A 144179-nucleotide genomic window follows, 5' to 3' on the forward strand; every position below is an offset into this window, starting at 1 on the left:
GAAGTGAGGCATCGGAATCGAAAACTGGTCCCACGGGAGAGGTACAAATCATACAAAGTTAGAGTGTCAGTCCTCTTGTTCTTAAGACGGCATTGTGCCTTTTGTATTAAATTCGGATGCAATTTCTGTGTTTCATCGTCAATAAGAAGGTCCAAGGTGTACAGTAAACCTGAAGTGAAGCATCAGAATCTAAACTGGACTCACAGGAGAGGTTCAAATCATAGAAAGTTAGAGTGTCAGTCCTCTTGTACTGAAGTCGGCATTGTGCCTTTTGTATTAAATTCGGATGCAATTTTTGTATTTCATCGTCAATAAGAAGGTCCAAGGTACACAGTAAACCTGAAGTGAAGCATCGGAATCTAAAACTGGACTCACAGGAGAGGTTCAACTCATAGAAAGTGAGCGTGTCAGTCCACTTGTACTTAAGTCAGCATTGTGCCCTTTGTATTAAACTCGGATCCATTTTCTGTGTTTCATCGTCAATAAGAAGGTCCAAGGGATACAGTAAACCTGAAGTGAAGCATCGGAATCTAAAACTGGACTCACAGAAGAGGTTCAAATCATAGGAAGTTAGAGTGTCTGTCCTCTTGTACTTAAGTCGGCATTATGCCATTTGAATTTAATTCCGATGCAATTTCTGTGTTTCATCGTCAATAAGAAGTTCCGAGGTATACAGTAACCCTGAAGTGAAGCATGAAAATCTAAAACTGGACTCACAGGAGGGGTTCAAATCATAGGAAGTGAGAGTGTCAGTCCTCTTGTACTTAAGTCGGCATTGTGCCTTTTGTATTCAATTCGGATGCAATATCTGTGTTTCATCGTCAATAAGGAGGTCCAAGGGATACAGTAAACCTGAAGTGAAGCATCGGAATCGAAATCTGGACTCACAGGAGAGGTTCAAATCATAGAAAGTTAGAGTGTCAGTCCTCTTGTACTTAAGTCGGCGTTGTGCCTTTTGCATTAAATTCGGATGCAATTTCTGTGTTTCTTCGTCAATAAGAAGGTCCAGGGGATACAGTAAACCTAAAGTGAAGCATCGGAATCTAAAACTGGACTCACAGGAGAGGTTCAAATCACAGATTGTTAGAGTGTCTGTCCTCTTGTACTTTAGTCTGCATTGTGCTTTTTGTATTAAATTCGGATGCTTTTTCTGTGTTTCATCGTCAATAAGAAGGTCCAAGGGATACAGTAAACCTGAAGTAAAGCATCGGAATCTAACACTGGACTCACAGGAGAGGTACAAATCATAGAAAGTTAGAGTGTCAGTCCTCTTGTACTTAAGTCGGCATTGTGCCTTTTGTATTAAATTCGGGTGCAATATCTGTCTTTCATCGTCAATAAGAAGGTCCAAGGGATACAGTAAACCTGAAGTGAGGCATCGGAATCTATACTGGTCCCACAGGAGAGGTTCACATCATAGAAAGTTAGAGTGTCAGTCGTCTTGTACTTAAGACGGCATTGTGCCTTTTGTATTAAATTCGGATGCAATTTCTGTGTTTCATCGTCAATAAGAAGGTCCAAGGTATACAGTAAACCTGAAGTGAAGCATCGGAATCTAAAACTGGACTCACAGAAAAGGGTTCAAATCATAGAAAGTGAGAGTGTCAGTCCTCTTGTACTTAAGTCGGCATTGAGCCTCTTGTATTAAATTCGGATGCAATTTTTGTTATTCATCGTCAATAAGAAGGTCCAAGGTACACAGTAAACCTGAGGTGAAGCATCGGAATCTAAAACTGGACTCACAGGACAGGTTCAAATCATAGAAAACGAGAGTGTCAGTCCACTTGTACTTAAGTCAGCATTGTGCCTTTTGTATTAAATTCGGATGCAATTTCTGTGTTTCATCGTCAATAAGAAGGTCCAAGGGATACAGTAAATCGGAAGTGAAGCATCGGAATCTAAAACTGGACTCACAGGAGAGGTTCAAATCATAGAAAGTTAGAGTGTCAGTCCTCTTGTACTTAAGTCGGCATTGTGCATTTTGTATTTAATTTCGACGCAATTTCTGTGTTTCATCGTCAATAATAAGGTCCAAGGAGTACAGTAAACCTGAAGTGAAGCATCGGAATCTAACTCTGGACTCACAGGAGAGATCCAAATCATAGAAAGTTAGATTGTCAGTCCTCTTGTACTTAAGTCGGCATTGTGCCTTTTGTATTAAATTCGGATGCAATTTTATGTTTCATCGTCAATAAAAAGGTCCAAGGTATACAGTAAACCTGAAGTGAACCATCGGAATCTAAAACTGGACTCACAGGAGAGGTTTAAATCATAGAAAGTAGAAGTGTCAGTCCTCTTGTACTTAAGTCGGCATTGTGCCTTTTGTATTAAATTCGGATGCATTTTCTGTGTTTCATCGTCAATAAGAAGGTTCAAGGTATACAGTAAACCTGAAGTGAAGCATCGGAATCTAAAACTGGACTCACAGGAGAGGTTCAAATCATAGAAAGTGAGAGTGTCAGTCCTCTTGTACTTAAGTCGGCATTGTGCCTTTTGTATTAAATTCGGATGCAATTTCTGTGTTTCATCGTCAATAAGAAGGTCCAAGGTATAAAGGAAACCTGAAGTGAAGCATCGGAATCTAAAACTGGACTCACAGTAGAGGTTCAAATCATAGAAAGTTAGAGTGTCAATCCTCTTGTACTTAAGTCGGCATTGTGCCTTTTGTATTATATTCGGATGCAATTTCTTTGTTTCATCGTCAATAAGAAGGTACAAGGGATACAGTAAACCTGAAGTGTAGCATCGGGATCTAAAACTGGACTCACAGGAGTGGTTCAAAGCATCGAAAGTGAGAGTGTCAGTCCTCTTGTACTTAAGTCGGCATTGTGGCTTTTGTATTAAATTCGGATGCAATTTCTGTGTTTCATCGTCAATAAGAATGTCCAAGGGATACAGTAAACCCGAAGTGAAGCATCGAAACCTAAAACTGGACTCACAGGAGAGGTTCAAATCATAGAAAGTGAGAGTGTTAGTAATCTTGTACTTAAGTTGGCATTGTGCATTTTGTATTAAATTCGGATGCAATTTCTGTGTTTCATCGTCAATAAGAAGGTCAAAGGGATACAGTAAACCTGAAGTGAAGCATCGGAATCAAAAACTGGACTCACAGGAGAGGTTCAAATCATTGAAAGTGAGAGTGTCAGTCCTCTTGTACTTAAGTCGGCATTGTGCCTTTTGTATAAAATTCCGATGCAATTTCTGTGTTTCATCGTCAATAAGAAGGTCCAAGGGATACAGTAAACCTGAAGTGAAGCATCGGAATCTAAAACTGGACTCACAGGAGAGGTTCAAATCATAGATTGTTAGAGTGTCAGTCCTCTTGTACCTAAGTCGGCATTTTGCCTTTTGTAATAAATTCGGATGCAATTTCTGTATTTCATCGTCAATAAGAAGGTCCAAGGGATACAGTACACCTGAAGTGAAGCATCGGAATCTAAAACTGGACTCACAGGAGAGGTTCAAATCAAAAGAACGTGAGAGTGTCAGTCCTCTTGTACTTAAGTCGGCATTGTGCCTTTTGTATTAAATTCGGATGCAATTTCTGTGTTTCATCGTCAATAAGAAGGTCCAAGGTGTACAGTAAACCTGAAGTGAAGCATCGGAATCTAAAACTGGACTCACAGGAGAGGTTCAAATCATAGAAAGTTAGAGTGTCAGTCCTCTTGTACTTACGTCGGCATTGTGCCTTTTGTATTAAATTCGGATGCAATTTTTGTATTTCATCGTCAATAAGAAGGTCCAAGGTACACAGTAAACCTGAAGTGAAGCATCGGAATCTAAAAATGGACTCACAGGAGAGGTTCAAACCATAGGAATTGAGAGTGTCAGTCCACTAGTACTTAAGTCAGCATTGTGCCATTTGAATTTAATTCCGATGCAATTTCTGTGTTTCATCGTAAATAAGAAGTTCCGAGGTATACAGTAACCCTGAATTGAAGCATGAAAATCTAAAACTGGATTTACAGGAGAGGTTCAAATCATAGAAAGTGAGAGTGTCAGTCCTCTTGTACTTAAGTCGGCATTGTGCCTTTTGTATTCAATTCGGATGCAATATCTGTGTTTCATCGTCAATAAGGAGGTCCAAGGGATACAGTAAACCTGAAGTGAAGCATCGGAATCGAAATCTGGACTCACAGGAGAGGTTCAAATCATAGAAAGTTAGAGTGTCAGTCCTCTTGTACTTAAGTCGGCGTTGTGCTTTTTGCATTAAATTCGGATGCAATTTCTGTGTTTCATCGTCAATAAGAAGGTCCAGGGGATACAGTAAACCTAAAGTGAAGCATCGGAATCTAAAACTGGACTCACAGGAGAGGTTCAAATCATAGAAAGTTAGAGTGTCAGTCCTCTTGTACTTAAGTCGGCATTGTGTCATTTGAATTTAATTCCGATGCCATTTCTGTGTTTCATCGTCAATAAGAAGGTCCGAGGTATACAGTAAACCTGAAGTGAAGCATCGGAATCTAAAACTGGACTCACAGGAGAGGTTCAAATCATAGATAGTTAGAGCGTCTGTCCTCTTGTACTTAAGTCGGCATTGTGCTTTTTGTATTAAATTCGGATGCATTTTCTGTGTTTCATCGTCAATAAGAAGGTCCAAGGGATACAGTAAACCTGAAGTGAAGCATCGGAATCTAACACTGGACTCACAGGAGAGGTTCAAATCATAGAAAGTTTGAGTGTCAGTCCTCTTGTACTGAAGTCGGCATTGTGCCTTTTGTATTAAATGCGGATGCAATTTCTGTGTTTCATCGTCAATAAGAAGGTCCAAGGGATACAGTAAACCTGAAGTGAAGCATCGGAATCTAAAACTGGACTCACAGGAGAGGTTAAATCATAGATAGTTAGAGTGTCTGTCCTCTTGTACTTAAGTCGGCATTGTGGTTTTTGTATTAAATTCGGATGCATTTTCTGTGTTTCATCGTCAATAAGAAGGTCCAAGGGATACAGTACACCTGAAGTGAAGCATCGGAATCTAAAACTGGACTCAAAGGAGAGGTTCAAATCAAAAGATCGTGAGAGTGTCAGTCCTCTTGTACTTAAGTCGGCATTGTGCCTTTTGTATTAAATTCGGATGCAATTTCTGTTTCTCATCGTCAATAAGAAGGTCCAAGTGATACAGTAAACCTGAAGTGAAGCATCGGAATCTAAAACTGGACTCACAGGTTCAAATCATAGAAAGTTAGAGTGTCAGTCCTCTTGTACTTAAGTCGGCATTGTGCCTTTTGTATTAAATTCGGATGCAATTTCTGTGTTTCATCGTCAATAAGAAGGTCCAAGGGATACAGTAAACCTGAAGTGAATCATTGGAATCTTTAACTGGACTCACATACGACGTTCAAATCATAGAAAGTTAGAGTGTCAGTCCTCTTGTACTTTATTCGGCATTGTGCCTTTTGTATTGAATTCGGATGCAATTTCTTTGTTTCATCGTCAATTAGATGGTCCAAGGGATACATTAAACCTGAAGTGAGGCATCGGAATCTAAGACTGGTCCCACGGGAGAGGTTCTAATCATACAAAGTTAGAGTGTCCGTCCTCTTATACTTAAGACGGCATTGTGCGTTTTGTATTAAATTCGGATGCAATTTGTGTGTTTCATCGTCAATAAGAAGGTCCAAGGTGTACAGTAAACCTGAAGTGAAGCATCGGAATCTAAAACTGGACTCACAGGAGAGGTTCAAATCATAGAAAGTTAGAGTGTCAGTCCTCTTGTACTTACGTCGGCATTGTGCCTTTTGTATTAAATTCGGATGCAATTTTTGTATTTCATCGTCAATAAGAAGGTCCAAGGTACACAGTAAACCTGAAGTGAAGCATCGGAATCTAAAACTGGACTCACAGGAGAGGTTCAAATCATAGAAATTGAGAGTGTCAGTACACTAGTACTTAAGTCAGCATTGTGCCATTTGAATTTAATTCCGATGCAATTTCTGTGTTTCATCGTAAATAAGAAGTTCCGAGGTATACAGTAACCCTGAATTGAAGCATGAAAATCTAAAACTGGATTTACAGGAGAGGTTCAAATCATAGAAAGTGAGAGTGTCAGTCCTCTTGTACTTAAGTCGGCATTGTGCCTTTTGTATTCAATTCGGATGCAATATCTGTGTTTCATCGTCAATAAGGAAGTCCAAGGGATACAGTAAACCTGAAGTGAAGCATCGGAATCGAAATCTGGACTCACAGGAGAGGTTCAAATCATAGAAAGTTAGAGTGTCAGTCCTCTTGTACTTAAGTCGGCGTTGTGCCTTTTGCATTAAATTCGGATGCAATTTCTGTGTTTCATCGTCAATAAGAAGGTCCAGGGGATACAGTAAACCTAAAGTGAAGCATCGGAATCTAAAACTGGACTCACAGGAGAGGTTCAAATCATAGAAAGTTAGAGTGTCAGTCCTCTTGTACTTAAGTCGGCATTGTGTCATTTGAATTTAATTCCGATGCCATTTCTGTGTTTCATCGTCAATAAGAAGGTCCGAGGTATACAGTAAACCTGAAGTGAAGCATCGGAATCTAAAACTGGACTCACAGGAGAGGTTCAAACCATAGAAAGTTAGAGTGTCAGTCCTCTTGTACTTAAGTCGGCATTGTGTCATTTGAATTTAATTCCGAAGCCATTTCTGTGTTTCATCGTCAATAAGAAGGTCCGAGGTATACAGTAAACCTGAAGTGAAGCATCGGTATCTAAAACTGGACTCACAGGAGAGGTTCAAATCATAGATAGTTAGAGTGTCTGTCCTCTTGTACTTAAGTCGGCATTGTGCTTTTTGTATTAAATTCGGATGCAATTTCTGTGTTTCATCGTCAATAAGAAGGTCCAAGGGATACAGTAAACCTGAAGTGAAGCATCGGAAACTAACAATGGACTCAGAGGATAGGTTCAAATCATAGAAAATTTGAGTGTCAGTCCTGTTGTACTTAAGTCGGCATTGTGCCCTTTGTATTAAATTCGGATGCATTTTCTGTGTTTCATCGACAATAAGAAGGTCCAAGGAATACAGTAAACCTGAAGTGAAGCATCGGAATCAAAAACTGGACTCACAGGAGAGGTTCAAATCATAGGAAGTTAGAGTGTCTGTCCTCTTGTACTTAAGTCGGCATTATGCCATTTGAATTTAATTCCGATGCAATTTCTGTGTTTCATCGTCAATAAGAAGTTCCGAGGTATACAGTAACCCTGAAGTGAGGCATGAAAATCTAAAACTGGACTCACAGGAGAGGTTCATATCATAGAAAGTGAGACTGTCAGTCCTCTTGTACTTAAGTCGGCATTGTGCCTTTTGCATTCAATTCAGATGCAATATCTGTGTTTCATCGTCAATAAGGAGGTCCAAGGGATACAGTAAACCTGAAGTGAAGCATCGGAAGCGATATCTGGACTCACAGGAGAGGTTCACATCATAGAAATTTAGAGTGTCAGTCCTCTTGTACTTAAGTCGGCGTTGTGCCTTTTGCATTAAATTCGGATGCAATTTTGTGTTTCATCGTCAATAAGAAGGTCCAGGGGATACAGTAAACCTAAAGTGAAGCATCGGAATCTAAAACTGGACTCACAGGAGAGGTTCAAACCATAGAAAGTTAGAGTGTCAGTCCTCTTGTACTTAAGTCGGCATTGTGTCATTTGAATTTAATTCCGAAGCCATTTCTGTGTTTCATCGTCAATAAGAAGGTCCGAGGTATACAGTAAACCTGAAGTGAAGCATCGGTATCTAAAACTGGACTCACAGGAGAGGTTCAAATCATAGATAGTTAGAGTGTCTGTCCTCTTGTACTTAAGTCGGCATTGTGCTTTTTGTATTAAATTCGGATGCAATTTCTGTGTTTCATCTTCAATAAGAAGGTCCAAGGGATACAGTAAACCTGAAGTGAAGCATTGGAATCTAAAACTGGAGTCACAGGAGAGGTTCAAATCATAGAAAGTTAGAGAGTCAGTCCTCTTGTACTTAAGTCGTCATTGCGCCTTTTGTATTGAATTCGGATGCAATTTCTTTCTTTCATCGTCAATATGAAAGTCCAAGGGATACAGAAAACCTGAAGTGAAGCATCGGAATCTACCACCGGACTCACAGGAGAGGTTCAAATCATCGAAAGTTAGAGTGTCAGTCCTCTTGTACTTAAGTCGGCATTGTGCCTTTTGTATTTAATTCGGATGCAATTTCTGTGCTTTATCGTCAATAAGAAGGTCCAAGGGATACATTAAACCTGAAGTGAGGCATCGGAATCTAAAACTGGTCCCACAGGAGAGGTTCAAATCATACAAAGTTAGAGTGTCAGTACTCTTATACTTAAGACGGCTTTGTGCCTTTTGTATTAAATTCGGATGCAATTTCTGTATTTCATCGCCAATAAGAAGGTCCAAGGTGTACAGTAAACCTGAAGTGAAGCATCAGAATCTAAAACTGGACTCACAGGAGAGGTTCAAATCATAGAAAGTTAGAGTGTCAGTCTTCTTGTACTTAAGTCGGCATTGTGCCTTTTGTATTAAATTCGGATGCAATTTTTGTATTTCATCGTCAATAAGAAGGTCCAAGGTACACAGTAAACCTGAAGCAAAGCATCGGAATCTAAAACAAGACTCACAGGAGAGGTTCAAATCATAGAAAGTGAGAGTGTCAGTCCACTAGTACTTAAGTCAGCATTGTGCCCTTTGTACTAAGTTCGGATGCATTTTCTGTGTTTCATCGACAATAAGAAGGTCCAAGGGATACAGTAAACCTGAAGTGAAGCATCGGAATCAAAAACTGGACTCACAGGAGAGGTTCAAATCATAGGAAGTTAGAGTGTCTGTCCTCTTGTACTTAAGTCGGCATTATGCCATTTGAATTTAATTCCGATGCAATTTCTGTGTTTCATCGTCAATAAGAAGTTCCGAGGTATACAGTAACCCTGAAGTGAGGCATGAAAATCTAAAACTGGACTCACAGGAGAGGTTCATATCATAGAAAGTGAGACTGTCAGTCCTCTTGTACTTAAGTCGGCATTGTGCCTTTTGCATTCAATTCAGATGCAATATCTGTGTTTCATCGTCAATAAGGAGGTCCAAGGGATACAGTAAACCTGAAGTGAAGCATCGGAAACGATATCTGGACTCACAGGAGAGGTTCACATCATAGAAATTTAGAGTGTCAGTCCTCTTGTACTTAAGTCGGCGTTGTGCCTTTTGCATTAAATTCGGATGCAATTTCTGTGTTTCATCGTCAATAAGAAGGTCCAGGGGATACAGTAAACCTAAAGTGAAGCATCGGAATCTAAAACTGGACTCACAGGAGAGGTTCAAACCATAGAAAGTTAGAGTGTCAGTCCTCTTGTACTTAAGTCGGCATTGTGTCATTTGAATTTAATTCCGAAGCCATTTCTGTGTTTCATCGTCAATAAGAAGGTCCGAGGTATACAGTAAACCTGAAGTGAAGCATCGGTATCTAAAACTGGACTCACAGGAGAGGTTCAAATCATAGATAGTTAGAGTGTCTGTCCTCTTGTACTTAAGTCGGCATTGTGCTTTTTGTATTAAATTCGGATGCAATTTCTGTGTTTCATCGTCAATAAGAAGGTCCAAGGGATACAGTAAACCTGAAGTGAAGCATCGGAATCTAACAATGGACTCAGAGGATAGGTTCAAATCATAGAAAATTTGAGTGTCAGTCCTGTTGTACTTAAGTCGGCATTGTGCCCTTTGTATTAAATTCGGATGCAATATCTGTCTTTCATCGTCAATAAGAAGGTCCAAGGGATACAGTAAATCTGAAGTGAGGCATCGGAATCTAAAACTGGTCCCACAGGAGAGGTTCACATCATAGAAAGTTAGAGTGTCAGTCCTCTTGTACTTAAGACGGCATTGTGCCTTTTGTATTAAATTCGGATGCAATTTCTGTGTTTCATCGTCAATAAGAAGGTCCAAGGTATACAGTAAACCTGAAGTGAAGCATCGGAATCTAAAACTGGACTCACAGGAGAGATTCAAATCATAGAAAGTGAGAGTAACAGTCCTCTTGTACTTAAGTCGGCATTATGCCTTTTGAATTTGATTCCGATGCAATTTCTGTGTTTCATAGTCAATAAGAAGTTCCGAGGTATACAGTAAACCTGAAGTGAAGCATCGGATTCTAAAACTGGACTCACAGGAGAGGTTCAAATCATAGAAAGTGAGAGTGTCAGTCCTCTTGTACTTAAGTAAGCATTGTGCCTTTTGTATTAAATTCGGATGCAATTTTTGTTATTCATCGTCAATAAGAATGTCCAAGGTACACAGTAAACCTGAAGTAAAGCATCGGAATCTAAAAGTGGACTCACAGGAGAGGTTCAAAGCATAGAAAGTTAGAGTGTCAGTCCTCTTGTTCTTAAGTCGGCATTGTGTCTTTTAAATTTAATTCCGATGCAATTACTGTGTTTCATCGTCAATAAGAAGGTCCAAGGTATACAGTAAACCTGAAGTGAAGGATCGGAATCTAAAACTGGACTCACAGGAGAGGTTCAAATCATAGATAGTTAGAGTGCCAGTCCTCTTGTACTTAAGTTGGCATTGTGCTTTTTGTATTAAATTCGGTTACAATTTCTGTGTTTCATCGACAATAAGAAGGTCCAAGGTATAAAGGAAACCTGAAGTGAAGCATCGGAATCTAAAACTGGACTCACAGGAGAAGTTCAAATGATAGTAAAATAGAGTGTCATTCCTCTAGTACTTAAGTCGGCATTGTGCCTTTTGTATTAAATTCGGATGCAATTTCTGTGTTTCATCGTCAATAAGAAGGTCCAAGGTATAAAGCAAACCTGAAGTGAAGCATCGGAATCTAAAACTGGACTCACAGGAGGGGTTCAAATCATAGAAAGTTAGAATGTCAGTCCTCTTGTACTTAATACGGCATTGTGCCTTTTGTATTACATTCTGATGCAATTCCTGTGTTTCATCGTCAATAAGAAGGTCCAAGGTATACAGTAAACCTGATGTGAAGCATCGGAACCTAAAACTGGACTCACAGGAGAGGTTCAAATCATTGAAAGTTAGAGTGTCAGTCCTGTGTACTTAAGTCGGCATTGTGCCTTTTGTATTAAATTCGGATGCAATTTTTGTTGTTCAACGTCAATAAGAAGGTCCGAGGTACACTGTAAACCTGAGGTGAAGGATCGGAATCTAAAACTGGACTCACAGGAGAGGTTCAAATCATAGAAAGTGAGAGTGTCAGTCCACTTGTACTTAAGTCAGCATTGTGCCTTTTGTATTAAATTCGGATGCAATTTCTGTGTCTCATCGTCAATAAGAAGGTCCAAGGGATACAGTAAATCTGAAGTGAAGCATCGGAATCTAAAACAGGACTCACAGGAGAGGTTCCACTCATAGGAAGTTAGAGTGTCAGTCCTCTTGTACTTAAATCAGCATTATGCCTTTTTAATTTAATTCCGATGCAATTTCTGTGTTTCATCGTCAATAAGAAGGTACAAGGGATACAGTAAACCTGATGTGAAGCATCGGAACCTAAAACTGGACTCACAGGAGAGGTTCAAATCATTGAAAGTTAGAGTGTCAGTCCTGTGTACTTAAGTCGGCATTGTGCCTTTTGTATTAAATTCGGATGCAATTTTTGTTGTTCAACGTCAATAAGAAGGTCCGAGGTACACTGTAAACCCCAGGTGAAGGATCGGAATCTAAAACTGGACTCACAGGAGAGGTTCAAATCATAGAAGGTGAGAGTGTCAGTCCTCTTGTACTTAAGTCGGCATTGTGTCATTTGAATTTAATTCCGAAGCCATTTCTGTGTTTCATCGTCAATAAGAAGGTCCGAGGTATACAGTAAACCTGAAGTGAAGCATCGGTATCTAAAACTGGACTCACAGGAGAGGTTCAAATCATAGATAGTTAGAGTGTCTGTCCTCTTGTACTTAAGTCGGCATTGTGCTTTTTGTATTAAATTCGGATGCAATTTCTGTGTTTCATCTTCAATAAGAAGGTCCAAGGGATACAGTAAACCTGAAGTGAAGCATTGGAATCTAAAACTGGAGTCACAGGAGAGGTTCAAATCATAGAAAGTTAGAGTGTCAGTCCTCTTGTACTTAAGTCGTCATTGCGCCTTTTGTATTGAATTCGGATGCAATTTCTTTCTTTCATCGTCAATAAGAAAGTCCAAGGGATACAGAAAACCTGAAGTGAAGCATCGGAATCTACCACCGGACTCACAGGAGAGGTTCAAATCATCGAAAGTTAGAGTGTCACTCCTCTTGTACTTAAGTCGGCATTGTGCCTTTTGTATTTAATTCGGATGCAATTTCTGTGCTTTATCGTCAATAAGAAGGTCCAAGGGATACATTAAACCTGAAGTGAGGCATCGGAATCTAAAACTGGTCCCACAGGAGAGGTTCAAATCATACAAAGTTAGAGTGTCAGTACTCTTATACTTAAGACGGCTTTGTGCCTTTTGTATTAAATTCGGATGCAATTTCTGTATTTCATCGCCAATAAGAAGGTCCAAGGTGTACAGTAAACCTGAAGTGAAGCATCAGAATCTAAAACTGGACTCACAGGAGAGGTTCAAATCATAGAAAGTTAGAGTGTCAGTCTTCTTGTACTTAAGTCGGCATTGTGCCTTTTGTATTAAATTCGGATGCAATTTTTGTATTTCATCGTCAATAAGAAGGTCCAAGGTACACAGTAAACCTGAAGCAAAGCATCGGAATCTAAAACAAGACTCACAGGAGAGGTTCAAATCATAGAAAGTGAGAGTGTCAGTCCACTAGTACTTAAGTCAGCATTGTGCCCTTTGTACTAAGTTCGGATGCATTTTCTGTGTTTCATCGACAATAAGAAGGTCCAAGGGATACAGTAAACCTGAAGTGAAGCATCGGAATCAAAAACTGGACTCACAGGAGAGGTTCAAATCATAGGAAGTTAGAGTGTCTGTCCTCTTGTACTTAAGTCGGCATTATGCCATTTGAATTTAATTCCGATGCAATTTCTGTGTTTCATCGTCAATAAGAAGTTCCGAGGTATACAGTAACCCTGAAGTGAGGCATGAAAATCTAAAACTGGACTCACAGGAGAGGTTCATATCATAGAAAGTGAGACTGTCAGTCCTCTTGTACTTAAGTCGGCATTGTGCCTTTTGCATTCAATTCAGATGCAATATCTGTGTTTCATCGTCAATAAGGAGGTCCAAGGGATACAGTAAACCTGAAGTGAAGCATCGGAATCTAAAACTGGACTCACAGGAGAGGTTCAAACCATAGAAAGTTAGAGTGTCAGTCCTCTTGTACTTAAGTCGGCATTGTGTCATTTGAATTTAATTCCGAAGCCATTTCTGTGTTTCATCGTCAATAAGAAGGTCCGAGGTATACAGTAAACCTGAAGTGAAGCATCGGTATCTAAAACTGGACTCACAGGAGAGGTTCAAATCATAGATAGTTAGAGTGTCTGTCCTCTTGTACTTAAGTCGGCATTGTGCTTTTTGTATTAAATTCGGATGCAATTTCTGTGTTTCATCGTCAATAAGAAGGTCCAAGGGATACAGTAAACCTGAAGTGAAGCATCGGAATCTAACAATGGACTCAGAGGATAGGTTCAAATCATAGAAAATTTGAGTGTCAGTCCTGTTGTACTTAAGTCGGCATTGTGCCCTTTGTATTAAATTCGGATGCAATATCTGTCTTTCATCGTCAATAAGAAGGTCCAAGGGATACAGTAAATCTGAAGTGAGGCATCGGAATCTAAAACTGGTCCCACAGGAGAGGTTCACATCATAGAAAGTTAGAGTGTCAGTCCTCTTGTACTTAAGACGGCATTGTGCCTTTTGTATTAAATTCGGATGCAATTTCTGTGTTTCATCGTCAATAAGAAGGTCCAAGGTATACAGTAAACCTGAAGTGAAGCATCGGAATCTAAAACTGGACTCACAGGAGAGATTCAAATCATAGAAAGTGAGAGTAACAGTCCTCTTGTACTTAAGTCGGCATTATGCCTTTTGAATGTGATTCCGATGCAATTTCTGTGTTTCATAGTCAATAAGAAGTTCCGAGGTATACAGTAAACCTGAAGTGAAGCATCGGATTCTAAAACTGGACTCACAGGAGAGGTTCAAATCATAGAAAATGAGAGTGTCAGTCCTCTTGTACTTAAGTAAGCATTGTGCCTTTTGTATTAAATTCGGATGCAATTTTTGTTATTCATCGTCAATAAGAATGTCCAAGGTACACAGTAAACCTGAAGTAAAGCATCGGAATCTAAAAGTGGACTCACAGGAGAGGTTCAAAGCATAGAAAGTTAGAGTGTCAGTCCTCTTGTTCTTAAGTCGGCATTGTGTCTTTTAAATTTAATTCCGATGCAATTACTGTGTTTCATCGTCAATAAGAAGGTCCAAGGTATACAGTAAACATGAAGTGAAGGATCGGAATCTAAAACTGGACTCACAGGAGAGGTTCAAATCATAGATAGTTAGAGTGCCAGTCCTCTTGTACTTAAGTTGGCATTGTGCTTTTTGTATTAAATTCGGTTACAATTTCTGTGTTTCATCGACAATAAGAAGGTCCAAGGTATAAAGGAAACCTGAAGTGAAGCATCGGAATCTAAAACTGGACTCACAGGAGAAGTTCAAATGATAGTAAAATAGAGTGTCATTCCTCTAGTACTTAAGTCGGCATTGTGCTTTTTGTATTAAATTCGGATGCAATTTCTGTGTTTCATCGTCAATAAGAAGGTCCAAGGTATAAAGGAAACCTGAAGTGAAGCATCGGAATCTAAAACTAAACTCACAGGAGGGGTTCAAATCATAGAAAGATAGAATGTCAGTCCTCTTGTACTTAATACGGCATTGTGCCTTTTGTATTACATTCTGATGCAATTCCTGTGTTTCATCGTCAATAAGAAGGTCCAAGGTATACAGTAAACCTGATGTGAAGCATCGGAACCTAAAACTGGACTCACAGGAGAGGTTCAAATCATTGAAAGTTAGAGTGTCAGTCCTGTGTACTTAAGTCGGCATTGTGCCTTTTGTATTAAATTCGGATGCAATTTTTGTTGTTCAACGTCAATAAGAAGGTCCGAGGTACACTGTAAACCTGAGGTGAAGGATCGGAATCTAAAACTGGACTCACAGGAGAGGTTCAAATCATAGAAAGTGAGAGTGTCAGTCCACTTGTACTTAAGTCAGCATTGTGCCTTTTGTATTAAATTCGGATGCAATTTCTGTGTCTCATCGTCAATAAGAAGGTCCAAGGGATACAGTAAATCTGAAGTGAAGCATCGGAATCTAAAACAGGACTCACAGGAGAGGTTCAACTCATAGGAAGTTAGAGTGTCAGTCCTCTTGTACTTAAATCAGCATTATGCCTTTTGAATTTAATTCCCATGCAATTTCTGTGTTTCATCGTCAATAAGAAGGTACAAGAGATACAGTAAACCTGAAGTGAAGCATCGGGATCTAAAACTGGACTCACAGGAGAGGTTCAAAGCATAGAAAGTGAGAGTGTCAGTCCTCTTGTACTTAAGTCGGCATTGTGGCTTTTGTATCAAATTCGGATGCAATTTCTGTGTTTCATCGTCAATAAGAAGGTCCAAGGGATACAGTAAACCTGAAGTGAAGCATCGAAATCTAAAACTGGACTCACAGGAGAGGTTCAAATCATAGAAAGTGAGAGTGTTAGTCCTCTTGTACTTAAGTTGGCATTGTGCATTTTGTATTAAATTCGGATGCAATTTCTGTGTTTCATCGTCAATAAGAAGGTCCAAGGGATACAGTAAACCTGAAGTGAAGCATCGGAATCTAAAACTGGACTCACAGGAGAGGTTCAAATCATTGAAAGTGAGAGTGTCAGTTCTCTTGTACTTAAGTCGGCATTGTGCCTTTTGTATAAAATTCCGATGCAATTTCTGTGTTTCATCGTCAATAAGAAGGTCCAAGGGATACAGTAAACCTGAAGTGAAGCATCGGAATCCAAAACTGGACTCTCAGGAGAGGTTCAAATCATAGATTGTTAGGGTGTCAGTCCTCTTGTACCTAAGTCGGCATTTTGCCTTTTGTATTAAATTCGGATGCAATTTCTGTATTTCATCGTCATTAAGAAGGTCCAAGGGATACAGTACACCTGAAGTGAAGCATCGGAATCTAAAACTGGACTCACAGGAGAGGTTCAAATCAAAAGAACGTGAGAGTGTCAGTCCTCTTGTACTTAAGTCGGCATTGTGCCTTTTGTATTAAATTCGGATGCAATTTCTGTTTCTCATCATCAATAAGAAGGTCCAAGTGATACAGTAAACCTGAAGTGAAGCATCGGAATCTAAAACTGGACTCACAGGTTCAAATCATAGAAAGTGAGAGTGTCAGTCCTCTTGTACTTAAGTCGGCATTGTGCCTTTTGTATTAAATTCGGATGCAATTTTTGTATTTCGTCGTCAATAAGAAGGTCCAAGGTACACAGTAAACCTGAAGCAAAGCATCGGAATCTAAAACAAGACTCACAGGAGAGGTTCAAATCATAGAAAGTGAGAGTGTCAGTCCACTAGTACTTAAGTCAGCATTGTGCCCTTTGTACTAAATTCGGATGCATTTTCTGTGTTTCATCGACAATAAGAAGGTCCAAGGGATACAGTAAACCTGAAGTGAAGCATCGGAATCTAAAACTGGACTCACAGGAGAGGTTCAAATCATAGGAAGTTAGAGTGTCTGTCCTCTTGTACTTAAGTCGGCATTATGCCATTTGAATTTAATTCCGATGCAACTTCTGTGTTTCATCGTCAATAAGAAGTTCCGAGGTATACAGTAACCCTGAAGTGAGGCATGAAAATCTAAAACTGGACTCACAGGAGAGGTTCATATCATAGAAAGTGAGACTGTCAGTCCTCTTGTACTTAAGTCGGCATTGTGCCTTTTGCATTCAATTCAGATGCAATATCTGTGTTTCATCGTCAATAAGGAGGTCCAAGGGATACAGTAAACCTGAAGTGAAGCATCGGAATCGAAATCTGGACTCACAGGAGAGGTTCACATCATAGAAATTTAGAGTGTCAGTCCTCTTGTACTTAAGTCGGCGTTGTGCCTTTTGCATTAAATTCGGATGCAATTTCTGTGTTTCATCGTCAATAAGAAGGTCCAGGGGATACAGTAAACCTAAAGTGAAGCATCGGAATCTAAAACTGGACTCACAGGAGAGGTTCAAACCATATAAAGTTAGAGTGTCAGTCCTCTTGTACTTAAGTCGGCATTGTGTCATTTGAATTTAATTCCGAAGCCATTTCTGTGTTTCATCGTCAATAAGAAGGTCCGAGGTATAGAGTAAACCTGAAGTGAAGCATCGGTATCTAAAACTGGACTCACAGGTGAGGTTCAAATCATAGAAAGTTAGAGTGTCTGTCCTCTTGTACTTATGTCGGCATTGTGCTTTTTGCATTAAATTCGGATGCAATTTCTGTGTTTCATCGTCAATAAGAAGGTCCAAGGGATACAGTAAACCTGAAGTGAAGCATCCGAATCTAACAATGGACTCAGAGGAGAGGTTCAAATCATAGAAAATTTGAGTGTCAGTCCTGTTGTACTTATGTCGGCATTGTGCCTTTTGTATTAAATTCGGATGCATTATCTGTCTTTCATCGTCAATAAGAAGGTCCAAGGGATACAGTAAATCTGAAGTGAGGCATCGGAATCTAAAACTGGTCCCACAGGAGAGGTTCACATCATAGAAAGTTAGAGTGTCCGTCCTCTTGTACTTAAGATGGCATTGTGCCTTTTGTATTAAATTCGGATGCAATTTCTGTGTTTCATCGTCACTAAGAAGGTCCAAGGTATACAGTAAACCTGAAGTGAAGCATCGGAATCTAAAACTGGACTCACAGGAGAGGTTCAAATCATAGAAAGTTTGAGTAACAGTCCTCTTGTACTTAAGTCGGCATTATGCCTTTTGAATTTGATACCGATGCAATTTCTGTGTTTCATAGTCAATAAGAAGTTCCGAGGTATACAGTAAACCTGAAGTGAAGGATCGGAATCTAAAACTGGACTCACAGGAGAGGTTCAAATCATAGATAGTTAGAGTGCCAGTCCTCTTGTACTTAAGTTGGCATTGTGCTTTTTGTATTAAATTCGGATACAATTTCTGTGTTTCATCGACAATAAGAAGGTCCAAGGTATAAAGGAAACCTAAAGTGAAGCATCGGAATCTAAAACTGGACTCACAGGAGAAGTTCAAATGATAGTAAAATAGAGTGTCATTCCTCTAGTACTTAAGTCGGCATTGTGCCTTTTGTATTAAATTCGGATGCAATTTCTGTGTTTCAACGTCAATAAGAAGGTCCAAGGTATAAAGGAAACCTGAAGTGAAGCATCGGAATCTAAAACTGGACTCAGAGGAGGGGTTCAAATCATAGAAAGTTAGAATGTCAGTCCTCTTGTACTTAATATGGCATTGTGCCTTTTGTATTACATTCTGATGCAATTCCTGTGTTTCATCGTCAATAACAAGGTCCAAGGTATACAGTAAACCTGATGTGAAGCATCGGAACCTAAAACTGGACTCACAGGAGAGGTTCAAATCATTGAAAGTTAGAGTGTCAGTCCTGTGTACTTAAGTCGGCATTGTGCCTTTTGTATTAAATTCGGATGCAATTTTTGTTGTTCAACGTCAATAAGAAGGTCCGAGGTACACTGTAAACCTAAGGTGAAGGATCGGAATCTAAAACTGGACTCACAGGAGAGGTTCAACTCATAGGAAGTTAGAGTGTCAGTCCTCTTGTACTTAAATCAGCATTATGCCTTTTGAATTTAATTCCGATGCAATTTCTGTGTATCATCGTCAATAAGAAGGTACAAGGGATACAGCAAACCTGAAGTGAAGCATCGGGATCTAAAACTGGACTCACAGGAGAGGTTCAAAGCATAGAAAGTGAGAGTGTCAGTCCTCTTGTACTTAAGTCGGCATTGTGGCTTTTGCATTAAATTCGGATGCAATTTCTGTGTTTCATCGTCAATAAGAAGGTCCAAGGGATACAGTAAACCTGAAGTGAAGCATCGAAATCTAAAACTGGACTCACAGGAGAGGTTCAAATCATAGAAAGTGAGAGTGTTAGTCCTCTTGTACTTAAGTTGGCATTGTGCATTTTGTATTAAATTCGGATGCAATTTCTGTGTTTCATCGTCAATAAGAAGGTCCAAGGGATACAGTAAACCTGAAGTGAAGCATCGAAATCTAAAACTGGACTCACAGGAGAGGTTCAAATCATTGAAAGTGAGAGTGTCAGTTCTCTTGTACTTAAGTCGGCATTGTGCCTTTTGTATAAAATTCCGATGCAATTTCTGTGTTTCATCGTCAATAAGAAGGTCCAAGGGATACAGTAAACCTGAAGTGAAGCATCGGAATCTAAAACTGGACTCACAGGAGAGGTTCAAATCATAGATTGTTAGGGTGTCAGTCCTCTTGTACCTAAGTCGGCATTTTGCCTTTTGTATTAAATTCGGATGCAATTTCTGTATTTCATCGTCAATAAGAAGGTCCAAGGGATACAGTACACCTGAAGTGAAGCATCGAAATCTAAAACTGGACTCACAGGAGAGGTTCAAATCATAGATTGTTAGGGTGTCAGTCCTCTTGTACCTAAGTCGGCATTTTGCCTTTTGTATTAAATTCGGATGCAATTTCTGTATTTCATCGTCAATAAGAAGGTCCAAGGGATACAGTACACCTGAAGTGAAGCATCGGAATCTAAAACTGGACTCACAGGAGAGGTTCAAATCAAAAGAACGTGAGAGTGTCAGTCCTCGTGTACTTAAGTCGGCATTGTGCCTTTTGTATTAAATTTGGATGCAATTTCTGTTTCTCATCGTCAATAAGAAGGTCCAAGTGATACAGTAAACCTGAAGTGAAGCATCGGAATGTAAAACTGGACTCACAGGTTCAAATCATAGAAAGTTAGAGTGTCAGTCCTCTTGTACTTAAGTCGGCATTGTGCCTTTTGTATTAAATTCGGATGCAATTTCTTTGTTTCATCGTCAATAAGAAGGTCCAAGGGATACAGTAAACCTGAAGTGAAGCATCGGAATCTAAAACTGGACTCACAGGAGAGGTTAAATCATAGATATTTAGAGTGTCTGTCCTCTTGTACTTAAGTCGTCATTGTGCTTTTTGTTTAAATTCGGATGCATTTTCTGTGTTTCATCGTCAATAAGAAGGTCCAAGGGATACAGTACACCTGAAGTGAAGCATCGGAATCTAAAACTGGACTCAAAGGAGAGGTTCAAATCAAAAGATCGTGAGAGCGTCAGTCCTCGTGTACTTAAGTCGGCATTGTGCCTTTTGTATTAAATTCGGATGCAACATCTGTTTCTCATCGTCAATAAGAAGGTCCAAGTGATACAGTAAACCTGAAGTGAAGCATCGGAATCTAAAACTGGACTCACAGGTTCAAATCATAGAAAGTTAGAGTGTCAGTCCTCTTGTACATAAGTCGGCATTGTGCCTTTTGTATTAAATTCGGATGCAATTTCTGTGTTTCATCGTCAATAAGAAGGTCCAAGGGATACAGTAAACCTGAAGTGAATCATTGGAATCTATAACTGGACTCACAGGAGAGGTTCAAATCATAGAAAGTTAGAGTGTCAGTCCTCTTGTACTTTATTCGGCATTGTGCCTTTTGTATTGAATTCGGATGCAATTTCTTTGTTTCATCGTCAATAAGAAGGTCCAAGGGATACATTAAACCTGAAGTGAGGCATCGGAATCTAAGACTGGTCCCACGGGAGAGGTTCAAATCATACAAAGTTAGAGTGTCAGTCCTCTTATACTTAAGACGGCATTGTGCGTTTTGTATTAAATTCGGATGCAATTTCTGTGTTTCATCGTCAATAAGAAGGTCCAAGGTGTACAGTAAACCTGAAGTGAAGCATCGGAATCTAAAACTGGACTCACAGGAGAGGTTCAAATCATAGAAAGTTAGAGTGTCAGTCCTCTTGTACTTACGTCGGCATTGTGCCTTTTGTATTAAATTCGGATGCAATTTTTGTATTTCATCGTCCATAAGAAGGTCCAAGGTACACAGTAAACCTGAAGTGAAGCATCGGAATCTAAAACTGGACTCACAGGAGAGGTTCAAATCATAGAAATTGAGAGTGTCAGTCCACTAGTACTTAAGTCAGCATTGTGCCATTTGAATTTAATTCCGATGCAATTTCTGTGTTTCATCGTAAATAAGAAGTTCCGAGGTATACAGTAACCCTGAATTGAAGCATGAAAATCTAAAACTGTATTTACAGGATAGGTTCAAATCATAGAAAGTGAGAGTGTCAGTCCTCTTGTACTTAAGTCGGCATTGTGCCTTTTGTATTCAATTCGGATGCAATATCTGTGTTTCATCGTCAATAAGGAGGTCCAAGGGATACAGTAAACCTGAAGTGAAGCATCGGAATCGAAATCTGGACTCACAGGAGAGGTTCAAATCATAGAAAGTTAGAGTGTCAGTCCTCTTGTACTTAAGTCGGCGTTGTGCCTTTTGCATTAAATTCGGATGCAATTTCTGTGTATCATCGTCAATAAGAAGGTCCAGGGGATACAGTAAACCTAAAGTGAAGCATCGGAATCTAAAACTGGACTCACAGGAGAGGTTCAAATCATAGAAAGTTAGAGTGTCAGTCCTCTTGTACTTAAGTCGGCATTGTGTCATTTGAATTTAATTCCGATGCCATTTCTGTGTTTCATCGTCAATAAGAAGGTCCGAGGTATACAGTAAACCTGAAGTGAAGCATCGGAATCTAAAACTGGACTCACAGGAGAGGTTCAAATCATAGATAGTTAGAGTGTCTGTCCTCTTGTACTTAAGTCGGCATTGTGCTTTTTGTATTAAATTCGGATGCATTTTCTGTGTTTCATCGTCAATAAGAAGGTCCAAGGGATACAGTAAACCTGAAGTGAAGCATCGGAATCTAACACTGGACTCACTGGAGAGGTTCAAATCATAGAAAGTTTGAGTGTCAGTCCTCTTGTACTGAAGTCGGCATTGTGCCCTTTGTATTAAATGCGGATGCAATTTCTGTGTTTCATCGTCAATAAGAAGGTCCAAGGGATACAGTAAACCTGAAGTGAAGCATTGGAATCTAAAACTGGACTCACAGGAGAGGTTTAAATCATAGAAAGTTAGAGTGTCAGTCCTCTTGTACTTAAGTCGTCATTGTGCCTTTTGTATTGAATTCGGATGCAATTTCCTTCTTTCATCGTCAATAAGAAAGTCCAAGGGATACAGAAAACCTGAAGTGAAGCATCGGAATCTACCACCGGACTCACAGGAGAGGTTCAAATCATCGAAAGTTAGAGTGTCAGTACTCTTGTACTTAAGTCGGCATTGTGCCTTTTGTATTAAATTCGGATGCAATTTCTGTGCTTCATCGTCAATAAGAAGGTCCAAGGGATACATTAAACCTGAAGTGAAGCATCGGAATCTAAAACTGGTCCCACAGGAGAGGTTCAAATCATACAAAGTTAGAGTGTCAGTACTCTTATACTTAAGACGGCATTCTGCCTTTTGTATTAAATTCGGATGCAATTTATGTATTTCATCGCCAATAAGAAGGTCCAAGGTGTACAGTAAACCTGAAGTGAAGCATCGGAATCTAAAACTGGACTCACAGGAGAGGTTCAAATCATAGACAGTTAGAGTGTCAGTCTTCTTGTACTTAAGTCGGCATTGTGCCTTTTGTATTAAATTCGGATGCAATTTTTGTATTTCATCGTCAATAAGAAGGTCCAAGGTACACAGTAAACCTGAAGCAAAGGATCGGAATCTAAAACAAGACTCACAGGAGAGGTTCAAATCATAGAAAGTGAGAGTGTCAGTCCACTAGTACTTAAGTCAGCATTGTGCCCTTTGTATTAAATTCGGATGCATTTTCTGTGTTTCATCGTCAATAAGAAGGTCCAAGGGATACAGTAAACCTGAAGTCAAGCATCGGAATCTTAAACTGGACTCACAGGAGAGGTTCAAATCATAGGAAGTTAGAGTGTCTGTCCTCTTGTACTTAAGTCGGCATTATGCCATTTGAATTTAATTCCGATGCAATTTCTGTGTTTCATCGTCAATAAGAAGTTCCGAGGTATACAGTAACCCTGAAGTGAAGCATGAAAATCTAAAACTGGACTCACAGGAGAGGTTCAAATCATAGAAAGTGATACTGTCAGTCCTCTTGTACTTAAGTCGGCATTGTGCCCTTTGCATTCAATTCAGATGCAATATCTGTGTTTCATCGTCAATAAGGAGGTCCAAGGGATACAGTAAACCTGAAGTGAAGCATCGGAATCGAAATCTGGACTCACAGGAGAGGTTCAAATCATAGAAAGTAAGAGTGTCAGTCCTCTTGTACTTAAGTCGGCGTTGTGCCTTCTGCATTAAATTCGGGTGCAATTTCTGTGTTTCATCGTCAATAAGAAGGTCCAGGGGATACAGTAAACCTAAAGTGAAGCATCGGAATCTAAAACTGGACTCACAGGAGAGGTTCAAATCATAGAAAGTTAGAGTGTCAGTCCTCTTGTACGTAAGTCGGCATTGTGTCATTTGAATTTAATTCCGATGCCATTTCTGTGTTTCATCGTCAATAAGAAGGTCCGAGGTATACAGTAAACCTGAAGTGAAGCATCGGTATCTAAAACTGGACTCACAGGAGAGGTTCAAATCATAGATAGTTAGAGTGTCTGTCCTCTTGTACTTAAGTCGTCATTGAGCTTTTTGTATTAAATTTGGATGCAATTTCTGTGTTTCATCGTCAATAAGAAGGTCCAAGGGATACAGTAAACCTGAAGTGAAGCATCGGAATCTAACAATGGACTCAGAGGAGAGGTTCAAATCATAGAAAATTTGAGTGTCAGTCCTGTTGTACTTAAGTCGGCATTGTGCCTTTTGTATTAAATTCGGATGCAATATCTGTCTTTCATCGTCAATAAGAAGGTCCAAGGGATACAGTAAATCTGAAGTGAGGCATCGGAATCTAAAACTGGTCCCACAGGAGAGGTTCGCATCATAGAAAGTTAGAGTGTCAGTCCTCTTGTACTTAAGACGGCATTGTGCCTTTTGTATTAAATTCGGATGCAATTTCTGTGTTTCATCGTCAATAAGAAGGTCCAAGGTATACAGTAAACCTGAAGTGAAGCATCGGAATCTAAAACTGGACTCACAGGAGAGGTTCAAATCATAGAAAGTGAGAGTGTCAGTCCTCTTGTACTTAAGTCGGCATTATGCCTTTTGAATTTGATTCCGATGCAATTTCTGTGTTTCATAGTCAATGAGAAGTTCCGAGGTATACAGTAAACCTGAAGTGAAGCATCGGATTCTAAAACTGGACTCACAGGAGAGGTTCAAATCATAGAAAGTGAGAGTGTCAGTCCTCTTGTACTTAAGTCAGCATTGTGCCTTTTGTATTAAACTCGGATGCAATTTTTGTTATTCATCGTCAATAAGAATGTCCAAGGTACACAGTAAACCTGAAGTAAAGCATCGGAATCTAAAAGTGGACTCACAGGAGAGGTTCAAATCATAGAAAGTGAGAGTGTCAGTCCACTTGTACTTAAGTCAGCATTGTGCCTTTTGTATTAAATTCGGATGCAATATCTGTGTTTCATCGTCAATAAGAAGGTCGAAGGGATACAGTAAATCTGAAGTGAAGCATCGGAATCTTGAACTGGACTCACAGGAGACGTTCAACTCATAGGAAATTAGAGTGTCAGTCCTCTTGTACTTAAGTCGGCCTTATGCCTTTTGAATTTAATTCCGATGCAATTTCTGTGTTTCATCGTCAAATAGAAGTTCCGAGGTATACAGTAACCCTGAAGTGAAGCATCAAAATCTAAAACTGGACTCACAGGAGTGGTTCAAATCATAGAAAGTGAGAGTGTCAGTCCTCTTGTACTTAAGTCGGTATTGTGCCTTTTGTATTCAATTCGGATGCAATTGCTGTGTTTCATCGTCAATAAGAGGGTCCAAGGGATACAGTAAACCTGAAGTGAAGCATCGGAATCTAAATATGGACACACAGGAGAGATTCAAATCATAGAAAGTTAGAGTGCCAGTCCTCTTGTACTTAAGTCGGCATTGTGCCTTTTGTACTAAATTCGGATGCAATTTCTGTGTTTCATCGTCAATAAGAAGGTCCAGGGGATACAGTGAACCTGAAGTGAAGCATCGGAATCTAAAACTGGACTCACAGGAGAGGTTCAAATCATAGAAAGTTAGAGTGTCAGTCCTGTTGTACTTAAGTCGGCATTGTGTCTTTTGAATTTAATTCCGATGCAATTTCTGTGTTTCATCGTCAATACGAAGGTCCAAGGTATACAGTAAACCTGAAGTGAAACATCGGAATCTAAAACTGGACCCACAGGAGAGGTTCAAATCATAGATAGTTAGAGTGTCAGTCCTCTTGTACTTAAGTCGGCATTCTGCTTTTTGTATTAAATTCGGATGCAATTTCTGTGTTTCATCGTCAATAAGAAGGTCCAAGATACACAGTAAACCTGAAGTGAAGCATCGGAATCTAAAACTGGACTCACAGGAGAGGTTCAAATCATAGAAAGTGAGAGTGTCAGTCCACTTGTACTTAAGTCAGCATTGTGCCTTTTGTGTTAAATTCGGATGCAATTTCTGTGTTTCATCCTCAATAAGAAGGTCCAAGGGATACAGTAAATCTGAAGTGAAGCATCGAAATCTAAAACTGGACTCACAGGAGAGTTTCAAATCATAGGAAGTTAGAGTGTCAGTCCTCTTGTACTTAAGTCGGCATTATGCCTTTTGAATTTGATTCTGATGCAATTTCTGTGTTTCATCGTCAATAAGAAGTTCCGAGGTATACAGCAAACCTGAAGTGAAGCATCAGAATCTAAAACTGGACTCACAGGAGAGGTTCAAATCATAGAAAGTTAGAGTGTCAGTCCTCCTGTACTTAAGTCGGCATTGTGTCTTTTAAATTTAATTCCGATGCAATTACTGTGTTTCATCGTCAATAAGAAGGTCCAAGGTATACAGTAAACCTGAAGTGAAGCATCGGAATCTAAAACTGGACTCACAGGAGAGGTTCAAATCATAGATAGTTAGAGTGCCAGTCCTCTTGTACTTAAGTTGGCATTGTGCTTTTTGTATTAAATTCGGATACAATTTCTGTGTATCATCGTCAATAAGAAGGTCCAAGGTATAGAGGAAACCTGAAGTGAAGCATCGGAATCTAAAACTGGACTCACATGAGAAGTTCAAATGATAGTAAAATAGAGTGTCATTCCTCTAGTACTTAAGTCGGCATTGTGCCTTTTGTATTAAATTCGGATGCAATTTCTGTGTTTCATCGTCATTAAGAAGGTCCAAGGTATAAAGGAAACCTGAAGTGAAGCATCGGAATCTAAAACTGGACTCACAGGAGGGGTTCAAATCATAGAAAGTTAGAATGTCAGTCCTCTTGTACTTAATACGGCATTGTGCCTTTTGTATTACATTCTGATGCAATTTCTGTGTTTCATCGTCAATAAGAAGGTCCAAGGTATACAGTAAACCTGATGTGAAGCATCGGAACCTAAAACTGGACTCACAGGAGAGGTTCAAATCATTGAAAGTTAGAGTGTCAGTCCTGCTGTACTTAAGTCGGCATTGTGCCTTTTGTATTAAATTCGCATGCAATTTTTGTTATTCAACGTCAATAAGAAGGTAAGAGGTACACTGTAAACCGGAAGTGAAGCTCGGAATCTAAAACTGGACTCACAGGAGAGGTTCAAATCATAGAACGTGAGAGTGTCAGTCCACTTGTACATAAGTCAGCATTGTGCCTTTTGTATTAAATTCGGATGCAATTTCTGTGTCTCATCGTCAATAAGAAGGTCCAAGGGATACAGTAAATCTGAAGTGAAGCATCGGAATCTAAAACAGGACTCACAGGAGAGGTTCAACTCATAGGAAGTTAGAGTGTCAGTCCTCTTGTACTTAAATCGGCATTATGCCTTTTGAATTTAATTCCGATGCAATTTCTGTGTTTCATCGTCAATAAGAAGTTCCGAGGTATACAGTAACCCTGAAGTGAGGCATCAAAATCTGAAACAGGACTCACAGGAGTTGTTCAAGTCATAGAAAGTGAGAGTGTCAGTCCTGTTGTACTTAAGTCGGCATTGTGCCTTTTGTACTAAATTCGGATGCAGTTTCTGTGTTTCATCGTCCATAAGAAGGTCCAGGGGATACAGTGATTCGGAAGTGAAGGAACGGAATCTAAAACTGGACTCACAGGAGAGGTTCAAATCATAGAAAGTTAGAGTGTCAGTCCTCTTGTACTTAAGTCGGCATTGTGTCTTCTGAATTTAATTCCGATGCAATTCATGTGTTTCATCGTCAATACGAAGGTCCAAGGTATACAGTAAACCTGAAGTGAAGCATCGGAATCTAAAACTGGACTCACAGGAGAGGTTCAAATCATGGATAGTTAGAGCGTCAGTCCTCTTGTACTTAAGTCGGCATTGTGCTTTTTGTATTAAATTCGGATGCAATTTATGTGTTTCAACGTCAATAAGAAGGTCCAAGGTATACAGTAAACCTGAAGTGAAGCATCGGAATCTAAAACTGGACTCACAGGAGAGGTTCAAATCATAGAAAGTGAGAGTGTCAGTCCTCTTGTACTTAAGTCGGCATTGTGGCTCTTGTATTAAATTCGAATGCAATTTTTGTTATTCATCGTCAATAAGAAGGTCCAAGGTACACAGTAAACCTGAAGTGAAGCATCGGAATCTAAAACTGGACTCACAGGAGAGGTTCAAATCATAGAAAGTGAGAGTGTCAGTCCACTTGTACTTAAGTCAGGAATGTGCTTTTGTATTAAATTCGGATGCAATTTCTGTGTTTCATCGTCAATAAGAAGGTCCAAGGGATACAGTAAATCTGAAGTGAAGCATCGGAATCTAAAACTGGACTCACAGGAGAGGTTCAAATCATAGAAAGTCAGAGTGTCAGTCCTCTTGTACTTAAGTCGGCATTGTGTCTTTTGAATGTAATTCCGATGCAATTTCTGTGTTTCATCGTCAATAAGAAGCTCTAAGGTATACAGTAAACCTGATGTGAAGCATCGGAATCTAAAACTGGACTCACAGGAGAGGTTCAAATCATAGATAGTTATAGTGCCAGTCCTCTTCTACTTAAGTTGGCATTGTGCTTTTTGTATTAAATTCGGATAAAATTTCTGTGTTTCATCGTCAATAAGAAGGTCCAAGGTAAAAAGGAAACCTGAAGTGAAGCATCGGAATCTAAAACTGGACTCACAGGAGAAGTTCAAATCATAGAAAAATAGAGTGTCATTCCCCTAGTACTTAAGTCGGCATTGTGCCTTTTGTATTAAATTCGGATGCAATTTCTGTGTTTCATCGTTAATAAGAAGGTCTAAGGTATACAGTAAACCTGATGTGAAGCATCGGAATCTAAAACTGGACCCACAGGAGAGGTTCAAATCATAGATAGTTAGAGTGTCAGTCCTCTTGTACTTAAGTCGGCATTCTGCTTTTTGTATTAAATTCGGATGCAATTTCTGTGTTTCATCGTCAATAAGAAGGTCCAAAATACACAGTAAACCTGAAGTGAAGCATCGGAATCTAAAACTGGACTCACAGGAGAGGTTCAAATCATAGAAAGTGAGAGTGTCAGTCCACTTGTACTTAAGTCAGCATTGTGCCTTTTGTGTTAAATTCGGATGCAATTTCTGTGTTTCATCCTCAATAAGAAGGTCCAAGGGATACAGTAAATCTGAAGTGAAGCATCGGAATCTAAAACTGGACTCACAGGAGAGTTTCAAATCATAGGAAGTTAGAGTGTCAGTCCTCTTGTACTTAAGTCGGCATTATGCATTTTGAATTTGATTCTGATGCAATTTCTGTGTTTCATCGTCAATAAGAAGGTCCAAGGTATACAGTAAACCTGATGTGAAGCATCGGAACCTAAAACTGGACTCACAGGAGAGGTTCAAATCATTGAAAGTTAGAGTGTCAGTCCTGCTGTACTTAAGTCGGCATTGTGCCTTTTGTATTAAATTCGGATGCAATTTTTGTTATTCAACGTCAATAAGAAGGTCCGAGGTACACTGTAAACCGGAAGTGAAGCTCGGAATCTAAAACTGGACTCACAGGAGAGGTTCAAATCATAGAACGTGAGAGTGTCAGTCCACTTGTACTTAAGTCAGCATTGTGCCTTTTGTATTAAATTCGGATGCAATTTCTGTGTCTCATCGTCAATAAGAAGGTCCAAGGGATACAGTAAATCTGAAGTGAAGCATCGGAATCTTAAACAGGACTCACAGGAGAGGTTCAACTCATAGGAAGTTAGAGTGTCAGTCCTCTTGTACTTAAATCGGCATTATGCCTTTTGAATTTAATTCCGATGCAATTTCTGTGTTTCATCGTCAATACGAAGTTCCGAGGTATACAGTAACCCTGAAGTGAGGTATCAAAATCTGAAACAGGACTCACAGGAGTTGTTCAAGTCATAGAAAGTGAGAGTGTCAGTCCTGTTGTACTTAAGTCGGCATTGTGCCTTTTGTACTAAATTCGGATGCAGTTTCTGTGTTTCATCGTCCATAAGAAGGTCCAGGGGATAGAGTGATTCTGAAGTGAAGGATCGGAATCTAAAACTGGACTCACAGGAGAGGTTCAAATCATAGAAAGTTAGAGTGTCAGTCCTCTTGTACTTAAGTCGGCATTGTGTCTTCTGAATTTAATTCCGATGCAATTTATGTGTTTCATCGTCAATACGAAGGTCCAAGGTATACAGTAAACCTGAAGTGAAGCATCGGAATCTAAAACTGGACTCACAGGAGAGGTTCAAATCATGGATAGTTAGAGCGTCAGTCCTCTTGTACTTAAGTCGGCATTGTGCTTTTTGTATTAAATTCGGATGCAATTTCTGTGTTTCAACGTCAATAAGAAGGTCCAAGGTATACAGTAAACCTGAAGTGAAGCATCGGAATCTAAAACTGGACTCACAGGAGAGGTTCAAATCATAGAAAGTGAGAGTGTCAGTCCTCTTGTACTTAAGTCGGCATTGTGGCTCTCGTATTAAATTCGAATGCAATTTTTGTTATTCATCGTCAATAAGAAGGTCCAAGGTACACAGTAAACCTGAAGTGAAGCATCGGAATCTAAAAGTGGACTCACAGGACAGGTTCAAATCATCGAAAGTGAGAGTGTCAGTCCACTTGTACTTAAGTCAGGAATGTGCTTTTTTATTAAATTCGGATGCAATTTCTGTGTTTCATCGTCAATAAGAAGGTCCAAGGGATACAGTAAATCTGAAGTGAAGCATCGGAATCTAAAACTGGACTCACAGGAGAGGTTCAAATCATAGAAAGTTAGAGTGTCAGTCCTCTTGTACTTAAGTCGGCATTGTGTCTTTTGAATGTAATTCCGATGCAATTTCTGTGTTTCATCGTCAATAAGAAGCTCTAAGGTATACAGTAAACCTGATGTGAAGCATCGGAATCTAAAACTGGACTCACAGGAGAGGTTCAAATCATAGATAGTTATAGTGCCAGTCCTCTTCTACTTAAGTTGGCATTGTGCTTTTTGTATTAAATTCGGATAAAATTTCTGTGTTTCATCGTCAATAAGAAGGTCCAAGGTAAAAAGGAAACCTGAAGTGAAGCATCGGAATCTAAAACTGGACTCACAGGAGAAGTTCAAATCATAGAAAAATAGAGTGTCATTCCCCTAGTACTTAAGTCGGCATTGTGCCTTTTGTATTAAATTCGGATGCAATTTCTGTGTTTCATCGTTAATAAGAAGGTCTAAGGTATACAGTAAACCTGATGTGATGCATCGGAAACTAAAACTGGACAAACAGGAGAGGTTCAAATCATAGATAGTTAGAGTGTCAGTCCTCTTGTACTTAAGTCGGCATTCTGCTTTTTGTATTAAATTCGGATTCAATTTCTGAGTTTCATCGTCAATAAGAAGGTCCAAAATACACAGTAAACCTGAAGTGAAGCATCGGAATCTAAAACTGGACTCACAGGAGAGGTTCAAATCATAGAAAGTGAGAGTGTCAGTCCACTTGTACTTAAGTCAGCATTGTGCCTTTTGTGTTAAATTCGGATGCAATTTCTATGTTTCATCCTCAATAAGAAGGTCCAAGGGATACAGTAAATCTGAAGTGAAGCATCGGAATCTAAAACTGGACTCACAGGAGAGTTCCAAATCATAGGAAGTTAGAGTGTCAGTCCTCTTGTACTTAAGTCGGCATTATGCCTTTTGAATTTGATTCTGATGCAATTTCTGTGTTTCATCGTCAATAAGAAGTTCCGAGGTATCCAGAAAACCTGAAGTGAAGCATCAGAATCTAAAACTGGACTCACAGGAGAGGTTCAAATCATAGAAAGTTAGAGTGTCAGTCCTCTTGTACTTAAGTCGGCATTGTGTCTTTTAAATTTAATTCCGATGCAATTACTGTGTTTCATCGTCAATAAGAAGGTCCAAGGTATACAGTAAACCTGAAGTGAAGAATCGGAATCTAAAACTGGACTCACAGGAGAGGTTCAAATCATAGATAGTTAGAGTGCCAGTCCTCTTGTACTTAAGTTGGCATTGTGCTTTTTGTATTAAATTCGGATACAATTTCTGTGTATCATCGTCAATAACAAGGTCCAAGGTATAAAGGAAACCTGAAGTGAAGCATCGGAATCTAAAACTGGACTCACAGGAGAAGTTCAAATGATAGTAAAATAGAGATTCATTCCTCTAGTACTTAAGTCGGCATTGTGCCTTTTGTATTAAATTCGGATAAAATTTCTGTGTTTCATCGACAATAAGAAGGTCCAAGGTAAAAAGGAAACCTGAAGTGAAGCATCGGAATCTAAAACTGGACTCACAGGAGAAGTTCAAATCATAGAAAAATAGAGTGTCATTCCCCTAGTACTTAAGTCGGCATTGTGCCTTTTGTATTAAATTCGGATGCAATTTCTGTGTTTCATCGTCAATAAGAAGGTCCAAGGAATACAGTAAACCTGATGTGAAGCAAAGGAATCTAAAACTGGACTCACAACAGAGGTTCAAATCATTGTATGTTAGAGTGTCAGTCCTGTTGTACTTAAGTCGGCATTGTGGCTTTTGTATTAAATTCGGATTCAATTTTTGTTATTCAACGTCAATAAGAAGATCCAAGGTACACTGTATACCTGAAGTGAAGCATCGGAATCTAAAACTGGACTCACAGGAGAGGTTCAAATCATAGAAAGTGAGAGTGTCAGTCCACTTGTACTTAAGTCAGCATTGTGCCTTTTGTATTAAATTCGGATGCAATTTCTGTGTCTCATCGTCAATAAGAAGGTCCAAGGGATACAGTAAATCTGAAGTGAAGCATCGGAATCTAAAACTGGACTCACAGGAGAGGTTCAACTCATAGGAAGTTAGAGTGTCAGTCCTCTTGTACTTAAATCGGCATTATGCCTTTTGAATTTAATTCCGATGCAATTTCTGTGTTTCATCGTCAAGAAGAAGTTCCGAGGTATACAGTAACCCTGAAGTGAAGCATCAAAATCTAAAACTGGACTCACAGGAGTGGTTCAAATCATAGAAAGTGACAGTGTCAGTCCTGTTGTACTTAAGTCGGTATTGTGCATTTTGGATTCAATTCGGTGCAATTTCTGTGTTTCATCGTCAATAAGAAGGTCCAAGGGATACAGTAAACCTGAAGTGAAGCATCGGAATCTAAATCTGGACACACAGGAGAGGTTCACATCATAGAAAGTTAGAGTGTCAGTCCTCTTGTACTTAAGTCGGCATTGTGCCTTCTGTATTAAATACGGATGCAATTTCTGTGTTTCATCGTCAATAAGAAGGTCCAGGGGATACAGTAAACCTGAAGTGAAGCATCGGAATCTAAAACTGGACTCACAGGAGAGGTTCAAATCATAGAAAGTTAGAGTGTCAGTCCTCTTGTACTTAAGTCGCATTGTGTCTTTTGAATTTAATTCCGATGCACTTTCTGTGTCCTATCGTCAATAAGAAGGTCCAAGGGATACAGTAAATCTGAAGTGAAGCATCGGAATCTCAAACAGGACTCACAGGAGAGGTTCAACTCATAGGAAGTTAGAGTGTCAGTCCTCTTGTACTTAAATTGGCATTATGCCTTTTGAATTTAATTCCGATGCAATTTCTGTGTTTCATCGTCAATAAGAAGTTCCGAGGTATACAGTAACCCTGAAGTGAGGCATCAAAATCTGAAACTGGACTCACAGGAGTTGTTCAAGACATAGAAAGCGAGAGTGTCAGTCCTGTTGTACTTAAGTCGGCATTGTGCTTTTTGTATTAAATTCGGATGCAATTTCTGTGTTTCATCGTCAATAAGAAGGTCCAAGGTATAAAGGAAACCTGAAGTGAAGCATCGGAATCTAAAACTGGACTCACAGGAGAAGTTCAAATGATAGTAAAATAGAGTGTCATTCCTCTAGTACTTAAGTAGGCATTGTGCCTTTTGTATTAAATTCGGATGCAATTTCTGTGTTTCATCGTCAATAAGAAGGTCCAAGGTATACAGTAAACCTGAAGTGAAGCATCGGAATCTAAAACTGGACTCACAGGAGAGGTCCAAATCATAGAAAGTTAGAGTGTCAGTCCTCTTGTACTTAAGTCGGCATTGTGTCTTTTAAATTTAATTCCGATGCAATTACTGTGTTTCATCGTCAATAAGAAGGTCCAAGGTATACAGTAAAACTGAAGTGAAGCATCGGAATCTAAAACTGTACTCACAGGAGAGGTTCAAATCATAGATAGTTAGAGTGCCAGTCCTCTTGTACTTAAGTTGGCATTGTGCTTTTTGTATTAAATTCGGATACAATTTCTGTGTTTCATCGTCAATAAGAAGGTCCAAGGTATAAAGGAAACCTGAAGTGAAGCATCGGAATCGAAAACTGGACTCACAGGAGAAGTTCAAGTGATAGTAAAATAGAGTGTCATTCCTCTAGTACTTAAGTCGGCATTGTGCCTTTTGTATTAAATCCGGATGCAATTTCTGTGTTTCATCGTCAATAAGAAGGTCCAAGGTATAAAGGAAACCTGAAGTGAAGCATCGGAATCTAAAACTGGACTCACAGGAGGGGTTCAAATCATAGAAAGTTAGAATGTCAGTCCTCTTGTACTTAATACGGCATTGTGCCTTTTGTATTACATACTGATGCAATTTCTGTGTTTCATCGTCAATAAGAAGGTCCAAGGTATACAGTAAACCTGATGTGAAGCATCGGAACCTAAAACTGGACTCACAGGAGAGGTTCAAATCATAGAAAGTGAGAGTGTCAGTCCTCTTGTACTTAAGTCGGCATTGTGCCTCTTGTATTAAATTCGAATGCAATTTTTGTTATTCATCGTCAATAAGAAGGTCCAAGGTATACAGTAAACCTGAAGTGAAGCATCGGAATCTAAAACTGGACTCACAGGAGAGGTTCAAATCATAGATAGTTAGAGCGTCAGTCCTCTTGTACTTAAGTCGGCATTGTGCTTTTTGTATTAAATTCGGATGCAATTTCTGTGTTTCAACGTCAATAAGAAGGTCCAAGGTATACAGTAAACCTGAAGTGAAGCATCGGAATCTAAAACTGGACTCACAGGAGAGGTTAAATCATAGAAAGTGAGAGTGTCAGTCCACTTGTACTTAAGTCAGCATTGTGATTTTTGTATTAAATTCGGATGCAATTTCTGTGTCTCATCGTCAGTAAGAAGGTCCAAGGGATACAGTAAATCTGAAGTGAAGCATCGGAATCTAAAACTGGACTCACAGGAGAGGTTCAAATCATAGATAGTTATAGTGCCAGTCCTCTTGAACTTAAGTTGGCATTGTGCTTTTTGTATTAAATTCGGATAAAATTTCTGTGTTTCATCGTCAATAAGAAGGTCCAAGGTAAAAAGGAAACCTGAAGTGAAGCATCGCAATCTAAAACTGGACTCACAGGAGAAGTTCAATTCATAGAAAAATAGAGTGTCATTCCCCTAGTACTTAAGTCGGCATTGTGCCTTTTGTATTAAATTCGGATGCAATTTCTGTGTTTCATCGTCAATAAGAAGGTCCAAGGTATAAAGGAAACCTGAAGTGAAGCATAGGAATCTAAAACTGGACTCACAGGAGAGGTTCAAATCATAGAAAGTTAGAGTGTCAGTCCTCTTGTACTTAAGACGGCATTGTACCTTTTGTATTACATTCGGATGCAATTTCTGTGTTTCATCGTCAATAAGAAGGTCCAAGGAATACAGTAAACCTGATGTGAAGCAAAGGAATCTAAAACTGGACTCACAGGAGAGGTTCAAATCATTGAAAGTTAGAGTGTCAGTCCTGTTGTACTTAAGTCGGCATTGTGCCTTTTGTATTAAATTCGGATTCAATTTTTGTTATTCAACGTCAATAAGAAGATCCAAGGTACACTGTATACCTGAAGTGAAGCATCGGAATTTAAAACTGGACTCACAGGAGAGGTTCAAATCATAGAAAGTGAGAGTGTCGGTCCACTTGTACTTAAGTCAGCATCGTGCCTTTTGTATTAAATTCGGATGCAATTTCTGTGTCTCATCGTCAATAAGAAGGTCCAAGGGATACAGTAAATCTGAAGTGAAGCATCGGAATCTAAAACTGGACTCACAGGAGAGGTTCAACTCATAGGAAGTTAGAGTGTCAGTCCTCTTGTACTTAAATCGGCATTATGCCTTTTGAATTTAATTCCGATGCAATTTCTGTGTTTCATCGTCAATAAGAAGTTCCGAGGTATACAGTAACCCTGAAGTGAAGCATCAAAATCTAAAACTGGACTCACAGGAGTGGTTCAAATCATAGAAAGTGAGAGTGTCAGTCCTGTTGTACTTAAGTCGGTATTGTGCATTTTGTATTCAATTCGGATGCAATTTCTGTGTTTCATCGTCAGTAAGAAGGTCCAAGGGATACAGTAAACCTGAAGTGAAGCATCGGAATCTAAATCTGGACACACAGGAGAAGTTCACATCATAGAAAGTTAGAGTGTCAGTCCTCTTGTACTTAAGTCGGCATTGTGCCTTTTGTATTAAATACGGATGCAATTTCTGTGTTTCATCGTCAATAAGAAGGTCCAGGGGATACAGTAAACCTGAAGTGAAGCATCGGAATCTAAAACTGGACTCACAGGAGAGGTTCAAATCATAGAAAGCTAGAGTGTCAGTCCTCTTGTACTTAAGTCGGCATTGTGTCTTTTGAATTTAATTCCGATGCAATTTCTGTGTCCTATCAGCAATAAGAAGGTCCAAGGTATACAGTAAACATGAAGTGAAGCATCGGAATCTAAAACTGGACTCACAGGAGAGGTTCAAATCATAGATAGTTAGAGTGTCAGTCCTCTTGTACTTATGTCAGCATTGTGCTTTTTGTATTAAATTCGGATGCAATTTCTGTGTTTCATCGTCAATAAGAAGGTCCAAGGTATACAGTAAACCGGAAGTGAAGCATCGGAATCTAAAACTGGACTCACAGGAGAGGTTCAAATCATAGATAGTTAGAGTGTCAGTCCTATAGTACTTAAGTCGGCATTGTGCTTTTTGTATTAAATTCGGATGCAATTTCTGTGATTCATCGTCAATAAGAAGGTCCAAGGTATACAGTAAACCTGAAGTGAAGCATCGGAATCTAAAACTGGACTCACAGGAGAGGTTCAAATCATGGAAAGTGAGAGTGTCAGTCCTCTTGTACTTAAGTCGGCATTGTGCCAATTGTATTAAATTCGGATGCAATTTCTGTGTTTCATCGTCAATAAGAAGGTCCAAGGTATAAAGGAAACCTGAAGTGAAGCATCGGAATCTAAAACTGGACTCACAGGAAAGGTTCAAATCATAGAAAATTAGAGTGTCATTCCTCTTGTACTGAAGTCGGCATTGTGCATTTTGTATTAAATTCGGATGCAATATCTGTGTTTCATCGTCAATAAGAAGGTCCAAGGTTTACAGTTAACCTGAAGTGAAGCATCGGAATCTTAAACTGGACTCACAGGAGAGGTTCATATCATAGGAAGTTAGAGTGTCCGTCCTCTTGTACTTAAGTCGGCATTATGCCTTTTGAATTTAATTCCGATGCAATTTCTATGTTTCATCGTCAATAAGAAGTTCCGAGGTATCCAGTATCCCTGAAGTGAAGCATCAAAATCTAAAACTGGACTCACAGGAGTGGTTCAAGTCATAGAAAGTGAGAGTTTCAGTCCTCTTGTACTTAAGTCGGCAATGTGCCTTTTGTATTCAATTCGGATGTAATTTCTGTGTTTCATCGTCAATAATAAGGTCCAAGGGATACAGTGAACCTGAAGTGAACAATCGGAATCTAAAACTGGACTCACAGGAGAGGTTCAGATCACAGAAAGTGAGAGTGTCAGTCCTCTTGTACTTAAGTCGGCATTGTGCCCTTGTATTAAATTCGGATGCAATTTCTGTGTTTCATCGTCAATAAGATGGTCCAAGGTATAAAGGAAGCCTGAAGTGAAGCATCGGAATCTAAAACTGGACTCACAGGAGAGGTTCAAATCATAGAAAAATAGAGTGTCATTCCTCTTGTACTTAAGTCGGCATTGTGCTTTTTGTATTGAATTCGGATGCAGTTTCTTTGTTTCATCGTCATTAAGAAGGTACAAGGGATACAGTAAACCTGAAGTGAAGCATCGGAATCTAAAACTGGACTCACAGGAGAGGTTCAAATCATAGAAAGTGAGAGTGTCAGTCCACTTGTACTTAAGTCAGCATAGTGCCTTTTGTATTAAATTTTGATGCAATTTCTGTGTTTCATCGTCAATAAGAAGGTCCAAGGGATACACTAAACCTGAAGTGAACCATCGGAATCTAGAACTGGACTCACAAGAGAGGTTCAAATCATAGAAAGTCAGAGTGTCAGTCCTCTTGTAATTAAGTCGGCATTGTGCCTTTGTATTAATTTCGGATGTAATTTCTGTGTTTTATCGTCATTAAGAAGGTCCAAGGTATAAAGTAAACATGAAGTGAAGCATCGGAATCTAAAACTGGACTCACAGGAGAAGTCAAATCATAGAAAAATAGAGTGTCATTCCTCTTGTACTTAAGTCGGCATTGTGCCTTTTGTATTAAATTCGGATGCAATTTCTGTGTTTCATCGTCAATAAGAAGGTCCAAAATATACAGTAAACCTGAAGTGAAGCATCGGAGTCTAAAACTGGACTCACAAGAGAGGTTCAAATCATAGAAAGTGAGAGTGTCAGTCCTCTTGTACTTAAGTCGGTATTGTGCCTTTTGTATTAAATTCGGATGCAATTTCTGTGTTTCATCGTCAGTAAGAAGATCCAAGGTATACAGTAAACCTGAAGTGAAGCATCGGAATCTAAAACTGGACTCACAGGAGACGTTCAAAACGTAGAAAGTGAGAGTGTCAGTCCTCTTGTACATAAGTCGGCATTGTGCCTTTTGAATTTAATTCCGATGCAATTTCTGTGTTTCATCGTCAATAAGAAGGTCCAAGGTATAAAGGAAACCTGAAGTGCAGCATCGGAATCTAAAACTGGACTCACAGGAGAGGTTCAAATCATAGAAAATTAGGGTGTCAGTCCTCTTGTACTTAAGTCGGCATTTTGCTTTTTGTATTAAATTCGGATGCATTTTCTGTGTTTCATCGTCAATAAGAAGGTCCAAGGTATACAGTAAACCTGAAGTGAAGCATCGGAATCTAAAACTGGACTCACAGGAGAGGTTCAAATCATAGAAAAATAGAGTGTCATTCCTCTTGTACTTAAGTCGGCATTGTGCCTTTTGTATTAAATTCGGATGCAATTTCTTTTTTTCATCGTCAATAAGAAGGTACGAGGGATACAGTGAACCTGAAGTGAGCCATCGGAATCTAAAACTGGACTCACAGGAGAGGTTCAGATCATAGAAAGTGAGAGTGTCAGTCCTCTTGTACTTAAGTCGGCATTGTGCCTTTTGTATTAAATTCGGATGCAATTTCTGTGTTTCATTGTCAATAAGAAGGTCCAGGGGATAAAGTAAACCTGATGTGAAGCATCGGAATCTAAAACTGGACTCACAGGAGAGGTTCAAATCATTGAAAGTTAGAGTGTCAGTCCTGTTGTACTTAAGTCGGCATTGTGCCTTTTGTATTAAATTCGGATGCAATTTTTTTATTCATCGTCAATAAGAAGGTCCAATGTGCACAGTAAACCTGAAGTGAAGCATCGGAATCTAAAACTGGACCCACAGGAGAGGTTCAAATCATAGAAAGTGAGAGTGTCAGTCCACTTGTACTTAAGTCAGGAATGTGCTTTTGTATTAAATTCGGATGCAATTTCTGTGTTTCATCGTCAATAAGAAGGTCCAAGGGATACAGTAAATCTGAAGTGAAGCATCGGAATCTAAAACTGGACTCACAGGAGAGTTTCAAATCATAGAAAGTTAGAGTGTCAGTCCTGTTGTACTTAAGTCGGCATTGTGTCTTTTGAATGTAATTCCGATGCAATTTCTGTGTTTCATCGTCAATAAGATGGTCCAAGGTATAAAGGAAACCTGAAGTGAAGCATCGGAATCTAAAACTGGACTCACAGGAGAGGTTCAAATCATAGAAAGTTAGAGTGTCGGTCCTCTTGTACTTAAGTCGGCATTGTACTTTTTGTATTAAATTCGGATGCATTTTCGTTGTTTCATCGTCAATAAGAAGGTCCAAGGTATACAGTAAACCTGAAGTGAAGCACTGCAATCTAAAACTGGACTCACAGGAGAGGTTCAAATCATAGAAAGTGAGAGTGTCAGTCCACTTGTACTTAAGTCAGGAATGTGCTTTTGTATTAAATTCGGATGCAATTTCTGTGTTTCATCGTCAATAAGAAGGTTCAAGGGATACAGTAAATCTGAAGTGAAGCATCGGAATCTAAAACTGGACTCACAGGAGAGTTTCAAATCATAGAAAGTTAGAGTGTCAGTCCTGTTGTACTTAAGTCGGCATTGTGTCTTTTGAATGTAATTCCGATGCAATTTCTGTGTTTCATCGTCAATAAGAAGGTCCAAGGTATAAAGGAAACCTGAAGTGAAACATCGGAATCTAAAACTGGACTCACAGGAGAGTTTCAAATCATAGAAAGTTAGAGTGTCAGTCCTCTTGTACTTAAGTCGGCATTGTGCCTTTTGTATTAAATTCGGATGCAATTTCTGTGTTTCATCGTCAATAAGAAGGTCCGAGGTATACAGTAAACCTGAAGTGAAGCACTGCAATCTAAAACTGGACTCACAGGAGAGGTTTAATTCATAGAAAGTGAGAGTGTCAGTCCTCTTGTACTTAAGTCGGCATTGTGCCCTTGTATTAAATTCGGATGCAATTTCTGTGTTTCATCGTCAATAAGATGGTCCAAGGTATAAAGGAAGCCTGAAGTGAAGCATCGGAATCTAAAACTGGACTCACAGGAGAGGTTCAAATCATAGAAAAATAGAGTGTCATTCCTCTTGTACTTAAGTCGGCATTGTGCTTTTTGTATTGAATTCGGATGCAATTTCTTTGTTTCATCGTCATTAAGAAGGTACAAGGGATACAGTAAACCTGAAGTGAAGCATCGGAATCTAAAACTGGACTCACAGGAGAGGTTCAAATCATAGAAAGTGAGAGTGTCAGTCCACTTGTACTTAAGTCAGCATAGTGCCTTTTGTATTAAATTTTGATGCAATTTCTGTGTTTCATCGTCAATAAGAAGGTCCAAGGGATACACTAAACCTGAAGTGAACCATCGGAATCTAGAACTGGACTCACAAGAGAGGTTCAAATCATAGAAAGTCAGAGTGTCAGTCCTCTTGTAATTAAGTCGGCATTGTGCCTTTGTATTAAATTCGGATGTAATTTCTGTGTTTTATCGTCATTAAGAAGGTCCAAGGTATAATGTCAACATGATGTGAAGCATCGGAATCTAAAACTGGACTCACAGGAGAAGTCAAATCATAGAAAAATAGAGTGTCATTCCTCTTGTACTTAAGTCGGCATTGTGCCTTTTGTGTTAAATTCGGATGCAATTTCTGTGTTTCATCGTCAATAAGAAGGTCCAAAATATACAGTAAACCTGAAGTGAAGCATCGGAGTCTAAAACTGGACTCACAGGAGAGGTTCAAATCATAGAAAGTGAGAGTGTCAGTCCTCTTGTACTTAAGTCGGTATTGTGCCTTTTGTATTAAATTCGGATGCAATTTCTGTGTTTCATCGTCAGTAAGAAGATCCAAGGTATACAGTAAACCTGAAGTGAAGCATCGGAATCTAAAACAGTACTCACAGGAGAGGTTCAAAACGTAGAAAGTGAGAGTGTCAGTCCTCTTGTATATAATTTGGCATTGTGCCTTTTGAATTTAATTCCGATGCAATTTCTGTGTTTCATCGTCAATAAGAAGGTCCAAGGTATAAAGGAAACCTGAAGTGCAGCATCGGAATCTAAAACTGGACTCACAGGAGAGGTTCAAATCATAGAAAGTTAGAGTGTCAGTCCGCTTGTACTTAAGTCGGCATTGTGCTTTTTGTATTAAATTCGGATGCATTTTCTGTGTTTCATCGTCGATAAGAAGGTCCAAGGTATACAGTAAACCTGAAGTGAAGCATCGGAATCTAAAACTGGACTCACAGGAGAGGTTCAAATCATAGAAAAACAGAGTGTCATTCCTCTTGTACTTAAGTCGGCATTGTGCCTTTTGTATTAAATTCGGATGCAATTTCTTTTTTTCATCGTCAATAAGAAGGTACAAGGGATACAGTGAACCTGAAGTGAACCATCGGAATCTAAAACTGGACTCACAGGAGAGGTTCAGATCATAGAAAGTGAGAGTGTCAGTCCTCTTGTACTTAAGTCGGCATTGTGCCTTTTGTATTAAATTCGGATCCAATTTCTGTGTTTCATCGTCAATAAGAAGGTCCAAGGGATACAGTAAACCTGAAGTGAACCATCGGAATCTAAAACTGGACTCACAGGAGAGGTTCAGATCATGGAAAGTGAGAGTGTCAGTCCTCTTGTACTTAAGTCGGCATTGTGCCTTTTGTATTAAATTCGGAAGCAATTTCTGTGTTTCATCGTCAATAAGAAAGTCCAAGGTATAAAGAAAACCTGAAGTGAAGCATCGGAATCTAAAACTGGACTCACAGGAGAGGTTCAAATCATAGAAAGTGAGAGTGTCAGTCCTCTTGTACTTAAGTCGGCATTGTGCCTCTTGTATTAAATTCGAATGCAATTTTTGTTATTCATCGTCAATAAGAAGGTCCAAGGTACACAGTAAACCGAAGTGAAGCATCGGAATCTAAAACTGGACTCACAGGAGAGGTTCAAATCATAGAAAGTGAGAGTGTCAGTCCACTTGTACTTAAGTCAGGAATGTCCTTTTGTATTAAATTCGGATGCAATTTCTGTGTTTCATCGTCAATAAGAAGGTCCAAGGGATACAGTAAATCTGAAGTGAAGCATCGGAATCTAAAACTGGACTCACAGGAGACGTTCAAATCATAGAAAGTTAGAGTGTCAGTCCTGTTGTACTTAAGTCGGCATTGTGTCTTTTGAATGTAATTCCGATGCAATTTCTGTGTTTCATCGTCAATAAGAAGGTCCAAGGTATAAAGGAAACCTGAAGTGAAGCATCGGAATCTAAAACTGGACTCACAGGAGAGGTTCAAATCATAGAAAGTTAGAGTGTCAGTCCTCTTGTACTTAAGTCGGCATTGTGCTTTTTGTATTAAATTCGGATGCATTTTCGTTGTTTCATCGTCAATAAGAAGGTCCAAGGTATACAGTAAACCTGAAGTGAAGCATCGGAATCTAAAACTGGACTCACAGGAGAGGTTCAAATCATAGAAAAATAGAGTGTCATTCCTCTTGTACTTAAGTCGGCATTGTGCCTTTTGTATTAAATTCGGATGCAATTTCTTTGTTTCATCGTCAATAAGAAGGTACAAGGGATACAGTGAACCTGAAGTGAACCATCGGAATCTAAAACTGGACTCACAGGAGAGGTTCAGATCATAGAAAGTGAGAGTGTCAGTCCTCTTGTACTTAAGTCGGCATTGTGCCTTTTGTATTAAATTCGGATGCAATTTCTGTGTTTCATTGTCAATAAGACGGTACAGGGGATAAAGTAAACCTGATGTGAAGCATCGGAATCTAAAACTGGACTCACAGGAGAGGTTCAAATCATTGATAGTTAGAGTGTCAGTCCTGTTGTACTTAAGTCGGCAATGTGCCTTTTGTATTAAATTCTGATGCAATTTTTGTTATTCATCGTCAATAAGAAGGTGCAATGTGCACAGTAAACCTGAAGTGAAACATGGGAATCTAAAACTGGACTCACAGGAGTGGTTCAAATCATAGAAAGTGAGAGTGTCAGTCCACTTGTACTTAAGTCAGCATTGTGCCTTTTGTATTAAATTCGGATCCAATTTCTGTGTTTCATCGTCAATAAGAAGGTCCAAGGGATACAGTAAACCTGAAGTGAACCATCGGAATCTAAAACTGGACTCCCAGGAGAGGTTCAGATCATGGAAAGTGAGAGTGTCAGTCCTCTTGTACTTAAGTCGGCATTGTGCCTTTTGTATGAAATTCGGATGCAATTTCTGTGTTTCATCGTCAATAAGAAAGTCCAAGGTATAAAGAAAACCTGAAGTGAAGCATCGGAATCTGAAACTGGACTCACAGGAGAGGTTCAAATCATAGAAAGTGAGAGTGTCGGTCCTCTTGTACTTAAGTCGGCATTGTGCCTCTTGTATTAAATTCGAATGCAATTTCTGTGTTTCATCGTCAATAAGAAGGTCCAAGGTATACAGTTAACCTGAAGTGAAGCATCGGAATCTAAAACTGGACTCACAGGAGAGGTTCATATCATAGGAAGTTAGAGTGTCAGTCCTCTTGTACTTAAGTCGGCATTATGCCTTTTGAATTTAATTGCGATGCAATTTCTATGTTTCATCGTAATAAGAAGTTCCGAGGTATACAGTATCCCTGAAGTGAAGCATCAAAATCTAAAACTGGACTCACAGGAGTGGTTCAAGTCATAGAAAGTGAGAGTGTCAGTCCTCTTGTACTTAAGTCGGCAATGTGCCTTTTGTATTCAATTCGGATGTAATTTCTGTGTTTCATCGTCAATAAGAAGGTCCAAGGGATTCAGTAAACCTGAAGTGAACAATCGGAATCTAAAACTGGACTCACAGGAGAGGTTCAGATCATAGAAAGTGAGAGTGTCAGTCCTCTTGTACTTAAGTGTGCATTGTGCCTTTTGTATTAAATTCGGATGCAATTTCTGTGTTTCATCGTCAATAAGAAGGTCCAAGGTATAAAGGAAACCTGAAGTGCAGAATCGGAATCTAAAACTTGACTCACAGGAGACGTTCAATTCATAGAAAAATAGAGTGTCAATCCTCTAGTACTTAAGTCGGCATTGTGCGTTTTGTATTAAATTCGGATGCGATTTCTGTGTTTCATCGTCAATAAGAAGGTCCAAGGTATACAGTAAACCTGAAGTGAAGCATCGGAATCTAAGACTGGACTCACAGGAGAGGTTCAAATCATAGAAAGTGAGAGTGTCAGTCCTCTTGTACTTAAGTCGGCATTGTGCCTTTTGTATTAAATTCGGATGCAATTTCTGTGTTTCATCGTCAATAAGAAGGTCCGAGGTATACAGTAAACCTGAAGTGAAGCACTGCAATCTAAAACTGGACTCACAGGAGAGGTTTAAATCATAGAAAGTGAGAGTGTCATTCCTCTTGTACTTAAGTCGGCGTTGTGCCTTTGTATTAAATTCGGATGCAATTTCTGTGTTTCATCGTCAATAAGAAGGTCCAAGGTATAAAGGAAACCTGAAGTGAAGTGTCGGAATCTAAAACTGGACTCACAGGAGAGGTTCAAATCATAGAAAAATAGAGTGTCATTCCTCTTGTACTTAAGTCGGCATTGTGCTTTTTGTATTGAATTCGGATGCAATTTCTTTGTTTCATCGTCATTAAGAAGGTACAAGGGATACAGTAAACCTGAAGTGAAGCATCGGAATATAAAACTGGACTCACAGGAGAGGTTCAAATCATAGAAAGTGAGAGTGTAAGTCCACTTGTACTTAAGTCAGCATTGTGCCTTTTGTATTAAATTTTGATGCAATTTCTGTGTTTCATCGTCAATAAGAAGGTCCAAGGGATACACTAAACCTGAAGTGAACCATCGGAATCTAAAACTGGACTCACAGGAGAGGTTCAAATCATAGAAAGTCAGTGTGTCAGTCCTCTTGTACTTAAGTCGGCATTGTGCCTTTGTATTAAATTCGGATGTAATTTCTGTGTTTTATCGTCATTAAGAAGGTCCAAGGTATAAAGTAAACGTGAAGTGAAGCATCGGAATCTAAAACTGGACTCACAGGAGAGGTTCAAATCATAGAAAAATAGAGTCTCATTCCTCTTGTATTTAAGTCGGCATTGTGCTTTTTGTATTGAATTCGGATGCATTTTCTTTGTTTCATCGTCATTAAGAAGGTACAAGGGATACAGTAAACCTGAAGTGAAGCATCGGAATCTAAAACTGGACTCACAGGAGAGGTTCAAATCATAGAAAGTGAGAGTGTAAGTCCACTTGTGCTTAAGTCAGCATTGTGCTTTTTGTATTAAATTTTGACGCAATATCTTTGTTTCAGCGTCATTAAGAAGGTACAAGGGATACAGTAAACCTGAAGTGAAGCATCGGAATCTAAAACTGGACTCACAGGAGAGGTTCAAAACATAGATAGTGAGAGTGTCTTACCTCTTGTACTTAAATCGGCATTGTGCCTTTTGTATTAAATTCGGATGCAATTTCTGTGTTTCATCGTCAATAAGAAGGTCCAAGGGATACAGTAAACCTGAAGTGAAGCATCGACATCTTAAACTGGACTCACAGGAGAGGTTCAAATAATAGGAAGTGAGAGTGTCAGTCCTCATGTACGTAAGTCGGCATTGTGCCTTTTGTATTAAATTCGGATGCAATTTCTGTGTTTCATCGTCAATAAGAAGGTCCAAAATATACAGTAAACCTGAAGTGAAGCATCGGAGTCTAAAACTGGACTCACAGGAGAGGTTCAAATCATAGAAAGTGAGAGTGTCAGTCCTCTTGTACTTAAGTCGGTATTGTGCCTTTTGTATTAAATTCGGATGCAATTTCTGTGTTTCATCGTCAGTAAGAAGGTCCAAGGTATACAGTAAACCTGAAGTGAAGCATCGGAATCTAAAACTGGACTCACAGGAGAGGTTCAAAACGTAGAAAGTGAGAGTGTCAGTCCTCTTGTACATATGTCGGCATTGTGCCTTTTGAATTTAATTCCGATGCAGTTTCTGTGTTTCATCGTCAATAAGAAGGTCCAAGGTATGAAGGAAACCTGAAGTGAAGCATCGGAATCTAAAACTGGACTCACAGGAGAGGTTCAAATCATAGAAAGTTAGAGTGTCAGTCCTCTTGTACTTAAGTCGGCATTGTGCTTTTTGTATTAAATTCGGATGCATTTTCTGTGTTTCATCGTCAATAAGATGGTCCAAGGTATAAAGGAAACCTGAAGTGAAGCATCGGAATCAAAAACTGGACTCACAGGAGAGGTTCAAATCATTGAAAGTTAGAGTGTCAGTCCTCTTGTACTAAAGTCGGCATTGTGCCTTTTGTATTAAATTCGGATGCAATTTTTGTTATTCATCGTCAATAAGAAGGTCCAAGGTACACAGTAAACCTGAAGTGAAACATCGGAATCTAAAACTGGACTCACAGGAGTGGTTCAAATCATAGAAAGTGAGAGTGTCAGTCCACTTGTACTTAAGTCAGCATTGTGCCTTTTGTATTAAATTCGGATGCAATTTCTGTGTTTCATCGTCAATAAGAAGGTCCAAGGGATACAGTAAACCTGAAGTGAACCATCAGAATCTAAAACTGGACTCACAGGAGAGGTTCAGATCATGGAAAGTGAGAGTGTCAGTCCTCTTGTACTTAAGTCGGCATTGTGCCTTTTGTATTAAATTCGGATGCAATTTCTGTGTTTCATCGTCAATAAGAAAGACCAAGGTATAAAGGAAACCTGAAGTGAAGCATCGGAATCTAAAACTTGACTCACAGGAGAGGTTCAAATCATAGAAAAATAGAGTGTCATTCCTCTTGTACTTAAGTCGGAATTGTGCCTTTTGTATTAAATTTTGATGCAATTTCTGTGTTTCATCGTCAATAAGAAGGTCCAAGGGATACACTAAACCTGAAGTGAACCATCGGAATCTAAAACTGGACTCACAGGAGAGGTTCAAATCATAGAAAGTCAGTGTGTCAGTCCTCTTGTACTTAAGTCGGCATTGTGCCTTTGTATTAAATTCGGATGTAATTTCTGTGTTTTATCGTCATTAAGAAGGTCCAAGGTATAAAGTAAACGTGAAGTGAAGCATCGGAATCTAAAACTGGACTCACAGGAGAGGTTCAAATCATAGAAAAATAGAGTCTCATTCCTCTTGTATTTAAGTCGGCATTGTGCTTTTTGTATTGAATTCGGATGCAATTTCTTTGTTTCATCGTCATTAAGAAGGTACAAGGGATACAGTAAACCTGAAGTGAAGCATCGGAATCTAAAACTGGACTCACAGGAGAGGTTCAAATCATAGAAGGTGAGAGTGTAAGTCCACTTGTACTTAAGTCAGCATTGTGCTTTTTGTATTAAATTTTGACGCAATATCTTTGTTTCAGCGTCATTAAGAAGGTACAAGGGATACAGTAAACCTGAAGTGAAGCATCGGAATCTAAAACTGGACTCACAGGAGAGGTTCAAAACATAGATAGTGAGAGTGTCTTACCTCTTGTACTTAAATCGGCATTGTGCCTTTTGTATTAAATTCGGATGCAATTTCTGTGTTTCATCGTCAATAAGAAGGTCCAAGGGAGACAGTAAACCTGAAGTGAAGCATCGACATCTTAAACTGGACTCACAGGAGAGGTTCAAATAATAGGAAGTGAGAGTGTCAGTCCTCATGTACGTAAGTCGGCATTGTGCCTTTTGTATTAAATTCGGATGCAATTTCTGTGTTTCATCGTCAATAAGAAGGTCCAAAATATACAGTAAACCTGAAGTGAAGCATCGGAGTCTAAAACTGGACTCACAGGAGAGGTTCAAATCATAGAAAGTGAGAGTGTCAGTCCTCTTGTACTTAAGTCGGTATTGTGCCTTTTGTATTAAATTCGGATGCAATTTCTGTGTTTCATCGTCAGTAAGAAGGTCCAAGGTATACAGTAAACCTGAAGTGAAGCATCGGAATCTAAAACTGGACTCACAGGAGAGGTTCAAAACGTAGAAAGTGAGAGTGTCAGTCCTCTTGTACATATGTCGGCATTGTGCCTTTTGAATTTAATTCCGATGCAATTTCTGTGTTTCATCGTCAATAAGAAGGTCCAAGGTATGAAGGAAACCTGAAGTGAAGCATCGGAATCTAAGACTGGACTCACAGGAGAGGTTCAAATCATAGAAAGTTTGAGTGTCAGTCCTCTTGTACTTAAGTCGGCATTGTGCTTTTTGTATTAAATTCGGATGCATTTTCTGTGTTTCATCGTCAATAAGATGGTCCAAGGTATAAAGGAAACCTGAAGTGAAGCATCGGAATCAAAAACTGGACTCACAGGAGAGGTTCAAATCATTGAAAGTTAGAGTGTCAGTCCTCTTGTACTAAAGTCGGCATTGTGCCTTTTGTATTAAATTCGGATGCAATTTTTGTTATTCATCGTCAATAAGAAGGTCCAAGGTACACAGTAAACCTGAAGTGAAACATCGGAATCTAAAACTGGACTCACAGGAGTGGTTCAAATCATAGAAAGTGAGAGTGTCAGTCCACTTGTACTTAAGTCAGCATTGTGCCTTTTGTATTAAATTCGGATGCAATTTCTGTGTTTCATCGTCAATAAGAAGGTCAAAGGGATACAGTAAACCTGAAGTGAACCATCAGAATCTAAAACTGGACTCACAGGAGAGGTTCAGATCATGGAAAGTGAGAGTGTCAGTCCTCTTGTACTTAAGTCGGCATTGTGCCTTTTGTATTAAATTCGGATGCAATTTCTGTGTTTCATCGTCAATAAGAAAGACCAAGGTATAAAGGAAACCTGAAGTGAAGCATCGGAATCTAAAACCTGACTCACAGGAGAGGTTCAAATCATAGAAAAATAGAGTGTCATTCCTCTTGTACTTAAGTCGGAATTGTGCCTTTTGTATTAATTTCGGATGCAATTTCTGTGTTTCATCGTCAATAAGAAGGTCCAAGGTATACAGTAAACCTGAAGTGAAGCATCGGAATCTAAAACTGGACTCACAGGAGAGGTTCAAATCATAGAAAGTGAGAGTGTCAGTCCTCTTGTACTTTAGTCGGCATTGTGCCATTTGTATTAAATTCGGATGCAATTTCTGTGTTTCATCGTCAATAAGAAGGTCCGAGGTATACAATAAACCTGAATTGAAGCATCGCAATCTAAAACTGGACGCACAGGAGAGGTTTAAATCATAGAAAGTGAGAGTGTCAGTCCTCTTGTACTTCGGTCGGCATTGTGCCTTTTGTATTAAATTCGGATGCAATTTCTGTGTCTCATCGTCAATAAGAATGTCCAAGGTATAAAGGAAACCTGAAGTGAAGCATCGGAATCTTAAACTGGACTCACAGGAGAGGTTCAAATCACAGAAAAATAGAGTGTCATTCCTCTTGTACTTAAGTCGGCATTGTGGTTTTTGTATTAAATTCGGATGCAATTTCTTTCTTTCATCGTCATTAAGAAGGTACAAGGGATACAGAAAACCTGATGTGAAGCATCGGAATCTAAAACTGGACTCACAGGAGAGGTTCAAAACATAGAAAGTGAGAGTGTCAGTCCTCTTGTACTTATGTCGGCATTGTGCCTTTTGTATTAAATTCGGATGCAATTTCTGTGTTTCATCGTCAATAAGAAGGTCCAAGGGATACAGTAAACCTTAAGTGAAGCATCGGAATCTAAAACTGGACTCACAGGAGAGGTTCAAATCATAGAAAGTTAGAGTGTCAGTCCTCTTGTACTTAAGTCGGCATTGTGCCTTTTGAATTTGATTCCGATGCAATTTCTGTGTTTCATCGTCAATAAGAAGGTCCGAGGAATACAGTAAACCTGAAGTGAAGCATCGCAATCTAGAACTGGACTCACAGGAGAGGTTCAAATCGTAGAATGTGAGAGTGTCAGTCCTCTTGTACTTAAGTCGGCACTGTGCCTTTTGAATTTAATTCCGATGCAATTTCTGTGTTTCTTCGTCAGTGAGATGGTCCAAGGTATAAAGGAAACCTGAAGTGAAGCATCGGAATCTAAAACTGGACTCACAGGAGAGGTTCAAATCATAGAAAGTAAGAGTGTCAGTCCTCTCGTACTTAAATCGGCATTGTGCCTGTTGTATTAAATTCGGATGCAATTTCTGTGTTTCATCGGCAATAAGAAGGTCCAAGGTATAAAGGAAACCTGAAGTGAAGCATCGGAATCTAAAACTGGACTCACAAAAGAGGTTCAAATCATAGAAAAATAGAGTGTCATTCCCCTTGTACTTAAGTCGGCATTGTTCCTTTTGTATTAAATTCGGAGGCAATTTCTTTGTTTCATCGTCAATAAGAAGGTACAAGGGATACAGTGAACCTGAAGTGAAGCATCGGAATCTAAAACTGGACTCACAGGAGAGGTTCAAATCATTGAAAGTTAGAGTGTCAGTCCTCTTGTACTTAAGTCGGTATTGTACCTTTTGTATTAAATTCGGATGCAATTTCTGTGTTTCATCGTCATTAAGAAGGTTCAAGGTATACAGTAAACCTGAAGTGAAGCATCGGAATCTAAAACTGGACTCACAGGAGAGGTTCAAATCATAGAAGGTGAGAGTGTCAGTTCTCTTGCACTTAATTCGGCACAGTGCCATTTGAATATAATTCCGATGCAATTTCTGTGTTTCATCGTCAATAAGAAGGTCCAAGGTATAAAGGAAACCTGAAGTGAAGCATCGTAATCTAAAACTGGACTCACAGAAGAGGTTCAAATCATAGAAAAATACAGTGTCATTCCTCTTGTACTTAAGTCGGCATTGTGCCTTTTGTATTAAATTCGGAGGCAATTTCTTTGTTTCATCGTCAATAAGAAGGTACAAGGGATACAGTGAACCTGAAGTGAAGCATCGGAATCTAAAACTGGACTCACAGGAGAGGTTCAAATCATTGAAAGTTAGAGTGTCAGTCCTCTTGTACTTAAGTCGGCATTGTGCTTTTTGTATTAAATTCGGATGCAATTTCTTTGTTTCATCGTCATTAAGATGGTACAAGGGATACAGTAAACCTGAAGTGAAGCATCGGAATCTAAAACTGGACTCACAGGAGAGGTTCAAATCATAGAAAGTGAGAGTGTCAGTCCACTTGTACTTAAGTCAGCATTGTGCCTTTTGTATTAAATTCTAATGCAATTTCTGTGTTTCATCGTCAATAAGAAGGTCCAAGGGATACAGTAAACCTGAAGTGAACCATCGGAATCTAAACTTAGACTCACAGGACAGGTTCAAAAACATAGATAGTGAGAGTGTCAGACCTCTTGTACTTAAGTCGGCATTGTACATTTTGTATTAATTTCGGATGCAATTTCTGTCTTTCATCGACAATAAGAAGGTCCAAGGGATACAGTAAACCTGAAGTGAAGCATCGAAATCTAAAACTGGACTCACAGGAGAGGTTCAAATCATAGAAAGTGAGAGTGTCAGTCCTCATGTACATAAGTCGGCATTGTGCCTTTTGTATTAAATTCGAATGCAATTTCTGTGTTTCATCGTCAATAAGAAGGTCCAAGGGATACAGTAAACCTGAAGTGAAGCATCGGAATCTAAAACTGCACTCACAGGAGAGGTTCAAATCATAGAAAGTGAGAGTGTCAGTCCTCTTGTACTTAAGTCGGCATTGTGGCTTTTGTATTAAATTCGGATGCAATTTCTGCGTTTCATCGTCAATAAGAAGGTCCAAGTGATACAGTAAATCTGAAGTGAAGCATCGGAATCTAAAACTGGACTCACAGGTTCAAATCATAGAAAGTTAGAGTGTCAGTCCTCTTGTACTTAAGTCGGCATTGAGCCTTTGGTATTAAATTCGGATGCAATTTCTGTGTTTCATCGTCAATGAGAAGGTCCAAGTGATACAGTAAACCTTAAGTAAAGCATCGGAATCTAAAACTGGACTCACAGGTTCAAATCATAGAAAGTATGTGTGTCAGTCCTCTTCTACTTAAGTCGGCATTGTGCTTTTTGTATTAAATTCGGATGCATTTTCTGTGTTTCATCGTCAATAAGAAGGTCCAAGGTATACAGTAAACCAGAAGTGAAGCATCGGAATCTTAAACTGGACTCACAGGAGAGGTTCAAATCATTTAGAGTGAGAGTGTCAGTCCTCTTGTACTTAAATCGGCATTGTGCATTTTGTATTAAATTCGGATGCAATTTCTGTTTTTCATCGTCAATAAGATGGTCCAAGGTATAAATTAAACCGGAAGTGAAGCATCGGAATCTAAAACTGGACTCACAGGAGAGGTTCAAATCATAGAAAAATAGAGTGTCATTCCTCTTGTACTTAAGTCGGCATTGTGCCTTTTGTATTAAATTCGGATGCAATTTCGTTGTTTCATCGTCAATAAGAAGGTACAAGGGATACAGTGAACCCGAAGTGAAGCATCGGAATCTAAAACTGGACTCACAGGAGAGGTTCAAAACATAGATAGTGAGAGTGTCAGTCCTCTTGTATTTAAGTCGGCATTGTGCGTTTTGTATTAAATTCGGATGCAATTTCTGTGTTTCATCGTCAATAAGAAGGTCCAAGGGATACAATAAACCTGAAGTGAAGCATCAAAATCTGAACCTGGACTCACAGGAGAGGATCAAATCATAGAAAGTGAGAGTGTCAGTCCTCTTGTACGTAAGTCGGCATTGTGCCTTTTGTATTAAATTCGGATGCAATTTCTGTGTTTCATCGTCAATAAGAAGGTCCAAGGTATACAGTAAACCTGAAGTGAAGCATCGGAATCTAGAACTGGACTCACAGGAGAGGTGCAAATAATAGAAAGTGAGAGTGTCAGTCCTTTTGTACTTAAGTTGGCATTGTGCCTTTTGTATTAAATTCGGTTGCAATTACTGTGTTTCATCGTCAATAAGAAGGTCCAAGGTGTACAGTAAACCTGAAGTGAAGCATCGGAATCTAAAACTGGACTCACAATAGACGTTTAAATCATAGAAAGTTAGAGTGTCAGTCCTCTTGTACTTAAGTCGGCATTGTGCCTTTGTATTAAATTCGGATGCAATTTCTGTGTTTCATCGTCAATAAGAAGGTCCAAGGTATAAAGAAAACCTGAAGTGAAGCATCGGAATCTAAAACTGGACTCACAGGAGAGGTTCAAATCATAGAAAAATAGAGTGTCATTCCTCTTGTACTTAAGTCGGCATTGTGCTTTTTGTATTAAATTCGGATGCAATTTCTTTGTTTCATCGTCATTAAGATGGTACAAGGGATACAGTAAACCTGAAGTGAAGCATCGGAATCTAAAACTCGACTCACAGGAGAGGTTCCAATCATAGAAAGTGAGAGTGTCAGTGCACTTGCACTTAAGTCAGCATTGTGCCTTTTGTATTAAATTCGGATGCAATTTCTGTGTTTCATCGTCAATAAGAAGGTCCAAGGGATACAGTAAACCTGAAGTGAACCATCGGAATCTAAAACTGGACTCACAGGAGAGGTTCAAATCATAGAAAGTGAGAGTGTCAGTCCTCTTGTACTTAAGTCGGCATTGTGCCATTTGTATTAAATTCGGATGCATATTCTGTGTTTCATCGTCAATAAGAAGGCCCAAGGTATAAAGGAAACCTGAAGTGAAGCATCGGAATATAAAACTTGACTCACAGGAGAGGTTCAAATCATTGAAAAATAGAGTGTCATTCCTCTTGTACTTAAGTCGGCATTGTGTCTTTTGTTTTAAATTCTAATGCAATTTCTGTGTTTCATCGTCAATAAGAAGGTCCAAGGTATACAGTAAACCTTAAGTGAAGTATCGGAATCTAAAACTGGACTCTCACGAGAGGTTCAAATCATAGAAAGTGAGAGTGTCAGTCCTCTTGTACTTAAGTCGGCATTGTGACTTTGTATTAAATTGGGATGTAATTTCTGTGTTTCATCGTCAATAAGAAGGTCCAAGGTATATAGGAAACATGAAGTGAAGCGTGAGAATCAAAAACTGGACTCACAGGAGAGCTTCAAATCATAGAAAAATAGAGTGTCATTCCTCTTGTACTTAAGTCGGCATTGTGCTTTTTGTATTAAATTCGGATGCAATTTCTTTGTTTCATCGTCATTAAGAAGGTACAAGGGATACAGTAAACCTGAAGTGAAGCATCGGAATCTAAAACTGGACTCACAGGAGAGGTTCAAATCATAGAAAGTGAGAGTGTCAGTCCACTTGTACTTAAGTCAGCATTGTGCCTTTTGTATTAAATTCGGATGCAATTTCTGTGTTTCATCGTCAAGAAGGAGGTCCAAGGGATACAGTAAACCTGAAGTGAACCATCGGAATCCAAAACTGGACTCACAGGAGAGGTTCTAATCATAGAAAGTGAGAGTGTCAGTCCTCTTGTACTTAAGTCGGCATTGTGCCATTTGTATTAAATTCGGATGCAATTTCTGTGTTTCATCGTCAATAAGAAGGCCCAAGGTATAAAAGAAACCTGAAGTGAAGCATCGGAATCTAAAACTTGACTCACAGGAGAGGTTCAAATCATAGAAAAATAGAGTGTCATTCCTCTTGTACTTAAGTCGGCATTGTGCCTTTTGTTTTAAATTCTGATGCAATTTCTGTGTTTCATCGTCAATAAGAAGGTCCAAGGTATACAGTAAACCTCAAGTGAAGCATCGGAATCTAAAACTGGACTCACAGGAGAGGTTCAAATCATGGAAAGTTAGAGTGTCAGTCCTTTTGTACTTAAGTCGGCATTGTGCCTTTTGTACTAAATTCGGATGCAATTTCTGTGTTTCATCGTCAATAAGAAGGTCCAGGGGATACAGTGAACCTGAAGTGAAGCATCGGAATCTAACACTGGACTCACAAGAGAGGTTCAAATCATAGAAAGTTAGAGTGTCAGTCCTCTTGTACTTAAGTCGGCATTGTGCCTTTTGTATTAAATTCGGATGCAATTTTTGTGTTTCATCGTCAATAAGAAGGCCCAAGTGATACAGTAAACCTGAAGTGAAGCATCGGAATCTAAAACTGGACTCACACGAGAGGTTCAAACCATAGGAAGTGAGAGTGTCAGTCCTCTTGTACTTAAGTCGGCATTGTGACTTTGTATTAAATTGGGATGTAATTTCTGTGTTTCATCGTCTATAAGAAGGTCCAAGGTATAAAGGAAACCTGAAGTGAAGCATCGGAATCTAAAACTGGACTCACAGGAGAGGTTCAAATCATAGAAAAACAGAGTGTCATTCCTCTTGTACTTAAGTCGACATTGTGCTTTTTGTATTAAATTCGGATGCAATTTCTTTGTTTCATCGTCATTAAGAAGGTACAAGGGATACAGTAAACCTGAAGTGAAGCATCGCAATCTAAAACTGGACTCACAGGAGAGGTTCAAAACATAGATAGTGAGAGTGTCAGACCTTTGTACTTAAGTCGGCATTGTGCTTTTTGTATTAAATTCGGATGCAATTTCTTTGTTTCATCGTCATTAAGAAGGTACAAGGGATACAGTAAACCTGAAGTGAAGCATCGGAAACTAAAACAGGACTCACAGGAGAAGTTCAAATCATAGAAAGTGAGAGTGTCAGTCCACTTGTACTTAAGTCAGCATTGTGCCTTTTGTTTTAAATTCTAATGCAATTTCTGTGTTTCATCGTCAATAAGAAGGTCCAAGGTATACAGTAAACCTTAAGTGAAGTATCGGAATCTAAAACTGGACTCTCACGAGAGGTTCAAATCATAGAAAGTGAGAGTGTCAGTCCTCTTGTACTTAAGTCGGCATTGTGACTTTGTATTAAATTGGGATGTAATTTCTGTGTTTCATCGTCAATAAGAAGGTCCAAGGTATATAGGAAACATGAAGTGAAGCGTGAGAATCAAAAACTGGACTCACAGGAGAGCTTCAAATCATAGAAAAATAGAGTGTCATTCCTCTTGTACTTAAGTCGGCATTGTGCTTTTTGTATTAAATTCGGATGCAATTTCTTTGTTTCATCGTCATTAAGAAGGTACAAGGGATACAGTAAACCTGAAGTGAAGCATCGGAATCTAAAACTGGACTCACAGGAGAGGTTCAAATCATAGAAAGTGAGAGTGTCAGTCCACTTGTACTTAAGTCAGCATTGTGCCTTTTGTATTAAATTCGGATGCAATTTCTGTGTTTCATCGTCAAGAAGGAGGTCCAAGGGATACAGTAAACCTGAAGTGAACCATCGGAATCCAAAACTGGACTCACAGGAGAGGTTCTAATCATAGAAAGTGAGAGTGTCAGTCCTCTTGTACTTAAGTCGGCATTGTGCCATTTGTATTAAATTCGGATGCAATTTCTGTGTTTCATCGTCAATAAGAAGGCCCAAGGTATAAAAGAAACCTGAAGTGAAGCATCGGAATCTAAAACTTGACTCACAGGAGAGGTTCAAATCATAGAAAAATAGAGTGTCATTCCTCTTGTACTTAAGTCGGCATTGTGCCTTTTGTTTTAAATTCTGATGCAATTTCTGTGTTTCATCGTCAATAAGAAGGTCCAAGGTATACAGTAAACCTCAAGTGAAGCATCGGAATCTAAAACTGGACTCACAGGAGAGGTTCAAATCATGGAAAGTTAGAGTGTCAGTCCTTTTGTACTTAAGTCGGCATTGTGCCTTTTGTACTAAATTCGGATGCAATTTCTGTGTTTCATCGTCAATAAGAAGGTCCAGGGGATACAGTGAACCTGAAGTGAAGCATCGGAATCTAACACTGGACTCACAAGAGAGGTTCAAATCATAGAAAGTTAGAGTGTCAGTCCTCTTGTACTTAAGTCGGCATTGTGCCTTTTGTATTAAATTCGGATGCAATTTTTGTGTTTCATCGTCAATAAGAAGGCCCAAGTGATACAGTAAACCTGAAGTGAAGCATCGGAATCTAAAACTGGACTCACACGAGAGGTTCAAACCATAGAAAGTGAGAGTGTCAGTCCTCTTGTACTTAAGTCGGCATTGTGACTTTGAATTAAATTGGGATGTAATTTCTGTGTTTCATCGTCTATAAGAAGGTCCAAGGTATAAAGGAAACCTGAAGTGAAGCATCGGAATCTAAAACTGGACTCACAGGAGAGGTTCAAATCATAGAAAAATAGAGTGTCATTCCTCTTGTACTTAAGTCGACATTGTGCTTTTTGTATTAAATTCGGATGCAATTTCTTTGTTTCATCGTCATTAAGAAGGTACAAGGGATACAGTAAACCTGAAGTGAAGCATCGCAATCTAAAACTGGACTCACAGGAGAGGTTCAAAACATAGATAGTGAGAGTGTCAGACCTTTGTACTTAAGTCTTCATTGTGCTTTTTGTATTAAATTCGGGTGCAATTTCTTTGTTTCATCGTCATTAAGAAGGTACAAGGGATACAGTAAACCTGAAGTGAAGCATCGGAAACTAAAACAGGACTCACAGGAGAAGTTCAAATCATAGAAAGTGAGAGTGTCAGTCCACTTGTACTTAAGTCAGCATTGTGCCTTTTGTATTAAATTCGGATGCAATTTCTGTGTTTCATCGTCAATAAGAAGGTCCAAGGGATACAGTAAAACCTGAAGTGAACCATCGGAATCTAAAACTGGACTCACAGGAGAGGTTCAAATCATTGAAAGTGAGAGTGTCAGTCCTCTTGTACGTAAGTCGGCATTGTGCCATTTGTATTAAATTCGGATGCAATTTCTGTGTTTCATCGTCAATAAGAAGGCCCAGGGTATAAAGGAAACCTGAAGTGAAGCATCGGAGTCTAAAACTTGACTCACAGGAGAGGTTCAAATCATAGAAAAATAGAGTGTCATTCCTCTTGTACTTAAGTCGGCATTGTGCCTTTTGTTTTAAATTCTGATGCAATTTCTGTGTTTCATCGTCAATAAGAAGGTCCAAGGTATACAGTAAACCTGAAGTGAAGCATCGGAATCTGAAACTGGACTCACAGGAGAGGTTCAAATTACAGAAAGTTAGAGTGTCATTCCTCTTGTACTTAAGTCGGCATTGTGCCTTTTGTTTTAAATTCTGATGCAATTTCTGTGTTTCATCGTCAATAAGAAGGTCCAAGGTATACAGTAAACCTGAAGTGAAGCATCGGAATCTAAAACTGGACTCACAGGAGAGGTTCAAATCATAGAAAGTTAGAGTGTCAGTCCTCTTGTATTTAAGTCGGCATTGTGCCTTTTGTACTAAATTCGGATGCAATTTCTGTGTTTCATCGTCAATAAGAAGGTCCAGGGGATACAGTGAACCTGAAGTGAAGCATCGGAATCTAAAACTGGACTCACAGGTTCAAATCATAGAAAGTTAGAGTGTCAGTCCTCTTGTACTTAAGTCGGCATTGAGCCTTTGGTATTAAATTCGGATGCAATTTCTGTGTTTCATCGTCAATGAGAAGGTCCAAGTGATACAGTAAACCTTAAGTAAAGCATCGGAATCTAAAACTGGACTCACAGGTTCAAATCATAGAAAGTATGTGTGTCAGTCCTCTTCTACTTAAGTCGGCATTGTGCTTTTTGTATTAAATTCGGATGCATTTTCTGTGTTTCATCGTCAATAAGAAGGTCCAAGGTATACAGTAAACCAGAAGTGAAGCATCGGAATCTTAAACTGGACTCACAGGAGAGGTTCAAATCATTTAGAGTGAGAGTGTCAGTCCTCTTGTACTTAAATCGGCATTGTGCATTTTGTATTAAATTCGGATGCAATTTCTGTTTTTCATCGTCAATAAGATGGTCCAAGGTATAAATTAAACCGGAAGTGAAGCATCGGAATCTAAAACTGGACTCACAGGAGAGGTTCAAATCATAGAAAAATAGAGTGTCATTCCTCTTGTACTTAAGTCGGCATTGTGCCTTTTGTATTAAATTCGGATGCAATTTCGTTGTTTCATCGTCAATAAGAAGGTACAAGGGATACAGTGAACCCGAAGTGAAGCATCGGAATCTAAAACTGGACTCACAGGAGAGGTTCAAAACATAGATAGTGAGAGTGTCAGTCCTCTTGTATTTAAGTCGGCATTGTGCGTTTTGTATTAAATTCGGATGCAATTTCTGTGTTTCATCGTCAATAAGAAGGTCCAAGGGATACAATAAACCTGAAGTGAAGCATCAAAATCTGAACCTGGACTCACAGGAGAGGATCAAATCATAGAAAGTGAGAGTGTCAGTCCTCTTGTACGTAAGTCGGCATTGTGCCTTTTGTATTAAATTCGGATGCAATTTCTGTGTTTCATCGTCAATAAGAAGGTCCAAGGTATACAGTAAACCTGAAGTGAAGCATCGGAATCTAGAACTGGACTCACAGGAGAGGTGCAAATAATAGAAAGTGAGAGTGTCAGTCCTTTTGTACTTAAGTTGGCATTGTGCCTTTTGTATTAAATTCGGTTGCAATTACTGTGTTTCATCGTCAATAAGAAGGTCCAAGGTGTACAGTAAACCTGAAGTGAAGCATCGGAATCTAAAACTGGACTCACAATAGACGTTTAAATCATAGAAAGTTAGAGTGTCAGTCCTCTTGTACTTAAGTCGGCATTGTGCCTTTGTATTAAATTCGGATGCAATTTCTGTGTTTCATCGTCAATAAGAAGGTCCAAGGTATAAAGAAAACCTGAAGTGAAGCATCGGAATCTAAAACTGGACTCACAGGAGAGGTTCAAATCATAGAAAAATAGAGTGTCATTCCTCTTGTACTTAAGTCGGCATTGTGCTTTTTGTATTAAATTCGGATGCAATTTCTTTGTTTCATCGTCATTAAGATGGTACAAGGGATACAGTAAACCTGAAGTGAAGCATCGGAATCTAAAACTCGACTCACAGGAGAGGTTCCAATCATAGAAAGTGAGAGTGTCAGTGCACTTGCACTTAAGTCAGCATTGTGCCTTTTGTATTAAATTCGGATGCAATTTCTGTGTTTCATCGTCAATAAGAAGGTCCAAGGGATACAGTAAACCTGAAGTGAACCATCGGAATCTAAAACTGGACTCACAGGAGAGGTTCAAATCATAGAAAGTGAGAGTGTCAGTCCTCTTGTACTTAAGTCGGCATTGTGCCATTTGTATTAAATTCGGATGCATATTCTGTGTTTCATCGTCAATAAGAAGGCCCAAGGTATAAAGGAAACCTGAAGTGAAGCATCGGAATATAAAACTTGACTCACAGGAGAGGTTCAAATCATTGAAAAATAGAGTGTCATTCCTCTTGTACTTAAGTCGGCATTGTGTCTTTTGTTTTAAATTCTAATGCAATTTCTGTGTTTCATCGTCAATAAGAAGGTCCAAGGTATACAGTAAACCTTAAGTGAAGTATCGGAATCTAAAACTGGACTCTCACGAGAGGTTCAAATCATAGAAAGTGAGAGTGTCAGTCCTCTTGTACTTAAGTCGGCATTGTGACTTTGTATTAAATTGGGATGTAATTTCTGTGTTTCATCGTCAATAAGAAGGTCCAAGGTATATAGGAAACATGAAGTGAAGCGTGAGAATCAAAAACTGGACTCACAGGAGAGCTTCAAATCATAGAAAAATAGAGTGTCATTCCTCTTGTACTTAAGTCGGCATTGTGCTTTTTGTATTAAATTCGGATGCAATTTCTTTGTTTCATCGTCATTAAGAAGGTACAAGGGATACAGTAAACCTGAAGTGAAGCATCGGAATCTAAAACTGGACTCACAGGAGAGGTTCAAATCATAGAAAGTGAGAGTGTCAGTCCACTTGTACTTAAGTCAGCATTGTGCCTTTTGTATTAAATTCGGATGCAATTTCTGTGTTTCATCGTCAAGAAGGAGGTCCAAGGGATACAGTAAACCTGAAGTGAACCATCGGAATCCAAAACTGGACTCACAGGAGAGGTTCTAATCATAGAAAGTGAGAGTGTCAGTCCTCTTGTACTTAAGTCGGCATTGTGCCATTTGTATTAAATTCGGATGCAATTTCTGTGTTTCATCGTCAATAAGAAGGCCCAAGGTATAAAAGAAACCTGAAGTGAAGCATCGGAATCTAAAACTTGACTCACAGGAGAGGTTCAAATCATAGAAAAATAGAGTGTCATTCCTCTTGTACTTAAGTCGGCATTGTGCCTTTTGTTTTAAATTCTGATGCAATTTCTGTGTTTCATCGTCAATAAGAAGGTCCAAGGTATACAGTAAACCTCAAGTGAAGCATCGGAATCTAAAACTGGACTCACAGGAGAGGTTCAAATCATGGAAAGTTAGAGTGTCAGTCCTTTTGTACTTAAGTCGGCATTGTGCCTTTTGTACTAAATTCGGATGCAATTTCTGTGTTTCATCGTCAATAAGAAGGTCCAGGGGATACAGTGAACCTGAAGTGAAGCATCGGAATCTAACACTGGACTCACAAGAGAGGTTCAAATCATAGAAAGTTAGAGTGTCAGTCCTCTTGTACTTAAGTCGGCATTGTGCCTTTTGTATTAAATTCGGATGCAATTTTTGTGTTTCATCGTCAATAAGAAGGCCCAAGTGATACAGTAAACCTGAAGTGAAGCATCGGAATCTAAAACTGGACTCACACGAGAGGTTCAAACCATAGGAAGTGAGAGTGTCAGTCCTCTTGTACTTAAGTCGGCATTGTGACTTTGTATTAAATTGGGATGTAATTTCTGTGTTTCATCGTCTATAAGAAGGTCCAAGGTATAAAGGAAACCTGAAGTGAAGCATCGGAATCTAAAACTGGACTCACAGGAGAGGTTCAAATCATAGAAAAATAGAGTGTCATTCCTCTTGTACTTAAGTCGACATTGTGCTTTTTGTATTAAATTCGGATGCAATTTCTTTGTTTCATCGTCATTAAGAAGGTACAAGGGATACAGTAAACCTGAAGTGAAGCATCGCAATCTAAAACTGGACTCACAGGAGAGGTTCAAAACATAGATAGTGAGAGTGTCAGACCTTTGTACTTAAGTCGGCATTGTGCTTTTTGTATTAAATTCGGATGCAATTTCTTTGTTTCATCGTCATTAAGAAGGTACAAGGGATACAGTAAACCTGAAGTGAAGCATCGGAAACTAAAACAGGACTCACAGGAGAAGTTCAAATCATAGAAAGTGAGAGTGTCAGTCCACTTGTACTTAAGTCAGCATTGTGCCTTTTGTTTTAAATTCTAATGCAATTTCTGTGTTTCATCGTCAATAAGAAGGTCCAAGGTATACAGTAAACCTTAAGTGAAGTATCGGAATCTAAAACTGGACTCTCACGAGAGGTTCAAATCATAGAAAGTGAGAGTGTCAGTCCTCTTGTACTTAAGTCGGCATTGTGACTTTGTATTAAATTGGGATGTAATTTCTGTGTTTCATCGTCAATAAGAAGGTCCAAGGTATATAGGAAACATGAAGTGAAGCGTGAGAATCAAAAACTGGACTCACAGGAGAGCTTCAAATCATAGAAAAATAGAGTGTCATTCCTCTTGTACTTAAGTCGGCATTGTGCTTTTTGTATTAAATTCGGATGCAATTTCTTTGTTTCATCGTCATTAAGAAGGTACAAGGGATACAGTAAACCTGAAGTGAAGCATCGGAATCTAAAACTGGACTCACAGGAGAGGTTCAAATCATAGAAAGTGAGAGTGTCAGTCCACTTGTACTTAAGTCAGCATTGTGCCTTTTGTATTAAATTCGGATGCAATTTCTGTGTTTCATCGTCAAGAAGGAGGTCCAAGGGATACAGTAAACCTGAAGTGAACCATCGGAATCCAAAACTGGACTCACAGGAGAGGTTCTAATCATAGAAAGTGAGAGTGTCAGTCCTCTTGTACTTAAGTCGGCATTGTGCCATTTGTATTATATTCGGATGCAATTTCTGTGTTTCATCGTCAATAAGAAGGCCCAAGGTATAAAAGAAACCTGAAGTGAAGCATCGGAATCTAAAACTTGACTCACAGGAGAGGTTCAAATCATAGAAAAATAGAGTGTCATTCCTCTTGTACTTAAGTCGGCATTGTGCCTTTTGTTTTAAATTCTGATGCAATTTCTGTGTTTCATCGTCAATAAGAAGGTCCAAGGTATACAGTAAACCTCAAGTGAAGCATCGGAATCTAAAACTGGACTCACAGGAGAGGTTCAAATCATGGAAAGTTAGAGTGTCAGTCCTTTTGTACTTAAGTCGGCATTGTGCCTTTTGTACTAAATTCGGATGCAATTTCTGTGTTTCATCGTCAATAAGAAGGTCCAGGGGATACAGTGAACCTGAAGTGAAGCATCGGAATCTAACACTGGACTCACAAGAGAGGTTCAAATCATAGAAAGTTAGAGTGTCAGTCCTCTTGTACTTAAGTCGGCATTGTGCCTTTTGTATTAAATTCGGATGCAATTTTTGTGTTTCATCGTCAATAAGAAGGCCCAAGTGATACAGTAAACCTGAAGTGAAGCATCGGAATCTAAAACTGGACTCACACGAGAGGTTCAAACCATAGAAAGTGAGAGTGTCAGTCCTCTTGTACTTAAGTCGGCATTGTGACTTTGAATTAAATTGGGATGTAATTTCTGTGTTTCATCGTCTATAAGAAGGTCCAAGGTATAAAGGAAACCTGAAGTGAAGCATCGGAATCTAAAACTGGACTCACAGGAGAGGTTCAAATCATAGAAAAATAGAGTGTCATTCCTCTTGTACTTAAGTCGACATTGTGCTTTTTGTATTAAATTCGGATGCAATTTCTTTGTTTCATCGTCATTAAGAAGGTACAAGGGATACAGTAAACCTGAAGTGAAGCATCGCAATCTAAAACTGGACTCACAGGAGAGGTTCAAAACATAGATAGTGAGAGTGTCAGACCTTTGTACTTAAGTCGGCATTGTGCTTTTTGTATTAAATTCGGGTGCAATTTCTTTGTTTCATCGTCATTAAGAAGGTACAAGGGATACAGTAAACCTGAAGTGAAGCATCGGAAACTAAAACAGGACTCACAGGAGAAGTTCAAATCATAGAAAGTGAGAGTGTCAGTCCACTTGTACTTAAGTCAGCATTGTGCCTTTTGTATTAAATTCGGATGCAATTTCTGTGTTTCATCGTCAATAAGAAGGTCCAAGGGATACAGTAAAACCTGAAGTGAACCATCGGAATCTAAAACTGGACTCACAGGAGAGGTTCAAATCATTGAAAGTGAGAGTGTCAGTCCTCTTGTACTTAAGTCGGCATTGTGCCATTTGTATTAAATTCGGATGCAATTTCTGTGTTTCATCGTCAATAAGAAGGCCCAGGGTATAAAGGAAACCTGAAGTGAAGCATCGGAGTCTAAAACTTGACTCACAGGAGAGGTTCAAATCATAGAAAAATAGAGTGTCATTCCTCTTGTACTTAAGTCGGCATTGTGCCTTTTGTTTTAAATTCTGATGCAATTTCTGTGTTTCATCGTCAATAAGAAGGTCCAAGGTATACAGTAAACCTGAAGTGAAGCATCGGAATCTGAAACTGGACTCACAGGAGAGGTTCAAATTACAGAAAGTTAGAGTGTCATTCCTCTTGTACTTAAGTCGGCATTGTGCCTTTTGTTTTAAATTCTGATGCAATTTCTGTGTTTCATCGTCAATAAGAAGGTCCAAGGTATACAGTAAACCTGAAGTGAAGCATCGGAATCTAAAACTGGACTCACAGGAGAGGTTCAAATCATAGAAAGTTAGAGTGTCAGTCCTCTTGTATTTAAGTCGGCATTGTGCCTTTTGTACTAAATTCGGATGCAATTTCTGTGTTTCATCGTCAATAAGAAGGTCCAGGGGATACAGTGAACCTGAAGTGAAGCATCGGAATCTAAAACTGGACTCACAGGAGAGGTTCAAATCATAGAAAGTTAGAGTGTTAGTCCTCTTGTACTTAAGTCGGCAATGTGCCTTTTGTACTAAATTCGGATGCATTTTCTGTGTTTCATCGTCAATAAGAAGGTCCGAGGGACACAGTAAACCTGAAGTGAAGCATCGCAATTTAAAACTGGACTCACAGGAGAGGTTCAAATCGTAGGAAGTGATTGAGTCAGTCCTCTTGTACATAGGTCGGCATTGTGCCTTTTGAATTTAATTCCGATGCAATTTCTGTGTTTCATCGTCAATAAGAAGGTCCAAGGTATAAAGGATACCTGAAGTGAAGCATCGGAACCTAAAACTAGACTCACAGGAGAGGTTCAAATCATAGAAAGTTACAGTGTCAGTCCTCTTATACTTAAGTCGGCATTGTGCTTTTTGTATTAAATTCGGATGCATTTTCTGTGTTTCATCGTCAATAAGAAGGTCCAAGGTACACAGTAAACCTGAAGTGAAGCATCGGAATCTAAAACTGGACTCACAGGAATGGTTCAAATCATAGAAAGTGAGAGTGTCAGTCCTCTTGTACATACTTCGGCATTGTGCCTTTTGTATTAAATTCGGATGAAATTTCTGTGTTTCATCGTCAATAAGAAGGTCCAAGGTATAGAGTAAACCTGAAGTGAAGCATCGGAATCTTAAACTGGACTCACAGGAGAGCTTCAAATCACAGGAAAATAGTGTCATTCCTCTTGTACTTAAGTCGAAATGTTATGCCTTTTGTATTAAATTCGGATGCAATTTTTTTGTTTCATCGTCAATAATAAGGTACAAGGGATACAGTAAACCTGAAGTGAAGCATCGGAATCTAAAACTGGACTCACAGGAGAGGTTCAAATCGCAGAAAGTGAGAGTGTCAGTCCTCTTGTACTTAAGTCGGCATTGTGCCTTTTGTATTAAATTCGGATGCAATTTCTGTGTTTCATCGTCAATAAGAAGGTCCGAGGGATACAGTAAACCTGAAGTGAGGCATCGGAATGAAAAACTGGACTCACAGGTTCAAATCATAGAAAGTTAGAGTGTCAGTACCCTAGTACTTAAGTCGGAATTGTGCCTTTTGTATTAAATTCGGAAGCAATTGCTGTGTTTCATCGTCAATAAGAAGGTCCAAGGTATACAGTAAACCTGAAGTGAAGCATCTGAATCTAAAACTGGACTCACAGGAGAGGTTCATATCATAGAAAGTTAGTGTCAGTCCTCATGTACGTAAGTCGGCATTGTGCTTTTTGTATTAAATTCGGATGCAATTTCTGTGTTTCATCGTCAATAGGAAGGTCCAAGGGATACAGTAAACCTGAAGTCAAGCATCGGAATCTAAAACTGGACTCAAAGGAGAGGTTCAAATCATAGAAAGTGAGAGTGTCAGTCCTCTTGTACGTAAGTCGGCATTGTGCCCTTTGCATTTAATTCGGAAGCAATTGCTGTGTTCCATCGTCAATAAGATGGTCCAAGGGATACATTAATTCTGAAGTGAAGCATCGGAATCTGAAACTGGCCTCACTGGAGAGTTTCAAATCATAGAAAGTTGGAGTGTCTGTCCTCTTGTACTTAAGTTGGCATTGTGCCTTTTCTATTAAATTCGGATCCAATTTCTGTGTTTCATCGTCAATAATAAGGTCCAAGGTATACAGTAAACCTGAACTGAAGCATCGGAATCTAAAACTGGACTCACAGGGGAGGTTAAAATCATAGAAAGTGAAAATGTCAGTCCTCTTGTACTTAAGTCGGCATTGAAACTTTTGTATTACTTTCGGATGCAATTTCTGTGTTTCAACGTCCATAAGAAGGTCCAAGGTATAAAGGAAACCTGAAGTGAAGCATCGGAATCTAAAACTGGATTCACAGGAGAGGTTCAAATCATAGAAAGTTAGGGTGTCATTCCTCTTGTACTTAAGTCGGCATTGTGCCGTTTGTATTAAATTCGGATGCAATTTCTTTGTTTCATCGTCAATAAGAAGGTACAAGGGTTACACTAAACCTGAAGTGAAGCTTCGGAATCTAAAACTGGACACACAGGAGAGGTTCAAATCATAAAAAGTGAAAGTGTCAGTCCTCATGTACTTAAGTCGGCATTGTGCCTTTTGTATTAAATTCGGATGCAATTTCTGTGTTTCATCGTCAATAAGGAGGTCCAAGGGATACAGAAAACCTGAAGTGAACCATCGAAATCTAAAACTGGACTCACAGGAGAGGTTCATATCATAGAAAGTGAGAGTGTCTGTCCTCTTGTACTTAATTCGGCATTGTGCCTTTTGTATTATTTCGGATGCAATTTCTGTGTTTCATCGTCAATAAGAAGGTCCAAGGGATACAGTAAACCTGAAGTGAGGCATTGGATTCTAAAACTGGACTCACAGGAGAGGTTAAAATCATAGAAAGTTAGAGTATCAGTCCATTTGTACTTAAGTCGGAATTGTGCTTTTTGAATTTAATTCCGATGCAATTTCTGTGTTTCATCGTTATTAAGAAGTTACGAGGTATACAGTAAACCTGAAGTGAAGCATCGGAATCTAAAACTGGACTCACAGGAGAGGTTCAAATCATAGAAAGTGAGAGTGTCAGTCCACTGGTACTTAAGTCGGCATTGTGCCTTATGTATTAAATTCGGATGCAATTTGTGTGTTTCATCGACAATAAGAAGGTCCACGGGATACAGTAAACCTGAAGTGAAACATAGTAATCTAAAACTGGACCCACAGGAGAGGTTGAAATCATAGAAAGTTACAGTGTTAGTCCTCCTGTACTTAAGTCGGCATTGTGCCTTTTGTATTAAATTCGGATGCAATTTCTGTGTTTCATCGTCAATAAGAAGGTCCAAGGGATACTGTAACCCTGAAGTGAAGCATCGGAATCTAAAACTGGACTCACAGGAGAGGTTCAAATCATGGAAGGTGAGAGTGTCAGTCCTCTTGTACTTAAGTCGGCATTGTGCATTTTGTATTAAATTCGGATGCAATTTCTGTGTTTCATCGTCAATAAGAAGGTCCAAGGGATACTGTAACACTGAAGTGAAGCATCGGAATCTAAAACTGGACTCACAGGAGAGGTTCAAATCATGGAATGTGAGAGTGTCAGTCCTCTTGTACTTAAGTCGGCATTGTGCATTTTGTATTAAAGTCGGATGAAATTTCTGTGTTTCATCGTCAATAAGAAGGTCCAAGGGATACAGTAAGCCTGAAGTGTAGCATTGGAATCTATAACTGGACTCACAGGAGAGGTTCAAATCATAGAAGGTGAGAGTGTCGGTCCTCTTCTACCTATGTCAGCATTGTGCCATTTGTATTAATTTCGGATGCAATTTCTATGTTTCATCGTCAATAAGAAGGTCCAAGGGATACAGTAAACCTGAAGTGAGGCATTGGATTCTAAAACTGGACTCACAGGAGAGGTTAAAATCATAGAAAGTTAGAGTATCAGTCCATTTGTACTTAAGTCGGAATTGTGCTTTTTGAATTTATTTCCGATGCAATTTCTGTGTTTCATCGTTATTAAGAAGTTACGAGGTATACAGTAAACCTGAAGTGAAGCATCGGAATCTAAAACTGGACTCACAGGAGAGGTTCAAATCATAGAAAGTGAGAGTGTCAGTCCACTGGTACTTAGGTCGGCATTGTGCCTTATGTATTAAATTCGGATGCAATTTGTGTGTTTCATCGACAATAAGAAGGTCCACGGGATACAGTAAACCTGAAGTGAAACATCGTAATCTAAAACTGGACTCACAGGAGAGGTTGAAATCATAGAAAGTTACGTGTTAGTCCTCCTGTACTTAAGTCGGCATTGTGCCTTTTGTATTAAATTCGGATGCAATTTCTGTGTTTCATCGTCAATAAGAAGGTCCAAGGGATACTGTAACCCTGAAGTGAAGCATCGGAATCTAAAACTGGACTCACAGGAGAGGTTCAAATCATGGAAGGTGAGAGTGTCAGTCCTCTTGTACTTAAGTCGGCATTGTGCATTTTGTATTAAATTCGGATGCAATTTCTGTGTTTCATCGTCAATAAGAAGGTCCAAGGGATACTGTAACACTGAAGTGAAGCATCGGAATCTAAAACTGGACTCACAGGAGAGGTTCAAATCATGGAATGTGAGAGTGTCAGTCCTCTTGTACTTAAGTCGGCATTGTGCATTTTGTATTAAAGTCGGATGAAATTTCTGTGTTTCATCGTCAATAAGAAGGTCCAAGGGATACAGTAAGCCTGAAGTGTAGCATTGGAATCTATAACTGGACTCACAGGAGAGGTTCAAATCATAGAAGGTGAGAGTGTCGGTCCTCTTCTACTTATGTCAGCATTGTGCCATTTGTATTAATTTCGGATGCAATTTCTATGTTTCATCGTCAATAAGAAGGTCCAAGGGATACAGTAAACCTGAAGTGAAGCATCGGAATCTAAAACTGGACTTACAGGGGACGTTCAAATCATAGAAATATAGAGTGTCAGTCCCCTTCCACTTAAGTCGGCATTGTGCCTTTTGAATTTAATTCCGATGAATTTCTGTGTTTCAACGTCAATAATAAGTTCCGAGGTATACAGTAAACCTGAAGTGAAGCATCGGATTCTAAAACTGGACTCACAGGAGAGGTTCGAATCTTAGAAAGTTTGAGTGTTAAACCTCTTTTACTTAAGTGGCATTGTGCCTTTTGTACTAAATTCGGATGCAATTTCTGTGTTTCGTCGTCAATAAGAAGGTCCAAGGGATACAGTAACCCTGAAGTGAAGCATCGGAATCTAAAACTGGACTCACAGGAGGGGTTCAAATCATAGAAAGTGGGAGTGTCAGTCCTCTTGTACTTATGTCGCCATTGTGCCGTTTGTATTAAACTCGGATGCAATTTCTGTGTTTCATCGTCAATAAGAAGGTCCAAGGGATACAGTAAACCTGAAGTGAAGCATCGGAATCTAAAACTGGACTCACTGGAGAGGTTCAAATAAAAGAAAGTGAGAGTGTCAGTCTCTTGTTCTCATGTCGGCATTGTGCCATTTGTATTATATTCGGATGCAATATCTGTGTTTCATCGTCAATAGAAAGGTCCAAGGGATACAGTAAACCTGAAGTGAAGCATCGGAATCTAAAACTGGACTCACAGGAGAGGTTCAAATCATAGAAAGTTTATGTGTCAGTACTCTAGTACTTGAGTCGGCATTATGCCTTTTCAATTTAATTTCGATGCAATTTCTGTGTTTCATCGTCAATAAGAAGTTCCGAGGTATACAGTAAACCTGAAGTGAAGCATAGGAATCTAGAACTGGACTCACAGGAGAGGTTCAAATCATGGAAAGTTAGAGTGTTAGTCCTCTTGTACTTAAGTCGGCATTGTGTCTTTTGTATCAAATTCGGATGCAATTTCTGTGTTTCATCGTCAATAAGAAGGTCCATGGGATACTGTATCCCTGAAGTGAAGCATCTTAATCCAAAACTGGACTCACAGGAGAGGTTCAGATCATAGAAAGTGAGAGTGTCAGTCCTCATGTACTTAAGCCGGCATTGTGCCTTTTGTATCAAATTCGGATGCAATTTCTGTGTTTCATCGTCAATAAGAAGGTCCAAGGGATACAGTACACCTGAAATGATGCATCGGAATCTAAAACTGGACTCACGGGAGAGGTTCTAATCATAGAATGTGAGAGTGTCAGTCCTCTTGTACTTAAGTCGGCATGTGCCTTTTGTACTAAATTCGGATGCAATTTCTGCGTTTCATCGTCAATAGGAAGGTCCAAGGGATACAGAAATCTGAAGTGAAGCATCAGAATCTTAAACTGGACTCACAGGAGAGGTTCAAATCATAGAAAGTTAGAGTGTCAGTCCTCTTGTACTTAAGTCGGCATTGTGCCTTTTGTATTAAATTCGCATGCAATTTCTGTGTTTCATCGTCAATAAGAAGGTCCAACGGATACAGTATACCTGAAGTGAAGCATCGGAATCTAAAACTGGACTCACAGGAGTGGTTCAAATCACAGAAAGTGAGAGTGTCAGTCCTCTTGAACTTAAGACGGCATTGTGCCTTTTGCATTTAATTCGGAAGCAATTTCTGTGTTTCATCGTCAATAAGATGGTCCAAGTCATACATTAAACCTGAAGTGAGGCATCGGAATCTATAACAGGACTCACAGGAGAGGTTCAAATAATAGAAAGTTAGAGTGTCAGTCGTCTTGTACTTAAATAGGCATTGTGCCTTTTGTATTAAATTCGGATGCAATTTCTGTGTTTCATCGTCAATAGGAAGGTCGAAGGTATACAGTAAACCGGAAATGAAGCATCGGAATCTAAAACTGGACTCACAGGAGAGGTTCAAATCATAGAAAGTTAGAGAGACAGTCCTCTTGTACTTAAGTCGGCATTGTGCCTTTTGTATTAAATTCGGATCCAATTTCTGTGTTTCATCGTCAATAAGAAGGTCCAAGGTATACAGTAAACCTGAACTGAAGCATTGGAATCTGTAACTGGACTCACAGGGGTGGTTCAAATCATAGAAAATGAAAATGTCAGTCCACTTGTACTTAAGTCGGCATTGAGCCTTTTGTATTAAATTCCGATGCAATTTCTGTGTTTCATCGTCAATAAGAAGTTCCAAAGGGGTACAGTAAACATGAAGTGAAGCATCGGAATCTAAAACTGCTCTCACAGGGGAGGTTCAAATCATAGATAGTTAGAGAGTCAGTCCTCTTGTACTTAAGTCGGCATTGTGCCTTTTGTATTATATTCGGATGCAATTTCTGTGTTTCATCGGCAATAAGAAGGTCCAAGGGATACAGTAAACCTGAAGTGAAGCATCGGAAACTAAAACAGGACTCACAGGAGAGGTTCAAATCATAGAAAGTGAGAGTGTTTGTCTTCTTGTACTTAATTCGGCATTGTGCCTTTTGTATTAAATTCGGATGCAATTTCTGTGTTTCATCGGCAATAAGAAGGTATAAGGGATACAGTAAACCTGAAGTGCAGCATCGGTGTCTAAAACTGGACCCACAGGAGAGGTTCAAATCATAGAAAGTTAGAGTGTCAGTCCTCTTGTACTTAAGTCGGCATTGTGCCTTTTGAATTTAATTCCGATGCAATTTCTGTGTTTTATTGTTATAAAGAAGTTCCGAGGTATACAGTAAACCTGAAGTGAAGCATCGGAATCTAATACTGGACTCACAGGAGAGGTTCAAATCATTGAAAGTTAGAGTGTCAGTCCTCTTGTACTTAAGTCGGCATTGTGCCTTTTGTATTTAATTCGGATGCAATTTCTGTGTTTCATCGTCTATAAGAAGGTCCAAGGTACATAGTAAACATGAAGTGAGACATCGGAATCTAAAACTGGACCCACAGGAGAGGTTCGAATCATAGAAAGTGAGAGTGTCAGTCCACTGGTACTTAAGTCGGCATTGTGCCTTTTGTATTAAATTCGGATGCAATTTCTGTGTTTCATCGACAATAAGAAGGTCCACGGGATACAGTAAACCTGAAGTGAAACATCGTAATCTAAAACTGGACTCACAGGGGAGGTTCAATACATAGAAAGTGAGAGGGTCAGTCCTCTTGTACTAAGTCGGCATTGTGCCTTTTGTATTAAATTCGGATGCAATTTCTGTGTTTCATCGTCAATAAGAAGTTCCAAAAGATACAGTAAACCTGAAGTGAAGCATCAAAATCTGAAACTGGACTCACATTAGAGGATCAAATCATAGAAAGTGAGAGTGTCAGTCCTCTTGTACGTAAGTCGGCATTGTGCCGTTTGAATTAAATTCGGATGCAATTTCTGTGTTTCATCGTCAATAAGAAGGTCCAAGGTATACAGTAAACCAGAAGTGAAGCATTGGAATCTTTAAGTGGACTCACAGGGGAGGTTCAAATCATAGAAAGTGAAATTGTCATTCCTCTTGTACTTAAGTCGGCATTGTGCTTTTTGTATTAAATTCAGATGCAATTTCTGTGTTTCATCGTCAACAAGAAGGTCCAAGGTATACAGTAAACCTGAAGTGAAGCAGCGGAATCTAAAACTGGACAAACAGGAGAGGCTTGAATCATAGAAAGTGAGAGTGTCAGTCCTCTTGTACTTCAGTCGGCATTGTGCCTTTTGCATTAAATTCGGAAGCAATTTCTGTGTTTCATCGTCAATAAGATGGTCCAAGTCATACATTAAACCTGAAGTGAAGCATCGGAATCTATAACAGGACTCACAGGAGAGGTTCAAATAATAGAAAGTTAGAGTGTCAGTCGTCTTGTACTTAAGTCGGCATTGAGCCTTTTGTATTAAATTCCGATGCAATTTCTGTGTTTCATCGTCAATAAGAAGTTCCGAGGTGTACAGTAAACATGAAGTGAAGAATCGGAATCTAAAACTGGACTCACAGGGGAGGTTCAAATCATAGATAGTTAGAGAGTCAGTCCTCTTGTACTTAAGTCGGCATTGTGCTTTTTGTATTATATTCGGATGCAATTTCTGTGTTTCATCGTCAATAAGAAGGTCCAAGGAATACAGTAAACCTGAAGTGAAGCATCGGAATCTAAAACTGGACTCACAGGAGAGGTTCAAATCATAGAAAGTGAGAGTGTCTGTCCTCTTGTACTTAATTCGGCATTGTGCCTTTTGTATTGAATTCGGATGCAATTTCTGTGTTTCATCGTCAATAAGAAGGTATAAGGGATACAGTAAACCTGAAATGAAGCATCGGAGTCTAAAACTGGACTCACAGGAGAGGTTCAAATCATAGAAAGTTTATGTGTCAGTACTCTAGTACTTGAGTCGGCATTATGCCTTTTCAATTTAATTTCGATGCAATTTCTGTGTTTCATCGTCAATAAGAAGTTCCGAGGTATACAGTAAACCTGAAGTGAAGCATAGGAATCTAGAACTGGACTCACAGGAGAGGTTCAAATCATGGAAAGTTAGAGTGTTAGTCCTCTTGTACTTAAGTCGGCATTCTGTCTTTTGTATCAAATTCGGATGCAATTTCTGTGTTTCATCGTCAATAAGAAGGTCCATGGGATACTGTATCCCTGAAGTGAAGCATCTTAATCCAAAACTGGACTCACAGGAGAGGTTCAGATCATAGAAAGTGAGAGTGTCAGTCCTCATGTACTTAAGCCGGCATTGTGCCTTTTGTATCAAATTCGGATGCAATTTCTGTGTTTCATCGTCAATAAGAAGGTCCAAGGGATACAGTACACCTGAAATGATGCATCGGAATCTAAAACTGGACTCACGGGAGAGGTTCTAATCATAGAATGTGAGAGTGTCAGTCCTCTTGTACTTAAGTCGGCATGTGCCTTTTGTACTAAATTCGGATGCAATTTCTGCGTTTCATCGTCAATAGGAAGGTCCATGGGATACAGAAATCTGAAGTGAAGCATCAGAATCTTAAACTGGACTCACAGGAGAGGTTCAAATCATAGAAAGTTAGAGTGTCAGTCCTCTTGTACTTAAGTCGGCATTGTGCCTTTTGTATTAAATTCGCATGCAATTTCTGTGTTTCATCGTCAATAAGAAGGTCCAACGGATACAGTATACCTGAGGTGAAGCATCGGAATCTAAAACTGGACTCACAGGAGTGGTTCAAATCACAGAAATTGAGAGTGTCAGTCCTCTTGTACTTAAGACGGCATTGTGCCTTTTGCATTTAATTCGGAAGCAAATTCTGTGTTTCATCGTCAATAAGGTGGTCCAAGTCATACATTAAACCTGAAGTGTGGCATCGGAATCTATAACAGGACTCGCAGGAGAGGTTCGAATAATAGAAAGTTAGAGTGTCTGTCTTCTTGTACTTAATTCTTCATTGTGCCTTTTGTATTAAATTCGGATGCAATTTCTGTGTTTCATCGGCAATAAGAAGGTATAAGGGATACAGTAAACCTGAAGTGAAGCATCGGTGTCTAAAACTGGACCCACAGGAGAGATTCAAATAATAGAAAGTTAGAGTGTCAGTCCTCTTGTACTTAAGTCGGCATTGTGCCTTTTGAATTTAATTCCGATGCAATTTCTGTGTTTCATCGTTATTAAGAAGTTCCCAGGTATACAGTAAACCTGAAGTGTAGCATCGGAATCTAAAACTGGACAAACAGGAGAGGCTTAAATCATAGAAAGTGAGAGTGTCAGTCCTCTTGTACTTCAGTCGGCATTGTGCCTTTTGCATTAAATTCGGAAGCAATTTCTGTGTTTCATCGTCAATAAGATGGTCCAAGTCATACATTACACCTGAAGTGAAGCATCGGAATCTATAACAGGACTCACGGGAGAGGTTCAAATCATAGAAAGTTAGAGTGTCAGTCGTCTTGTACTTAAGTCGGCATTGTGAGTTTTGTATTAAATTCGGATGCAATTTCTGTGTTTCATCGTCAATAGGAAGGTCGAAGGTATACAGTAAACCGGAAATGAAGCATCGGAATCTAAAACTGGACTCACAGGAGAGGTTCAAATTATAGAAAGTTAGAGTGTCAGTCCTCCTGTACTTAAGTCGGCATTGTGCCTTTTGTATAAAATTCGGATCCAATTTCTGTGTTTCATCGTCAATAAGATGGTCCAAGGTATACAGTAAACCTGAACTGAAGCATTGGAATCTTTAACTGGACTCACAGAGGAGGTTCAAATCATAGAAACTGAAATTGTCAGTCCACTTGTACTTAAGTCGGCATTTTGCTTTTTGTATTATATTAGGATGCAATTTCTGTGTTTCATCGTCAATAAGAAGGTCCAAGGAATACAGTAAACCTGAAGTGAAGCATCGGAATCTAAAACTGGACTCACAGGAGAGGTTCAAATCATAGAAAGTGAGAGTGTCAGTCCTCTTGAACTTAAGTCGGCATTGTGCCTTTTGTATTAAATTCGCATGCAATTTCTGTGTTTCATCGTCAATAAGAAGGTCCAAGGGATGCAGTAAACCTGAAGTGAAGCATCAAAATCTGAAACTGGACTCACAGGAGAGAATCAAATCATAGAAGTTGAGAGTGTCAGTCCTTTTGTACGTAAGTCAGCATTGTGCCGTTTGTATTAAATTCGGATGAAATTTCTGTGTTTCATCGTCAATAAGAAGGTCCAAGGTATACAGTAAACCAGAAGTGAAGCATCGGAATCTAAAACTGGACTCACAGGAGATATTCAAATCATAGAAAGTGAGAGTGTCAGTCCTCTTGTACTTAAGTCGGCATTGTGATTTTTGTATTACATTCGGATGCAATTTCTGTGTTTCATCGTCAATAAGAAGGTCCAAGGTATACAGTAAACCAGAAGTGATGCATCGGAATCTAAAACTGGACATACAGGAGAGGCTTAAATCATAGAAAGTGAGAGTGTCAATCCTCTTGTACTTAAGACGGCATTGTGCCTTTGCATTAAATTCGGATGCAATCTCTGTGTTTCATCGTCAATAAGAAGGTCTAAGGTATAAAGGAAACCTGAAGTGAAGCATCGGAATCAAAAACTGGACTCACAGGAGAGGTTCAAATCATAGAAAAATAGTGTCAGACCGCTTGTACGTAAGTCGGCATTGTGCCGTGTGTATTAAATTTGGATGCAATTTCTTTGTTTCATCGTCAATAAGAAGGTACAAGGGATACACTAAACCTGAAGTGAAGCTTCGGAATCTAAAACTGGACACACAGGAGAGGTTCAAATCATAGATAGTTAGAGAGTCAGTCCTCTTGTACTTAAGTCGGCATTGTTCCTTTTGTATTATATTCGGATGCAATTTCTATGTTTCATCGTCAATAGGAAGGTCCAAGGTATACAGTAAACCTGATGTGAAGCATCGTAATCTAAAACTGGACTCACAGGAGTGGTTCAAATCATAGAAAGCGAGAGTGTCAGTCCTCTTGTACTTAAGTCGCGCATTGTGCCTTTTGTATTAAATTCGGATGCAATTTCTGTGTTTCATCGTCAATAAGAAATTCCAAGGGATACAGAAAACCTGAAGTGAAGCATCAGAATCAAAAACTGGACTCACAGGAGAGGTTCAAATCATAGAAAGTGAGAGTGTCTGTCCTCTTGTACTTAATTCGGCATTGTGCCTTTTGTATTAAATTCGGATGCAATTTCTGTATTTCATCGTAAATAAGAAGGTCCAAGGGATACGGTAAACCTGAAGTGAAGCTTTGGAGTCTAAAACTGGACTCACAGGAGAGGTTCAAATCATAGAAAGTTAGAGTGTCAGTCCTCTTGTACTTAAGTCGGCATTGTGCCTTTTGAATATAATTCCGATGCGATTTCTGTGTTTCATCGTTATTAAGAAGTTCCGAGGTATACAGTAAACCTGAAGTGTAGCATCGGAATCTAAAACTGGACAAACAGGAGAGGCTTAAATCATAGAAAGTGAGAGTGTCAGTCCTCTTGTACTTAATTCGGCATTGTGCCTTTTGAATTTAATTCCGATGCAATTTCTGTGTTTCATCGTCAATAATAAGTTCCGAGGTATACAGTAAACATGAAGTGAAGCATCGGAATCGAAAACTGGACTCACAGGGGAGGTACAAATCATAGATAGTTAGAGAGTCAGTCCTCTTGTACTTAAGTCGGCATTGTTCCTTTTGTATTATATTCGGATGCAATTTCTATGTTTCATCGTCAATAGGAAGGTCCAAGGTATACAGTAAACCTGATGTGAAGCATCGGAATCTAAAACTGGACTCACAGGAGTGGTTCAAATCATAGAAAGCGAGAGTGTCAGTCCTCTTGTACTTAAGTCGCGCATTGTGCCTTTTGTATTAAATTCGGATGCAATTTCTGTGTTTCATCGTCAATAAGAAATTCCAAGGGATACAGAAAACCTGAAGTGAAGCATCAGAATCAAAAACTGGACTCACAGGAGAGGTTCAAATCATAGAAAGTGAGAGTGTCTGTCCTCTTGTACTTAATTCGGCATTGTGCCTTTTGTATTAAATTCGGATGCAATTTCTGTATTTCATCGTAAATAAGAAGGTCCAAGGGATACGGTAAACCTGAAGTGAAGCTTTGGAGTCTAAAACTGGACTCACAGGAGAGGTTCAAATCATAGAAAGTTAGAGTGTCAGTCCTCTTGTACTTAAGTCGGCATTGTGCCTTTTGAATATAATTCCGATGCGATTTCTGTGTTTCATCGTTATTAAGAAGTTCCGAGGTATACAGTAAACCTGAAGTGAAGCATCGGAATCTAAAACTGGACTCACAGGAGAGGTCCAAATCATAGAAAGTGAGAGTGTCAGTCCACTGGTACTTAAGTCGGCATTGTGGCTTTTGTATTAAATTCGGATGCAATGTCTGTGTTTCATCGACAGTAAGAAGGTCCACGGGATACAGTAAACCTTAAGTGAATCATCGGAATCTAAAACTGGACTCACTGGAGAGGTTCAAATCATAGAAAGTGAGAGGATCAGTCCTCTTGTACTAAGTCGGCATTGTGCCTTTTGTATTAAATTCTTATGCAATTTCTGTGTTTCATCGTCAATAAGAAGGTCCAAGGGATACTGTAACCCTGGAGTGAAGCATCGGAATCTAAAACTGGACTCACAGGAGAGGTTCAAATCATGGAATGTGAGAGTGTCAGTCCTCTTGCACTTAAGTCGGCATTGTGCATTTTGTATTAAATTCGGATGCAATTTCTGTGTTTCATCGTCAATAAGAAGGTCCAAGGGATACTGTAAGCCTGAAGTGTAGCATCGGAATCTATAACTGGACTCACAGGAGGGGTTCAAATCATAGAAGGTGAGAGTGTCGGTCCTCTTGTACTTAAGTCGGCATTGTGCCTTTTGTATTAAACTCGGATGCAATTTCTGTCTTTCATCGTCAATGAGAAGGTCCAAGGGATACAGTAAACCTGAAGTGAAGCATCGGAATCTAAAACTGGACTCACAGGAGAGGTTCAAATCAAAGAAGGTGAGAGTGTCAGACCTCTTGTCCTTAAGTCGGCATTGTGCCATTTGTATTAAATTCGGATGCAATTTCTGTGTTTCATTGTCAATAAAAAGGTCCAAGGGATACAGTAAACCTGAAGTGAAGCTTCGGAATCTTAAACTGGACACACAGGAGAGGTTCAAATCATAGAAAGTTAAAGTGTCAGTCCTCTTGTACTTAATTCGGCATTGTCCCTGTTGAATTTAATTCCGATGCAATTTCTGTGTTTCATCGTCAATAGGAAGTTCCGAGGTATACAGTAATCATGAAGTGAAGCATTGGAATTTAAAACTGGACTCACAGGGGAGGTTCAAATCATAGATAGTTAGAGAGTCAGTCCTCTTGTACTTACGTCGGCATTGTGCATTTTGTATTATATTCGGATGCAATTTCCGTGTTTCATCGTCAATAAGAAGGTCCAAGGGATTCAGTAAACCTGAAGTGAAGCATCGGAATCTAAAACTGGACTCACAGGAGAGGTTCAAAACATAGAAAGTGAGAGTGTCAGTCCTCTTGTACTTAAGTCGGCATGTGCCCTTTGTATTAAATTCGGATGCAATTTCTGTGTTTCATCGTCAATAGGAAGGTCCAAGGGATACAGAAACCTGAAGCGAAGCATCAGAATCTAAAAATGGACACACAGGAGAGGTTCAAATCATAGAAAGTGAGAGTGTCAGTCCACTGGTACTTAAGTCGGCATTGTGCCTTTTGTATTAAATTCGGATGCAATTTCTGTGCTTCATCGACAATAAGAAGTTCCACGGGATACAGTAAACCTGAAGTGAAACATCGGAATCTAAAACTGGATTCACAGGGGAGGTTCAATACATAGAAAGTGAGAGGGTCAGTCCTCTTGTACTAAGTCATCATTGTGCCTTTTGTATTAAATTCGGATGCAATTTCTTTGTTTCATCGTCAATAAGAAGGTACAAGGGATACAGTGAACCTGAAGTGAAGCATCGGAATCTAAAACTGGACTCACAGGAGAGGTTCATAACATAGATAGTGAGAGTGTCAGTCCTCTTGTACTTAAGTCGGCATTGTGCCTTTTGTATTAAATTCGGATGCAATTTCTGTGTTTCATCGTCAATAAGAAGGTCCAAGGGATACAGAAAATCTGAAGTAAAGCATCGGAATCTAAAACTCGACTCACAGGAGAGGTTCAAATCATAGAAAGTGAGAGTGTCTGTCCTCTTGTACTTAAGTCGGCATTGTGCCTTTTGTATTAAATTCGGATGCAATTTCTGTGTTTCATCGTCAATAAGAAGGTCCGAGGGATACAGTAAACCTGAAGTGAGGCATCGGAATCAAAAACTGGACTCACAGGTTCAAATCATAGAAAGTGAGAGTGTCAGTCCTCTTGTACTTACGTCGGCATTGCGCCTTTTGTATTAAAATCGGATGTAATGTCTTTGTTTCATCGTCAATAAGAAGGTAGAAGGGATACACTAAACCTGAAGTGAAGCTTCGGAATCTAAAACTGGACTCACAGGAGAGGTTCAAATCGTAGAAAGTTAAAGTGTCAGTCCTCTTGTACTTAATTCGGCATTGTGCCTTTTGAATTTAATTCCGATGCAATTTCTGTGTTTCATCGTCAATTAGACGTTCCGAGGTATACAGTAAACATGAAGTGAAGCATCGGAATCTAAAACTGGACTCACAGGGGAGGTTCAAATCATAGATAGTTAGAGAGGCAGTCCTCTTGTACTTAAGTCGGCATTTTGCCTTTTGTATTATTTTCGGATGCAATTTCTGTGTTTCGTCGTCATTAAGAAGGTCCAAGGGATACAGTAAACCTGAAGTGAAGCATCAAAATTTGATACTGGACTCACAGGAGAGGATCAAATCATAGAAAGTGAGAGTGTCAGTCCTCTTGTACGTAAGTCGGCATTGTGCATTTGTATTAAATTCGGATGCAATTTCTGTGTTTCATCGTCAATAGGAAGGTCCAAGGAATAAAGGAAACCTGAAGTGAAGCATCGGAATCTAAAACTGGACTCACAGGAGAGGTTCAAATCATAGAAAAATAGTGTCAGTCAGCTTGTACGTAAGTCGGCATTGTGCCTTTTGCATTACATTCGGATGCAATTTCTGTGTTTCATCGTCAATAAGTAGGTCCAAGGGATACAGTAAACCTGAAGTGAAGCATCGGAATCTAAAACTGGACTCACAGGAGAGGTTCAAATCATAGAAAGTGAGAGTGTCAGTCCTCTTGTACTTAAGTCGGCATTGTGCCTTTTGTATTTAATTCGGATGCAATTTCTGTGTTTCATCGTCAATAAGAAGGTCCGAGGGATACAGTAAACCTGAAGTGAGGCATCGGAATCAAAGCTGGACTCACAGGTTCAAATCATAGAAAGTGAGAGTGTCAGTCCTCTTGTACTTAAGACGGCATTGTGCCTTTTGTATTAAATTCGGATGCAATTTCTGTGTTTCAATTGCAATAAGAAGGTCCAAGGGATACAGTGGACCTGAAGTGAAGCATCGGAATCTGACACTGGACTCACAGGAGAGGTTCAAATCATAGAAAGTTAGAGTGTCAGTCCTCTCGCACTTAAGTCGGCATGTGCTTTTGTATTAAATTCGGATGCAATTTCTGTGTTTCATCGTCAATAGGAAGGTCCAAGGGATACAGCAACCTGAAGCGAAGCATCAGAATCTAAAACTGGACTCACAGGAGAGGTTCAAACCATAGAAAGTGAGAGTGTCAGTCCACTGCTACTTAAGTCATCATTGTGCCTTTTGTATTAAATTCGAATGCAATTTCTGTGTTTCATCGACAATAAGAAGGTCCACGGGATACAGTGAACCTGAAGTGAAACATCGGAATCTAAAACTGGACTCACAGGGGAGGTTCAATACATAGAAAGTGAGAGGGTCAGTCCTCTTGTACTAAGTCGGCATTGTGCCTTTTGTATTAAATTCGGATGCAATTTCTTTGTTTCATCGTCAATAAGAAGGTACAAGGGATACAGTGAACCTGAAGTGAAGGATCGGAATCTAAAACTGGACTCACAGGAGAGGTTCAAAGCTTAGATAGTGAGAGTGTAAGTCCTCTTGTACTTAAGTCGGCATTGTGCCTGTTGTATTAAATTCGGATGCAATTTCTGTGTTTCATCGTCAATAAGAAGGTCCAAGGGATACAGAAAACCTGAACTAAAGCATCGGAATCTAAAACTCGACTCACAGGAGAGGTTCAAATCATAGAAAGTGAGAGTGTCTGTCCTCTTGTACTTAATTCGGCATTGTGCCTTTTGTATTAAATTCGGATGCAATTTCTGTGTTTCATCGTCAATAAGAAGGTATAAGGGATACAGTAAACCTGAAGTGATGCATCGGAGTCTAAAACTGGACTCACAGGAGAGGTTTAAATTATAGAAAGTTAGAGTGTCAGTCCTCTTGTACTTAAGTCGGCATTGTGCCTTTTGAATTTAATTCCGATGCAATTTCTGTGTTTCATCGTTATTAAGAAGTTCCGAGGTATACCGTAAACCTGAAGTGAAGCATCGGAATCTAAAACTGGACTCACAGGAGAGGTTCAAATCATAGAAAGTTACAGTGTCAGTCCTCTTGTACTTACGTCGGCATTGCGCCTTTTGTATTAAATTCGGATGCAATGTCTTTGTTTCATCGTCAGTAAGAAGGTACAAGGGATACACTAAACCTGAAGTGAAGCTTCGGAATCTAAAACTGGACACACAGGAGAGGTTCAAATCATAGAAAGTTAAAGTGTCAGTCCTCTTGTACTTAATTCGGCATTGTGCCTTTTGAATTTAATTCCGATGCAATTTCTGTCTTTCATCGTCAATAAGAATTTCCGAGGTATACAGTAATCATGAAGTGAAGCATCGGAATCTAAAACTGGACTCACAGGGGATTTTCAAATCATAGATAGTTAGAGAGTCAGTCCTCTCGTACTTAAGTCGGCATTGTGCCTTTTGATTACTTTCGGATGCAATTTCTGTGTTTCATCGTCAATAAGTAGGTCCGAGGGATACAGTAAACCTGAAGTGAAGCATCGGAATCTAAAACTGGACTCACAGGAGAGGTTCAAATCATAGAAAGTGAGAGTGTCAGTCCTCTTGTACTAAAGTCGGCATTGTGCCTTTTGTATTAAATTCGGATGCAATTTCTGTTTTTCATCGTCAATAAGAACGTCCGAGGGATACAGTAAACCTGAAGTGAAGCATCGGAATCTAAAACTGGACTCACAGGAGAGGTTCATAACATAGATAGTGAGAGTGTCAGTCCTCTTGTACTTAAGTCGGCATTGTGCCTTTTGTATTAAATTCGGATGCAATTTCTGTGTTTCATCGTCAATAAGAAGGTCCAAGGGATACAGAAAATCTGAAGTAAAGCATCGGAATCTAAAACTCGACTCACAGGAGAGGTTCAAATCATAGAAAGTGAGAGTGTCTGTCCTCTTGTACTTAAGTCGGCATTGTGCCTTTTGTATTAAATTCGGATGCAATTTCTGTGTTTCATCGTCAATAAGAAGGTCCGAGGGATACAGTAAACCTGAAGTGAGGCATCGGAATCAAAAACTGGACTCACAGGTTCAAATCATAGAAAGTGAGAGTGTCAGTCCTCTTGTACTTAAGATGGCATTGTGCCTTTTGTATTAAATTCGGATGCAGTTTCTGTGTTTCATCGGCAATAAGAAGGTCCAAGGGATACAGTGAACCTGAAGTGAAGCATCGGAATCTGACACTGGACTCACAGGAGAGGTTCAAATCATAGAAAGTTAGAGTGTCAGTCCTCTTGTACTTAAGTCGGCATTGTGCCTTTTGAATTTAATTCCGATGCAATTTCTGTGTATCATCGTTATTAAGAAGTTCCGAGGTATACCGTAAACCTGAAGTGAAGCATCGGAATCTAAAACTGGACTCACAGGAGAGGTTCAAATCATAGAAATTTAGAGTGTCAGTCCTCTTGTACTTACGTCGGCATTGCGCCTTTTGTATTAAAATCGGATGTAATGTCTTTGTTTCATCGTCAATAAGAAGGTAGAAGGGATACACTAAACCTGAAGTGAAGCTTCGGAATCTAAAACTGGACTCACAGGAGAGGTTCAAATCGTAGAAAGTTAAAGTGTCAGTCCTCTTGTACTTAATTCGGCATTGTGCCTTTTGAATTTAATTCCGATGCAATTTCTGTGTTTCATCGTCAATTAGACGTTCCGAGGTATACAGTAAACATGAAGTGAAGCATCGGAATCTAAAACTGGACTCACAGGGGAGGTTCAAATCATAGATAGTTAGAGAGGCAGTCCTCTTGTACTTAAGTCGGCATTTTGCCTTTTGTATTATTTTCGGATGCAATTTCTGTGTTTCGTCGTCATTAAGAAGGTCCAAGGGATACAGTAAACCTGAAGTGAAGCATCAAAATTTGAAACTGGACTCACAGGAGAGGATCAAATCATAGAAAGTGAGAGTGTCAGTCCTCTTGTACGTAAGTCGGCATTGTGCATTTGTATTAAATTCGGATGTAATTTCTGTGTTTCATCGTCAATAAGAAGGTCCAAGGAATAAAGGAAACCTGAAGTGAAGCATCGGAATCTAAAACTGGACTCACAGGAGAGGTTCAAATCATAGAAAAATAGTGTCAGTCAGCTTGTACGTAAGTCGGCATTGTGCCTTTTGCATTACATTCGGATGCAATTTCTGTGTTTCATCGTCAATAAGTAGGTCCAAGGGATACAGTAAACCTGAAGTGAAGCATCGGAATCTAAAACTGGACTCACAGGAGAGGTTCAAATCATAGAAAGTGAGAGTGTCAGTCCTCTTGTACTTAAGTCGGCATTGTGCCTTTTGTATTTAATTCGGATGCAATTTCTGTGTTTCATCGTCAATAAGAAGGTCCGAGGGATACAGTAAACCTGAAGTGAGGCATCGGAATCAAAGCTGGACTCACAGGTTCAAATCATAGAAAGTGAGAGTGTCAGTCCTCTTGTACTTAAGACGGCATTGTGCCTTTTGTATTAAATTCGGATGCAATTTCTGTGTTTCATCGGCAATAAGAAGGTCCAAGGGATACAGTGGACCTGAAGTGAAGCATCGGAATCTGACACTGGACTCACAGGAGAGGTTCAAATCATGGAAAGTTAGAGTGTCAGTCCTCTTGTACTTAAGTCGGCATTGTGCCTTTTGAATTTAATTCCGATGCAATTTCTGTGTTTCATCGTCAATAAGAAGGTGCAAGGTATACAGTAAACCTGAAGTGAAGCATCGGAATCTAAAACTGGACTCACAGGAGAGGTTCAAATCATAGAAAGTGAGAGTGTCAGTCCTCTTGTACTTAAGTCAGCATTGTGCCTTTTGTATTTAATTCGGATGCAATTTCTGTGTTTCATCGTCAATAGGAAGGTCCAAGGGATACAGCAACCTGAAGCGAAGCATCAGAATCTAAAACTGGACTCACAGGAGAGGTTCAAACCATAGAAAGTGAGAGTGTCAGTCCACTGCTACTTATGTCGGCATTGTGCCTTTTGTATTAAATTCGAATGCAATTTCTGTGTTTCATCGACAATAAGAAGGTCCACGGGATACAGTGAACCTGAAGTGAAACATCGGAATCTAAAACTGGACTCACAGGGGAGGTTCAATACATAGAAAGTGAGAGGGTCAGTCCTCTTGTACTAAGTCGGCATTGTGCCTTTTGTATTAAATTCGGATGCAATTTCTTTGTTTCATCGTCAATAAGAAGGTACAAGGGATACAGTGAACCTGAAGTGAAGGATCGGAATCTAAAACTGGACTCACAGGAGAGGTTCAAAGCTTAGATAGTGAGAGTGTAAGTCCTCTTGTACTTAAGTCGGCATTGTGCCTTTTTATTAAATTCGGATGCAATTTCTGTGTTTCATCGTCAATAAGAAGGTCCAAGGGATACAGTAAACCTGAAGTGATGCATCGGAGTCTAAAACTGGACTCACAGGAGAGGTTTAAATTATAGAAAGTTAGAGTGTCAGTCCTCTTGTACTTAAGTCGGCATTGTGCCTTTTGAATTTAATTCCGATGCAATTTCTGTGTTTCATCGTTATTAAGAAGTTCCGAGGTATACCGTAAACCTGAAGTGAAGCATCGGAATCTAAAACTGGACTCACAGGAGAGGTTCAAATCATAGAAAGTTACAGTGTCAGTCCTCTTGTACTTACGTCGGCATTGCGCCTTTTGTATTAAATTCGGATGCAATGTCTTTGTTTCATCGTCAGTAAGAAGGTACAAGGGATACACTAAACCTGAAGTGAAGCTTCGGAATCTAAAACTGGACACACAGGAGAGGTTCAAATCATAGAAAGTTAAAGTGTCAGTCCTCTTGTACTTAATTCGGCATTGTGCCTTTTGAATTTAATTCCGATGCAATTTCTGTCTTTCATCGTCAATAAGAATTTCCGAGGTATACAGTAATCATGAAGTGAAGCATCGGAATCTAAAACTGGACTCACAGGAGAGGTTCAAATCATAGAAAGTGAGAGTGTCAGTCCTCTTGTACTAAAGTCGGCATTGTGCCTTTTGTATTAAATTCGGATGCAATTTCTGTTTTTCATCGTCAATAAGAACGTCCGAGGGATACAGTAAACCTGAAGTGAGGCATCGGAATCAAAAACTGGACTCACAGGTTCAAATCATAGAAAGTGAGAGTGTCAGTCATCTTGTACTTAAGACGGCATTGTGCCTTTTGTATTAAATTCGGATGCAATTTCTGTGTTTCATCGGCAATAAGAAGGTCCAAGGGATACAGTGAACCTGAAGCGAAGCATCGGAATCTGACACTGGACTCACAGGAGAGGTTCAAATCACAGAAAGTTAGAGTGTCAGTCCTCTTGTACTTAAGTCGGCATTGTGCCTTTTGAATTTAATTCCGACGCAATTTCTGTGTTTCATCGTCAATAAGAAGTTCCGAGGTATACAGTAAACCTGAAGTGAAGCATCGGAATCTAAAACTGGACTCACAGGAGAGGTTCAAATCATAGAAAGTTAGAGTGTTAGTCCTCTTGTACTTAAGTCGGCATTGTGACTTTTGTATTAAATTCGGATGCAATTTCTGTGTTTCATCGTCAATAAGAAGGTCCAAACGACACTGTATCCCTGAAGTGAAGCATCTTAATCTAAAACTGGACTCACAGGAGAGGTTCAAATCATAGAAAGTGATAGTGTCAGTCCTCATGTACATAAGTCGGCATTGTGCCTTTTGTATTAAATTCGGATGCAATTTCTGTGTTTCATCGACAATAAGAAGGTCCAAGGGATACAGTAAACCTGAAGTGAAGCATCGGAATCTAAAATTGGACTCACGGGAGAGGTTCAAATCATAGAAAGTGAGAGTGTCAGTCCTCTTGTACTTAAGTCGGCATGTGCCTTTTGTATTAAATTCGGATGCAATTTTGTGTTTCGTCGTCAATAAGAAGGTCCAAGGGATACCCAAACCCTGAAGTGAAGCATCGGAATCTAAAACTGGACTCACTGGAGAGGTTCAAATAATAGAAAGTGGGAGTGTCAGTCCTCTTGTACTTAAGTCGGCATTGTGCCTTTTGTATTAAACTCGGATGCAATTTCTGTCTTTCATCGTCAATGAGAAGGTCCAAGGGATACAGTAAACCTGAAGTGAAGCATCGGAATCTAAAACTGGACTCACAGGAGAGGTTCAAATCAAAGAAGGTGAGAGTGTCAGTCCTCTTGTCCTTAAGTCGGCATTTCGCCTTTTGTATTAAACTCGGATGCAATGTCTTTGTTTCATCGTCAATAAGAAGGTACAAGGGATACACTAAACCTGAAGTGAAGCTTCGGAATCTAAAACTGGACACACAGAAGAGGTTCAAATCATAGAAAGTTAAAGTGTCAGTCCTCTTGTACTTAATTCGGCATTGTGCCTGTTGAATTTAATTCCGATGCAATTTCTGTGTTTCATCGTCAATAAGAAGTCCCGAGGTATACAGTAAACATGAAGTGAAGCATCGGAATCTAAAACTGGACTCACAGGGGAGGTTCAAATCATAGATAGTTAGAGAGTCAGTCCTCTTGTACTTAAGTCGGCATTGTGCCTTTTGTATTATATTTGGATGCAATTTCTGTGTTTCATCGTCAATAAGAAGGTCCAAGGGATACAGTAAACCTGAAGTGAAGCATCGGAATCTAAAACTGGACTCACAGGAGAGGTTCAAATCATAGAAAGTGAGAGTGTCAGTCCTCTTGTACTTAAGTCGGCATGTGCCTTTTGTATTAAATTCGGATGCAATTTCTGTGTTTCATCGTCAATAGGAAGGTCCAAGGGATACAGAAACCTGAAGCGAAGCATCAGAATCTAAAACTGGACACACAGGAGAGGTTCAAATCATAGAAAGTGAGAGTGTCAGTCCACTGGTACTTAAGTCGGCATTGTGCCATTTGTATTAAATTCGGATGCAATTTCTGTGCTTCATCGACAATAAGAAGGTCCACGGGATACAGTAAACCTGAAGTGAAACATCGGAATCTAAAACTGGACTCACAGGGGAGGTTCAATACATAGAAAGTGAGAGGGTCAGTCCTCTTGTACTAAGTCGGCATTGTGCCTTTTGTATTAAACTCGGATGCAATTTCTTTGTTTCATCGTCAATAAGAAGGTACAAGGGATACAGTGAACCTGAAGTGAAGCATCGGAATCTAAAACTGGAATCACAGGAGAGGTTCAAAACATAGATAGTGAGAGTGTCAGTCCTCTTGTACTTAAGTCGGCATTGTGCCTTTTGTATTAAATTCGGATGCAATTTCTGTGTTTCATCGTCAATAAGAAGGTCCAAGGGATACAGAAAACCTGAAGTAAAGCATCGGAATCTAAAACTCGACTCACAGGACAGGTTCAAATCATAGAAAGTGAGAGTGTCTGTCCTCTTGTACTTAATTCGGCATTGTGCCTTTTGTATTAAATTCGGATGCCATTTCTGTGTTTCATCGTCAATAAGAAGGTATAAGGGATACAGTAAACCTGAAGTGAAGCATCGGAGTCTAAAACTGGACTCACAGGAGAGGTTTAAATCATAGAAAGTTAGAGTGTCAGTCCTCTTGTACTTAAGTCGGCATTGTGCCTTTTGAATTTAATTCCGATGCAATTTCTGTGTTTCATCGTTATTAAGAAGTTTCGAGGTATACCGTAAACCTGAAATGAAGCATCGGAATCTAAAACTGGACTCACAGGAGAGGTTCAAATCATAGAAAGTTAGAGTGTCAGTCCTCTTGTACTTACGTCGGCATTGCGCCTTTTGTATTAAATTCGGATGCAATGTCTTTGTTTCATCGTCAATAAGAAGGTACAAGGGATACACTAAACCTGAAGTGAAGCTTCGGAATCTAAAACTGGATACACAGGAGAGGTTCAAATCATAGAAAGTTAAGGTGTCAGTCCTCTTGTACTAAGTCGGCATTATGCCTTTTGTATTAAATTCGGATGCAATTTCTTTGTTTCATCGTCAATAAGAAGGTACAAGGGATACAGTGAACCTGAAGTGAAGGATCGGAATCTAAAACTGGACTCACAGGAGAGGTTCAAAACTTAGATAGTGAGAGTGTCAGTCCTCTTGTACTTAAGTCGGCATTGTGCCTTCTGTATTAAATTCGGATGCAATTTCTGTGTTTCATCGTGAATAAGAGGGTCCAAGGGATACAGAAAACCTGAAGTAAAGCATCGGAATCTAAAACTCGTCTCACAGGAGAGGTTCAAATCATAGAAAGTGAGAGTGTCTGTCCTCTTGTACTTAATTCGGCATGTGCCTTTTGTATTAAATTCGGATGCAATATCTGTGTTTCATCGTCAATAAGAAGGTATAAGGGATACAGTAAACCTGAAGTGATGCATCGGAGTCTAAAACTGGACTCACAGGAGAGGTTTAAATCATAGAAAGTTAGAGTGTCAGTCCTCTTGTACTTAAGTCGGCATTGTGCCTTTTGAATTTAATTCCGATGCAATTTCTGTGTTTCATCGTTATTAAGAAGTTCCGAGGTATACCGTAAACCTGAAATGAAGCATCGGAATCTAAAACTGGACTCACAGGAGAGGTTCAAATCATAGAAAGTTAGAGTGTCAGTCCTCTTGTACTTACGTCGGCATTGCGCCTTTTGTATTAAATTCGGATGCAATGTCTTTGTTTCATCGTCAATAAGAAGGTACAAGGGATACACTAAACCTGAAGTGAAGCTTCGGAATCTAAAACTGGATACACAGGAGAGGTTCAAATCATAGAAAGTTAAAGTGTCAGTCCTCTTGTACTAAGTCGGCATTATGCCTTTTGTATTAAATTCGGATGCAATTTCTTTGTTTCATCGTCAATAAGAAGGTACAAGGGATACAGTGAACCTGAAGTGAAGGATCGGAATCTAAAACTGGACTCACAGGAGAGGTTCAAAACTTAGATAGTGAGAGTGTCAGTCCTTTTGTACTTAAGTCGGCATTGTGCCTTTTGTATTAAATTCGGATGCAATTTCTGTGTTTCATCGTGAATAAGAGGGTCCAAGGGATACAGAAAACCTGAAGTAAAGCATCGGAATCTAAAACTCGTCTCACAGGAGAGGTTCAAATCATAGAAAGTGAGAGTGTCTGTCCTCTTGTACTTAATTCGGCATGTGCCTTTTGTATTAAATTCGGATGCAATATCTGTGTTTCATCGTCAATAAGAAGGTATAAGGGATACAGTAAACCTGAAGTGATGCATCGGAGTCTAAAACTGGACTCACAGGAGAGGTTTAAATCATAGAAAGTTAGAGTGTCAGTCCTCTTGTACTTAAGTCGGCATTGTGCCTTTTGAATTTAATTCCGATGCAATTTCTGTGTTTCATCGTCAATAAGAAGTTCCGAGGTATACAGTAAACCTGAAGTGAAGCATCGGAATGTAAAACTAGACTCACAGGAGAGGTTCAAATCATAGAAAGTTAGAGTGTTAGTCCTCTTGTACTTAAGTAGGCATTGTGACTTTTGTATTAAATTCGGATGCAATTTCTGTGTTTCATCGTCAATAAGAAGGTCCAAACGATACTGTATCCCTGAAGTGAAGCATCTTAATCTAAAACTGGACTCACAGGAGAGGTTCAAATCATAGAAAGTGATAGTGTCAGTCCTCATGTACATAAGTCGGCATTGTGTCTTTTGTATTAAATTCGGATGCAATTTCTGTGTTTCATCGACAATAAGAAGGTCCAAGGGATACAGTAAACCTGAAGTGAAGCATCGGAATCTAAAATTGGACTCACGGGAGAGGTTCAAATCATAGAAAGTGAGAGTGTCAGTCCTCTTGTACTTAAGTCGGCATGTGCCTTTTGTATTAAATTCGGATGCAATTTTGTGTTTCGTCGTCAATAAGAAGGTCCAAGGGATACACTAACCCTGAAGTGAAGCATCGGAATCTAAAATTGGACTCACTGGAGAGGTTCAAATAATAGAAAGTGGGAGTGTCAGTCCTCTTGTACTTAAGTCGGCATTGTGCCTTTTGTATTAAACTCGGATGCAATTTCTGTCTTTCATCGTCAATGAGAAGGTCCAAGGGATACAGTAAACCTGAAGTGAAGCATCGGAATCTAAAACTGGACTCACAGGAGAGGTTCAAATCGAAGAAGGTGAGAGTGTCAGTCCTCTTGTCCTTAAGTCGGCATTGCGCCTTTTGTATTAAACTCGGATGCAATGTCTTTGTTTCATCGTCAATAAGAAGGTACAAGGGATACACTAAACCTGAAGTGAAGCTTCGGAATCTAAAACTGGACACACAGGAGAGGTTCAAATCATAGAAAGTTAAAGTGTCAGTCCTCTTGTACTTAATTCGGCATTGTGCCTGTTGAATTTAATTCCGATGCAATTTCTGTGTTTCATCGTCAATAAGAAGTTCCGAGGTATACAGTAAACATGAAGTGAAGCATCGGAATCCAAAACTGGACTCACAGGGGAGGTTCAAATCATAGATAGTTAGAGAGTCAGTCCTCTTGTACTTAAGTCGGCATTGTGCCTTTTGTATTATATTTGGATGCAATTTCTGTGTTTCATCGTCAATAAGAAGGTCCAAGGGATACAGTAAACCTGAAGTGAAGCATCGGAATCTAAAACTGGACTCACAGGAGAGGTTCAAATCATAGAAAGTGAGAGTGTCAGTCCTCTTGTACTTAAGTCGGCATGTGCCTTTTGTATTAAATTCGGATGCAATTTCTGTGTTTCATCGTCAATAGGAAGGTCCAAGGGATACAGAAACCTGAAGCGAAGCATCAGAATCTAAAACTGGACACACAGGAGAGGTTCAAATCATAGAAAGTGAGAGTGTCAGTCCACTGGTACTTAAGTCGGCATTGTGCCTTTTGTATTAAATTCGGATGCAATTTCTGTGCTTCATCTACAATAAGAAGGTCCACGGGATACAGTAAACCTGAAGTGAAACATCGGAATCTAAAACTGGACTCACAGGGGAGGTTCAATACATAGAAAGTGAGAGGGTCAGTCCTCTTGTACTAAGTCGGCATTGTGCCTTTTGTATTAAATTCGGATGCAATTTCTTTGTTTCATCGTCAATAAGAAGGTACAAGGGATACAGTGAACCTGAAGTGAAGCATCGGAATCTAAAACTGGACTCACAGGAGAGGTTCAAAACTTAGATAGTGAGAGTGTCAGTCCTCTTGTGCTTAAGTCGGCATTGTGCCTTTTGTATTAAATTCGGATGCAATTTCTGTGTTTCATCGTCAATAAGAAGGTCCAAGGGATACAGAAAACCTGAAGTAAAGCATCGGAATCTAAAACTCGACTCACAGGACAGGTTCAAATCATAGAAAGTGAGAGTGTCTGTCCTCTTGTACTTAATTCGGCATTGTGCCTTTTGTATTAAATTCGGATGCCATTTCTGTGTTTCATCGTCAATAAGAAGGTATAAGGGATACAGTAAACCTGAAGTGAAGCATCGGAGTCTAAAACTGGACTCACAGGAGAGGTTTAAATCATAGAAAGTTAGAGTGTCAGTCCCCTTGTACTTAAGTCGGCATTGTGCCTTTTGAATTTAATTCCGATGCAATTTCTGTGTTTCATCGTTATTAAGAAGTTCCGAGGTATACCGTAAACCTGAAATGAAGCATCGGAATCTAAAACTCGTCTCACAGGAGAGGTTCAAATCATAGAAAGTTAGAGTGTCAGTCCTCTTGTACTTACGTCGGCATTGCGCCTTTTGTATTAAATTCGGATGCAATGTCTTTGTTTCATCGTCAATAAGAAGGTACAAGGGATACACTAAACCTGAAGTGAAGCTTCGGAATCTAAAACTGGATACACAGGAGAGGTTCAAATCATAGAAAGTTAAAGTGTCAGTCCTCTTGTACTAAGTCGGCATTATGCCTTTTGTATTAAATTCGGATGCAATTTCTTTGTTTCATCGTCAATAAGAAGGTACAAGGGATACAGTGAACCTGAAGTGAAGGATCGGAATCTAAAACTGGACTCACAGGAGAGGTTCAAAACTTAGATAGTGAGAGTGTCAGTCCTCTTGTACTTAAGTCGGCATTGTGCCTTTTGTATTAAATTCGGATGCAATTTCTGTGTTTCATCGTGAATAAGAGGGTCCAAGGGATACAGAAAACCTGAAGTAAAGCGTCGGAATCTAAAACTCGTCTCACAGGAGAGGTTCAAATCATAGACAGTGAGAGTGTCTGTCCTCTTGTACTTAATTCGGCATGTGCCTTTTGTATTAAATTCGGATGCAATATCTGTGTTTCATCGTCAATAAGAAGGTATAAGGGATACAGTAAACCTGAAGTGATGCATCGGAGTCTAAAACTGGACTCACAGGAGAGGTTTAAATCATAGAAAGTTAGAGTGTCAGTCCTCTTGTACTTAAGTCGGCATTGTGCCTTTTGAATTTAATTCCGATGCAATTTCTGTGTTTCATCGTTATTAAGAAGTTCCGAGGTATACCGTAAACCTGAAGTGAAGCATCGGAATCTAAAACTGGACTCACAGGAGAGGTTCAAATCATAGAAAGTTACAGTGTCAGTCCTCTTGTACTTACGTCGGCATTGCGCCTTTTGTATTAAATTCGGATGCAATGTCTTTGTTTCATCGTCAATAAGAAGGTCCAAGGGATACAGAAACCTGAAGCGAAGCATCAGAATCTAAAACTGGACACACAGGAGAGGTTCAAATCATAGAAAGTGAGAGTGTCAGTCCACTGGTACTTAAGTCGGCATTGTGCCTTTTGTATTAAATTCGGATGCAATTTCTGTGTTTCATCGTCAATAAGAAGGTCCAAGGGATACAGAAAACCTGAAGTAAAGCATCGGAATCTAAAACTCGACTCACAGGACAGGTTCAAATCATAGAAAGTGAGAGTGTCTGTCCTCTTGTACTTAATTCGGCATTGTGCCTTTTGTATTAAATTCGGATGCCATTTCTGTGTTTCATCGTCAATAAGAAGGTATAAGGGATACAGTAAACCTGAAGTGAAGCATCGGAGTCTAAAACTGGACTCACAGGAGAGGTTTAAATCATAGAAAGTTAGAGTGTCAGTCCTCTTGTACTTAAGTCGGCATTGTGCCTTTTGAATTTAATTCCGATGCAATTTCTGTGTTTCATCGTTATTAAGAAGTTCCGAGGTATACCGTAAACCTGAAATGAAGCATCGGAATCTAAAACTGGACTCACAGGAGAGGTTCAAATCATAGAAAGTTAGAGTGTCAGTCCACTTGTACTTACGTCGGCATTGCGCCTTTTGTATTAAATTCGGATGCAATGTCTTTGTTTCATCGTCAATAAGAAGTTACAAGGGATACACTAAACCTGAAGTGAAGCTTCGGAATCTAAAACTGGATACACAGGAGAGGTTCAAATCATAGAAAGTTAAAGTGTCAGTCCTCTTGTACTAAGTCGGCATTATGCCTTTTGTATTAAATTCGGATGCAATTTCTTTGTTTCATCGTCAATAAGAAAGTACAAGGGATACAGTGAACCTGAAGTGAAGGATCGGAATCTAAAACTGGACTCACAGGAGAGGTTCAAAACTTAGATAGTGAGAGTGTCAGTCCTCTTGTACTTAAGTCGGCATTGTGCCTTTTGTATTAAATTCGGATGCAATTTCTGTGTTTCATCGTGAATAAGAGGGTCCAAGGGATACAGAAAACCTGAAGTAAAGCATCGGAATCTAAAACTCGTCTCACAGGAGAGGTTCAAATCATAGACAGTGAGAGTGTCTGTCCTCTTGTACTTAATTCGGCATGTGCCTTTTGTATTAAATTCGGATGCAATATCTGTGTTTCATCGTCAATAAGAAGGTATAAGGGATACAGTAAACCTGAAGTGATGCATCGGAGTCTAAAACTGGACTCACAGGAGAGGTTTAAATCATAGAAAGTTAGAGTGTCAGTCCTCTTGTACTTAAGTCGGCATTGTGCCTTTTGAATTTAATTCCGATGCAATTTCTGTGTTTCATCGTTATTAAGAAGTTCCGAGGTATACCGTAAACCTGAAGTGAAGCATCGGAATCTAAAACTGGACTCACAGGAGAGGTTCAAATCATAGAAAGTTACAGTGTCAGTCCTCTTGTACTTACGTCGGCATTGCGCCTTTTGTATTAAATTCGGATGCAATGTCTTTGTTTCATCGTCAATAAGAAGGTCCAAGGGATACAGAAACCTGAAGCGAAGCATCAGAATCTAAAACTGGACACACAGGAGAGGTTCAAACCATAGAAAGTGAGAGTGTCAGTCCACTGGTACTTAAGTCGGCATTGTGCCTTTTGTATTAAATTCGGATGCAATTTCTGTGCTTCATCGACAATAAGAAGGTCCACGGGATACAGTAAACCTGAAGTGAAACATCGGAATCTAAAACTGGACTCACAGGGGAGGTTCAATACATAGAAAGTGAGAGGGTAAGTCCACTTGTACTAAGTCGGCATTGTGCCTTTTGTATTAATTTCGGATGCAATTTCTTTGTTTCATCGTCAATAAGAAGGTACAAGGGATACAGTGACCCTGAAGTGAAGCATCGGAATCTAAAACTGGACTCACAGGAGAGGATCAAAACATAGATAGTGAGAGTGTCAGTCCTCTTGTACTTAAGTCGGCATTGTGCCTTTTGTATTAAATTCGGATGCAATTTCTGTGTTTCATCGTCAATAAGAAGGTCCAAGGGATACAGAAAACCTGAAGTAAAGCATCGGAATCTAAAACTCGACTCACAGGAGAGGTTCAAATCATAGAAAGTGAGAGTGTCTGTCCTCTTGTACTTAATTCGGCATTGTGCCTTTTGTATTGAATTCGGATGCCATTTCTGTGTTTCATCGTCAATAAGAAGGTATAAGGGATACAGTAAACCTGAAGTGAAGCATCGGAGTCTAAAACTGGACTCACAGGAGAGGTTTAAATCATAGAAAGTTAGAGTGTCAGTCCTCTTGTACTTAAGTCGGCATTGTGCCTTTTGAATTTAATTCCGATGCAATTTCTGTGTTTTATCGTTATTAAGAAGTTCCGAGGTATACCGTAAACCTGAAGTGAAGCATCGGAATCTAAAACTGGACTCACGGGAGAGGTTCAAATCATAGAAAGTTAGAGTGTCAGTCCTCTTGTACTTACGTCGGCATTGCGCCTTTTGTATTAAATTCGGATGCAATGTCTTTGTTTCATCGTCAATAAGAAGGTACAAGGGATACACTAAACCTGAAGTGAAGCTTCGGAATCTAAAACTGGACACACAGGAGAGGTTCAAATCATAGAAAGTTAAAGTGTCAGTCCTCTTGTACTAATTCGGCATTGTGCCTTTTGTATTAAATTCGGATGCAATTTCTTTGTTTCATCGTCAATAAGAAGGTACAAGGGATACAGTGAACCTGAAGTGAAGGATCGGAATCTAAAACTGGACTCACAGGAGAGGTTCAAAACTTAGATAGTGAGAGTGTCAGTCCTCTTGTACTTAAGTCGGCATTGTGCCTTTTGTATTAAATTCGGATGCAATTTCTGTGTTTCATCGTCAATAAGAGGGTCCAAGGGATACAGAAAACCTGAAGTAAAGCATCGGAATCTAAAACTCGACTCACAGGAGAGGTTCAAATCATAGAAAGTGAGAGTGTCTGTGCTCTTGTACTTAATTCGGCATTGTGCATTTTGTATTAAATTCGGATGCAATTTCTGTGTTTCATCGTCAATAAGAAGGTATAAGGGATACAGTAAACCTGAAGTAATGCATCGGAGTCTAAAACTGGACTCACAGGAGAGGTTTAAATCATAGAAAGTTAGAGTGTCAGTCCTCTTGTACTTAAGTCGGCATTGTGCCTTTTGAATTTAATTCCGATGCAATTTCTGTGTTTCATCGTTATTAAGAAGTTCCGAGGTATACCGTAAACCTGAAGTGAAGCATCGGAATCTAAAACTGGACTCACAGGAGAGGTTCAAATCATAGAAAGTTACAGTGTCAGTCCTTTTGTACTTACGTCGGCATTGCGCCTTTTGTATTAAATTCGGATGCAATGTCTTTGTTTCATCGTCAATAAGAAGGTACATGGGATACACTGAACCTGAAGTGAAGCTTCGGAATCTAAAACTGGACACACAGGAGAGGTTCAGATCATAGAAAGTTAAAGTGTCAGTCCTCTTGTACTTAATTCGGCATTGTGCCTTTTGAATTTAATTCCGATGCAATTTCTGTGTTTCATCGACAATAAGAAGATCTAAGGGATGCAGTAAACCTGAAGTGAAGCATCGGAATCTAAAACCGGTCTCACGGGAGAGGTTCAAATCATAGAAAGTGAGAGTGTCAGTCCTCTTGCACTTAAGTCGGCATTGTGCCTTTTGAATTTCATTCCGATGAATTTCTGTGTTTCATCGTCAATAAGAAGTTCCGAGGTATACAGTAAACCTGAAGTGAAGCATCGGAAACTAAAACTGGACTCACAGGAGAGGTTCGAATCATAGAAAGTTAGAGTGTTAAATCTCTTTTACTTAAGTCGGCATTGTGCCTTTTGTATTAAATTCGGATGCAATTTCTGTGTTTCGTCGTCAATAAGAAGGTCCAAGGGATACACTAACCCTGAAGTGAAGCATCGGAATCTAAAACTGGACTCACTGGAGAGGTTCAAATAATAGAAAGTGGGAGTGTCAGTCCTCTTGTACTTAAGTCGGCATTGTGCCTTTTGTATTAAACTCGGATGCAATTTCTGTCTTTCATCGTCAATGAGAAGGTCCAAGGGATACAGTAAACCTGAAGTGAAGCATCGGAATCTAAAACTGGACTCACAGGAGAGGTTCAAATCAAAGAAGGTGAGAGTGTCAGTCCTCTTGTCCTTAAGTCGGCATTATGCCATTTGTATTAAATTCGGATGCAATTTCTGTGTTTCATTGTCAATAAAAAGGTCCAAGGGATACAGTAAACCTGAAGTGAAGCATCCGAATCTAAAACTGGACTCACAGGAGAGGTTCAAATCATAGAAAGTTAGTGTGTCAGTCCTCTTGCACTTAAGTCGGCATGTGCCTTTTGTATTAAATTCGGATGCAATTTCTGTGTTTCATCGTCAATAGGAAGGTCCAAGGGATACAGTAAACCTGAAGTGATGCATCGGAATCTAAAACTGGACTCACAGGGGACGTTCAAATCATAGAAAGTTAGAGTGTCAGTCCCCTTGCACTTAAGGCGGCATTGTGCCTTTTGAATTTCATTCCGATGAATTTCTGTGTTTCATCGTCAATAAGAAGTTCCGAGGTATACAGTAAACCTGAAGTGAAGCATCGGAATCTAAAACTGGACTCACAGGAGAGGTTCGAATCATAGAAAGTTAGAGTGTTATACCTCTTTTACTTAAGTCGGCAATGTGCCTTTTGTATTAAATTCGGATGCTATTTCTGTGTTTCGTCGTCAATAAGAAGGTCCAAGGGATACACTAACCCTGAAGTGAAGCATCGGAATCTAAAACTGGACTCACTGGAGAGGTACAAATAATAGAAAGTGGGAGTGTCAGTCCTCTTGTACTTAAGTCGGCATTGTGCCCTTTGTATTAAACTCGGATGCAATTTCTGTCTTTCATCGTCAATGAGAAGGTCCAAGGGATACAGTAAACCTGAAGTGAAGCATCGGAATCTAAAACTGGACTCACAGGAGAGGTTCAAATCAAAGAAGGTGAGAGTGTCAGTCCTCTTGTCCTTAAGTCGGCAATGCGCCTTTTGTATTAAACTCGGATGCAATGTCTTTGTTTCATCGTCAATAAGAAGGTACAAGGGATACACTAAACCTGAAGTGAAGCTTCGGAATCTAAAACTGGACACACAGGAGAGGTTCAAATCATAGAAAGTGAAAGTGTCAGTCCTCTTGTACTTTTTTCGGCATTGTGCCTGTTGAATTTAATTCCGATGCAATTTCTGTGTTTCTTCGTCAATAAGAAGTTCCGAGGTATACAGTAAACTTGAAGTGAAGCATCGGAATATAAAACTGGACTCACAGGGGAGGTTCAAATCGTAGATAGTTAGAGAGTCAGTCCTCTTGTACTTAAGTCGGCATTGTGCCTTTTGTATTATATTTGGATGCAATTTCTGTGTTTCATCCTCAATAAGAAGGTCCAAGGGATACAGTAAACCTGAAGAGAAGCATCGGAATCTAAAACTGGACTCACAGGAGAGGTTCAAATCATAGAAAGTGAGAGTGTCAGTCCTCTTGTACTTAAGTCGGCATGCGCCTTTTGTATTAAATTCGGATGCAATTTCTGTGTTTCATCGTCAATAGGAAGGTCCAAGGGATACAGAAACCTGAAGCGAAGCATCAGAATCTAAAACTGGACACACAGGAGAGGTTCAAATCATAGAAAGTGAGAGTGTCAGTCCACTGGTACTTAAGTCGGCATTGTGCCTTTTGTATTAATTTCGGATGCAATTTCTGTGCTTCATCGACAATAAGAAGGTCCACGGGATTCAGTAAACCTGAAGTGAAACATCGGAATCTAAAACTGGACTCACAGGGGAGGTTCAATACATAGAAAGTGAGAGGGTCTGTCCTCTTGTACTAAGTCGGCATTGTGCCTTTTGTATTAAATTCGGATACAATTTCTTTGTTTCATCGTCAATAAGAAGGTACAAGGGATACAGTGAACCTGAAGTGAAGCATCGGAATCTAAAACTGGACTCACAGGAGAGGTTCAAATCATAGAAAGTTAGAGTGTCAGTCCTCTTGTACTTAAGTCGGCATTGTGCCTTTTGAATTTAATTCCGATGCAATTTCTGTGTTTCATCGTCAATAAGAAGTTCCGAGGTATACAGTAATCATGAAGTGAAGCATCGGAATCTAAAACTGGCCTCACAGGGGAGGTTCAAATCATAGATAGTTAGAGAGTCAATCCTCTTGTACTTAAGTCGGCATTGTGCCTTTTGCATTACATTCGGATGCAATTTCTGTGTTTCATCGTCAATAAGTAGGTCCAAGGGATACAGTAAACCTGAAGTGAAGCATCGGAATCTAAAACTGGACTCACAGGAGAGGTTCGAATCATAGAAAGTGAGAGTGTCAGTCCTCTTGTACTAAAGTCGGCATTGTGCCTTTTGTATTAAATTCGGATGCAATTTCTGTGTTTCATCGTCAATAAGAAGGTCCGAGGGATACAGTAAACCTGAAGTGAGGCATCGGAATCAAAAACTTGACTCACAGGTTCAAATCATAGAAAGTGAGAGTGTCAGTCCTCTTGTACTTAAGACGGCATTGTGCCTTTTGTATTAAATTCGGATGCATTTTCTGTGTTTCATCGGCAATAAGATGGTCCAAGGGATACAGTGAACCTGAAGTGAAGCATCGGAATCTGACACTGGACTCACAGGAGAGGTTCAAATCATAGAAAGTTAGAGTGTCAGTCCTCATGTACTTAAGTCGGCATTGTGCCTTTTGAATTTAATTCCGATGCAATTTCTGTGTTTCATCGTCAATAAGAAGTTCCGAGGTATACAGTAAACCTGAAGTGAAGCATCGGAATCTAAAACTGGACTCACAGGAGAGGTTCAAATCATAGAAAGTTAGAGTGTTATTCCTCTTGTACTTAAGTCGGCATTGTGACTTTTGTATTAAATTCGGATGCAATTTCTGTGTTTCATCGTCAATAAGAAGGTCCAAACGATACTGTATCCCTGAAGTGAAGCATCTTAATGTAAAACTGGACACACAGGAGAGGTTCAAATCATAGAAAGTGAGAGTGTCAGTCCTCATGTACTTAAGTCGGCATTGTGTCTTTTGTATTAAATCCGGATGCAATTTCTGTGTTTCATCGACAATAAGAAGGTCCAAGGGATACAGTAAACCTGAAGTGAAACATCGGAATCTAAAACTGGACTCACGGGAGAGGTTCAAATCATAGAAAGTGAGAGTGTCAGTCCTCTTGTACTTATGTCGGCATGTGCCTTTTGTATTAAATTCGGATGCAATTTCTGTGTTTCATCGTCAATAGGAAGGTCCAAGGGATACAGTAAACCTGAAGTGAAGCATCGGAATCTAAAACTGGACTCACAGGGGACGTTCAAATCATAGAAAGTTAGAGTGTCAGTCCTCTTGCACTTAAGTCGGCATTGTGCCTTTTGAATTTCATTCCGATGAATTTCTGTGTTTCATCGTCAATAAGAAGTTCCGAGGTATACAGTAAACCTCAAGTGAAGCAACGGAATCTAAAACTGGACTCACAGGAGAGGTTCAAATAATAGAAAGTGGGAGTGTCAGTCCACTTGTACTTAAGTCGGCGTTGTGCCTTTTGTATTAAACTCGGATGCAATTTCTGTCTTTCATCGTCAATGAGAAGGTCCAAGGGATACAGTAAACCTGAAGTGAAGCATCGGAATCAAAAACTGGACTCACAGGAGAGGTTCAAATCAAAGAAGGTGAGAGTGTCAGTCCTCTTGTCCTTAAGTCGGCATTATGCCATTTGTATTAAATTCGGATGCAATTTCTGTGTTTCATTGTCAATAAAACGGTCGAAGGGATACAGTAAACCTGAAGTGAAGCATCCGAATCTAAAACTAGACTCACAGGAGAGGTTCAAATCATAGAAAGTTAGTGTGTCAGTCCTCTTGTACTTGAGTCGGCTTTATGCCTTTTCAATTTAATTCCGATGCAATTTCTGTGTTTCATCGTCAATAAGAAGTTCCGAGGTATACAGTAAACCTGAAGTGAAGCATCGGAATCTAAAACTGGACTCACCGGAGATTTTCAAATCATAGAAAATGAGAGTGTCAGTCCTCATGTAGTTAAGTCGGCATTGTGTCTTTTGTATTAAATTCGGATGCAATTTCTGTGTTCCATCGACAATAAGAAGGTCCAAGGGATACAGTAAACCTGAAGTGAAGCATCGGAATCTAAAACTGGACTCACGGGAGAGGTTAAAATCATAGAAAGTGAGAGTGTCAGTCCTCTTGTACTTAAGTCGGCATGTGCCGTTTGTATTAAATTCGGATGCAATTTCTGTGTTTCATCGTCAATAGGAAGGTCCAAGGGATACAGAAACCTGAAGCGAAGCATCAGAATCTAAAACTGGACTCATGGGAGAGGTTCAAATCATAGAAAGTTAGAGTGTCAGTCCTCTTGTACTCAAGTCGGCATTGTGCCTCTTGTAATAAATTCGCATGCAATTTCTGTGTTTCATCGTCAATAAGAAGGTCCAAGGGATACAGTAAACCTGTAGTGAAGCATCGGAATCTAAAACTGGACTCACAGGAGAGGTTCAAATCATAGAAAGTGAGAGAGTCAGTCCTCTTGTACTTAATTCGGCATTGTGCCAGTTGAATTTAATTCCGATGCAATTTCTGTGTTTCATCGTCAATAAGAAGTTCCGAGGTATACAGTAAACATGAAGTGAAGCATCGGAATCTAAAACTGGACTCACAGGGGAGGTTCAAATCATAGATAGTTAGAGAGTCAGTCCTCTTGTACTTAAGTCGGCATTGTGCCTTTTGTATTATATTCGGATGCAATTTCTGTGTTTCATCGACAATAAGAATGTCCAAGGGATACAGTAAACCTGAAGTGAAGCATCGGAATCTAAAACTGGACTCACAGGAGAGGTTCAAATCATAGAAAGTGAGAGTGTCAGTCCTCTTGTACTTAAGTCGGCATGTGCCTTTTGTATTAAATTCGGATGCAATTTCTGTGTTTCATCGTCAATAGGAAGGTCCAAGGGATACAGAAACCTGAAGCGAAGCATCAGAATCTAAAACTGGACTCATGGGAGAGGTTCAAATCATAGAAAGTTAGAGTGTCAGTCCTCTTGTACTTAAGTCGGCATTGTGCCTTTTGTAATAAATTCGCATGCAATTTCTGTGTTTCATCGTCAATAAGAAGGTCCAAGGGATACAGTAAACCTGAAGTGAAGCATCGGAATCTAAAACTGGACTCACAGGAGAGGTTCAAATCATAGAAAGTGAGAGTGTCAGTCCTCTTGTACTTAAGTCGGCATCGTGCCTTTTGCATTAAATTCGGAAGCACTTTCTGTGTTTCATCGTCAATAAGATGGTCCAAGGGATACAGTAAACCTGAAGTGAAGCATCGGAATCTAAAACTGGACTCACAGGAGAGGTTCAAATCATAGAAAGTGAGAGTGTCAGTCCTCTTGCACCTAAGACGGCATTGTGCCTTTTGTATTAAATTCGGATGCAATTTCTGTGTTTCATCGTCAATAAGAAGGTGTAAGGGATACAGTAAACCTGATGTCAAGCATAGGAGTCTAAAACTGGACTCATAGGAGAGGTTTAAATCATAGAAAGTTAGAGTGTCAGTCCTCTTGTACTTAAGTCGGCATTGTGTCTTTTGAATTAAATTCGGATGCAATTTCTGTGTTTCATCGTCAATAAGAAGGTCCAAACGATACTGTATCCCTGAAGTGAAGCATCTTAATCTAAAACTGGACTCACAGGAGAGGTTCAATCATAGAAAGAGAGAGTGTCAGTCCTCATGTACTTAAGTCGGCATTGTGTCTTTTGAATTAAATTCGGATGCAATTTTGTGTTTCATCGACAATAAGAAGGTCCAAGGGATACAGTAAACCTGAAGTGAAGCATCGGAATCTAAAACTGGACTCACGGGAGAGGTTCAAATCATAGAAAGTGAGAGTGTCAGTCCTCTTGTACTTAAGTCGGCATTGTGCCTTTTGTACTAAATTCGGATGCAGTTTCTGTGTTTCATCGTCAATAGGAAGGTCCAAGGGATACAGTAAACCTGAAGTGAAGCATCGGAATCTAAAACTGGACTCACAGGGGACGTTCAAATCATAGAAAGTTAGAGTGTCAGTCCTCTTGCACTTAAGTCGGCATTGTGCCTTTTGAATTTCATTCCGATGAATTTCTGTGTTTCATCGTCAATAAGAAGTTCCGAGGTATACAGTAAACCTGAAGTGAAGCATCGGAATCTAAAACTGGACTCACAGGAGAGGTTCGAATCATAGAAAGTTAGAGTGTTAAACCTCTTTTACTTAAGTCGGCATTGTGCCTTTTGAATTAAATTCGGATGCAATTTCTGTGTTTCGTCGGCAATAAGAAGGTCCAAGGGATACACTAACCCTGAAGTGAAGCATCGGAATCTAAAACTGTACTCACTGGAGAGGTTCAAATAATAGAAAGTGGGAGTGTCAGTCCTCTTGTACTTATGTCGGCATTGTGCCTTTTGTATTAAACTCGGATGCAATTTCTCTCTTTCATCGGCAATGAGAAGGTCCAAGGGATACAGTAAACCTGAAGTGAAGCATCGGAATCTAAAACTGGACTCACAGGAGAGGTTCAAATCATAGAAAGTTAGAGTGTTAGTCCTCTTGTACTTAAGTCGGCATTGTGACTTTTGTATTAAATTCGGATGCAATTTCTGTGTTTCATCGTCAAAAAGAAGGTCCAAACGATACTGTATCCCTGAAGTGAAGCATCTTAATCTAAAACTGGACTCACAGGAGAGGTTCAAATCATAGAAAGTGAGAGTGTCAGTCCTCATGTACTTAAGTCGGCATTGTGTCTTTTGTATTAAATTCGGATGCAATTTCTGTGTTTCATCGACAATAAGAAGGTCCAAGGGATACAGTAAACCTGAAGTGAAACATCGGAATCTAAAACTGGACTCACGGGAGAGGTTCAAATCATAGAAAGTGAGAGTGTCAGTCCTCTTGTACTTAAGTCAGCATGTGCCGTTTGTATTAAATTCGGATGCAATTTCTGTGTTTCATCGTCAATAGGAAGGTTCAAGGGATACAGAAACCTGAAGCGAAGCATCAGAATCTAAAACTGGACTCATGGGAGAGGTTCAAATCATAGAAAGTTAGAGTGTCAGTCCTCTTGTACTTAAGTCGGCATTGTGCCTTTTGTAATAAATTCGCATGCAATTTCTGTGTTTCATCGTCAATAAGAAGGTCCAAGGGATACAGTAAACGTGAAGTGAAGCATCGGAATCTAAAAATGGACACACAGGAGAGGTTCAAATCATAGAAAGTGAGAGTGTCAGTCCTCTTGTACTTATGTCGGCATTGTGCCTTTGGTATTATATTCGGATGCAATTTCTGTGTTTCATCGTCAATAAGAAGTTCCAAGGGATACAGTAACCCTGAAGTGAAGCACCGGAATCTAAAACTGGACTCACAGGGGGGGTTCAAATCATAGAAGGTGAGAGTGTCAGTCCTCTTGCACTTAAGTCGGCATTGTGCCTTTTGAATTTCATTCCGATGAATTTCTGTGTTTCATCGTCAAAAAGAAGTTCCGAGGTATACAGTAAACCTCAAGTGAAGCAACGGAATCTAAAACTGGACTCACAGGAGAGGTTCAAATAATAGAAAGTGGGAGTGTCAGTCCACTTGTACTTAAGTCGGCATTGTGCCTTTTGTATTAAACTCGGATGCAATTTCTGTCTTTCATCGTCAATGAGAAGGTCCAAGGGATACAGTAAACCTGAAGTGAAGCATCGGAATCAAAAACTGGACTCACAGGAGAGGTTCAAATCAAAGAAGGTGAGAGTGTCAGTCCTCTTGTCCTTAAGTCGGCATTATGCCATTTGTATTAAATTCGGATGCAATTTCTGTGTTTCATTGTCAATAAAACGGTCGAAGGGATACAGTAAACCTGAAGTGAAGCATCCGAATCTAAAACTAGACTCACAGGAGAGGTTCAAATCATAGAAAGTTAGTGTGTCAGTCCTCTTGTACTTGAGTCGGCTTTATGCCTTTTCAATTTAATTCCGATGCAATCTCTGTGTTTCATCGTCAATAAGAAGTTCCGAGGTATACAGTAAACCTGAAGTGAAGCATCGGAATCTAAAACTGGACTCACCGGAGATTTTCAAATCATAGAAAGTTAGAGTGTTAGTCCTCTTGTACTTAAGTCGGCATTGTGACTTTTGTATTAAATTCGGATGCAATTTCTGTGTTTCATCGTCAATAAGAAGGTCCAAACGATACTGTATCCCTGAAGTGAAGCATCTTAATCTAAAACTGGACTCACAGGAGAGGTTCAAATCATAGAAAGTGAGAGTGTCAGTCCTCATGTAGTTAAGTCGGCATTGTGTCTTTTGTATTAAATTCGGATGCAATTTCTGTGTTCCATCGACAATAAGAAGGTCCAAGGGATACAGTAAACCTGAAGTGAAGCATCGGAATCTAAAACTGGACTCACGGGAGAGGTTAAAATCATAGAAAGTGAGAGTGTCAGTCCTCTTGTACTTAAGTCGGCATGTGCCGTTTGTATTAAATTCGGATGCAATTTCTGTGTTTCATCGTCAATAGGAAGGTCCAAGGGATACAGAAACCTGAAGCGAAGCATCAGAATCTAAAACTGGACTCATGGGAGAGGTTCAAATCATAGATTGTTAGAGTGTCAGTCCTCTTGTACTCAAGTCGGCATTGTGCCTCTTGTAATAAATTCGCATGCAATTTCTGTGTTTCATCGTCAATAAGAAGGTCCAAGGGATACAGTAAACCTGTAGTGAAGCATCGGAATCTAAAACTGGACTCACAGGAGAGGTTCAAATCATAGAAAGTGAGAGAGTCAGTCCTCTTGTACTTAATTCGGCATTGTGCCAGTTGAATTTAATTCCGATGCAATTTCTGTGTTTCATCGTCAATAAGAAGTTCCGAGGTATACAGTAAACATGAAGTGAAGCATCGGAATCTAAAACTGGACTCACAGGGGAGGTTTAAATCATAGATAGTTAGAGAGTCAGTCCTCTTGTACTTAAGTCGGCACTGTGCCTTTTGTATCATATTCGGATGCAATTTCTGTGTTTCATCGACAATAAGAATGTCCAAGGGATACAGTAAACCTGAAGTGAAGCATCGGAATCTAAAACTGGACTCACAGGAGAGGTTCAAATCATAGAAAGTGAGAGTGTCAGTCCTCTTGTACTTAAGTCGGCATGTGCCTTTTGTATTAAATTCGGATGCAATTTCTGTGTTTCATCGTCAATAGGAAGGTCCAAGGGATACAGAAACCTGAAGCGAAGCATCAGAATCTAAAACTGGACTCATGGGAGAGGTTCAAATCATAGAAAGTTAGAGTGTCAGTCCTCTTGTACTTAAGTCGGCATTGTGCCTTTTGTAATAAATTCGCATGCAATTTCTGTGTTTCATCGTCAATAAGAAGGTCCAAGGGATACAGTAAACCTGAAGTGAAGCATCGGAATCTAAAACTGGACTCACAGGAGAGGTTCAAATCATAGAAAGTGAGAGTGTCAGTCCTCTTGTACTTAAGTCGGCATCGTGCCTTTTGCATTAAATTCGGAAGCACTTTCTGTGTTTCATCGTCAATAAGATGGTCCAAGGGATACAGTAAACCTGAAGTGAAGCATCGGAATCTAAAACTGGACTCACAGGAGAGGTTCAAATCATAGAAAGTGAGAGTGTCAGTCCTCTTGCACCTAAGACGGCATTGTGCCTTTTGTATTAAATTCGGATGCAATTTCTGTGTTTCATCGTCAATAAGAAGGTGTAAGGGATACAGTAAACCTGATGTCAAGCATAGGAGTCTAAAACTGGACTCATAGGAGAGGTTTAAATCATAGAAAGTTAGAGTGTCAGTCCTCTTGTACTTAAGTCGGCATTGTGTCTTTTGAATTAAATTCGGATGCAATTTCTGTGTTTCATCGTCAATAAGAAGGTCCAAACGATACTGTATCCCTGAAGTGAAGCATCTTAATCTAAAACTGGACTCACAGGAGAGGTTCAATCATAGAAAGAGAGAGTGTCAGTCCTCATGTACTTAAGTCGGCATTGTGTCTTTTGAATTAAATTCGGATGCAATTTTGTGTTTCATCGACAATAAGAAGGTCCAAGGGATACAGTAAACCTGAAGTGAAGCATCGGAATCTAAAACTGGACTCACGGGAGAGGTTCAAATCATAGAAAGTGAGAGTGTCAGTCCTCTTGTACTTAAATCGGCATTGTGCCTTTTGTACTAAATTCGGATGCAGTTTCTGTGTTTCATCGTCAATAGGAAGGTCCAAGGGATACAGTCAACCTGAAGTGAAGCATCGGAATCTAAAACTGGACTCACAGGGGACGTTCAAATCATAGAAAGTTAGAGTGTCAGTCCTCTTGCACTTAAGTCGGCATTGTGCCTTTTGAATTTCATTCCGATGAATTTCTGTGTTTCATCGTCAATAAGAAGTTCCGAGGTATACAGTAAACCTGAAGTGAAGCATCGGAATCTAAAACTGGACTCACAGGAGAGGTTCGAATCATAGAAAGTTAGAGTGTTAAACCTCTTTTACTTAAGTCGGCATTGTGCCTTTTGTATTAAATTCGGATGCAATTTCTGTGTTTCGTCGGCAATAAGATGGTCCAAGGGATACACTAACCCTGAAGTGAAGCATCGGAATCTAAAACTGTACTCACTGGAGAGGTTCAAATAATAGAAAGTGGGAGTGTCAGTCCTCTTGTACTTAAGTCGGCATTGTGCCTTTTGTATTAAACTCGGATGCAATTTCTGTCTTTCATCGGCAATGAGAAGGTCCAAGGGATACAGTAAACCTGAAGTGAAGCATCGGAAATTAAAACTGGACTCACAGGAGAGGTTCAAATCATAGAAAGTTAGAGTGTTAGTCCTCTTGTACTTAAGTCGGCATTGTGACTTTTGTATTAAATTCGGATGCAATTTCTGTGTTTCATCGTCAAAAAGAAGGTCCAAACGATACTGTATCCCTGAAGTGAAGCATCTTAATCTAAAACTGGACTCACAGGAGAGGTTCAAATCATAGAAAGTGAGAGTGTCAGTCCTCATGTACTTAAGTCGGCATTGTGTCTTTTGTATTAAATTCGGATGCAATTTCTGTGTTTCATCGACAATAAGAAGGTCCAAGGGATACAGTAAACCTGAAGTGAAACATCGGAATCTAAAACTGGACTCACGGGAGAGGTTCAAATCATAGAAAGTGAGAGTGTCAGTCCTCTTGTACTTAAGTCAGCATGTGCCGTTTGTATTAAATTCGGATGCAATTTCTGTGTTTCATCGTCAATAGGAAGGTTCAAGGGATACAGAAACCTGAAGCGAAGCATCAGAATCTAAAACTGGACTCATGGGAGAGGTTCAAATCATAGAAAGTTAGAGTGTCAGTCCTCTTGTACTTAAGTCGGCATTGTGCCTTTTGTAATAAATTCGCATGCAATTTCTGTGTTTCATCGTCAATAAGAAGGTCCAAGGGAGACAGTAAACCTGAAGTGACGCATCGGAATCTAAAACTGGACTCACAGGAGAGGTTCAAATCATAGAAAGTGAGAGTGTCAGTCCTCTAGTACTTAAGTCGGCATTGTGCCTATTGCATTAAATTCGGAAGCACTTTCTGTGTTTCATCGTCAATAAGATGGTCCAAGGGATACATTAAACCTGAAGTGAAGCATCGGAATCTATAACTGGACTCATTGGAGAGGATTAAATCATAGAAAGTTAGAGTGTCAGTCCTCTTGTACTTAATTCGGCATTGTGCCTGTTGAATTTAATTCCGATGCAATTTCTGTGTTTCATCGTCAATAAGAAGTTCCGAGGTATACAGTAAACATGAAGTGAAGCATCGGAATCTAAAACTGGACTCACAGGGGAGGTTCAAATCATAGATAGTTAGAGAGTCAGTCCTCTTGTACTTAAGTCGGCATTGTGCCTTTTGTATTATATTCGGACGCAATTTCTGTGTTTCATCGACAATAAGAAGGTCCAAGGGATACAGTAAACCTGAAGTGAAGCATCGGAATCTAAAACTGGACTCACAGGAGAGGTTCAAATCATAGAAAGTGAGAGTGTCAGTCCTCTTGTACTTAAGTCGGCATGTGCCTTTTGTATTAAATTCGGATGCAGTTTCTGTGTTTCATCGTCAATAGGAAGGTCCAAGGGATACAGAAACCTGAAGCGAAGCATCAGAATCTAAAACTGGACTCATGGGAGAGGTTCAAATCATAGAAAGTTAGAGTGTCAGTCCTCTTGTACTTAAGTCGGCATTGTGCCTTTTGTAATAAATTCGCTTGCAATTTCTGTGTTTCATCGTCAATAAGAAGGTCCAAGGGATACAGTAAACCTGAAGTGAAGCATCGGAATCTAAAACTGGACTCACGGGAGAGGTTCAAAACATAGAAAGTGAGAGTGTCAGTCCTCTTGTACCTAAGACGGCATTGTGCCTTTTGTATTAAATTCGGATGCAATTTCTGTGTTTCATCGTCAATAAGAAGGTATATGGGATATAGTAAACCTGATGTGAAGCATCGGAGTCTAAAACTGGACTCATGGGAGAGGTTTAATCATAGAAAGTTAGAGTGTCAGTCCTCTTGTACTTAAGTCGGCATTGTGCCTTTTGAATTTAATTCCGATGCAATTTCTGTGTTTCATCGTCAATCAGAAGTTCCGAGGTATACAGTAAACCTGAAGTGAAGCATCGGAATCTAAAACTGGACTCACAGGAGAGGTTCAAATCATAGAAAGTTAGAGTGTTAGTCCTCTTGTACTTAATCGGCATTGTGACTTTTGTATTAAATTCGGATTAAATTTCTGTGTTTCATCGTCAATAAGAAGGTCCAAACGATACTGTATCCCTGAAGTGAAGCATCTTAATCTAAAACTGGACTCACAGGAGAGGTTCAAATCATAGAAAGTGAGAGTGTCAGTCCTCATGTACTTAAGTCGGCATTGTGTCTTTTGTATAAAATTCGGATGCAGTTTCTGTGTTTCATCGACAATAAGAGGGTCCAAGGGATACAGTAAAGCTGAAGTGAAGCATCGGAATCTAAAACTGGATTCACGGGAGAGGTTCAAATCATAGAAAGTGAGAGTGTCAGTCCTATTGTACTTAAGTCGGCATGTGCCTTTTGTATTAAATTCGGATGCAATTTCTGTGTTTCATCGTCAATAGGAAGGTCCAAGGGATACAGAAACCTTAAGCGAAGCATCAGAATCTAAAACTGGACTCGTGGGAGAGGTTCAAATCATAGAAATTTAGAGTGTCAGTCCTCTTGTACTTAAGTCGGCATTGTGCCTTTTGTAATAAATTCACATGCAATTTCTGTGTTTCATCGTCAATAAGAAGGTCCAAGGGATACAGTAAACCTGAAGTGAAGCATCGGAATCTAAAACTGGACTCACAGGAGAGGTTCAAATCATAGAATGTGAGAGTGTCAGTCCTCTTGTACTTAAGTCGGGATTGTGCCTTTTGCATTAAATTCGGAAGCACTTTCTGTGTTTCATCGTCAATAAGATGGTCCAAGGGATACATTAAACCTGAAGTGAAGCATCGGAATCTATAACTGGACTCACAGGAGAGGTTCAAATCATAGAAAGTTAGAGTGTCAGTCGTCTTGTACTTAAGTCGTCATTGTGCCTTTTGTATTAAATTCGGATGCAATTTCTGTGTTTCATCGTCAATAGGAAGGTCGAAGGTATACAGTAAACCGGAAATGAAGCATCGGAATCTAAAACTGGACTCGCAGGAGAGGTTCAAATCATAGAAAGTGAGAGTGTCAGTCCTCTTGTACTTAAGTCGGCATGTGCTTTATGTATTAAATTCGGATGCAATTTCTGTGTTTCATCGTCAATAGGAAGGTCCAAGGGATACATAAACCTGAAGCGAAGCATCAGAATCTAAAACTGGACACACAGGAGAGGTTCAAATCATAGAAAGTGAGAGTGTCAGTCCACTGGTACTTAAGTCGGCATTGTGCCTTTTGTATTAAATTCGGATGCAATTTCTGTGCTACATCGACAATAAGAAGGTCCACGGGATACAGTAAACCTGAAGTGAAACATCGGAATCTAAAACTGGACTCACAGGGGAGGTTCAATACATAGAAAGTGAGAGGGTCAGTCCTCTTGTACTATGTCGGCATTGTGCCTTTTGTATTAAATTCGGATGAAATTTCTTTGTTTCATCGTCAATAAGAAGGTACAATGGATACAGTAAACCGGAAGTGAAGCATCGGAATCTAAAACTGGACTCACAGGAGAGGTTCAAAACATAGATAGTGAGAGTGTCAGTCCTCTTGTACATAAGTCAGCATTGTGCCTTTTGTATAAAATTCGGATGCAATTTCTGTGTTTCATCGTCAATAAGAAGGTCCAAGGGATACAGAAAACCTGACGTAAAGCATCGGAATCTAAAACTCGACTCACAGGAGAGGTTCAAATCATAGAAAGTGAGAGTGTCTGTCCTCTTGTACTTAAATCGGCATTGCGCCTTTTGTATTAAATTCGGATGCAATTTCTTTGTTTCATCGTCAATAAGAAGGTCCAAGGGATACAGTAAATCTGAAGTGAAGCATCAAAATCTGAAACTGGACTCACAGGAGAGGATCAAATCATAGAAAGTGAGAGTGTCAGTCCTCTTGTACGTAAGTCGGCATTGTGCCTTTGTATTAAATTCGGATGCAATTTCTGTGTTTCATCGTCAATAAGAAGGTCCAAGGAATAAAGGAAACCTGAAGTGAAGCATCGGAATCTAAAACTGGACTCACAGGAGAGGTTCAAATCATAGAAAAATAGTGTCAGTCCGCTTGTACGTAAGTCGGCATTGTGCCTTTTGCATTACATTCGGATGCAATTTCTGTGTTTCATCGTCAATAAGTAGGTCCAAGGGATACAGTAAACCTGAGGTGAAGCATCGGAATCTAAAACTGGACTCACAAGAGAGGTTCAAATCATAGGAAGTGAGAGTGGCAGTCATCTTGTACTTAAGTCGGCATTGTGCCTTTTGTATTAAATTCGGATGCAATTTCTGTGTTTCATCGTCAATAAGAAGGTCCGAGGGATACAGTAAACCTGAAGTGAGGCATCGGAATCAAAAACTGGACTCACAGGTTCAAATCATAGAAAGTGAGAGTGTCAGTCCTCTTGTACTTAGGACGGCATTGTGCCTTTTGTATTAAATTCGGATGCAATTTCTGTGTTTCATCGGCAATAAGAAGGTCCAAGGGATACAGTGAACCTGAAGTGAAGCATCGGAATCTGACACTGGACTCACAGGAGAGGTTCGAATCATAGAAAGTTAGAGTGTCAGTCCTCTTGTACTTAAGTCGGCATTGTGCCTTTTGAATTTAATTCCGATGCAATTTCTGTGTTTCATCGTCAATAGGAAGGTCCAAGGGATACAGAAACCTGAAGCGAAGCATCAGAATCTAAAACTGGACTCACAGGAGAGGTTCAAATCATAGAAAGTGAGAGTGTCAGTCCACTGGTTCTTAAGTCGGCATTGTGCCTTTTGTATTAAATTCGAATGCAATTTCTGTGTTTCATCGACAATAAGAAGGTCCACGGGATACAGTGAACCTGAAGTGAAACATCGGAATCTACAACTGGACTCACAGGGGAGGTTCAATACATAGAATGTGAGAGGGTCAGTCCTTTTGTACTAAGTCGGCATTGTGCCTTTTGTATTAAATTCGGATGCAATTTCTTTGTTTCATCGTCAATAAGAAGGTACAAGGGATACAGTGAACCTGAAGTGAAGGATCGGAATCTAAAACTGGACTCACAGGAGAGGTTCAAAACTTAGATAGTGAGAGTGTCAGTCCTCTTGTCTCAAGTCGGCATTGTGCCTTTTGTATTAAATTCGGATGCAATTTCTGTGTTTCATCGTCAATAAGAAGGTCCAAGGGATACAGAAAACCTGAAGTAAAGCATCGGAATCTAAAACTCGACTCACAGGAGAGGTTCAAATCATAGAAAGTGAGAGTGTCTGTCCTCTTGTACTTAATTCGGCAATGTGCCTTTTGTATTAAATTCGGATGCAATTTCTGTGTTTCATCGTCAATAAGAAGGTATAAGGGATACAGTAAACCTGAAGTGATGCATTGGAGTCTAAAACTGGACTCACAGGAGAGGTTTAAATCATAGAAAGTTACAGTGTCAGTCCTCTTGTACTTACGTTGGCATTGCGCCTTTTGTATTAAATTCGGATGCAATGTCTTTGTTTCATCGTCAATAAGAAGGTACAAGGGATACACTAAACCTGAAGTGAAGCTTCGGAATCTAAAACTGGACACACAGGAGAGGTTCAAATCATAGAAAGTTAAAGTGTCAGTCCTCTTGTACTTAATTCGGCATTGTGCCTTTTGAATTTAATTCCGATGCAATTTCTGTGTTTCATCGTCAATAAGAAGTTCCGAGGTATACAGTAATCATGAAGTGAAGCATCGGAATCTAAAACTGGACTCACAGGGGAGGTTCAAATCATAGATAGTTAGAGAGTCAGTCCTCTTGTACTTAAGTCGGCATTGTGCCTTTTGCATTACATTCGGATGCAATTTCTGTGTTTCATCGTCAATAAGTTGGTCCAAGGGATACAGTAAACCTGAAGTGAAGCATCGGAATCTAAAACTGGACTCACAGGAGAGGTTCAAATCATAGAAAGTGAGAGTGTCAGTCCTCTTGTACTAAAGTCGGCATTGTGCCTTTTGTATTAAATTCGGATGCAATTTCTGTGTTTCGTCGTCAATAAGAAGGTCCGAGGGATACAGTAAACCTGAAGTGAGGCATCGGAATCAAAAACTGGACTCACAGGTTCAAATCATAGAAAGTGAGAGTGTCAGTCCTCTTGTACTTAAGACGGCATTGTGCCTTTTGTACTAAATTCGAATGCAATTTCTGTGTTTCATCGGCAATAAGAAGATCCAAGGGATACAGTGAACCTGAAGTGAAGCATCGGAATCTGACACTGGACTCACAGGAGAGGTTCAAATCATAGAAAGTTAGAGTGTCAGTCCTCTTGTACTTAAGTCGGCATTGTGCCTTTTGAATTTAATTCCGATGCAATTTCTGTGTTTCATCGTCAATAAGAAGGTGCAAGGTATACAGTAAACCTGAAGTGAAGCATCGGAATCTGAAATTGGACTCACAGGAGTGGTTCAAATCATAGAAAGTGAGAGTGTCAGTCCTCTTGTACCTAAGTCGGCATGTGCCTTTTGTATTAAATTCGGATGCAATTTCTGTGTTTCAGCGTCAATAGGAAGGTCCAAGGGATACAGAAACCTGAAGCGAAGCATCAGAATCTAAAACTGGACTCACAGGAGAGGTTCAAATCATAGAAAGTGAGAGTGTCAGTCCACTGGTACTTAAGTCGGCATTGTGCCTTTTGTATTAAATTCGAATGCAATTTCTGTGTTTCATCGACAATAAGAAGGTCCACGGGATACAGTGAGCCTGAAGTGAAACATCGGAATCTACAACTGGACTCACAGGGGAGGTTCAATACATAGAAAGTGAGAGGGTCAGTCCTTTTGTACATAGTCGGCATTGTGCCTTTTGTATTAAATTCGGATGCAATTTCTTTGTTTCATCGTCAATAAGAAGGTACAAGGGATACAGTGAACCTGAAGTGAAGGATCGGAATCTAAAACTGGACTCACAGGAGAGGTTCAAAACTTAGATAGTGAGAGTGTCAGTCCTCTTGTCTCAAGTCGGCATTGTGCCTTTTGTATTAAATTCGGATGCAATTTCTGTGTTTCATCGTCAATAAGAAGGTCCAAGGGATACAGAAAACCTGAAGTAAAGCATCGGAATCTAAAACTCGACTCACAGGAGAGGTTCAAATCATAGAAAGTGAGAGTGTCTGTCCTCTTGTACTTAATTCGGCAATGTGCCTTTTGTATTAAATTCGGATGCAATTTCTGTGTTTCATCGTCAATAAGAAGGTATAAGGGATACAGTAAACCTGAAGTGATGCATCGGAGTCCAAAACTGGACTCACAGGAGAGGTTTAAATCATAGAAAGTTACAGTGTCAGTCCTCTTGTACTTACGTTGGCATTGCGCCTTTTGTATTAAATTCGGATGCAATGTCTTTGTTTCATCGTCAATAAGAAGGTACAAGGGATACACTAAACCTGAAGTGAAGCTTCGGAATCTAAAACTGGACACACAGGAGAGGTTCAAATCATAGAAAGTTAAAGTGTCAGTCCTCTTGTACTTAATTCGGCATTGTGCCTTTTGAATTTAATTCCGATGCAATTTCTGTGTTTCATCGTCAATAAGAAGTTCCGAGGTATACAGTAATCATGAAGTGAAGCATCGGAATCTAAAACTGGACTCACAGGGGAGGTTCAAATCATAGATAGTTAGAGAATCAGTCCTCTTGTACTTAAGTCGGCATTGTGCCTTTTGCATTACATTCGGATGCAATTTCTGTGTTTCATCGTCAATAAGTAGGTCCAAGGGATACAGTAAACCTGAAGTGAAGCATCGGAATCTAAAACTGGACTCACAGGAGAGGTTCAAATCATAGAAAGTGAGAGTGTCAGTCCTCTTGTACTAAAGTCGGCATTGTGCCTTTTGTATTAAATTCGGATGCAATTTCTGTGTTTCGTCGTCAATAAGAAGGTCCGAGGGAAACAGTAAACCTGAAGTGAGGCATCGGAATCAAAAACTGGACTCACAGGTTCAAATCATAGAAAGTGAGAGTGTCAGTCCTCTTGTACTTACGACGGCATTGTGCCTTTTGTATTAAATTCGAATGCAATTTCTGTGTTTCATCGGCAATAAGAAGATCCAAGGGATACAGTGAACCTGAAGTGAAGCATCGGAATCTGACACTGGACTCACAGGAGAGGTTCAAATCATAGAAAGTTAGAGTGTCAGTCCTCTTGTACTTAAGTCGGCATTGTGCCTTTTGAATTTAATTCCGATGCAATTTCTGTGTTTCATCGTCAATAAGAAGGTGCAAGGTATACAGTAAACCTGAAGTGAAGCATCGGAATCTGAAATTGGACTCACAGGAGTGGTTCAAATCATAGAAAGTGAGAGTGTCAGTCCTCTTGTACTTAAGTCGGCATGTGCCTTTTGTATTAAATTCGGATGCAATTTCTGTGTTTCAGCGTCAATAGGAAGGTCCAAGGGATACAGAATCCTGAAGCGAAGCATCAGAATATAAGACTGGACTCACAGGAGAGGTTCAAATCATAGAAAGTGAGAGTGTCAGTCCACTGGTACTTAAGTCGGCATTGTGCCTATTGTATTAAATTCGAATGCAATTTCTGTGTTTCATCGACAATAAGAAGGTCCATGGGATACAGTGAACCTGAAGTGAAACATCGGAATCTAAAACTGGACTCACAGGGGGGGTTCAATACATAGAAAGTGAGAGGGTCAGTCCTCTTGTACTAAGTCGGCATTGTGCCTTTTGTATTAAATTCGGATGCAATTTCTTTGTTTCATCGTCAATAAGAAGGTACAAGTGATACAGTGAACCTGAAGTGAAGGATCGGAATCTAAAACTTGACTCACAGGAGAGGTTCAAAACTTAGATAGTGAGAGTGTCAGTCCTATTGTACTTAAGTCGGCATTGTGAGTTTTCTATTAAATTCGGATGCAATTTCTGTGTTTCATCGTCAATAAGAAGGTCCAAGGGATACAGAAAACCTGAAGTAAAGCATCGGAATCTAAAACTCGACTCACTGGAGAGGTTCAAATCATAGAAAGTGAGAGTGTCTGTTCTCCTGTACTTAATTAGGCATTGTGCCTTTTGTATTAAATTCGGATGCAATTTCTGTGTTTCATCGTCAATAAGAAGGTATAAGGGATACAGTAAACCTGAAGTGATGCATCGGAGTCTAAAACTGGACTCACAGGAGAGGTTTAAATCATAGAAAGTTAGAGTGTCAGTACTCTTGTACTTAAGTCGGCATTGTGCCTTTTGAATTTAATTCCGATGCAATTTCTGTGTTTCATCGTTATTAAGAAGTTCCGAGGTATACCGTAAACCTGAAGTGAAGCATCGGAATCTAAAACTGGACTCACAGGAGAGGTTCAAATCATAGAAAGCTACAGTGTCAGTCCTCTTGTACATACGTCGGCATTGCGCATTTGTATTAAATTCGGATGCAATGTCTTTGTTTCATCGTCAATAAGAAGGTACAAGGGATACACTAAACCTGAAGTGAAGCTTCGGAATCTAAAACTGGACACACAGGAGAGGTTCAAATCATAGAAAGTTAAAGTGTTAGTCCTCTTGTACTTAATTCGGCATTGTGGCTTTTGAATTTAATTCCGATGCAATTTCTGTGTTTCATCGTCAATAAGAAGTTCCGAGGTATACAGTAATTATGAAGTGAAGCATCGGAATCTAAAACTGGACTCACAGGGAAGGTTCAAATCATAGATAGTTAGAGTGTCAGTCCTCTTGAATTTAAGTCGGAATTGTGCCTTTTGTATTAAATTTGGATCCAATTTCAGTGTTTCATCGTCAATAAGAAGTACCAAGGTATAGAGGAAACCTGAAGTAAAGCATCGGAATCTAAAACTGGACTTACAGGAGAGGTTCGAATCGAAGAAAGTTAGGGTGTCATTTTTCTTGCACTTAAGTCGGCATTGTGCCGGTTGTATTAATTTCGGATGCAATATCTTTGTTTCATCGTCAATAAGAAGGTCCAAGGGATACAGAAACCTGAAGCGAAGCATCAGAATCTAAAACTGGACTCACAGGAGAGGCTCTAATCATAGCAAGTGAGAGTGTCAGTCCTCTTGTACTTAAGTCGGCATGTGCCTTTTGTATTAAATTCGGATGCATTTTCTGTGTTTCATCGTCAATAGGAAGGTCCAAGGGATACAGAAACCTGAAGCGAAGCATCAGAATCTAAAACTAGACTCACAGGAGAGGTTCAAATCATAGAAAGTGAGAGTGTCAGTCCACTGGTACTTAAGTCGGCATTGTGCCTTTTCTATTAAATTCGGATGCAATTTCTGTGTTTCATCGACAATAGTAAGGTCCACGGGATACAGTAAACCTGAAGTGAAACATCGGAATCTAAAACTGGACTCACAGGGGAGGTTCAATACATAGAAAGTGAGAGGGTCAGTCCTCTTGTACTAAGTCGGCATTGTGCCTTTTGTGTTAAATTCGGATGCAATTTCTTTGTTTCATCGTCAATAAGAAGGTACAAGGGATACAGTGAACCTGAAGTGAAGCAACGGAAATTAAAACTGGACTCACTGGAGAGGTTCAAAACGTAGATAGTGAGAGTGTCAGTCCTCTTGTACTTAAGTCGGCATTGTGCCTTTTGTATTAAATTCGCACGCAATTTCTGTGTTTCATCGTCAATAAGAAGGTCCAAGGGATACAGTAAACCTGAAGTGAAGCATCAAAATCTGAAACTGGACTCACAGGAGAGGATCAAATCATAGTAAGTGAGAGTGTCAGTCCTCTTGTACGTAACTCGGCATTGTGCCGTTTGTATTAAGTTCGGATGCAATTTCTGTCTTTCATCGTCAATAAGAAGGTTCAAGGTATACAGTAAACCAAAAGTGAAGCATCGGAATCTAAAACTGGACTCACAGGAGAGGTTCAAATCATGGAAAGTGAGAGTGTCAGTCCTCTTGTACTTAAGTCGGCACTGTGCCGTTTGTATTAAATTCGGATGCAATTTCTGTGTTTCATCGTCAATGAGAAGGTCCAAGGTATAAAGGAAACCTGAAGTGAAGCATCGGAATCTAAAACTGGACTCACAGGAGAGGTTCAAATCATAGAAAAATAGTGTCAGTCCGCTTGTACGTAAGTCGGCATTGTGCCTTTTGTATTACATTCGGATGCAATTTCTGTGTTTCATCGTCAATAAGTAGGTCCAAGGGATACAGTAAATCTGAAGTGAAGCATAGGAATCTAAAACTACACTCACAGGAGAGGTTCAAATCATAGAAAGTGAGAGTGTCAGTCCTCTTGTACTTAAGTCGGCATTGTGCCTTTTGTATTAAATTCGGATGCAATTTCTGTGTTCCATCGTCAATAAAAAGGTCCGAGGGATACAGTAAACCTGAAGTGAGGCATCGGAATCGAAAACTGGACTCACAGATTCAAATCATAGAAAGTGAGAGTATCAGACCTCTTGTACTTAAGACGGCATTGTGCCTTTTGTATTAAATTCGGACGCAATCTCTGTGTTTCATCGGCAATAATAAGGTCCAAGGGATACAGTGAACCTGAAGTGAAGCATCGGAATCTGACACTGGACTCACAGGAGAGGTTCAAATCATAGAAAGTTAGAGTGTCAGTCCTCTTGTACTTAAGTCGGCATTGTGCCTTTTGAATTTAATTCCGATGCAATTTCTGTGTTTCATCGTCAATAAGAAGGTGCAAGGTATACAGTAAACCTGAAGTGAAGCATCGGAATCTAAAACTGGACTCACAGGAGAGGTTCATATCATAAAAAGTTAGTGTCAGTCCTCTTGTACGTAAGTCGGCATTGTTCTTTTTGTATTAAATTCGGATGTAATTTCTGTGTTTCATCGTCAATAAAAAGGTCCAAGGGATACAGTGAACCTGAAGTGAAGCATCGGAATCTAACACTGGACGCACAGGAGAGGTTCAAATCATAGAAAGTTAGAGTGTCAGTCCTCTTGAATTTAAGTCGGCATTGTGCCTTTTGTATTAAATTTGGATCAAATTTCAGTGTTTCATCGTCAATAAGAAGGTCCAAGGTATAGAGGAAACCTGAAGTAAAGCATCGGAATCTAAAACTGGACTTACAGGAGAGGTTCAAATCATAGAAAGTTAGGGTGTCATTCCTCTTGCACTTAAGTCGGCATTGTGCCGTTTGTATTAAATTCGGATGCAATTTCTTCGTTTCATCGTCAATATGAAGGTCCAAGGGATACAGTAAACCTGAAGTGAAGCATCAAAATCTGAAACTGGACTCACAGGAGAGGATCAAATCATAGAAAGTGAGTGTGTCAGTCCTCTTGTACGTAAGTCGGCATTGTGCCGTTTGTATTAAGTTCGGATGCAATTTCTGTGTTTCATCGTCAATAAGAAGGTTCAAGGTATACAGTAAACCAAAAGTGAAGCATCGGAATCTAAAACTGGACTCACAGGAGAGGCTCTAATCATAGCAAGTGAGAGTGTCAGTCCTCTTGTACTTAAGTCGGCATGTGCCTTTTGTATTAAATTCGGATGCATTTTCTGTGTTTCATCGTCAATAGGAAGGTCCAAGGGATACAGAAACCTGAAGCGAAGCATCAGAATCTAAAACTAGACTCACAGGAGAGGTTCAAATCATAGAAAGTGAGAGTGTCAGTCCACTGGTACTTAAGTCGGCATTGTGCCTTTTCTATTAAATTCGGATGCAATTTCTGTGTTTCATCGACAATAGTAAGGTCCACGGGATACAGTAAACCTGAAGTGAAACATCGGAATCTAAAACTGGACTCACAGGGGAGGTTCAATACATAGAAAGTGAGAGGGTCAGTCCTCTTGTACTAAGTCGGCATTGTGCCTTTTGTGTTAAATTCGGATGAAATTTCTTTGTTTCATCGTCAATAAGAAGGGACAAGGGATACAGTGAACCTGAAGTGAAGCAACGGAAATTAAAACTGGACTCACAGGAGAGGTTCAAAACGTAGATAGTGAGAGTGTCAGTCCTCTTGTACTTAAGTCGGCATTGTGCCTTTTGTATTAAATTCGCATGCAATTTCTGTGTTTCATCGTCAATAAGAAGGTCCAAGGGATACAGTAAACCTGAAGTGAAGCATCAAAATCTGAAACTGGACTCACAGGAGAGGATCAAATCATAGTAAGTGAGAGTGTCAGTCCTCTTGTACGTAAGTCGGCATTGTGCCGTTTGTATTAAGTTCGGATGCAATTTCTGTCTTTCATCGTCAATAAGAAGGTTCAAGGTATACAGTAAACCAAAAGTGAAGCATCGGAATCTAAAACTGGACTCACAGGAGAGGTTCAAATCATGGAAAGTGAGAGTGTCAGTCCTCTTGTACTTAAGTCGGCACTGTGCCGTTTGTATTAAATTCGGATGCAATTTCTGTGTTTCATCGTCAATGAGAAGGTCCAAGGTATAAAGGAAACCTGAAGTGAAGCATCGGAATCTAAAACTGGACTCACAGGAGAGGTTCAAATCATAGAAAAATAGTGTCAGTCCGCTTGTACGTAAGTCGGCGTTGTGCCTTTTGTATTACATTCGGATGCAATTTCTGTGTTTCATCGTCAATAAGTAGGTCCAAGGGATACAGTAAATCTGAAGTGAAGCATAGGAATCTAAAACTACACTCACAGGAGAGGTTCAAATCATAGAAAGTGAGAGTGTCAGTCCTCTTGTACTTAAGTCGGCATTGTGCCTTTTGTATTAAATTCGGATGCAATTTCTGTGTTCCATCGTCAATAAAAAGGTCCGAGGGATACAGTAAACCTGAAGTGAGGCATCGGAATCGAAAACTGGACTCACAGATTCAAATCATAGAAAGTGAGAGTATCAGACCTCTTGTACTTAAGACGGCATTGTGCCTTTTGTATTAAATTCGGACGCAATTTCTGTGTTTCATCGGCAATAAGAAGGTCCAAGGGATACAGTGAACCTGAAGTGAAGCATCGGAATCTGACACTGGACTCACAGGAGAGGTTCAAATCATAGAAAGTTAGAGTGTCAGTCCTCTTGTACTTAAGTCGGCATTGTGCCTTTTGAATTTAATTCCGATGCAATTTCTGTGTTTCATCGTCAATAAGAAGGTGCAAGGTATACAGTAAACCTGAAGTGAAGCATCGGAATCTAAAACTGGACTCACAGGAGAGGTTCATATCATAAAAAGTTAGTGTCAGTCCTCTTGTACGTAAGTCGGCATTGTGCCGTTTGTATTAAATTCGGATGCAATTTCTTCGTTTCATCGTCAATATGAAGGTCCAAGGGATACAGTAAACCTGAAGTGAAGCATCAAAATCTGAAACTGGACTCACAGGAGAGGATCAAATCATAGAAAGTGAGTGTGTCAGTCCTCTTGTACGTATGTCGGCATTGTGCCGTTTGTATTAAGTTCGGATGCAATTTTGTGTTTTATCGTCAATAAGAAGGTTCAAGGTATACAGTAAACCAAAAGTGAAGCATCGGAATCTAAAACTGGACAAACAGGAGAGGCTTTAATCATAGAAAGTGAGAGTGTCAATCCTCTTGTACTTAAGTCGGCATTGTGCCGTTTGTATTAAATTCGGATGCAATTTCTGTGTTTCATCGTCAATAAGAAGGTCCAAGGTATAAAGGAAACCTGAAGTGAAGCATCGGAATCTAAAACTGGACTCACAGGAGAGGTTCAAATCATAGAAAAATAGTGTCAGTCCGCTTGTACGTAAGTCGGGATTGTGCCTTTTGTATTACATTCGGATGCAATTTCTGTGTTTCATCGTCAATAAGTAGGTCCAAGGGATACAGTAAACCTGAAGTGAAGCATCGGAATCTAAAACTGCACTCACAGGAGAGGTTCAAATCATAGAAAGTGAGAGTGTCAGTCCTCTTGTACTTAAGTCGGCATTGTGCCTTTTGAATTTAATTCCGATGCAATTTCTGTGTTTCATCGTCAATAAGAAGGTGCAAGGTATACAGTAAACCTGAAGTGAAGCATCGGAATCTAAAACTGGACTCACAGGAGAGGTTCATATCATAGAAAGTTAGTGTCAGTCCTCTTGTACGTAAGTCGGCATTGTGCTTTTTGTATTAAATTCGGATGCAATTTCTGTGTTTCATCGTCAATAAAAAGGTCCAAGGGATACAGTGAACCTGAAGTGAAGCATCGGAATCTAACACTGGACTCACAGGAGAGGTTCAAATCATAGAAAGTTAGAGTGTCAGTCCTCTTGAATTTAAGTCGGCATTGTGCCTTTTGTATTAAATTCCGATGCAATTTCTGTGTTTCATCGGCAATAAGAAGGTCCAAGGTATAGAGGAAACCTGAAGTAAAGCATCGGAATCTAAAACTGGACTTACAGGAGAGGTTCAAATCATAGAAAGTTAGGGTGTCATTCCTCTTGCACTTAAGTCGGCATTGTGCCGTTTGTATTACATTCGGATGCAATTTCTTTGTTTCATCGTCAATATGAAGGTCCAAGAGATACAGTAAACCTGAAGTGAAGCATCAAAATCTGAAACTGGACTCACAGGAGAGGATCAAATCATAGAAAGTGAGAGTGTCAGTCCTCTTGTACGTAAGTCGGCATTGTGCCGTTTGTATTAAGTTCGGATGCAATTTCTGTGTTTCATCGTCAATAAGAAGGTTCAAGGTATACAGTAAACCAAAAGTGAAGCACCGGAATCTAAAACTGGACTCACAGGAGAGGTTCAAATCATAGAGAAATAGTGTCGGTCCACTTGTACGTAAGTCGGGATTGTGCCTTTTGTATTACATTCGGATGCAATTTCTGTGTTTCATCATCAATATGTAGGTCCAAGGGATACAGTAAACCTGAAGTTAAGCATCGGAATCTAAAAATGGACAAACAGGAGAGGCTTAAATCATAGAAAGTGAGAGTGTCAATCCTCTTGTACTTAAGTCGGCATTGTGCCATTTGTATTAAATTCGGATGCAATTTCTGTGTTTCATCGTCAATAAGAAGGTCCAAGGTATAAAGGAAACCTGAAGTGAAGCATCGGAATCTAAAACTGGACTCACAGGAGAGGTTCAAATCATAGAAAAATAGTGTCAGTCCGCTTGTACGTAAGTCGGCATTGTGCCTTTTGTATTACATTCGGATGCAATTTCTGTGTTTCATCGTCAATAAGTAGGTCCAAGGGATACAGTAAACCTGAAGTGAAGCATCGGAATCTAAAACTGCACTCACAGGAGAGGTTCAAATCATAGAAAGTGAGAGTGTCAGTCCTCTTGTACTTAAGTCGGCATTGTGCCTTTTGTATTAAATTCGGATGCAATTTCTGTGTTTCATCGTCAATAAGAAGGTCCGAGGGATACAGTAAACCTGAAGTGAGGCATCGGAATCAAAAACTGGACTCACAGGTTCAAATCATAGAAAGTGAGAGTGTCAGACCTCTTGTACTTAAGACGGCATTGTGCCTTTTGTATTAAATTCGGACGCAATTTCTGTGTTTCATCGGCAATAAGAAGGTCCAAGGGATACAGTGAACCTGAAGTGAAGCATCGGAATCTGACACTGGACTCACAGGAGAGGTTCAAATCATAGAAAGTTAGAGTGTCAGTCCTCTTGAATTTAAGTCGGAATTGTGCCTTTTGTATTAAATTTGGATCCAATTTCAGTGTTTCATCGTCAATAAGAAGTACCAAGGTATAGAGGAAACCTGAAGTAAAGCATCGGAATCTAAAACTGGACTTACAGGAGAGGTTCAAATCGAAGAAAGTTAGGGTGTCATTTTTCTTGCACTTAAGTCGGCATTGTGCCGGTTGTATTAATTTGGGATGCAATTTCTTTGTTTCATCGTCAATAAGAAAGTCCAAGGTATACAGTAAACCTGAACTGAAGCATCGGAATCTAAAACTGGACTCACTGGGGAGGTTCAAATCATAGAAAGTGAAAATGTCAGTCCCCTTGTACTTAAGTCGGCATTGAGACTTTTGTATTAAATTCGGATGCAATTTCTCTGTTTCATCGTCCATAAGAAGGTCCAAGGTATAAAAGAAACCTGAAGTGAAGCATCGGAATCTAAAACTGGATTCACAGGAGAGGTTCAAATCATAGAAAGTTAGGGTGTCATTTCTCTTGTACTTAAGTCGGCATTGTGCCGTTTGTATTAAATTCGGATGCAATTTCTTTGTTTCATCGTCAATAAGAAGGTACAAGGGATACACTAAACCTGAAGTGAAGTTTCGGAATCTAAAACTGGACACACAGGAGAGGTTCAAATCATAGAAAGTTAAAGTGTCAGTCCTCTTGTACTTAATTCGGCATTGTGCCTTTTGAATTTAATTCCGATGCAATTTCTGTGTTTCATCGTCAATAATAAGTTCCGAGGTATACAGTAAACATGAAGTGAAGCATCGGAATCTAAAACTGGACTCACAGGGGAGGTTCAAATCATATATAGTTAGAGAGTCAGTCCTCTTGTATTTAAGTCGGCATTGTTCGTTTTGTATTATATTCGGATGCAATTTCTGTGTTCATCGTCAATAAGAAGGTCCAAGGGATACAGTAAACCTGATGTGAAGCATCGGAATCTAAAACTGGACTCACAGGAGAGGTTCAAATCATAGAAAGCGAGAGTGTCAGTCCTCTTGTACTTAAGTCGCGCATTGTGCCTTTTGTATTAAATTCGGATGCAATTTCTGTGTTTCATCGTCAATACGAAGGTCCAAGGGATGCAGAAAACCTGAAGTGAAGCATCAGAATCTAAAACTGGACTCACAGGAGAGGTTCAAATCGTAGAAAGTGAGAGCGCCTGTCCTCTTGTACATAATTCGGCATTGTGCCTTTTGTATTAAATTCGGATGCAATTTCTGTGTTTCATCGACAGTAAGAAGGTCCACGGGATACAGTAAACCTTAAGTGAATCATCGAAATCTAAAACTGGACTCACTGGAGAGGTTCAAATCATAGATAGTGAGAGGATTAGTCCTCTTGTACTAAGTCGGCATTGTGCCTTCTGTATTAAATTCAGATGCAATTTCTGTGTTTCATCGTCAATAAGAAGGTCCAAGGGATACTGTAACCCTGGAGTGAAGCATCGGAATCTATAACTGGACTCACAGGAGGGGTTCAAATCATAGAAGGTGAGAGTGTCGGTCCTCTTTTACTTAAGTCAGCATTGTGCCATTTGTATTATTTCGGATGCAATTTCTATGTTTCATCGTCAATAAGAAGGTCCAACGGATACAGTAAACCTGAAGTGAAGCATTGGAGTCTAACACTGGACTCACAGGAGAGGTTCAAATCATGGAATGTGAGAGTGTCAGTCCTCTTGCACTTAAGTCGGCATTGTGCCTTTTAAATTTCATTCCGATGAATTTCTGTGTTTCATCGTCAATACGAAGTTCCGAGGTATACAGTAAACCTGAAGTGAAGCATCGGAATCTAAAACTGGACCCACAGGAGAGGTTCGGATCATAGAAAGGTAGAGTGTTAAACCTCTTTCACTTAAGTCGGCATTGTGCATTTTGTATTAAATTCGGATGCAATTTCTGTGTTTCGTCGTCAATAAGAAGGTCCAAGGGATACAGTCACCCTGAAGTGAAGCATCGGAATCTAAAACTGGACTCACAGGAGAGGTTCAAATCAAAGAAGGTGAGAGTGTCAGTCCTCTTGTCCTTAAGTCGGCATTGTGCCATTTGTATTAAATTCGGATGCAATTTCTGTGTTTCATCGTCAATAAAAAGGTCCAAGGGATACAGTAAACCTGAAGTGAAGCATCGGAATCTAAAACTGGACTCACAGGAGAGGTTCAAAACATAGATAGTGAGAGTGTCAGTCCTCTTGTACTTAAGTCGGCATTGTGCCTTTTGTATTAAATTCGGATGCAATTTCTGTGTTTCATCGTCAATAAGAAGGTCCAAGGGATACAGAAATCCTGAAGTAAAGCGTCGGAATCTAAAACTCGACTCACAGGAGAGGTTCAAATCATAGAAAGTGAGAGTGTCTGTCCTCTTGTACTTAATTCGGCATTGCGCCTTTTGTATTAAATTCGGATGCAATTTCTGGGTTTCATCGTCAATAAGAAGGTATAAGGGATACAGTAAACCTTAAGTGAAGCATCGGAGTCTAAAACTGGACTCACAGGAGAGGTTCAAATCATAGAAAGTTAGAGTGTCAGTCCTCTTGTACTTACGTCGGCATTGCGCCTATTGTATTAAATTCGGATGCAATGTCTTTGTTTCATCGTCAATAAGAAGGTACAAGGGATACACTAAACCTGAAGTGAAGCTTCGGAATCTAAAACTGGACACACAGGAGAGGTTCAAATCATAGAAAGTTAAAGTGTCAGTCCTCTTGCACTTAATTCGGCATTGTGCCTTTTGAATTTAATTCCGATGCAATTTCTGTGTTTCATCGTAAATAAGAAGTTCCGAGGTATACAGTAAACATGAAGTGAAGCATCGGAATCTAAAACTGGACTCACAGGGGAGGTTCAAATCATAGATAGTTAGAGAGGCAGTCCTCTTGTACTTAAGTCGGCATTTTGCCTTTTGTATTATATACGGATGCAATTTCTGTGTTTCGTCGTCAATAAGAAGGTCCAAGGGATACAGTAAATCTGAAGTGAAGCATCTAAAATCTGAAACTGGACTCACAGGAGAGGATCAAATCATAGAAAGTGAGAGTGTCAGTCCTCTTGTACGTAAGTCGGCATTGTGCCTTTGTATTAAATTCGGATGCAATTTCTGTGTTTCATCGTCAATAAGAAGGTCCAAGGAATAAAGGAAACCTGAAGTGAAGCATCGGAATCTAAAACTGGACTCACAGGAGAAGTTCAAATCATAGAAAAATAGTGTCAGTCCGCTTGTACGTAAGTCGGCATTGTGCCTTTTGCATTACATTCGGATGCAATTTCTGTGTTTCATCGTCAATAAGTAGGTCCAAGGGATACAGTAAACCTGAGGTGAAGCATCGGAATCTAAAACTGCACTCACAGGAGAGGTTCAAATCATAGAAAGTGAGAGTGTCAGTCCTCTTGTACTTAAGTCGGCATTGTGCCTTTTGTATTAAATTCGGATGCAATTTCTGTGTTTCATCGTCAATAAGAAGGTCCGAGGGATACAGTAAACCTGAAGTGAGGCATCGGAATCAAAAACTGGACTCACAGGTTCAAATCATAGAAAGTGAGAGTGTCAGTCCTCTTGTACTTAGGACGGCATTGTGCCTTTTGTATTAAATTCGGATGCAATTTCTGTGTTTCATCGGCAATAAGAAGGTCCAAGGGATACAGTGAACCTGAAGTGAAGCATCGGAATCTGACACTGGACTCACAGGAGAGGTTCGAATCATAGAAAGTTAGAGTGTCAGTCCTCTTGTACTTAAGTCGGCATTGTGCCTTTTGAATTTAATTCCGATGCAATTTCTGTGTTTCATCGTCAATAAGAAGGTGCAAGGTATACAGTAAACCTGAAGTGAAGCATCGGAATCTAAAACTGGACTCACAGGAGAGGTTCAAATCATAGAAAGTGAGAGTGTTAGTCCTCTTGTACTTAAGTCGTCATGTGCCTTTTGTATTAAATTCGATTGCAATTTCTGTGTTTCATCGTCAATAGGAAGGTCCAAGGGATACAGAAACCTGAAGCGAAGCATCAGAATCTAAAACTGGACTCACAGGAGAGGTTCAAATCATAGAAAGTGAGAGTGTCAGTCCACTGGTACTTAAGTCGGCATTGTGCGTTTTGTATTAAATTCGAATGCAATTTCTGTGTTTCATCGACAGTAAGAAGGTCCACGGGATACAGTGAACCTGAAGTGAAACATCGGAATCTAAATCTGGACTCACAGGGGAGGTTCAATACATAGAAAGTGAGAGGGTCAGTCCTTTTGTACTAAGTCGGCATTGTGCCTTTTGTATTAAATTCGGATGCAATTTCTTTGTTTCATCGTCAATAAGAAGGTACAAGGGATACAGTGAACCTGAAGTGAAGGATCGGAATCTAAAACTGGACTCACAGGAGAGGTTCAAAACTTAGATAGTGAGAGTGTCAGTCCTCTTGTCTCAAGTCGGCATTGTGCCTTTTGTATTAAATTCGAATGCAATTTCTGTGTTTCATCGTCAATAAGAAGGTCCAAGGGATACAGAAAGCCTGAAGTAAAGCATCGGAATCTAAAACTCGACTCACAGGAGAGGTTCAAATCATAGAAAGTGAGAGTGTCAGTCCTCTTGTACTTAATTCGGCATTGTGCCTTTTGAATTTAATTCCGATGCAATTTCTGTGTTTCATCGTCAATAAGAAGTTCCGAGGTATACAGTAATCATGAAGTGAAGCATCGGAATCTAAAACTGGACTCACAAGGGAGGTTCAAATCATAGATAGTTAGAGAGTCAGTCCTCTTGTACTTAAGTCGGCATTGTGCCTTTTGCATTACATTCGGATGCAATTTCTGTGTTTCATCATCAATAAGTAGGTCCAAGGGATACAGTAAACCTGAAGTGAAGCATCGGAATCTAAAACTGGACTCACAGGAGAGGTTCAAATCATAGAAAGTGAGAGTGTCAGTCCTCTTGTACTAAAGTCGGCATTGTGCCTTTTGTATTAAATTCGGATGCAATTTCTGTGTTTCATCGTCAATAAGAAGGTCCGAGGGATACAGTAAACCTGAAGTGAGGCATCGGAATCAAAAACTGGACTCACAGGTTCAAATCATAGAAAGTGAGAGTGTCAGTCCTCTTGTACTTAAGACGGCATTGTGCCTTTTGTATTAAATTCGAATGCAATTTCTGTGTTTCATCGGCAATAAGAAGATCCAAGGGATACAGTGAAACTGAAGTGAAGCATCGGAATCTGACACTGGACTCACAGGAGAGGTTCAAATCATAGAAAGTTAGAGTGTCAGTCCTCTTGTACTTAAGTCGGCATTGTGCCTTTTGAATTTAATTCCGATGCAATTTCTGTGTTTCATCGTCAATAAGAAGGTGCAAGGTATACAGTAAACCTGAAGTGAAGCATCGGAATCTAAAATTGGACTCACAGGAGAGGTTCAAATCATAGAAAGTGAGAGTGTCAGTCCTCTTGTACTTAAGTCGGCATGTGCCTTTTGTATTAAATTCGGATGCAATTTCTGTGTTCCAGCGTCAATAGGAAGGTCCAAGGGATACAGAAACCTGAAGCGAAGCATCAGAATATAAAACTGGACTCACAGGAGAGGTTCAAATCATAGAAAGTGAGAGTGTCAGTCCACTGGTACTTAAGTCGGCATTGTGCCTATTGTATTAAATTCGAATGCAATTTCTGTGTTTCATCGACAATAAGAAGGTCCACGGGATACAGTGAACCTGAAGTGAAACATCGGAATCTAAAACTGGACTCACAGGGGGGGTTCAATACATAGAAAGTGAGAGGGTCAGTCCTCATGTACTAAGTCGGCATTGTGCCTTTTGTATTAAATTCGGATGCAATTTCTTTGTTTCATCGTCAATAAGAAGGTACAAGTGATACAGTGAACCTGAAGTGAAGGATCGGAATCTAAAACTGGACTCACAGGAGAGGTTCAAAACTTAGATAGTGAGAGTGTCAGTCCTATTGTACTTAAGTGGGCATTGTGCCTTTTCTATTAAATTCGGATGCAATTTCTGTGTTTCATCGTCAATAAGAAGGTCCAAGGGATACAGAATACCTGAATTAAGCATCGGAATCTAACACTCGACTCACTGGAGAGGTTCAAATCATAGAAAGTGAGAGTGTCTGTCCTCCTGTACTTAATTAGGCATTGTGCCTTTTGTATTAAATTCGGATGCAATTTCTGAGTTTCATCGTCAATAAGAAGGTGTAAGGGATACAGTAAACCTGAAGTGATGCATCGGAGTCTAAAACTGGACTCACAGGAGAGGTTTAAATCGTAGAAAGTTAGAGTGTCAGTACTCTTGTACTTAAGTCGGCATTGTGCCTTTCGAATTTAATTCCGATGCAATTTCTGTGTTTCATCGTTATTAAGAAGTTCCGAGGTATACCGTAAACCTGAAGTGAAGCATCGGAATCTAAAACTGGACTCACAGGAGAGGTTCAAATCATAGAAAGTTACAGTGTCAGGCCTCTTGTACTTACGTCGGCATTGCGCATTTGTATTAAATTCGGATGCAATGTCTTTGTTTCATCGTCAATAAGAAGGTACAAGGGATACACTAAACCTGAAGTGAAGCTTCTGAATCTAAAACTGGACACACAGGAGAGGTTCAAATCATAGAAAGTTAAAGTGTTAGTCCTCTTGTACTTAATTCGGCATTGTGCCTTTTGTGTTATATTCGGATGCAATTTCTGTGTTTCATCGTCAATAAGAAGGTCCAAGGGGTACAGTAAACCTGAAGTGAAGCATCGGAATCTAAAACTGGACTCACAGGAGAGGCTCTAATCATAGCAAGTGAGAGTGTCAGTCCTCTTGTACTTAATCGGCATGTGCCTTTTGTATTAAATTCGGATGCATTTTCTGTGTTTCATCGTCAATAGGAAGGTCCAAGGGATACAGAAACCTGAAGCGAAGCATCAGAATCTAAAACTAGACTCACAGGAGAGGTTCAAATCATAGAAAGTGAGAGTGTCAGTCCACTGGTACTTAAGTCGGCATTGTGCCTTTTCTATTAAATTCGGATGCAATTTCTGTGTTTCATCGACAATAATAAGGTCCACGGGATACAGTAAACCTGAAGTGAAACATCGGAATCTAAAACTGGACTCACAGGGGAGGTTCAATACATAGAAAGTGAGAGGGTCAGTCGTCTTGTACTAAGTCGGCATTGTGCCTTTTGTATTAAATTCGGATGCAATTTCTTTGTTTCATCGTCAATAAGAAGGTACAAGGGATACAGTGAACCTGAAGTGAAGCATCGGAAATTAAAACTGGACTCACAGGAGAGGTTCAAAACGTAGATAGTGAGAGTGTCAGTCCTCTTGTACTTAAGTCGGCATTGTGCCCTTTGTATTAAATTCGCATGCAATTTCTGTGTTTCATCGTCAATAAACAGGTCCGAGGGATACAGTAAACCTGAAGTGAGGCATCGGAATCAAAAACTGGACTCACAGGTTCAAGTCATAGAAAGTGAGAGTGTCAGACCTCTTGTACTTAAGACGGCATTGTGCCTTTTGTATTAAATTCGGACGCAATTTCTGTGTTTTATCGGCAATAAGAAGGTCCAAGGGATACAGTGAACCTGAAGTGAAGCATCGGAATCTGACACTGGACTCACAGGAGAGGTTCAAATCATAGAAAGTTAGAGTGTCAGTCCTCTTGTACTTAAGTCGGCATTGTGCCTTTTGAATTTAATTCCGATGCAATTTCTGTGTTTCATCGTCAATAAGAAGGTGCAAGGTATACAGTAAACCTGAAGTGAAGCATCGGAATCTAAAACTGGACTCACAGGAGAGGTTCATATCATAGAAAGTTAGTGTCAGTCCTCTTGTACGTAAGTCGGCATTGTGCTTTTTGTATTAAATTCGGATGCAATTTCTGTGTTTCATCGTCAATAAAAAGGTCCAAGGGATACAGTGAACCTGAAGTGAAGCATCGGAATCTAACACTGGACTCACTGGAGCGGTTCAAATCATAGAAAGTTAGAGTGTCAGTCCTCTTGAATTTAAGTCGGCATTGTGCCTTTTGTATTAAATTTGGATCCAATTTCAGTGTTTCATCGTCAATAAGAAGGTCCAAGGTATAGAGGAAACCTGAAGTAAAGCATCGGAATCTAAAACTGGACTTACAGGAGAGGTTCAAATCATAGAAAGTTAGGGTGTCATTCCTCTTGCACTTAAGTCGGCATTGTGCCGTTTGTATTAAATTCGGATGCAATTTCTTCGTTTCATCGTCAATATGAAGGTCCAAGGGATACAGTAAACCTGAAGTGAACCATCAAAATCTGAAACTGGACTCACAGGAGAGGATCAAATCATAGAAAGTGAGAGTGTCAGTCCTCTTGTACGCAAGTCGGCATTGTGCCGTTTGTATTAAGTTCGGATGCAATTTCTGTGTTTCATCGTCAATAAGAAGGTTCAAGGTATACAGTAAACCAAAAGTGAAGCATCGGAATCTAAAACTGGACTCACAGGAGAGGTTCAAATCATAGAAAGTGAGAGTGTCAGTCCTCTTGTATTTAAGTCGGCATTGTGCCGTTTGTATTAAATTCGGATGCAATTTCTGTGTTTCATCGTCAATAAGAAGGTCCAAGGTATACAGTAAACCTGAAGTGAAGCATCGGAATCTAAAACTGGACAAACAGGAGAGGCTTTAATCATAGAAAGTTAGAGTGTCAATCCTCTTGTACTTAAGTCGGCATTGTGCCGTTTGTATTAAATTCGGATGCAATTTCTGTGTTTCATCGTCAATAAGAAGGTCCAAGGTATAAAGGAAACCTGAAGTGAAGCATCGGAATCTAAAACTGGACTCACAGGAGAGGTTCAAATCATAGAAAAATAGTGTCAGTCCGCTTGTACGTAAGTCGGCATTGTGCCTTTTGTATTACATTCGGATGCAATTTCTGTGTTTCATCGTCAATAAGTAGGTCCAAGGGATACAGTAAACCTGAAGTGAAGCATCGGAATCTAAAACTGCACTCACAGGAGAGGTTCAAATCATAGAAAGTGAGAGTGTCAGTCCTCTTGTACTTAAGTCGGCATTGTGCCTTTTCTATTAAATTCGGATGCAATTTCTGTGTTTCATCGTCAATATGAAGGTCCAAGGGATACAGAATACCTGAATTAAGCATCGGAATCTAACACTCGACTCACTGGAGAGGTTCAAATCATAGAAAGTGAGAGTGTCTGTCCTCCTGTACTTAATTAGGCATTGTGCCTTTTGTATTAAATTCGGATGCAATTTCTGTGTTTCATCGTCAATAAGAAGGTGTAAGGGATACAGTAAACCTGAAGTGATGCATCGGAGTCTAAAACTGGACTCACAGGAGAGGTTTAAATCATAGAAAGTTAGAGTGTCAGTACTCTTGTACTTAAGTCGGCATTGTGCCTTTTGAATTTAATTCCGATGCAATTTCTGTGTTTCATCGTTATTAAGAAGTTCCGAGGTATACCGTAAACCTGAAGTGAAGCATCGGAATCTAAAACTGGACTCACAGGAGTTGTTCAAATCATAGAAAGTTACAGTGTCAGGCCTCTTGTACTTACGTCGGCATTGCGCATTTGTATTAAATTCGGATGCAATGTCTTTGTTTCATCGTCAATAAGAAGGTACAAGGGATACACTAAACCTGAAGTGAAGCTTCTGAATCTAAAACTGGACACACAGGAGAGGTTCAAATCATAGAAAGTTAAAGTGTTAGTCCTCTTGTACTTAATTCGGCATTGTGGCTTTTGAATTTAATTCCGATGCAATTTCTGTGTTTCATCGTCAATAAGAAGTTCCGAGGTATACAGTAATCATGAAGTGAAGCATCGGAATCTAAAACTGGACTCACAGGGGAGGTTCAAATCATAGATAGTTAGAGAGTCAGTCCTTTTGTACTTTAGTCGGCATTGTGCCTTTTGTGTTATATTCGGATGCAATTTCTGTGTTTCATCGTCAATAAGAAGGTCCAAGGGGTACAGTAAACCTGAAGTGAAGCATCGGAATCTAAAACTGGACTCACAGGAGAGGCTCTAATCATAGCAAGTGAGAGTGTCAGTCCTCTTGTACTTAATCGGCATGTGCCTTTTGTATTAAATTCGGATGCATTTTCTGTGTTTCATCGTCAATAGGAAGGTCCAAGGGATACAGAAACCTGAAGCGAAGCATCAGAATCTAAAACTAGACTCACAGGAGAGGTTCAAATCATAGAAAGTGAGAGTGTCAGTCCACTGGTACTTAAGTCGGCATTGTGCCTTTTCTATTAAATTCGGATGCAATTTCTGTGTTTCATCGACAATAATAAGGTCCACGGGATACAGTAAACCTGAAGTGAAACATCGGAATCTAAAACTGGACTCACAGGGGAGGTTCAATACATAGAAAGTGAGAGGGTCAGTCGTCTTGTACTAAGTCGGCATTGTGCCTTTTGTATTAAATTCGGATGCAATTTCTTTGTTTCATCGCCAATAAGAAGGTACAAGGGATACAGTGAACCTGAAGTGAAGCATCGGAAATTAAAACTGGACTCACAGGAGAGGTTCAAAACGTAGATAGTGAGAGTGTCAGTCCTCTTGTACTTAAGTCGGCATTGTGCCTTTTGTATTAAATTCGCATGCAATTTCTGTGTTTCATCGTCAATAAAAAGGTCCAAGGGATACAGTAAACCTGAAGTGAGGCATCGGAATCAAAAACTGGACTCACAGGTTCAAGTCATAGAAAGTGAGAGTGTCAGACCTCTTGTACTTAAGACGGCATTGTGCCTTTTGTATTAAATTCGGACGCAATTTCTGTGTTTTATCGGCAATAAGAAGGTCCAAGGGATACAGTGAACCTGAAGTGAAGCATCGGAATCTGACACTGGACTCACAGGAGAGGTTCAAATCATAGAAAGTTAGAGTGTCAGTCCTCTTGTACTTAAGTCGGCATTGTGCCTTTTGAATTTAATTCCGATGCAATTTCTGTGTTTCATCGTCAATAAGAAGGTGCAAGGTATACAGTAAACCTGAAGTGAAGCATCGGAATCTAAAACTGGACTCACAGGAGAGGTTCATATCATAGAAAGTTAGTGTCAGTCCTCTTGTACGTAAGTCGGCATTGTGCTTTTTGTATTAAATTCGGATGCAATTTCTGTGTTTCATCGTCAATAAAAAGGTCCAAGGGATACAGTGAACCTGAAGTGAAGCATCGGAATCTAACACTGGACTCACTGGAGCGGTTCAAATCATAGAAAGTTAGAGTGTCAGTCCTCTTGAATTTAAGTCGGCATTGTGCCTTTTGTATTAAATTTGGATCCAATTTCAGTGTTTCATCGTCAATAAGAAGGTCCAAGGTATAGAGGAAACCTGAAGTAAAGCATCGGAATCTAAAACTGGACTTACAGGAGAGGTTCAAATCATAGAAAGTTAGGGTGTCATTCCTCTTGCACTTAAGTCGGCATTGTGCCGTTTGTATTAAATTCGGATGCAATTTCTTCGTTTCATCGTCAATATGAAGGTCCAAGGGATACAGTAAACCTGATGTGAACCATCAAAATCTGAAACTGGACTCACAGGAGAGGATCAAATCATAGAAAGTGAGAGTGTCAGTCCTCTTGTACGCAAGTCGGCATTGTGCCGTTTGTGTTAAGTTCGGATGCAATTTCTGTGTTTCATCGTCAATAAGAAGGTTCAAGGTATACAGTAAACCAAAAGTGAAGCATCGGAATCTAAAACTGGACTCACAGGAGAGGTTCAAATCATAGAAAGTGAGAGTGTCAGTCCTCTTGTATTTAAGTCGGCATTGTGCCGTTTGTATTAAATTCGGATGCAATTTCTGTGTTTCATCGTCAATAAGAAGGTCCAAGGTATACAGTAAACCTGAAGTGAAGCCTCGGAATCTAAAACTGGACAAACAGGAGAGGCTTTAATCATAGAAAGTTAGAGTGTCAATCCTCTTGTACTTAAGTCGGCATTGTGCCGTTTGTATTAAATTCGGATGCAATTTCTGTGTTTCATCGTCAATAAGAAGGTCCAAGGTATAAAGGAAACCTGAAGTGAAGCATCGGAATCTAAAACTGGACTCACAGGAGAGGTTCAAATCATAGAAAAATAGTGTCAGTCCGCTTGTACGTAAGTCGGCATTGTGCCTTTTGTATTACATTCGGATGCAATTTCTGTGTTTCATCGTCAATAAGTAGGTCCAAGGGATACAGTAAACCTGAAGTGAAGCATCGGAATCTAAAACTGCACTCACAGGAGAGGTTCAAATCATAGAAAGTGAGAGTGTCAGTCCTCTTGTACTTAAGTCGGCATTGTGCCTTTTCTATTAAATTCGGATGCAATTTCTGTGTTTCATCGTCAATAAGAAGGTCCAAGGGATACAGAATACCTGAATTAAGCATCGGAATCTAACACTCGACTCACTGGAGAGGTTCAAATCATAGAAAGTGAGAGTGTCTGTCCTCCTGTACTTAATTAGGCATTGTGCCTTTTGTATTAAATTCGGATGCAATTTCTGTGTTTCATCGTCAATAAGAAGGTGCAAGGGATACAGTAAACCTGAAGTGATGCATCGGAGTCTAAAACTGGACTCACAGGAGAGGTTTAAATCATAGAAAGTTAGAGTGTCAGTACTCTTGTACTTAAGTCGGCATTGTGCCTTTTGAATTTAATTCCGATGCAATTTCTGTGTTTCATCGTTATTAAGAAGTTCCGAGGTATACCGTAAACCTGAAGTGAAGCATCGGAATCTAAAACTGGACTCACAGGAGAGGTTCAAATCATAGAAAGTTACAGTGTCAGTCCTCTTGTACTTACGTCGGCATTGCGCATTTGTATTAAATTCGGATGCAATGTCTTTGTTTCATCGTCAATAAGAAGGTACAAGGGATACACTAAACCTGAAGTGAAGCTTCTGAATCTAAAACTGGACACACAGGAGAGGTTCAAATCATGGAAAGTTAAAGTGTTAGTCCTCTTGTACTTAATTCGGCATTGTGGCTTTTGAATTTAATTCCGATGCAATTTCTGTGTTTCATCGTCAATAAGAAGTTCCGAGGTATACAGTAATCATGAAGTGAAGCATCGGAATCTAAAACTGGACTCACAGGGGAGGTTCAAATCATAGATAGTTAGAGAGTCAGTCCTTTTGTACTTAAGTCGGCATTGTGCCTTTTGTGTTATATTCGGATGCAATTTCTGTGTTTCATCGTCAATAAGAAGGTCCAAGGGGTACAGTAAACCTGAAGTGAAGCATCGGAATCTAAAACTGGACTCACAGGAGAGGCTCTAATCATAGCAAGTGAGAGTGTCAGTCCTCTTGTACTTAATCGGCATGTGCCTTTTGTATTAAATTCGGATGCATTTTCTGTGTTTCATCGTCAATAGGAAGGTCCAAGGGATACAGAAACCTGAAGCGAAGCATCAGAATCTAAAACTAGACTCACAGGAGAGGTTCAAATCATAGAAAGTGAGAGTGTCAGTCCACTGGTACTTAAGTCGGCATTGTGCCTTTTCTATTAAATTCGGATGCAATTTCTGTGTTTCATCGACAATAATAAGGTCCACGGGATACAGTAAACCTGAAGTGAAACATCGGAATCTAAAACTGGACTCACAGGGGAGGTTCAATACATAGAAAGTGAGAGGGTCAGTCGTCTTGTACTAAGTCGGCATTGTGCATTTTGTCTTAAATTCGGATGCAATTTCTTTGTTTCATCGTCAATAAGAAGGTACAAGGGATACAGTGAACCTGAAGTGAAGCATCGGAAATTAAAACTGGACTCACAGGAGAGGTTCAAAACGTAGATAGTGAGAGTGTCAGTCCTCTTGTACTTAAGTCGGCATTGTGCCTTTTGTATTAAATTCGCATGCAATTTCTGTGTTTCATCGTCAATAAAAAGGTCCGAGGGATACAGTAAACCTGAAGTGAGGCATCGGAATCAAAAACTGGACTCACAGGTTCAAGTCATAGAAAGTGAGAGTGTCAGACCTCTTGTACTTAAGACGGCATTGTGCCTTTTGTATTAAATTCGGACGCAATTTCTGTGTTTTATCGGCAATAAGAAGGTCCAAGGGATACAGTGAACCTGAAGTGAAGCATCGGAATCTGACACTGGACTCACAGGAGAGGTTCAAATCATAGAAAGTTAGAGTGTCAGTCCTCTTGTACTTAAGTCGGCATTGTGCCTTTTGAATTTAATTCCGATGCAATTTCTGTGTTTCATCGTCAATAAGAAGGTGCAAGGTATACAGTAAACCTGAAGTGAAGCATCGGAATCTAAAACTGGACTCACAGGAGAAGTTCATATCATAGAAAGTTAGTGTCAGTCCTCTTGTACGTAAGTCGGCATTGTGCTTTTTGTATTAAATTCGGATGCAATTTCTGTGTTTCATCGTCAATAAAAAGGTCCAAGGGATACAGTGAACCTGAAGTGAAGCATCGGAATCTAACACTGGACTCACTGGAGCGGTTCAAATCGTAGAAAGTTAGAGTGTCAGTCCTCTTGAATTTAAGTCGGCATTGTGCCTTTTGTATTAAATTTGGATCCAATTTCAGTGTTTCATCGTCAATAAGAAGGTCCAAGGTATAGAGGAAACCTGAAGTAAAGCATCGGAATCTAAAACTGGACTTACAGGAGAGGTTCAAATCATAGGAAGTTAGGGTGTCATTCCTCTTGCACTTAAGTCGGCATTGTGCCATTTGTATTAAATTCGGATGCAATTTCTTCGTTTCATCGTCAATATGAAGGTCCAAGGGATACAGTAAACCTGAAGTGAAGCATCAAAATCTGAAACTGGACTCACAGGAGAGGATCAAATCATAGAAAGTGAGAGTGTCAGTCCTCTTGTACGCAAGTCGGCATTGTGCCGTTTGTATTAAGTTCGGATGCAATTTCTGTGTTTCATCGTCAATAAGAAGGTTCAAGGTATACAGTAAACCAAAAGTGAAGCATCGGAATCTAAAACTGGACTCACAGGAGAGGTTCAAATCATAGAAAGTGAGAGTGTCAGTCCTCTTGTATTTAAGTCGGCATTGTGCCGTTTGTATTAAATTCGGATGCAATTTCTGTGTTTCATCGTCAATAAGAAGGTCCAAGGTATACAGTAAACCTGAAGTGAAGCATCGGAATCTAAAACTGGACAAACAGGAGAGGCTTTAATCATAGAAAGTTAGAGTGTCAATCCTCTTGTACTTAAGTCGGCATTGTGCCGTTTGTATTAAATTCGGATGCAATTTCTGTGTTTCATCGTCAATAAGAAGGTCCAAGGTATAAAGGAAACCTGAAGTGAAGCATCGGAATCTAAAACTGGACTCACAGGAGAGGTTCAAATCATAGAAAAATAGTGTCAGTCCGCTTGTACGTAAGTCGGCATTGTGCCTTTTGTATTACATTCGGATGCAATTTCTGTGTTTCATCGTCAATAAGTAGGTCCAAGGGATACAGTAAACCTGAAGTGAAGCATCGGAATCTAAAACTGCACTCACAGGAGAGGTTCAAATCATAGAAAGTGAGAGTGTCAGTCCTCTTGTACTTAAGTCGGCATTGTGCCTTTTCTATTAAATTCGGATGCAATTTCTGTGTTTCATCGTCAATAAGAAGGTCCAAGGGATACAGAATACCTGAATTAAGCATCGGAATCTAACACTCGACTCACTGGAGAGGTTCAAATCATAGAAAGTGAGAGTGTCTGTCCTCCTGTACTTAATTAGGCATTGTGCCTTTTGTATTAAATTCGGATGCAATTTCTGTGTTTCATCGTCATTAAGAAGGTGCAAGGGATACAGTAAACCTGAAGTGATGCATCGGAGTCTAAAACTGGACTCACAGGAGAGGTTTAAATCATAGAAAGTTAGAGTGTCAGTACTCTTGTACTTAAGTCGGCATTGTGCCTTTTGAATTTAATTCCGATGCAATTTCTGTGTTTCATCGTTATTAAGAAGTTCCGAGGTATACCGTAAACCTGAAGTGAAGCATCGGAATCTAAAACTGGACTCACAGGAGAGGTTCAAATCATAGAAAGTTACAGTGTCAGTCCTCTTGTACTTACGTCGGCATTGCGCATTTGTATTAAATTCGGATGCAATGTCTTTGTTTCATCGTCAATAAGAAGGTACAAGGGATACACTAAACCTGAAGTGAAGCTTCTGAATCTAAAACTGGACACACAGGAGAGGTTCAAATCATGGAAAGTTAAAGTGTTAGTCCTCTTGTACTTAATTCGGCATTGTGGCTTTTGAATTTAATTCCGATGCAATTTCTGTGTTTCATCGTCAATAAGAAGTTCCGAGGTATACAGTAATCATGAAGTGAAGCATCGGAATCTAAAACTGGACTCACAGGGGAGGTTCAAATCATAGATAGTTAGAGAGTCAGTCCTTTTGTACTTAAGTCGGCATTGTGCCTTTTGTGTTATATTCGGATGCAATTTCTGTGTTTCATCGTCAATAAGAAGGTCCAAGGGGTACAGTAAACCTGAAGTGAAGCATCGGAATCTAAAACTGGACTCACAGGAGAGGCTCTAATCATAGCAAGTGAGAGTGTCAGTCCTCTTGTACTTAATCGGCATGTGCCTTTAGTATTAAATTCGGATGCATTTTCTGTGTTTCATCGTCAATAGGAAGGTCCAAGGGATACAGAAACCTGAAGCGAAGCATCAGAATCTAAAACTAGACTCACAGGAGAGGTTCAAATCATAGAAAGTGAGAGTGTCAGTCCACTGGTACTTAAGTCGGCATTGTGCCTTTTCTATTAAATTCGGATGCAATTTCTGTGTTTCATCGACAATAATAAGGTCCACGGGATACAGTAAACCTGAAGTGAAACATCGGAATCTAAAACTGGACTCACAGGGGAGGTTCAATACATAGAAAGTGAGAGGGTCAGTCGTCTTGTACTAAGTCGGCATTGTGCCTTTTGTCTTAAATTCGGATGCAATTTCTTTGTTTCATCGTCAATAAGAAGGTACAAGGGATACAGTGAACCTGAAGTGAAGCATCGGAAATTAAAACTGGACTCACAGGAGAGGTTCAAAACGTAGATAGTGAGAGTGTCAGTCCTCTTGTACTTACGTCGGCATTGTGCCTTTTGTATTAAATTCGCATGCAATTTCTGTGTTTCATCGTCAATAAAAAGGTCCGAGGGATACAGTAAACCTGAAGTGAGGCATCGGAATCAAAAACTGGACTCACAGGTTCAAGTCATAGAAAGTGAGAGTGTCAGACCTCTTGTACTTAAGACGGCATTGTGCCTTTTGTATTAAATTCGGACGCAATTTCTGTGTTTTATCGGCAATAAGAAGGTCCAAGGGATACAGTGAACCTGAAGTGAAGCATCGGAATCTGACACTGGACTCACAGGAGAGGTTCAAATCATAGAAAGTTAGAGTGTCAGTCCTCTTGTACTTAAGTCGGCATTGTGCCTTTTGAATTTAATTCCGATGCAATTTCTGTGTTTCATCGTCAATAAGAAGGTGCAAGGTATACAGTAAACCTGAAGTGAAGCATCGGAATCTAAAACTGGACTCACAGGAGAAGTTCATATCATAGAAAGTTAGTGTCAGTTCTCTTGTACGTAAGTCGGCATTGTGCTTTTTGTATTAAATTCGGATGCAATTTCTGTGTTTCATCGTCAATAAAAAGGTCCAAGGGATACAGTGAACCTGAAGTGAAGCATCGGAATCTAACACTGGACTCACTGGAGCGGTTCAAATCGTAGAAAGTTAGAGTGTCAGTCCTCTTGAATTTAAGTCGGCATTGTGCCTTTTGTATTAAATTTGGATCCAATTTCAGTGTTTCATCGCCAATAAGAAGGTCCAAGGTATAGAGGAAACCTGAAGTAAAGCATCGGAATCTAAAACTGGACTTACAGGAGAGGTTCAAATCATAGAAAGTTAGGGTGTCATTCCTCTTGCACTTAAGTCGGCATTGTGCCGTTTGTATTAAATTCGGATGCAATTTCTTCGTTTCATCGTCAATATGAAGGTCCAAGGGATACAGTAAACCTGAAGTGAACCATCAAAATCTGAAACTGGACTCACAGGAGAGGATCAAATCATAGAAAGTGAGAGTGTCAGTCCTCTTGTACGCAAGTCGGCATTGTGCCGTTTGTATTAAGTTCGGATGCAATTTCTGTGTTTCATCGTCAATAAGAAGGTTCAAGGTATACAGTAAACCAAAAGTGAAGCATCGGAATCTAAAACTGGACTCACAGGAGAGGTTCAAATCATAGAAAGTGAGAGTGTCAGTCCTCTTGTATTTAAGTCGGCATTGTGCCGTTTGTATTAAATTCGGATGCAATTTCTGTGTTTCATCGTCAATAAGAAGGTCCAAGGTATACAGTAAACCTGAAGTGAAGCATCGGAATCTAAAACTGGACAAACAGGAGAGGCTTTAATCATAGAAAGTTAGAGTGTCAATCCTCTTGTACTTAAGTCGGCATTGTGCCGTTTGTATTAAATTCGGATGCAATTTCTGTGTTTCATCGTCAATAAGAAGGTCCAAGGTATAAAGGAAACCTGAAGTGAAGCATCGGAATCTAAAACTGGACTCACAGGAGAGGTTCAAATCATAGAAAAATAGTGTCAGTCCGCTTGTACGTAAGTCGGCATTGTGCCTTTTGTATTACATTCGGATGCAATTTCTGTGTTTCATCGTCAATAAGTAGGTCCAAGGGATACAGTAAACCTGAAGTGAAGCATCGGAATCTAAAACTGCACTCACAGGAGAGGTTCAAATCATAGAAAGTGAGAGTGTCAGTCCTCTTGTACTTAAGTCGGCATTGTGCCTTTTGTATTAAATTCGGATGCAATTTCTGTGTTTCATCGTCAATAAGAAGGTCAGAGGGATACAGTAAACCTGAAGTGAGGCATCGGAATCAAAAACTGGACTCACAGGTTCAAATCATAGAAAGTGAGAGTGTCAGACCTCTTGTACTTAAGACGGCATTGTGCCTTTTGTATTAAATTCGGACGCAATTTCTCTGTTTCATCGGCAATAAGAAGGTCCAAGGGATACAGTGAACCTGAAGTGAAGCATCGGAATCTGACACTGGACTCACATCAGAGG

The sequence above is a fragment of the Schistocerca americana genome, chromosome 3, assembly GCF_021461395.2.
Source record: "Schistocerca americana isolate TAMUIC-IGC-003095 chromosome 3, iqSchAmer2.1, whole genome shotgun sequence".
NCBI classification, from domain to species: Eukaryota; Metazoa; Arthropoda; class Insecta; order Orthoptera; family Acrididae; genus Schistocerca; species Schistocerca americana.